We start from the raw sequence: 125,049 nt of genomic DNA, 5'->3' as shown, positions 1-125,049 counted from the left end.
TTCGGTAACTTTGGCCCTGCCTGGAAATGTCACCGAAAACTCTTCACTAAAGCCTTGCGCCAGTACCTCACGGACATTCCTTTGATAGAAAGGCGCGTCACAGCACAGGCTAAAAAACTGATACAGTTCATTGAGGAACGTGATGGAAAGCCTTTTGATCCAGCAGAATGCTTGAGGCGCGCGGTCGCTGATGTCATTTGTGGAATTGCTTTCGGAGAAGGCTTTGATACAACAAACCCAGATTTGAAAAGACTTTTGAAACTAAACTCGGATTTCATCGCAAACACAGATGATACACAATTGGTTGCATTTTTAGATTTCTTTCCGTTCGGAAACTGCTTGCCAATTAAGGCTTATGATCGTTGCATCAAGCCTTTCTATGAAACGTTCGAAATAATTCGCAAAATTTTAAAACAGCGAAGAGCGAACTTTGATCCAGCGAAACCCGTGAGGGATTTAATGTCTGGTCTTCTTCACGCCAAGCATGAAGCCGTATGCGAGGGCGACGAGGAAAAAATCTCTCTTCTTGACGATGATTATATAATTAACACCATCCAAGACATGTTTCTTGCCGGCCACGGAACAATAAGCACCACATTAAGGTGGACGATAGCTTTCTTGGTCAAACATCCAAAATTCCAAGAGGACATTCAGCGCCAGTTAGATGAAGTAATTGGCGATCGGAGTCCCTTGCTACACGACCGCCCCAGTCTTCCTCTTATTCACGCGACCATCTTAGAAACGCTACGCGTTGGGAACGTGGTACCACTTGCTGTTGCGCATGTCACACTTGCCGATACAACACTCTGTGGGTATAGGGTGCCGAAAGATACAATCGTCTTCGCTGACACGGAGTCTGTGCATATGGATCCTGAATACTGGAAAAACCCCACCGTGTTTGACCCGTACCGCCATCTTGACAAGCATGGTAAACTGGTCGCGAACCGTAAAGGCAACTTTTACCCTTTTGGAGCTGGACACCGCGGTTGTGCTGGTGAACCGCTGGCAAAAGTCGAGATGTTCTTGTTTATGTCGTGGCTGCTTCACAAGTTTACTTTTGTGGCTGTAGAGCGCCATCCACCAAACTTAAAGGGAGCTTTTATTCAGTTCCCTTCGCCTTACAAGATACGTGCTATCAAACGAAAATAAGTAACCTGAAATATTAAAGTTAGTGTCTAAGTGAAAATCTTTATCTTTTAAATACTGGAACAAATCGGTGACGAAACTAAACCCTGTCCTGCATAAAACACTAACTCGGTGCTAAGACGGAATTTATACTGTTACATGTCTGTCTGGATTTGACAAAACGTGGACTCCGGGATCCATTGCGGCCCCAGAAATTTGAGGGGGGGGGGGGGGAGGCAACGTCACCGACCCCGTGGGCAGCTAGCTGGGGCCCTGACCTAACAACCCTAGGGAGCCCTGGGTCAGCTGTTGCCTGCAATCCGGCTGGGGGGTGGCTTAAGTCAGGTTTTTGGCTTGTTTTCTGCAAAGACTTTGCTTTGAAATGTGGTCAGGACTGCTCCTGGCTTTTGGTTTTTGGGGGGCTGGCTCAGAAGCCTTGAGACCTCTGAGAGCTCAGCTGTGACCGGGTATTGGAAGGCTTCCTAGCAGTGCCCCTGGGCTCTCTGAAATCCACAGGGGGAAGGGAGGGGTGGGCTAAGAGAGTTGCTGGCCCCAGGCAGTTCCTGGGGCCTTGTTTTCTTAAATCAGGACAGATGTATAACCTTACTTATTTTTTTTTACTGTTGTATAAGGCCTCTACGTTCATAACTAAGGGTTTAATTAGTTCAAACGGTCTGTTTAAATCGTATACTGACTACGAATATTTGTGATCATGAATAAAATTGATTTACCCTGCTGCTGCGTTGTATTCGTTGTTGTTTGCCCTCTATTCAGGCCGGTTTGATTGTTTTCGTTTGGAAACTTTTCGGCAAGACTGTGGGCTTCCTTTTACTGAAATGGCTATAAAGAGCCATTACAAGCAGGCGAACCAGTCACAGTTTCGGATGAATGCTCTCTGCTCTGTGAAGCTATATAATCCACTGAAAATATCTCTGCAGCCACAATTCAAAGCAGAAGTGTTGAAAAGTGTCCCTGTAAGCACAACGCGCTGAATAACTATAACCGCTTGACTGTATTACCGTATTTATTCGATTAAGCGCCCTGGGCGCTTATTAAATTTTTTGAACCTTGAGAGTGGGCGCTTATTCGAGGTGGGCGCTTGTTCGAGGCTGGGAGCTTATTAAATTTTCGCCATTTCTCGCACTGTAGTAAGTTTATTTTACAATAAAACAATGAATAATAATAAAACGTTTCTGTAAAATACTAAGAAAAGTCGGTCTTCAGGGAAGTCTCTTAGTGGTACTTAGTCAACTTCAATCTCAATTTCAATAGTCACTATAATCTCTTGTGCACCTCAGTATTTTATGAAGGGGGTGGGGTGGGCGCTTATTCGAGGCTGGGCGCATACTAACTTTTCTTACCTCAGTACAGAGTGGGCGCTTATTCGAGGTGGGCGCTTATTCGAGGTTGGGCGCTTAATCGAACAAATACGGTATTTTCTTTTCACGGACAGTTTTGAAAACCTGACCCAAGTCCCCTTGACAGGGGAAGAGATGGCGCTTTCCTCCTTCTCCGCATTTTGCGGATAAGGAGACGCCAGGAGGCAACTGGAGACTGTAGAGAAGCTGCCCAAAAATGAAATGTTGTTTTTGGCCGTGTTCTCTGTCGGTCATTACTATTGGAAGTGGTGGCTCCTAAAGCAGCTAGCCATTCTTGCTTTGTGAAGGATCAGCGGCGTGCTTTACTTTTTACGCCTACTTGGCTGCGGGCTAGCCTGCGAATACAGCTGCCTCGTAGTAGCGGGAGCGAACGAAGCGGCTGTATTCACAGGCTATAGCTAGGCGGCTGGATTCTTTACGCGGGCTTTGTCGCCGCGGTTTTTTGTATTTGCGCATGCTTAAACTAGTGCCGAAACACGCATTCTCGTTCCCAGAGCTGGTCAGTAAGGGGACGCGGGCTCTGCCGAGCAAGAAAAAAGCTTCTGAAAACAGCTCAAAACGTTTTTCGTTTATCGAAAACAAAATGAGCTTGCGCAGCAAATGTTGCGCGCAAACGAGGAATGATTTGGAGAACAATGTTTCTGCAGACGAATCTCTGTTCGCGGGGTATTGCTCGCGCGGAGGCATGAAGCGCACGAATCATTTTCGCGCATTTTGAGTGAGAGTTGGCAGAGTCCTCTGAGCTAACCGCGAGGGAAACAATATATGGGTGATGGCTGCACCCAGGCTAGAAAAACGTAACGCGTACATTATGAAAAAGGTTTAAAAACCTTTTCACGGCTGAGAACTAAGAAAACATTAACAAAATTTTTGATTGAAATTGTTCACGACGGCTGAAAAAACAGATATTTGCAAGACAATAGCCCTTCTTTACAGTCCATTCATCCTGTCCAATTGGCCGATTGATTAGAGACGACATTTATTTATTGATCTTTTTGGCAAATGGGTCAAAATCATTAAACCCAGACAAAAATGAATTTCAATATTCTAAAGTAGTGTGAGTTGTGAGAATTTTAAGGGATATAAAAATGCTAAATACCGATGGTCTTTGGCATATACTGTATACTTTAACATAATCATAAAAGACATCTTTATATCACGTGTATTGCTTCTTATTTACTCGTTAATCCGATATCTGGGCAAGGTCGGTCCTTTTAAGTAAATATCGCGTTTCATTCCTTGGTTACGTCATATCAACCGTCATTAGCAGATTACAGTCGAGTCGACCGCGGGAGCGCATCACGATATAAAATGTCTCAAAAAATTTTATATCTCCTTCTCTCCGTTTTTGCCGCTCTCGAGACTGTCTCTGGGACCACGGGTAAGTGTAATTATTGTTTTATCGTACAATACTTAAAAGGCTTGTTATTTTTTGCTTGATTTAATCAGACGGCTAGTTCGCTCTTCACAGTGCGGCGACATTATATCTGATTCGATTTTAGATAAATGGCATTCGGTGAAAAATCGATGCCATTTCAGTCTAGATTGCTAGTTTCTTGACTAATTTCCAGCTGTATTGGGAGTTAAATTAGCTCTTCACTGTTCTTTTAAAGCTTAGGTCTGTTTTTACTACCTTCATTTTCGTGCATACCGTCACAAATTTGTTTATATGACCTTCAGTTTGAATGCGCGCCTTGTGGATTGTCCACGTCAGAAACTTTTAATTGATAGGAATGTGTTAATCGGTCCCGCGATTCACAAAATTTTCGTGTTTATTGCTTCATTTAAGTTAAAGCGTGAACCTCTTCTCTGAAATGCTGGAAATAAACTATCGATATGTACAGATTTCCATACACACAATGAAACATTTCCTCTGTAGTGCTAAATATGTTTTACTCGGTTTCGAGGGTATCAGTTACCCTTCGTTCCCTGCAGCCCTGACCTTAGAGTTGAATAATTAACAGTTGTGTTGTTTCCTCCCGGAAAGAAAAGAACAACGATTCCTGGCCTTTGTGACGCCGAAAGTTGTAATGGCGCTCAGTTTTCGCACCGCGCTAAGTTGTTCTGAACGGACGGATTTTGAGCAAGGCAATGTGAACGATTACGTGATTGAATTTAGAACGACGTGCATACGTAAACTTATGATGCCCGAGCATAGTAATTTCTAACAAAACTAGAACATGTTTCTGTTATAGTTTTTCACTGATCTCAACATGTCTTGTGACTTTTTAAAGTGACACGCATGACATAATCTCCTCCACAGCCGATCTTTGGGATGTCACGCAACGCTATTACGCTAACCCCCAAAAACGGCTGCGAAGGAGACAACTCATGACAATGCCACTTAAAGTCTATGCACAAAAGCGTAATTCTTTCCTGCATCGGCTACTTGTAGTCTCACGTACATAGTGATGTGAACTCTTTGAGGTAATTCAAAATGCTTGGCATTATGTCACGCAATCAGTTGATGAAAACGTCACGCCAACCATTTGGTCAGAAAGAGTTTTACGTCACCGAGCAAAGCGAGGCAGAAAGAACAAAGCATTTCTACTTGTAACCAGTCAGGACATGCTGTTTTCCTGCTATGCTGTAGAGTATTACTAATGGCGTAGAAGGTCGTCACCTCTTTATAAAAACTTAAGATTCTCTAAATATTTTTGCCACTTTTTTTTATAGTGCAGAATCCGTAAGTTGTTTCTGGAAATATTCATTAACAACGTCCTAAGGGGAAGTCCCAACAAGTCCATGATGTGACAACAGTTTTAAATCGAGTTCTTAATTTTGTCTTATTCCTGATTAGAAAAACCTGAAACACTCAGGCAGTCCAATTGCACTTGGACTGCAAAATAGTCCTATTTTAGCGCGAACCTGACTTAAAGGAGCTACGTCACGGGCAACGTATCTTGAAAAAATGGCAAGTGTTTTTAAGTTTGTCATTCGTAATCCGTCTTAATCTTCGTCCGTCGAAACCATCCTCGTTTATTTTTGGCCTTTTATTTCTCCGTTGGTGTTTTTCTATCTTAGAAAACTATTATTTTGAGGCTTCCTTCAATTTGAAAGTAAAAAGAAAAATGTCTTAAAATACCGTGACATAGCTTCTTTAAGTCCAGCCCAAAATGGCCTAAAGAAAGTGTGTGGTGCTGAAGATAATGCTCGATGGCTCTGGAGGATAGGATTAGTTCCGATTTATTTTTTTGGAAAAAAAGAGGAACTTCCTTTGCATTTTTGGTTTGTTTTTAATCTTTTTTTGAGCTTGTAGACAATCTATATAGAACTAATCTGTTCATAGCTGAGTGAAATGTTTCTGAGAAGAAGCTTTATTAGGAAGATACCTTGAAAAGACAAGTCATAATGTAAAAACGGTGTCTTTCAAATATTAGAGACATTTTATTTTTTTCAAATAGTAACTACAACAAGTCTAAGTCTGACGACGGTTTTGCCTTCTCCTGGTCCGACCAGCAGTCTGCCACCTACGGCGACACCAGTTCCTTCCTCGTCAACGCCCACTGTGGAGTCCAGTCAATCCACTACTTCATCTGGTCAGACCACCAGTCAATCTTTATCGGTATTTGATGCCATCACGTCAAAACCGTCTGTGAAATCCAGTGAAACAGCTTCTTCAGTTCAATTCACAAATGCTACATCTTCGTCAGCACCTCTCCCCGTTACGCCCTCTCCGTCAAACTCCACAACTGACATTTTGTCGTCTTCGACTTCGTTTTCTTCGTCAGTTGTAAAAGTTTCACCCGCATCATCTATACAAGGAACAGGTATGTGTACGTGGATTTCCTTTGCAAATTAACATATTCACTGAGACCCCGGGGTAGCACTAATCTGTGGTGGATTACCGTAGGGTCCCAGGTAGACCTCAGCTCCCTTTCTGTTGATTGAATGTAAGGCAGTACAGGGCCAAAAAGTTTGCGTTCCCTTTTGAGCACGAAAAGTAACATCTTTGTCACCATCTAAACTCAGTACCCTCCTCGCTTATGAGCAAACACATCTGGATCCTTCATTGCCCTCCTGAATAGCGATCGTCACCAATCAGTAGTTACACAAGCACTATTTCTCCCCCCCCCCCCCCCTTCCTTGTCCAGATCTCTTCCCTTCCCCTCGACTAAGTGGACGTGTACCAATTTAAGTTTTTAGCCGCGGAAAAACTCTATTCTTAGTGTGACGTCTACATGAGAAATCCACGCATTGTGTCTCTGATTAGCTAGTGTTTTGTTTTTGCAAAAATAAAAATTTGGTGAGATTGTGTTACAGTATTGTCAGGAGTTAAAATAATAGCGCGTTAGGATTTACCTCTGCGCAAGATAATATTTTGACTGAACTTCCACTTCGTAGTTTTAGTTTCAAGTAAGAAGATGGATCAAAAACTCGAGAGATTGTTTCATCACATTTCCAAACACCTCGAAGGTCTCTCAAAATACTCCGCTGTGCGTGGTATTTTCAACTCTCTTCTTCGACTCTTCTCGGTGTTTTGAAGTGAGATGAAACACTCTCGATCGAGTGTTTGATATATTTCTTACTTACAAATAAATGCTGGCTAGTCTCAGAAAAAAACAATAATAATAAATCCCACTCTTTTGGTGTGTTCAAAAATGTGTGGATGTAATGCATCCGAACTCCTTCCAAAATTAAAACGAAGACTTAACCGAAAGCTGATCAAACAGAAGAATGACCAACGAAGGATATCAAATAATTTAAACAGCTCCGAAACGTTCATTGGCAATACCCGATCCGCCTGTATTTTCTTTCTAGACCGTTGCTGCGCTAATCAGTCGTAAGAAATAAAATTTGCTGAGTTTAAATAATAACTGCCTTTTGTAATCGATGCATTTTGTTTTGTTAGCGTCTGTAGCTGTCCAACCCACAAAACAAACAACAACAACCACATCTGGTGCTGGCGATAAAGGAAAAAGTATTGGAGGACTGGAAATAGTGGGAATCGTTCTTGTTGCCATTCTTGGTCTCCTGGTAGCAGCCTTTGGCATTTACTTTTTCTTCTTCCGGAAGAAGATGTATCCAGAATACTGGAGTGAGCTGGTGGAATCGCCCGCACCATCTGAGCCAGCGGCAGCAGCGCAGACAGCATTCCCGGAAGTTGGAATAACTCACCAGGCTTTTGTTGGGGACGCTGAAAGTCCGACAAACGTCACAGCTCCCGAAACGGAAGTAAAGGCCCCTGAACCGGAAGTAAAGGCCGTGGAACCGGAAGTAAAGGCTGCTGATCTAGAAGTAAAGGCTGCTGAACCGGAAGTAAAGGTTGCTGAGCCGGAGGCAAATGTTTCTGAACCGGAAGTAAAGTCTGAGGTCAAAGAAAACGAAGCAGCTGAAGAGAATTTCTCTGAAGATAGTGCATTGTAAGCACAGGCCTAGTTATCGTACACGCCCTTTTGTCAGCACACGAATTCTCTGGTTTCAAGCGTTTGGAGAACTTAACTTTATGTAAGACTACCATGCAAGAGTTTTGAAGAGGAACTAAAAACTGAATTCTCGTTAAAGCAACCAACATAAGATGGTACTTTTGTTTATGTATAAAAATTTTGACCAGTGTACAAGCCATTGCGTAGCCTGCAAGAAGGCTCACGTTGGAGTGAGCCGAGTTTTGAGTGAGCCGAGTTCACACTGCCAAACCGGAAACAAGGTCGCTTTAACAAGCCCGCTGAAGAAGCTAGCTCTCTCGCAGATAAGGCCCCTGCTGTTAAGTCATAAGCGATTTCAGATTGCGAAGAAAAAAGAAGTCCGCGTTTAATCCGACCGATTTTCCCCTCAACGGTCCCTCCTCATGTCATTTGTTTTTACCCACAATTTCGGCCCACGAGCAGGCCAAATTTATACCGTTTAAGTTGCAGCTTTTTTTTATTTTCTTTACAATATCGTATTTCCTGTATAACAAGAAATAAAGAAATTGTCAAGGAGAAAGGTATGCTCGGCATATTTTTTACACGAGTCCGGCAGTTTTCACTATTTCGAGGAATTTCGAAGTATGAGAAAGGATCGATAAAATAGTATACTATTCTGCACTGCAACAATTATTGCATCGCATTAAGTTTGGATTAGGATTGGGGATAAAATTCGGCCCTCACCAAGAATCATCTATACTTCAGTGATCAAGGAACCATTATTGGGCTCTATATCCCCCAATACTCAAATCCACACAAAGAGACCATTGATGGTCTCCTCTTGAAGCCAAGTCACACAACACACAACAAAGCGCCTACATTGCCTCAAAAGCTCCTCAAACGTCATCACGGTTAGACTTCGTCAATCCCAAACGTCAATGGCTCTTCTACCCCAAAACTTATGTCCAAACAAGGAGACCATTGATAGACACCTGCTGACACCCAAGCCTTACTCCTTGCTGAAACCCGAAATCAAATGCTCAAAAAAGGAAAATGTGCAAACCGCAATAGACACCGAAACCGGAAAACCGCGGTTTTTTGATGCGAAAACCGAAAAACCGATCTAAAAATCAGCTAAATCCGCAAAACTGAAAATCCCAAAGCCACCCTCGTATCGATCTTTGAACAGTGAAAATTAGAACCTTATCTTTAAAGTACTTTTCTGAATTGTTTTTTTTTTTTTACATATTTTTATCGTTTGACCGCGGTCGAGACCAGGATAAGTACTGTCCGCTTTTTAAAAATAACATCTTCGATTTTATAACAAGTGTTCACTCGAATCTCGCTCATTCCGAACTGAAAAGTCCCTTCAATCCTTCCAAAAAAATATATGCAGTGGAGAAGGCGGAATAGTTCTCATTTGTTTTTGATATGTTTATATCCTTGTTTTAGTTTCCTTTTGAAAAAGATCAATGGTAATTTGAAAAGGCAAAATATGTTGCCCATTCGGCAAGAGTTTCACAGTTTTTTCGTCCTCCGGAAGTTTGCTTCATCTTAAAAATAAACAATGCTGTGATGCGTGAACTGATGACATCACAAAGGCTTCAAGGTATAAAATAACACATTTTATTTTCCGAGTGCACAAGTCATTTCAGCCAGTTCAGACTCCAGTATTGTCTGATGTTGTGAGCATTACAGAGTGCCCCAATTACAATACAAGATGTCTTCAAATTTTCTGTATCTCTTTCTGTGCCTGTTTGTCGCGGCCGAGATTAGTTCTTCGATTACAGGTAAGAGTAAGTTTTATTTCAGGAACAATACATTCAATAAAAGCTTGTATCAATTCTAGTAACACCATACATCAGCTTACACAAACTGTTATGATGTCATGCATTTTTCACTACGGAAACTGAAGTAGTATTTGCAGAATACCTGCCGCCTAAAAATCATTCTTGATCTGGGTTGGATAGGCCGTATCCATGTTAAATACAGAACGACGTACATATATAACTTACTTTTTATCCGGAGAGATTTTCTATGTGTATTGTAAAACGGTGTACTGAAATCTGGATACCCGGGAACGCTATTTTAATATTTTATATCTCCTTTTTTTGTTTGTTTCGGTGTCGAGATTGCCTCTCGACCACGAGTAAGTGCATAAACGTAATTCTTAATTCAGGGCCACCCAACGGATCATTTAGGTGAATGTCTGTTCGGAAAGCCCTGTTTTCTCCTGCGATTTTCTTTGTGAAATGTCACCTCGAACCTCGATGTGGGAAATATAAAACCTACTGTTTTGGGTACGGAAAAACGCCAGCTACGATTTTCGGAACGGTATAACAGCGCTCGCATATTCGGGTAATGAGATTTTGTACTCTAAAGGTTTCTGTCACTTTAGTCTTCAGCTAGAAAATCCGAGAAGATTTAACCTTGTTAATTTAATCAAATAACCCTTTTATGGCCCTTGCTAAACGATACGGGAAAACGAAACAATGACATTCCAAGACTTTTGACTGAATTTTCTCTTTGGGTGCTCCTGTAAGTTATCGAACGATACTTTTAGAGTTTGTTATTTTTTGTTAGTTTTGTTCAGAGCTTTTTCTCTCTTCTTCGACATTTCAGATAATGGAATGCGATAAGCCATCGAATGCCATTTTAGTCTAAGCAGTTTCTAAGTTGGCTAATTTTCAGCTCTGTCTGATAATAGGATCATCGATACATGTTTATATGACCTTCAATTGAATGCGTGCATTAGTCAGGAACTTTTCATAGAAACCGAATTGGTTCGTCGCGTTCCGACAAAATTTAGTATTTTTTGCTTTAATTCATTTAACATCTAAAAACCTCTTTCATAAACATTCATTAGCTTTGTGCGAAGTATGTTTTCTTCTGTTTCGAGGCTTCGTCCGGTTACCTTTTAATCTCTTGCAAGTTGCCATGGATTACAACGGATTACAGTTTTTTTTCTCCCGAAAAGAAAAGAACAGAATAAACTTTGTGACGCCGTAAGTTGCCATAGCGATCAGTTTTCCCGTGCGCTAAAAAGATTTGAACAATGCGGATGATTACTGGATGTACAGTTATAAAGCGAGTGAAGCGACAAGTAAGCTGTTTGCAATTCAAGGAGTGGCGGAGTTGGGAACGAGGGTTGCACTTCCTCGTGCCAAGAGTTATTTTCTCTTGCTCGTGCTCAAGACATACCTTCTCGCTTTACTTACTACCGCTAAAGCTTAGGAAGCTTACGGTCCCCACAAAATGAGGAAACATTGTAGCGGAAAGTGTTATTTCCTAGAATGATTTCTTGTCGCTCTGCGGATTGCGGAAGCACACTGTTCCTGAAAAAACTCGGAAACAGTTTTTGCTTCTCGCTCAAACGGGGAAATATTTAAGTAAACGATGTTTGCACATGCTTGTCTTAACGGTTTCCGAATGTTTTCTCGTTTGCGAGGGCCTTGAATGGGCACTATCAAGAAGATGTTTCTGCTTTTTGGCCAAAACGTGGCTAAGTTTATGACTCAGCTTCTTCGCTCATGCATACACGAGATGCGCCTAGAGCACCAAGAGAAAGTCATAAAGTGAATATTTGAGAAGAGAGCGAATCTTTTTCGATTCACTCTCCAGTTCATTTTCTTACTAATTTTAACTTCTAAAAATTCTTAGCCTACGAGGTGTCCTACGTTGGGAATACGACTGACGTGAGAACGAGACGTTCTTGCCACTTCACTTCGTGCTATAAAAACGCGTCCTACCCCACATTGCCTAAAGGAAGTGTTTGGATCTGACCATAAAGATCAAGGGCCCTGGGGAATAGGTTGGGTTTCCACCTGCTTCTCACTTTCTCACTTTCTTTTTTTTATGAGAACAAGAAATTTCCTTTACAGTATTTGTTTGTTTTTTCTTTCTGAGTTTGTAGACAGTTTATATGGAGTTATTTTGCTCCAGAAGTTTGTCTTAGAAGAGGCTTTTTTTCTAGTAGTAATAAAAAATCAACTTTATTTAAAGAGGGTAAACACGTGACAGTTAAAACTGAAAAACCAGTGGCCCTCTTCTAATAAAGATACCTGGAAAAGACAAGTCATATGAACCGTGTTTACTGCAAAAACGTTGTCTTTCAAATACCAAAGACATTTTCTTCTTTTCAAACAGTAACTACAACAAGTCTAAGTCTGTCGACGGATTTGCCTTTTCCTGGTCAGACCAGCAGTCTACCATCTACGGCGACACCAGTTCCTTCCTCGTCAACGCCCACTGTGGAGTCAAGTCAGACCACTGCTTTATCTGGTCAGACCAGCAGTCTGCCACCTACGGCGACACCAGATCCTTCCTCGTCAACGCCCACTGTGGAGTCAAGTCAGACCACTGCTTCATCTGGTCAGACCAGCAGTCTGCCACCTACGGCGACACCAGTTCCTTCCTCGTCAACGCCCACTGTGGAGTCAAGTCAGACCACTGCTTCATCTGGTCAGACCAGCAGTCTGCCACCTACGGCGACACCGGTTCCTTCCTCGTCAACGCCCACTGTGGAGTCAAGTCAGACCACTGCTTCATCTGGTCAGACCAGCAGTCTGCCACCTACGGCGACACCGGTTCCTTCCTCGTCAACGCCCACTGTGGAGTCAAGTCAGACCACTGCTTCATCTGGTCAGACCAGCAGTCTGCCACCTACGGCGACACCAGTTCCTTCCTCGTCAACGCGCGCTGTGGAGTCAAGTCAGTCCACTTCTTCTTCAGTTCAGACCAGTAGTCTACCATATACAGGGGCACTTGATCTCACCACGTCAACGCCGTCTGTAAAAACCAGCGAATCAGCTTCTTCAGTTCAATCCACAGATACTACATCTTCGTCAACACCTCTCCCCGTTTCGCCCTCGGCCAGTCGCAGTGCATCCCCGTCTTCTTCATCTTCGTTTTCTTCATCAGTTGTAAAAGTTTTACCCACACCATCTGTCCCAAGAAGAGGTATGTGTATGAGGATTAAACATAATCCCTGAGACCCAGTAGTAGTACTCTAAAGTGGCGGATCCAGAGTAGAGTCCCAGGTAGACCCCTTCTCTCTTTCTGTTGTTTGAATGTAAGGCAGAGAGGAAAGGGCCGAAAAATTTTGCGCTCCATTTCGTGCTTAAAAGCACGATATTTTTCCCTCCCTTTTGAACACGAAACGTCATATCTTTCCCCCTTCCCTTTCCAGCTATATTTCTTACCTTTTAAATGGTTAATGGTTTTTGCACCAACATAATTAAATGTCTACTAACGGTGCTAGCATTTACAAGTGTGTTTAGAAAAAAATAACTAGGGAGCATGGTTTCAATCCATGCTGTTAAATGATAACTGCCTTTTGTAATCGATGCGATTTTTGTCTGTAGTAATTCGACCCACATCACAAGCAAGTTCATCGAATGGGAAAACTATCGGAGCACTAGAAATAGTGGGATTTGTTCTCGTTTTCATCCTTGGCCTCCTGATAGGAGCCTTCGTCGTTTACTACTTCCTCGTCTGGCGGAGACGTGTCAATGCAGAAGCCCGTAGTGAGTTGAAGATGGAAGTATTACCGTCATCTGGACAAGTGGCAGGAGCACAAACGAAAGAACCGGAAGCTGGCGTTACTCACGAAGCATTTGTTGGCGACTCCGAGCCGGAAGTAAAGGCTGTTCAGCCGGATGTAAAGGTTGCTCAGCCGGAAGAACCAGAAGCTGGCATAACTCACCAGGCAATGGTTTGCGACTCTGTACCGGAAGTAAAGGTTATTCAGCCGGAAGTAAAGGTTGCTCAGCCGGAAGAACCAGAAGCTGGCATAACTCACCAGGCAATGGTTGGCGACTCTGTGCCGGAAGTAAAGGTTGTTCAGCCGGAAGTAAAGGTTGCTCAGCCGGAAGGACCAGAAACTGGCATAACTTACCAGGCATTGGTTGGCGACTCTGTGCCGGAAGTAAAGGTTGCTCAGCCGGAAGGACCAGAAGCTGGCATAACTCACCAGGCATTTGTTGGCGACGCTGAGCCGGAAGTAAAGGTTGTTCAGACTGAAGAAAAGTCTGATGTCAGGGAAAACGAAGAAGCTGCCGGGAACGCTGGTTCTCCTGAAGATATTGCTTTGTTAGCAGAGAACTAATAACCAAGGAAGCTCTTTTGTTAACACGCAAATTCTCTTAACTGTTGTCAGTACCTTTCATAGTGTTAGTAAGGAGAGTATTGACTGTTTAAGATTTCTCTGAAAGGGTTATATCTACTGAAAGGAACTGAAAACTTGATTTGTAGGAAAGGAGCAGGCATTGACAAGATACTCATTTTTTCTATATTTTAGATGTAAAAATTATAACTAGTGTAAAGCTAGGTGAAACAATATAACCTAACCTGTGAAGAGGTTCATTTTAAGGTGTCTCGATAGTTCAGACATACAGCAGCATATATTTTTATCCCTGTATGTTTTTATGCTATCAAACTCAGTTTGTGGTGGAAAGGAAAATCTTGATGTCAGCTTAGGTTATACCGGACGGCTTTTTCTCTTTCTCCGTTTTGCTTGTTTTCTCCACCATGTTGAGAGCTTGAAACAGGCTAATTTTACACCTATTCCGCTGCAATTGTTTTATATTCTATTTACTATGTTTACAGTGTTGTAGTTACTATGACAGGAAAGAATTAAAAAAAAAATCGCAAAGAGTAGGATCGGATACATGTTCATATTTTTGATCACCTAGAAGGTTTTGAGTCCCAGCGTGGCCATATACTCGCGATTCCGAGGAGGAGGGAGAAATTTTGGCTAAAAAAATAGGGAGGAGGGAGAAATTTTGGCTAAAAAAAATAGGGAGGAGGGAGAAATTTGCGAAAAAAGTAGGGAGGAGGGAGATTTACCCTCCTATCCCTCCATCTCTTTATAGGCGTCACATGAATACACATCTTGGTTCGCTATTATCATGTTATCGCAGCTGTTTCCCGGCTTCACGTTATCGACCTAGCATTTTATAAACACCGTGAACTGCTCAGGTGATAATGTATTTAAAAAGGCGCAACCGAGAAGGCGAGACAACTTTACGGATGGACCAGTATTTTCTTGGAGTAAGGGGGAGGGGGGTATGGATACATATAGTGTTTGCAAACAATTTATTTTGTCTTCCTAGGCCCTGCAAGCAACTTTTTAAAATCTTTTTCATACCCCCCCCCCCCCACCCCCTCCAAAAACATAATGGTCCGTCCAGTTTGGTGTCTCTCCCCAGTCTCACTCTAAGGTTTGACATTGGATGCAGACCTCTCGTTCGAAGACCGAGCGCATTCGCAAAAATGCGACTGTTTTGCAGCCTAGAATGTTTTCTATTCTCCTCTTAGTGATCTCTTTCTTTTCTCGGAAGAGGGCAATGCTCACGTGTAAAAATTTCTGCACATTTGGCAACGTACACGATAACTCGTGCAGAGTTAGCTTCACTTTTAAAACTCAGGTACCCTTGTACAGGTCTGTTCTATCAAATGTATTTTTAAAATGATGTTCTATACCGTAATCCCGTTTATCAGTCCCCCCTCCCCCCGCTTATAAGCCCCCTGGTTATAGGCCCATCTACCTGAAACAAAAAAAAAAAAAATACATCCGGTTATAAGCTCCCCCGGATATAGTACTGAACAGGGATATTATGACGTTTTAACTAAAAAACTTATTTCGATCAACACTGGCTCGTTTTGAAAGTTTTTTTTTTCGCCTATAAGCCCCCTGGATATATGCCCCTCCGTTTACAAGCCTGCCCAAAACCCTTACGAAGCTGTATAAGCCCAGGGTTTATAACTTAATTTGACGTCATAATGAATCGAAGTATTAAATATGCGTATTTTTTTTTCGGGTGCACGGGTCATTTCAACTAGGTACTACGGAGCGCTACAGAGCTAATCTGAAATGTCTCCAAATTTTCTATATCTTCTCTTCTGGTTTTGTGTCTCCGTGGAAATCACATCTTCAACCACAGGTAAGTGTAAATCTTATTTCCTGGAACGATGCATTTTTAAAATAAAAGCTTGTAGTCTCTTTGTATTGTCGATTGCAGCTGAGATTTCAAACGGGAGAGCCGTACTGCAAATTAAAAACAGTCCACTTGAAAATTGTTCCAGTAAGAGTCTTGATACGTAGATTTCCACGCTTTAAATATAAAACAAGGTATATTTCAGAGTTTTCTTTAATTTTTAATGAATATATATTACTGAAAGCGGTATACATATATTATTTATTGTCTGCGGATACCCGGAAACGAGGTTGGAAAAATACAATATGTCACTTTGAAATTCCCATTTTATATTTGGAATGAATTTGCTATTAGCTATTCAGTTCGATAATATTCGTATTCTCGACTGTTTATCCTCAATTTCTCGTATTCACAACCCCCAGAACACTTTGTTTGAATGGCGATGATTTTGTGCACGCGTACGGAAACATTTGGTTTCCGGGGCCATAATGTTTTCATCACTCAATGCTTTTTGGTTCATTTTAAGGGAATGTGATAGAAATGAGATAATGGTATATGCGAAGCTCGGTGAAATAATGATAAGGTGCATGTGAATCGGCTATGTTAGGAGCTTATGACAATCGAAAAAAATCCAGAATCCCTAAAAGGGTGGAATCTGATCAATAAGATGACCTCCTGCAGGGAAGACAAAGGCTTGAACCTTATCCGAGGAACTCTAGATTTAGGATCGAACCCTATTGCACCGGCGGCCCTCTAGGCCTTTCTCGATTATGCTAGTATAACTGGCATTTAATGCTACTAGAAATTCTCGCATAAAGCCAAAAAAATGCTAAAATAATGCCTGATTTCTTTAAAAAATGCCACATAAATTCCAAAGAATGCTTTGTTTTATTTCAAACAAAACGTACAAACTCTTACATTATATGCTCATATCAACAACAGGTGATACTTAATAATTGTTTGTTTATAAAAATAAGAAATAAAAAAACATATTAATTTTTTTGAAGTAACACAACACAAGTACACAAGTAACACAACGCACAAACAGTCGAAACAGACAGAAAACAATCAAATTAAGTAATCAAAACTGTGAAACTTTTGGATTATTTATCCTTCTGAGTTCTGAGTGCTGAAATCTGTGATCATGAAAAATGACAGAAAATGCTAGCAATTCTTTTTCAAGAAAAAACGAAAAAAAAATTGCTCGTTTTCCCAAAAAATTATTAATAATTATGCTAGCATAATCGAGAAAGGCCTACCCCCCTCTACGTTTCTGAATAGCCCAGTGTTTAACATGTTATCATTTCATATTTCACCGAGCTTCACGTTTACCATCATTCCATTTTACACTAGTGTGAGTAAACAGGAATGTTTCTGTTTGCGAAGTCATTTCTTGCCGGCCGTACTTGAGAGATTTTGGATCATGCTGATACACTCAGTTGCACTAGAGGTAAAAAAAAAAAAACGCCCAGTGCATGAAATGAATTACGTCCAGTGAATGTCATTTGTTGCGCTGGACGTAATTTTCAAATAGTTTCAGAACATACAGGCTGTTTCTTCGCAGAATGGAAATACAAAGAGATAAAGATATTGATTAATTTGCTTTAATTTAAAAAAAAAATCAGCTAGAGACATTCATTTTTGTTTTTAAGCAGTTGTTACAACAAGCCTTTCCTTGTCAACCCACAGTGTAGAGTCAAGTCAATCCACTGCTTCTTCAGCTCAGACAAGCATTCGTGCATCCGTGTCATCCTCACCCACGTCTTCCGTCCAAGGAACAGGTGCGATATCTTTTGAAAGTAAACCTTATATTTAGTTATTTTCTTATTTTTTGGTGGGGGGGGGGGGGGGTGGGTGGGTGAAGAGTCAATTTCCCTACAGGTGTCCGATTTTCAAATCCCAGGGATCGAAATCACCAAATAGCTCATCATTACCGGCGTTTAATTTGACTCCGATTTCTGTAGTATAAAGCTACCAGGAGTATTGCTATGCCCCCCGGATGGGATGCTAGTCTTATAAAGTTTACTCCTGACTGACTCAACCCTTTTATAGGTCTTTAGTTGAATAGAGGGCGTTTAGAAGACCATGCCAGCAGTCTTTTTTTAATAGAAGTTTTTGTTTCTTGCTTGCTTGAACTTAAATTTTGTTACTTATTTAGCCAGGATGCAGGAATGGCATTGAATGCAAGTAATCTTGAAGGCCGGCAATAAACACGACACATTATTTAATTACAGAAAATAAAGGAATTCTTGAGTCAAAAGTTACTTGAAATGGCGACTGTTAATTATTCATCTTAAATACCTGTTGCAGCAGAACGCTATCCTGACACTATCTTGACTAAATTACATAACTTTTCTACTTTCTTTAGAGAAAATAGTTGGATTGGTCGTTGCATACCTTGTCGCCTTGGTAACAGTCGTGGCCATTTTATTCCTCATTTCCCGGATGCAGATGAATCCGACGAAAGGTCCTGATGGAGACGTCAGCACCATCTGGGCAGCGGCAGCAGCACAAACGGCAGGACCGGAAGTTGGCATAACTCACCAGGCATTTGTTGGAGACTCTGCCAATCCAATAAACGTTAATCTTGAACCAGAAAATGCAGGTTTTACGGATACTGCATTTTAATCACAGGACAAATGACCTTCCTGGTGTACAGATTTCAACACACGAATTCTCTCTAATGGTGTCAGGAGAGTTCATAACGTTATTAGTATAGTAGTGCATGATAGAATACCTAAGACGGGCATGTCTAATTCTAACTAAACTATTTCGAGCCACCTTAAAGTACTATATCTTCATTGTTTTTTTTTTTCGTAGTGATTTACCCAAACCAAGAAAACCGTGGAAACCATACAAACAGTGAAAAGTCAATTTATTGCATTTAAGTTCAATAAAGATATCAAAGTTTACAACCACGAAATCACAAGTGCAATAAATCTGCGTTAACAGCAATGTTGACTCCTTGCCCAAGCGTCTTTTCCTGTAATACATCTTGAAATCCTGCAATCATGGAAACAGATCCGTTAAAAAGGAGGAAATAAACATATCTTACTTACAGTTAATAGGGATATCCTCGGACGCTTCTATTTATGATTTTTGCCAAAATAAACGTATTATTTTTTGTCTAAATTGAGGGTCTCAAGGGGGTGGTGGCTTTTATGGTTAACGGTTAAAATTTTGGCTTTTTTACGGCTAACGTTTAATTTTTTTTTCATTATGGTTTACCGAAGTTAAAAAATAGTTTCCATTGTTTTTAAAAGTTAAAAATTAATTTCTATTACTAAAAAGCATATTTTAGGCCTCAGGGCCATTTATTCTGGTACGATGAAGTAAACTATTCTCTATTATTTAAAATTTTCTGACCGATTTTAACGGTTGACATATTTTACGGCTAACGGTTAAAATTATCCAATTTTTACGCCTAACGGCTAAATTTTTGGCCGTTTTACGGCTATCGGTTAACTCCATTGAGACCCTCTTAATTTGAAAATGCGGTGGAATTTTAATTAATATAGCCGTTTTCGTCGAGGGAGAATATAAAATACTTCTTCCTCCTCTCTTGTTGATCTACTTACTATAGTCACGTGGCATTTATTGCTCCATCTCATGATACTCTTCGCCATCAAACTGTTCGTCGCGTGATGTTACGTCATGCCTCTTGCGAAATGGGAAAGGTGGGACGACTGCGGTTGTCGTCAACTGGATCGTAAAAACTGGTCTTGTGGTTGGCGGTTTGGATGCTGTGCAGAGTTCAAGTCAATAACAGAGTAATAATATTCTAATAAATTGAATAATCAATCATTAAACTGATTGGATAATTACAATTTGTGAAATAGCCGTAAGGACTTGCTAAACACGCGCAAAATATTTTATACTCGGTTTTACGCGCATCCGAGGAGGACAAATTGCAGTCTAAAACTATGAGCTGCACCTTTCACGAATCTTATCATTAGTTATTCTCTTTTAATTTTTTTAGGTCGAATTTGGTTGAAAATATATATGGCTACTTCAGCGAAATTTTTTGCAAACTTCTTCTGAAAACTGAAAGCCGCGCGTTCGCTTGCTTTGAGTAGCCTTAGCTTCTTTCTTTGTTTTTGGTTAATTAAACATTACAAGAAACTATTTCTGAGATTCACAATTCATAGGTCTCGCAGACCCAGTTGCATTATTTGTTGTATCATTAATACTCACTTGTAATACATTTGGGGCAACACTTTCCAGGGACTGGTTCAGTGATGCCGGGACATTTACAACACGATATGCGGTCTGAACACTGAACATGTTCACCATTACAAGAGCACTCATGGCAGCCAACGGAACTTAAATGTTTAACCCAAGGATCCGCATTTGTTATACAGGCTTCTAAAATATGGAAAAAAAATAAAAAACAGAAGGATTCTGCTTGTAATCTAGATAGTGAACGAAGGAATTTTTACATGGGCCAAGTGTTTATGCTGGTGCACAAACGCTTTACTCAGGTGCCGCCACTGTTCGAGCATGCTAAAATAAAACAAAAACATTTTGAGGTTTTATTTTTCGACCACACGACGATTTTTAACTGACTTGGTCGAATACAACATAAGCCGTATTGGGTAAACCTTCGTTAAAGCACTCGTAGAGTTTCCGATGTGTATTAACCAATCAAAAACTAGCGAGTGCCCGACTCACGAGTATCCCGGCCGACAACAATCACGTCAGCACGACGCAATGAAAATACGTTCGTGTTGCTAAGCAACTTCGCTGACGAAAATCGCGGGCTCGGTCAATTTTCAGAGACGGGATCCAGTCCTACCCCTGGGGACATTTTAATCCCTTCGCTATATGCCACCATTTTTAGAATAGACTCTAATCTCGTCTCCAGACCCGGTTGTCTCTCTTAGCCCGTGGGGCCTTTGCATGAGGAAAAGGTGGCTCTGGGGACACGTGATTTGATTGGCTAGATTTCAACAACCAATAAAATCAACCGTTTTAAAATCACTTCGTTGTAAAATAGATGTAAAATCTAGCCAGTCAAATGATGTGTCTCCAGAGCTTCCTTTTTCTGGTGCAAAGCCTCCGCCGGCTAAAAGAGACAGGCAGCTCTGACGGGAATGAGGTATCACTCGTAAGCGGACAAAGTATGGCTTCTTATCGACCAAAATCGTTTCTTGATCTTATATCGTTGTTTATTTGTTTTCTTACCGCAGCGAGGGCAACATACTCCTTCTTGTCCAGTTATCCAATTGTCGCAGACTTCTGGTGGAAAATCCCTTAAACCGATGTCACAATACGTAAACAAACAGTCGGTAATACTTCCAGAAGAACATCGACAGCTGGTACACGCAGCATCCTCGATGGGAGAAGTCACGTTATGGAAAACGATTTCGTCTCCATCGTGGTATACCTTGTTGTTGGCACTGCACGTGCCTATAAACGAAGAGGACAACATCTAATAATTAGATGCAGAAGATGTGTTTAAGCAAGACAGACGTAAGCCAAAGAAAGGAAGGGAAGGAAAAGGTGCAAAAACTGACAAAGTTTTAAAACACAACCTCGTTACCAGGGCATTTCCCTTGGTATCAATGGAAAAGCCCTGGGAACGCAGTCGGTTAAAACAGATTAAAATCCCTTTATCATTACGATTTATATCTTTTTATACCGGCTATGACTCTTTTTCTCTTACGAAATTTCAAACAATCCATCGCTGTTCATCTGTGATCAACGACGAACGGATCTGTGAAAGGTTGATTTCTACACATCAAGCTAGACACGTCATTTTCACGTGCTTGCATATGTGATTTTAACTGGCTTTAGGGGAGTAAAAATTGTGAAAAAGCGAGGAAATATCTGGAGGGCTTGCGTATACAAAACAAAGTACAGCAAGGTTCAAGTTTTTCCTTCACAAAAACTGTTTGCCTATCACTTGAAGCCAGACAAACTGACGTCAGACACGCATGATATAAATTAGCCATGTTCAAAACGAGCAGGGGACTGGGTACGAAAATTAGTAACTCAACCAAATTTGAGAGTTATTGTTTTAAACGCAAAGGCATGGAACTCTTTTAAAAATCGTTAAAATAAGAGAGCTTAGTATGGCTGGATGGACAGCTGTCCCTCCAATCCATACTAAGCTCTCTTATTTTAGCAATTTCTAAAAGTGAACCATACCTATGCGTTTAAACCAATAACTCTCAAATTTGGTTGAGTTACTATTTTTTGGATGCTCTTTCAGATGACAGGCCCAGTTTTTCAGTGCAATCGATATTGAATATTCGTACCCAGACCCCTGCTCGTTTTGAACATGGCTAATAGACTGTATATAGACTGTATACGTTCTGTATTCTGTGGTTCAATTTCACCCTAAATACAAATTGGTATTTTCCTTTGTTCTAGTATGGTAAACAACGGAAAGAAACAAGGAAAGTACTAAATTGAACCAAGGGTAAAACTAAACCACAACATATATAGCACGAGCTGAGGTGATAGTTGGTGAGGCCGCAGGCCGAAACAACTACGTATACTAGGTTGTACAGTAGATTTTCGTATTTGCATTAGTATACTACCAATACAGCTAATTCGAGAAAGGTTGTCGGAAAATAGCACAAAAGTGCATGCAAAAAGACCGAAAGGTGGTCTGGGTATTCACTTGAATTTTACATATTGGCCTAGAGGAAATGTGCAAGCAAAGTTTGTAGTTTTGCACGTGAAGATTTTTTTCCTCTTAGGAGGCCTTTTTCTGTAGCTTTGCTTTTACTGTTGCGTGTCTTGGAGTTTCATAAACATAACATAACATAACTTTATTATTTCTATAGCGCAAAATCCATGCATCTATGATCTAATGCGCTGTACATTTCCAACTGAGTTTCAAAAATGCTTCTAAAATTCAGCGTGGCTAAAATTACCTTGTTTCTACAAGAAAGCGTGCAAATTCGCGTTTGTCATGTCGCCATCTTATTAGTAACTATCCAGCATGTGCAGTAGCTCTCAACTTCACCCATACTACCTTTCGGTCTTGTCGTGTGCACCTTTGTGCTATTTCCCAACAACCTTTCTCGAATTAGCTGTATATATTATATGTTATGTATATTATACCGTTATAATTCAACTGATCAGTTGTCCCTTTTACCTGGATTTTGGCTTTGGCTTCTTCTATAAATGAAGATGGATCTTTTTGAACCGACATCGTTTTTGCATTTTTTCGGATTCAGTTTCTTAATAGCAGCGTCCGGCTTCCATTGCTTCTCGTTTCCTTTTCGGCAAATAATGCTTTTCTTAATCTTCTGGATTCCAATGATTTCATAGTTGTTTTCCTTGGCTTCTGGAATGCATTGATCGAATGGCGTTGCCGACGTGACTCTAGTCTTCTTGTAGGATTCTTTACCGAAGATTTTCAGCTTCCTCAGTTTCTTTAAACTGTAACATCCCACAGGCTTATAATTCTCAAAGACTAAACACAAGAGAAAGGCATTAGATGTTAAGGTGGTGGCAAACGAGGATACAATGTTGCATATACTGTTTGTTGCGAACACAAATGTTTCCCCATTTGCCCGCAAATTTTGTATCCGAGATACAAAAAGTGTTTTTGATTTTTGTTAGAAACATTTTGTGTCCGCAACCAATTTTTCCCAGCTTGCATTGCGCGGCACGGACACCGATGCAGGTTCAAGAAACGTCACATGCAACAATGTATCTTAGTTCGCCACCACCTTTAGAGAAGTAATATCTATCGGATTTATTAAATTTAATAGTAAAATCATGATGTGACGTGCGACCTCGCAGATTCATATGGCAAGTCAGACTTATTTTCGGGGTTTAGTATTAAGGAAACGTTCAAGGTGGAGCCAAGGGTTAGCCCTGGGGGTTAAAAGTCACTTTACTTTTCGATAAAAGTTGACTGAGATATCGTTTCGTGTGTAAGAACACCTTAATTTGACCATCTTTTCAGTTTTCCCATCTCCTACAAACTTTGAGCTGTCCAGCATCCCCACCCCACAACTCCCACCCCCACCCCACCCAGGCTGTCCCATCAGTGCTGACGCATGCATGACTCAAGTTGAAAATGTTTTTCAACATAGCCATAGGCGGCATGTTACTGCACCAAAGGGAACTCTGCCCCTGTATTTTGGCCACATTGTCCAACATGTTTGTGACAAAATGTTCAATTTGAATTTATCAGAAGATGCTTACCTGCTCTTTCTAACTTTTCGCCATCTAAGTTCCTCAACTCCTTGAGTAAATTAGGAACAAGGATGAAAGTTGTTAAACACGTGAAATACTGTTGCTATTCCCTATATAAAATTACGAGGGTGGGACTATATATGATGATGATGATGATGATGATGATGATGATGATGATGATGGTGGTGGTAATCAAGTTGTATTGTTTGATGGGAGGGTGTTAATTATTGCAAAATGTTTATTATAAATGTTGTGGAGGAAGGGGCTATTATCGGAAGGAAGCTCAATCGAAAAGAAGTTAAATTTAACGATGCGTATGATAGAAATTCGTAACGGCCGCCAAAAGAGGCTGCGTTGAGCGCCTGGATCCGGTCAGTTCGAAAGCAGGTTAACTTAATCCAGTTTTAAGAGTAACTCTGGGTTTGAATTTCTCTTGTATATGTTAAACGTTTCTTATGTTTTGTTGAATTTGAATAAGTCAAAGCCAATTTTAAGATACATAAAAATATGTACACTAAAGCTCGTTATAAAAAGTTAATCATGTAATCATGCTTTGAACAACACGCCGACCGGTTAGCTCAGTTGGTAGAGCACCGGTCTACCGGGCGGGAGGTCTCGGGTTCGAGTCCCAGACCGGACCAACACTCAGGGTCTTAAAATAACTGAGGAGAATATGCTACCTTTGCAATGACATCTGCAAATGGTTTGACATTCTAGTCTTCTCGGAAAAGGACGATAAACCGTAGGCCCCGTATCCTGCGTCTTCAGTGTTATGGTCAGCAGGGGACGTAAAAGAACCCACACTTTATCGTAAAGATTAGGGCATGGAGTTCCCAGTATTGTGTCTGGTCTTGAAATGCTCGGTTTCATAAGCATTACTTGCTAGAGGCCTAACACCCTTCATAATATCGAGGGTAAATAAGTTTCAGTTTCAGGGTTAGCTCGAGATGTAGAATCAATGTCGAGATACGTGACCCCATGTCAATTCGCTGTCAGTCTTTCTTATTGCTTTTGCTAGTGCCTGTTAGTTTCAGTTTTTGAAAAGGAACTTATTTATTTTTATACAAACCTAACCTGCGATCAGGCGTTATTTTAAAGTCTGATCGCAGGTTAATACAAACTTTGAATCATTCTCGTACCTCGAGTCTTCGTCCCTTCTGCGCAGAATTGCCCGATACTGCGCATGTCACCAAGAAAACAACGCTGGCCACTGAAACTACCTGAATTGAATGAAATGATTATCGGTCACATAACTATATTCTAAGAACCTTTATCATTTTGTCACCGGTTATAAGAAAATAAAACAATTTATCTAATTGTAAGGTATTTAGCACCACTGTGCTCATTGTGGACACTTAAAAAAATACAAAAATTTGGTGGGAGGCTGACCACTCTGTTATATAGAAAGCGTGGACGAGTTGAATTCGGGACTACCGAACACAAATCCATCTAGTGGAAGGGAGGAGGATTTGAACCCAGGACCTTCAGATTACAAGTCCACCTCCCTAATCACTAGCCAACGCGGCCTCCACTAGGCTTTGGTAGATTGTGCCCGACAAAAAAGCATATTATGCTTTTAGCAGTGCTCATATTTTTTAGAAATTATGCCAAAATTATGCTACTTTTTGAAAGTTATGCTCTCTGACACCGCAATTATGCTACTTAGATTTTAAGGAAAATAAAGATCACCAGTAGCATAATTCTATCAATTATAACTTCAATGAACATTATATAGTCCACCTTCCAGTCTTACAGTCTTTAGCATCGCAAATACGCATGTGCGCACCTCGAAAAGCCAAACGGGTAACAAATGATAATCAACCGTTTCTGGGTTTTGAATCCGGGTCAGAAAGTTACTTGTATATACTTGTTTTAGACGCCATCCAGGCAAAGCCCTCGGTTCAGTTTAAAGACAACTATGCATTAAAATTTTTTAAAAATTTTAAAAAATAAAAAAATAAAAAATAAACTCTCAGAAATGCACAGGATGACCTGGAGTCTACCGGACCATATTTTACCATGGGCCTTAGCACAGGCCTCAGTATTTCCCAAAATAATACAGAAATAAAATACAAACTGAATTATTCTAGAACTATAATGTTTTTTTTTTTTTCAACGCATTAAAGCTCGGATTATGCTAGCAGTGCTAAACTGAAATAAAATTGCAACAAATTCTTCCAGAACTAAACTACAGAATCTTACTTAGGCAGTGAGCCAACGAAATGTTTTTATGTATTTAATTTGTTACGTTTCTGTTACGTTAGACTTACTTTCATTCTCACTGCAACAAATCAATGTCCAACCTAATTTCTGATAATTTCGTCTTATTTGATCACCCTGAAATAGAAAAGATTTTTTTTCATAAAAGGCAACTTATCATATCTTTTGTTCAAGATCATTAACATGTAAGAAAAGATAAAATCATTAACATGCGAGTCACTCGGACTCACCTCTGTTAAATAACAACAAAGACTCAAAATTGGACGGATGACAGTTCAAAACATAGCATTTAGTCGAGGGATAGTTGGTTAAATTTTCATCCACTACTCAGTATCATGTGCCAGCCACGGACGATTAAATTTTGATTCATTGCACCCTTCACTATTAATCCTATTGAGACCCTTTTTAACGGTTGACGATAAAATTGAAATGACTTTGATTGAATTGTTGTTTAACGTTTTATTTCATGATTTTTTAACACATACGACCTCCGTTAACGCTTCAATATTTACCTTAACGGTTGAATTTATATCCATAGAAACCTTAAAATAATAGTTAAAGAAAGGTAGAAGATAGCTAGAAAATCAAAAATGTAACTTGAAGTACACAAAAAGGGACAAGAATGGCTGAGATTTTGACGGGGAAGATTGTTACGACAAACTCGAAAAAACTTGAGCTATAACTGAAATGTAGTGTTAGAATACCCTCATAATAAATTCTGCGGAATAGCTTGCCATATGCATGAGAATGACATTTTAACATTTACAACATAAGTTTTAGATTTAAATTAGACGGCGCCACAAACGACAATGCCTTACACTTTATCATATATAAATAAAATCACTGTAATACACTCTTATGTTTTTCAGCCATTCGCTTATCAGTAACCGAAAACATCACATGATTACAACACTCCGACCTGCTTAGTAAATACAGGATTTATTAACGAGAATTAACCTACATCTTACCGAGGATAACATTTCGAGAACTAATCTTGCAATTGTGAAACCTGAATTTTACATCTATTCGGAAGGGCACCACTTGGGCAAGCTTAGTCGATGTTTTGAAATTTTCATTGATTTGCTTACCGACATGACAATCCATTTATCACCTTTGAGTGGCTAATTTGTGTTGGTAAGCGAAGAGGACTTTTCACACTTATTTGTATTCTTTTGTCTCCTCTATCAGAAAATTGTTTGTTTAAGTTAACTTAGTGTAAAAAAGTAAAAACTATATATTTAACTACCATACCTGTTGTGAGCAGCTGTTTTGAAAGCAGACTGCAGAACGGTTCTGTCTGACAAATAAGATATTTAAATAACTTTTACGACACAAACAAATTCTTGTTAAAACCATAAAACAGCCATAGGAACTATATGAATATAAAAACATGAAAATTTAGGCAGATCTCTACGAAAAACGACACACGATTTGCATTTTGAGACAGTTAAGTCATCTAGAAAGTAATAGTCCAAAAATGAGCAACGGCAAAATTAATTAAGCTCTGTACAATCCTAATGCGAAAATGCATTGGGTGGGTGGGCGGGGAAGCAAAACCAGGAGGAGTTGTGTAACGAGCAAGCAACTATCTAAAGGTGAAACGCAAACCACGATGCCTACAGGTTCAGTTGGGCAATTAATCCCTAAAGGCTGGTTCTCATATGATCGCCCCGAATTTTTTTCTGATCATCATTGAAAAAAGTTTTACGTGGATGAGTTGATCGTGTATCGAGCCATCTTTTTTTGCAAGTGTTATTTATATCTTTATTTTATAAATTACGGGATAATTTGGAACCTGAATGACTAATTTCTTCTTTCCATTCAGCTAAGAACCTCTCTTTTATGTGAGATCAAATACTTACCTGTCAAATTGTGACTGGTTGCAACAGAATAAAGCAATTTAAACCTATGTTGTTTACACAGAAGTTCCCTTTACATAATGAAAGTGAATTTAAGGTGCTGCCGCCTTATTCTGTTTCGTTAATTGTTTGACCGGAGGTTTGAATTCAACATGATCGGTTCAGAGCGCTGGCATTTTGCTCTCGTATCATTAGTCATATTTGCATCGATCGTTTGCAAATACTGAGACGATCGCAGGCGATCGAAGCGATTGGAAGCGATCAGGGGGTTCTCATATGATTGCCCCGATCGTCTGGTATATGCAAAGTGCCCGGTCAAAGCCTAGGTCCAAAAGAATTATTTTGGCGTTAAAGTCAAGAAACGAGTTACAAAAACCTCGTGCGTGCGTCGGAATAAAATTCAATATTCATGAAAGTAAAAAAAAATATAGGGTTTATCAAACAAGATAATAATTCATGATCTTTTCTTTGTTCCCGCATATGAATATTCGGTTTAAGGTGGCTTAGTACAGTTTTGAGAGGGAAAATCAGTCCAATTTTTATCTCTCTTGTACAATCTCCAGAAATGTTTTATCCTTCTCGTATTACTGTTTGTTACATCCTATAGCCATCATATGCGACATTTGGAAAATAAAAATGCTAATAAACAGCTAAAACTAGTAGTAATCAGAGATTAGGGGAGTGCGTTCGACCTATAGGTAAAAGAGACCCGGCAAGGTAGGCAGGCATTGGCAAAAACGATATGGTCGGCCTATTAGTAGTATGCCTTATACCAAAGTTAGTTAAAATGCATATATCTCACTATTGTACATGTGTGACGAGCCAAAAGAACATAGAATGAATGAAATAATATATAGATTTAGGCAAGCCTAAAAGCGGAGCTTCCCTTTAATTTATTTAATCTTTGCTGGAGTTACAGTTTATTCTCTCCTTTCTAAAGAATAGTAAATAATTTTACGATCCTCTTATCGTTTTGCTTTAATACAACTCATGGCCTAAAAATTAATTAAGAGTTTATTGTCTGCTTTCTAAGAATAGAAAATAGCAGGCATATTCCCGTCTTGCTTTTCTTCCTGTATTTGTCTTAACATCGGCGTACGGAAAAGGGTTGCTCAGTCACGTACGCAAATTTAAAACTTATCTTTTATTTCTTAACGTGTGCAAAATTTAAACAAATTTAAACGTACACTAAATCATCTCTATTCAGTGTAATTATTCAGTGTAAAAGTGGACTACACTAAAGCAAAAAAAAATGTTTGAACTACTTTAAAAAATATGAGTCAGTTTATATTTTTCACCTCGCGCTCGAGCCTGAGATGGGGTAAACATGTTTTTCAGAGCAAGTTTAGTTTAAATAAATTTATTAATTTTGTTCGAGCTTTTTGCTTTGTCGTCGTTTAGCACTTCAAAAAACGTCACTTATACTGTATGAATTTCTTCCGCCGAGAAAATGTAGGCTGAAAGTCGGAATAAACTCATAGCAATAAGAAATAAACTCTCACGGCAAGGGATTAGAATTCGACTTTATTGACGGCCAAAGAAAATCAACTTACGGCAATAGATAATCGGTTAATCCATAGCAAATAAAACCAACTCAGGGGAACAAAAAAATGAACTGACATGTAAGCGTAAGCTTAAATGTACTAAACATCACAGTTAAAGCGACTTAAAGGGGCAAAGTATATTGCTTAAGTTAAGGAAAGATCTAAACTTTACCGACACAGAATCTATCGAAACTGCGCTTAGAAAGTAAGCTTAAGTTTATAAACATCATGAAATTTTCTGTCATAAAATCAGGCTCAGCAATTCAGTACAGGTTGTTACCTTGCATCAGGTTCCTGTATCTTTCTTCAGCGGACTGGATCCATGCAGTGTTTAGCTTCGTTTTTACACGATCATTGATAAAGTTGTTGTATTCTTGATGTTGACGGCCGAAGATTCATCCGCAAACAACAGAAACTAGCAAACTGGACGTGCACAAGGAATATCATTCGCAATTATTCCGGGTCTCATCGTACACCTCTTTCTTTATCTACAATTTCACGGAATATAGGTGACTTTTGAGGACATCGTGCGAGAAATATTACGGTAAGAAAGTTCTCGATTCTCTGTCGCTCTTTTTTATATCCTCGGTTTCATTCAGCCTACACAGTGAACACCGCGCAACACATTTTCCCGCGTTTTCATAACATTACTTCATTTAGATCAAACTGAAACGTCCACATCATCCAGTCGATAGAAGATAACGTCAATTGCTCGTTTTACGGTTACGAAAAATGCGACCAGAGACCAATAAATTGAATTTAACCGTGTAGCGATCGAACGAGAGCCATCGAGCCATATTGTTTTTTTTGGCGTAAAGGCTTCGATACATAACACTCACACACGAAAAAAGACTAAAAAAAAAGAGCAGTTGGTTAATAAACCTCTCAGATATTTTGCTGTGTAGTATCGCTGTGTAATTTTACCCCTTGTGTACATTTTGTCTTGCCTTGCGAGCTTTATTTGCTGTTTGTAATTTCCTTACTTTTCTTTAGCCACGCGCGGGCAACGTCGTCCCCAGGCCTAATCCGTGCGTACGGGCGTACGTACGTACGGACGTAGGCGACTCCCAAAATTTCTCGGTTCGATAGGATACCATTTGCCTGCCTATGGATGCTCCGCTCGCGCGCCTTCGGCGCGTGGGAGCTCCGCTATTATCAGTACACAAAAATAATTATTTATTTCACTTGACTTGTTTTCGCTTGGCACTAAACGAGATTTAACCTTCCACAAACTTGTGGAAATAGTTTCACTTCGATTTAAAATTCCACAAAGTACTTTAAAATACAGACATAATTCACACAGTAATCCACTACTATCCAAGACCATCGTAGGCGATGGCAGAGAGTGGAAGTGATCAGGGAGTTCTTATATGATCGTCCCGATCGCATGGTATGAGCGAAGACCTACGAAATACAATTATTTTAGCCCTAGTTCCAGCACAATGACAGCCTTCAATGAAAGAGCAAAACTTGTGGCCTCCCGTCTTCCTAGTTATTGTAGTTTTACGGCGAAGAAGGGAAAGAGAAGCTAGAAGGACGCTCCAAGCGATCGTGATCGCCCCAATCGCCATAGACGTTAGCGATCGTCTGTGTAATGTTCTCATATAGTCGCCCCGATCGCAAGAAAACTTTTTGGATTGACATAGGCGATAGAAACGATCGGGGCGATTATATGAGAACCAGGCTTTAGAGCACGTGCCTACCCAAAAGGGGTAAAATGAATATATGAAAGACACGAATTAGCATGTTGTTGTCGTAGGAAATACAAATAAATTATCGCAAAATAATTATGCAGTGCCGACACAATTTTAGCAATTGCCTTCTCCTGGCCTATAAAAAATTTCAAGGCTACATATGAATTTGATATTTCCCTTTTTTTTTTTGCCTAAAAAATTTGGTTGAGAATTCTTGCTAAGACTATAAACAAGGCTCTGTTAGGTTAGGTTTGCATGTCGCCTGTCTGAATTTCGAACGAGTTTGCGTGTCGTCGGAATTTTGTCATTTCGTGTAAAGAGCAGGAGTTTCTCAGATATTTTAAAAAGGCAGTTAATGTGTTTTTCGCCAATCGAAAGCCACGTGACTTGCTCTGGTACAGAGCAGGAGTTTCTTGGGCGCTTTTATTAATGTCGCAGTTAAAACAGTTTAAAATTTCTCGACCAATAAAAACGACGTGACTGTGAACAAAGTACATAGAGCAGAAGTTTCTCTTACGCTAAGGGCATTTCATTAAATTTAAACTAATTTTAATTTAATATTTTGACAGATTGAAAAAAGACGTGAATATAATTATAACTTTAAAGTACACAAGAGCAGGAGTTTCTCTAACTCTCTGAAGGGCATTTCATTAAATCCCACTGTTTTGATTCTTGACCAATGAAAATTCAAAAATATGTCAAGTTGTCGTAAGGCTACATACTTGCAGTATTAGTTCATTTTAACGTTTCATTATAGTTTCTGGATAATTTTGTATCCATGCATGCTATTCAGACTAGTTGGCCTGAAATAATTAAATTCAAGATGGCGCATCAGAGATAGAGGGTTTATGACGTCATCCGGATCAGCATAATCGACAAATAACTATGAATAATCTAGGGGCGCATTCTTTTGGGACTCCAGTCAACTCTTACCTTGCGGGCACCTCACTATTGCGGACACTCGCTATTACGGACAAAATCCAGATCCCCGGCGAAAGGTGGAAATGACTCCCGCTATTACAGACTCTCGCTATAACGGACACTAAACAACGCCCCGAGCGTGTCCGCTGTAGCGAGAGTTGACTGTATTCTGGCTTTTTTCATTTCGGTTTTGCAGGAATAACAGAATACAAGGAATATCAGTTTCCAAAAGAACGCATATTCTGAAAACGGAATACTGGTGGCGGAGGTAACCTGAGAACTATTGTTTTCACGCAAGCGTAAGTTGCGAATGACCTGGGGGCGGCTAATAACAGGGCGGCCGGCCGAGTATGATTTCCGCCAAACTATCCCTAAAGAATGCATATTCTGCCTATTCCGAGTAAACCGTATTCCGTTCATTCTGCAATCGGGAGCAGAATGAACGGCATAGTATTCCGTTCATTCTGAAAACGGAAAAGGTCCCAAATGAACGCGATCACCGTCTATTCCGAGTATTCATATTCCGGAATAGTCCCAAAAGAATGCGCCCTAAGTCCGACGATTTTCATAAAGATATCGACGTTCAAAGTACTGAGCATACCTGTAACTTTACTGTAACTTTGCAGTTATTCATCGAAACAAAGTAAACCATGCAAAACCATAAATCCGTGAAAAGTCATTTATTGCATTTAAATTAAATAAAGAGGTTAACAGCTATACGAAATCACTGTTTGCGTAGTAATCTGTTAATTTGCGTTAACAGAAATACTGACAACTTTGTCCGTGCATCGTTTCCTGTAGAATATCAATCTTGAAATCCTGCAATCATGAAAACATATATATATAATATGTTTGAATAGCGTGAAAAAAGGAAATACATATATATATATTTCTGACAGTTTATAGCGATAACAATCAGTGATCGCTTTCGGCAATTCTACTTTTTAATAAAACCTAGATCTACAGAAACTGCAAACTCCAGGAAAGCAACTTTTTGATTTGTGATTTACACACAAAACGAAAAAAACGACCCCCTAATTGTCGATTTCAATTCGTGTTTAAAAAACTAGAAATAAGTGCCATTTAAAAAAAAATAAAGTTATGACTTTTTCGCAATAAGTGAATTAAAACAAGAGCTTGAGAATATCGACTTAAACAATACCCGAGAGAAATCCTAAAAATAGTCCACTTTATCTGATAAAAAAAGGCACTTACTCAGTCAGGTTTTATAAACACGAATGAAATCGACAAAAATGTGTCGATTTTTTTTGTTTTGCGTATAAATCACAAATCAAATAGTTGATTTTCATGAAGTTTTGCAGTTTCTAGATCAAGGTTTTATTGAAAAGTAGAATTGCCGAAAGCGATCACTGATTGACAATCTCGATCTTTTCCTATTTCCAATTCAGTGAATTTTTCTCATAACAAACAAATTGTCTTTTTTCTTTATTCAAAAATGAGGAAGAAGTTTTAATCGATAGGGGACCAAAGGGGAGTTAAAAATATTTCTTTCCTTTCTGTTATTAATCTACTCACTCTAGTCACGTGGCTTTTATTGTTCCATCTCGTCGTACTCTTCACCATAAAACTGCTCATCACGTGATATCACGTCACGCCTATTGCCAAATGGGAAAGGCGGGAAGACTGGCGGCGACCTGGTTGTCGTCAGCTGGATCGTAAATACGGGTCCTGTGGTTGGCGGTTTGGATGCTTTGCAGAGTTCAAGGCAATAACAAAGTAATAATATTTTAATAAATTGAACGATCTTTAAAGTTGGAAAAATTATAATTTGTGAAATAGTTGAGAAGTTGAGCGCCTTCCAAGGACAAGCCAAACAAGCGCAAAATATTTTTATCTACTTGGTTTTACACACAACCGAGGACGACGTATGTCAACTATGACCGTATGAACTGCACTATCTACAAATCTTTATTTGAATTGCTCTGTTTTTTATTACGTGTAATTATGTAGTAATACATATTTACATAGAGCGGTTTTCACTTGAGTTTCGAAAGTAATTTGCGTTTGTTTTGGTTTTGCATTATTACGCTAAGTGATTGGTTTAAAAATCTCGCGCCACTTTCTTAGCCAAACAAAACTAAAACTAAAACCAATCGTGACTCGCTCACGCACGTTTTCCTGCGCTTTGTGCCAGCTTCATGTATTTGCTTCGAGATTTTATTGGTTTACTGGATTGTCTGTGTAATTTGTGATTGGCTATGGTGATTACTTTGCTTTTGGTTTTACGATACTCCATTGAAAATTTCTTCTATGGGAATACTTTAATAAACTGTATTAAAATCGAATTTTTTGAAAGATATATCGCTATTCTGGCGAAGTGTTTCTTTTCCAAACTTTTTCTGAAAACTTTTGGCATGCTTGTTATTTACGTGCCTATTTTACAATTACTTATAAGTCTCGCAGACCTTGCAGTTGCAATGTTGTCTTATCATAAAAACTTACTTGGAGTGCATTTGGGACAGCACTTTCCAGGAACTTGTTCAGTGATGCCAGGGCAGTCTAGACACATTATGCGGCCTGAACACTGAACAGAGGAATCTTTACACGAACACTCATGGCAGTGACCGGAGCTTAAACGCTTAACCCAGGTGTCGCCATTGTTCGAACACACTAAAAATAATAAAGAAACATTGACTGATAAATTGTTCGACCTTCATAGTCGTCGGTGCGGTTTTTATAACGAATTCAATTGGTTTTTAGTGTCACGCAACTGTCATGCCGCAAAAATAGATCCAAAACTAGATTATTACAGGTTGTAGAAAACTACTATATAACTGACTACTTGTTCAAGTTTCAGGTCTGTATGTTATTCTGTACTCGAGTTATCCGTCAAATTGTTCACGCAAATTCAGGGGGCACAGTATCGAAACGCCATGTTGGTGCCCGTGTGGTGGGACACCAACATGGCGACCCGAAATTAATGAAAACATCCGGAATTCACTACTGCTACAAAAAGCGGTCAGTTCACCCTCATGAACAAGTAAACATTCACATAAACACTTCTCACTTAAAAGTCACAGGATGATGCATTTTTTAAGCATACGTGACAACGTTGTGGCGGCCAGCTTTGATGTCGTGTGGCGTGAAACTACAAAATTCAAAATGCTCTATCTTAAAGACGGCGGATGCTATCGAGCTTAAAACCTTCATCAAGATATATATTAAGGACGTCTAATAGCCAGTGAAGGAAAAAAAAACCTCAGGGGTCTCGCGATTCTGGATTTTGGAATTTTGATGCCATCAAGTGAAAACCAAGAATAGGCAACTCTCGTAAGCGGATCAAGTATGCCCGCTCACTGACTGGAAAGAAGATTCTACTATAGAAATCTTCCCTGGATCTTATACCGTTGTTTATTTGTTTTCTTACCGCAGCGAGGACAACACACTCCTTCTTGTCCTGTTACCCAATTGTCGCAGACTTCTGATGGCACACCCCCTAGACCGATGTCACAATACATAAATCCGCATTCGGTAATATTTCCAGCAGAACACCGGCAGCTGGTACACGCGGCATCTTCGATTGGAGAAGTCACGTTATGATAAACGATATCATCCCCATCGTAGTATACCTTGTTGTTGGCACTGCACGTGGCTGTAAACGAAAAGGATATTAACATTTTAGTTGCAGGAGATGAGGCGCTCGATCGGCTTGGCAAAGCGAATTGTAAATACGACGTTTTATGCAAGCAATGCAGAGATAACCCGAAGACAGGAAGTAAAAGAAAACGCGTGTAAAAACAAGCAGATTGTTAAAATATATTTTAATTCTATCCATAATATTCTCTATATTTTTAAATACCTTTTGACTCTTTTTGTGTTCAAAGTTTTCTCCAAAGAAAATTTAAACAGTCTTTCTTTATTCAACGGAAGGCTGATTTTCGCATACAAAACATTTTTATGCGTTTACAGATTATTTAAATTGACTTTAGAAGAGAGAAAAACGAAAGGAGCGAGAAGACATCTGGAGGACTTTTAGCTTGCGTCTGCTCAACAAAAAAGGTCGAGCAAGGTTCAACTAAGCGAGACAAATTAAATCACGACCTCAGATACGCACGGTTAAAATTACGTATGAATATTGTATATTACAATGTTGTGATTCAATTTGTTTTTTACCTGGGTTTTGGCTTTTCTGGTAAATAAAGATTGTTTTTCTTGATCCGACATCATTTTTGCATTTTTTCGGATCCAGTTTCTTAATAGCAGCGTTCGAGCTCCATTGGTCCTCGTTTCCTTTTCGGCAAATAATGTTTTTCTTTATCTTCTGGATTCCAATTATTTCATAGTTGTTTTTCATGGCTGCTGGAATGCACTGATCGTAAGGCGTTCCTGATGTGGCTTTAGTCTTCTTGTAAGCTTCTTTACTGAAGATTTTCTTGTTCTTCAGTTTCTTAAAACTGTAACAGCCTACAATTCCGTAAGTGTCATGAACTGAAGATGAAAAAGGCACGAGAGAGCACTTTAATATCTGACTTGAGCATTTATTATAAAATAAAAATCATGATGTATACTGAATTGACGTTCGACCTTGCAGTTTCCATTTGTCGCATATTCTTGGGATTTTAAGAAATGAAATATGGAGCTTCAATCCGGAATCCTGCTCACCTGCCATTTGCTTTCGAACTAAATCGCCATCTAAGCTCCTCGATTGCTGGGGAATAAAAAAGTAACAAACAAATTTCACGCGTTAATTTCTCTGCCGGTCCCGCATTCCTGGTAACTTTTTTTTTCGGGGGGGGGGGGAGTGTTGTTATTGAGGGCATTTACTCGTAGTTTGCCTGTCGTATTTTAGGGAGCGAACGCATTTTGATCGGGCAAGCGCCATCTTGGATTCGTACTCAGGAGTGGATTGGGGAGAGGAGAAAACGCGTCCCAGGGAGTAGTAGTGAGGCTGAATGTGAGGGGGGAGGGGGAGGGGGAAGGAAGTAAAATTTCTCCCTTCGCACCCTCACCCCCTCCCCGTCTCTCTCACGTTTTCTCCGCTTCCAACATCCAAAATGGGGGCGAATCTACTAGATCGCGTGGTAGTACTCTCGCATGCCTACGAAAAACGTCTGCACTGTAGGCCAACTAGTACGGTAAGTTAACTGTTTTTTCGAACTCGTAACGGATGGCAAGGGCTAAGTTAAACGCCTTCGTGCCAAATAAAATCAGTCATGCGACTTCAGTTTATTCGCTCAACCTTGTCAATCTTTCCAATATTTTCGGCAATGCTGACTAATTTACTCAACAAAAATATAACTTCCAAATTTTATTCAAACCTTTAGCTTCCCAAGTGGATTAGCAGATACTGCGCATGCTACCACAAACACAACGCTGACCACTAAAAACACCTGTATTAGAAGAACGAAACAAATATCGGTCACTTATAGCACACATACTTTGAACACAGTTAGGAATATTCAGCAGTCGACCGACAAAATTTTGTACTTGGTCGCATGACATTGTAACGTTAGACTTACTTTCATTTTGCAGCAAGTCACGTCCAGCCCTATTTTCGCACTATTATATGAAGATTTATCCTGAAATAGAAGTTTAAGATGACCTTTTATTATTTTTATCTTGTTAATTAATCACAACCGTATATAAAGTGAGTGCGTGTTGCTCGGCAACTTTTGGTCACTCAAAACAAATGTGGCCCGCTTAATTTTCTAACAAAATTAGACAGCACACAATATAAAAATGAACAAAGTACTTTCTCGGTACGTAAAGGTTAAGGAGACCTCGCCAACCTCACATAACAATACTATAAAACAGAGTGTGGAGGAAGGGAAAATTGTCTTCGGTTATTGAAAACGTCAACAAAAGAGGATTTGAATTACGCTCGACTCACGTGACCCATCAAGTAATATCCCGGATGACAGGAACTTTCCTAACTGTACGGCTGGGAGATGATGATGTCACAAGCTACATTATTTTTTTGTGAGACGTGGGTTCGTGGGTGGGTAGCTGAGTAGGTGGTTTAGTAGTGGGTGGGTGGGTTGGTGGGCGCGCGCGTGGGTGGGTGAGTGCGTGGATGTTGTAGGGGTTGTGGGTGTAGCAAATTTCGTGGGTCGGTTGGTAGCGAAAAATAAACACCTTCTGACAAGGATAATAAATTGCTGTAAATTTATAACCAACTTTAAAAAATTCCCAATACCACTTGATCTACGTGGTCTGTTCATGTAGTGTAGGTTTTTGTTTTTGAGAAGTCGCTTTCTTTGGAATTGGACAGTCATTGAGCAAAAAAAAAAGATGGCTTCTTTCATTACGTCCAATTCCAGGAGTAATCATTTGAGGTTAACACGTTTTATTTGATGGCAAATGCCAACTGCAAATTTATCGCGCAATTAGAGAAAGTCATTTTCTAATTAAAGTCATTTTATAACGTCTTCTTGTTTGATTAATTTGTTTGCGTCAGGAAGCATTCAGCTTTGTAGTCATAAGTCATCTCGAGTGATCATTTGCTGATTAAACGCAGTCGTTTAGTTTAATTCGTGTTTTTTTTGTTCACTATACATTTTAACATGTGCCCTGTAAAAGAATAGCCAAGCAAAGCCTTAACTCTACCTTTGAGCATAAAATGCAAACAGTTCGCCAAAAAGTGTTAACTATCAAGGAAAATTAGAAAGCCTAATATTTTGGTAGACATTTATTATACAATGGACCTGCGCTCCGCGCGCAATCAGCTACACATTAGAAAACACACACTTTCTAGTGAAAAGAATGCACCTTTTACGCAAAGCATACATCGCTCTTCTATACTAGTAGAGTTCCTGTATAATGATAGTTCACCAAATAATCAAAGTACAAAAATCTAGTCACGAACCATGATTCCCACAGTATTTGTTGATAATACTGACATTGGAGACTCCGTTCTACTAACCTTGATTTTTTGTCTAATAAATGAATATTTCCAACAGATGGCGTCTTTGCCTCAAATGAACACAACCTGGAGAATAAGAAAATACACATGCACGTTTAGTTTTTTTGAAACATTTTAGTTAAAGGAAACAATCTTAGATCTCAAACTAATCATACGTACCTTACTTTCCTTTTCAATCACGGCTCAAACTAAAACTGAGAAATAACGACCACGGCCGGTTATTAAGTAGGGATGTGAAAATGGTATTGATGACATTACGACTTAGGTGATTGGTTGCTTTTGAGTGGTCATGAATTATAGCAAGAGAATCATCCTCTCTTGATTATAGCTTATGACAAAACAATCACTTTGAAGTCTCTATTTTGTCACTTCTGAAGGGGTTCGTTATTAGTCGCCTATTTTTTCGTTTGTCGTGCAATTTAAGCTACCCCGCTGTTGTTTAAGAAAACGCATTTCCTAGCAATTAAATTTAAATGTGAATCAGAATTTTTTTTTATTTTTCCGTTTAGGTGGTCATGTATTATGATAACATTGTAATTTAAATCATGTAAAAGCTCTTCATGAAAATTTAATTTTTTACTAGTTCTGTCATTGTGATTTGAAATTAGAAAGCTGAATACGTAAACTACGTAGTATAGATAAATTTTTTATTTAATTTTGTGAGTCAGAGAAGAACTTGAGTTGTCAAATGTCCGCAACCTTCCCCGTAAATAAAGCTTTGCACAGAAACTCGTGGCTGTGTTAAAGTAAGTTGGGGTAAAAGTAAAGTTAGTGGCGTTAATTTTGTCTATTGACCTAATTGCATGTCATCAAGGCTGTCCCTTTTATCTAATATTTGGTTTTTGGTTTTGATAAAATGTGCTTATTCATTTATCAGTTTTATAAATGATTCATGATTGAAGCAAGCAAGCAAGCACGTTTGTTCTATCATTTTCTAATTCTCCATTACACTTTAATGTGAACGTTAAAAAGCTTGCGCACGTTTCGTTAAATTTTGTTTGTACCGATTGCACAATTTCAAACAACTATTGCCAAGCCAAACCTGGCTGGGCAATAAGAAATTTCAAGGTTACAAAGGGAATAGAACCTAAGTACAAGCTTGGCTTTTGAGAGCGGGACACAAAACAATTGTAGGTTTAGTATCACGCTATTGTTGTTGTGACAAATTAAAACCCACACGCGCACTCGTAAGCGAAATGCATTTCCTGACAATTAAATTTCAATGTGAAGCATCATTTCTTTTTTCCCCGTTTAGGAAGCATGTATTATGATAACATTGTATTTTAATATCAAATCAATTGAATTTATGAAAATTAATTTTTTTAACAATTCGGTCACTGTGTTTGAAACAAAATTTTGTTTCATACTGGGGCTGTGAATCAGATCAAAATTTGAGTTTCTAAAAGTATATTTTCGCAACTTTCCCCATAAGAAAAATAAGACGCCTGGAACAGATACTCGTAGCAGTGTTGAAGAATTAAGGATAAAAAAGTAAATTTATAGTGGCATCATCTTTGTCTATTGGTCTAAACTGCTGGTTATTATATGTCATTTTAATATAATATTTCCTTTTTGGTTTTATGGATGCCCTTAAATTCATTTATCAGTTATTAAGGTCTAATGAAAATCACATTCACGTTAGCAAGCACGTTATATAACGTGCTTGCTTACGAGCATACGTTTCCGCGTTCCGTATAAATAAAACATGTAAAACGTCATTATTTTTTCTTGTTGAGTATCTTTAATTAATTTTCTCACGTGGGAGACGTGAAAACGTTTTTATGAGTTCCCATATAAAAATATCACCCACAGCCTTCCCCGTAAAAAAAAACTCTAACGCGACGCGTAAAATAAATTGGGATTTAAAAAGTAGCGTTGATTTGTAGATATGTATAATTCGTTTATACGCCAAATGTTCATCAATACGCTTGTTTTACCTAACATTCGCTTTTGGATGACATTGCGCGCTCATTATACTGTTGTTACAATTGATTTATAAGTGGATAATTTATATTCGGTTTTCACGAACGTATTCAGCCAGAATCACGAATCACGGTCCTCAAAATAAGCAGATCACGCGTCTTAACTCACTACCTGGCACTGGCAATTCACAGATAACGGCCAGATGAGAACTTTTTCACGTGTCACGGGCAAGTTTTTGCTCCAATTGCGCGTCACGCATAACACGCCGTTTACCACCCTATTGCTAGGACACATCCGTTTACTACTTACTTACTTTATAGTTTGTGACCAAGAAAACCATTTATAAAATTATGAAAATTGCAAATGAATCACTAAGAGATTCTTGTACGTCATAGGTCACGTGACCTAAAAAGGATGATGCATTGAAGTGGGCGGGAAACTGAAAGGTCAGTTGTTGAAGAGTATTTTGAATTTTTCGTGTACACGTGTTTTAATTTGGCTCTTCTCCCTTATAAAGCCTTAGCGAACACAAAAGAGATCAAGCAACAAGATTGACTTCAGAGAAACATCACGAAACCTTGTTTAGCGTAATGTATCTAGCTGAGCGGGAACGAGCGGAGCCCCATACTGACCTAATGTGAGAACCATCGAGGTGAAACATTTTGGTTGTCAGGTGATTGTCCGTAAGTCCGTCCGTCCGTACAGTTCTTGCACTGTGCGTAAACGAGCTGAGCCTCATAACTTCAAAACAATTTAAGAATGAGGGTAGAAAAGAATAAACCATGGCCAAAGTAAGAAAATATACAAATAAAATAAAGTAGGAATAACCATTCACTTCAAGTATTTTCTTGTCGTTATTTACAAGTCAGCACCGCGCTCAAGAAATAAATGTCCGTGGAGCTCTGCTTTTAGACTTTGCTTAATCTATATATTATCTTAAGTTTGAAGGTTTGCCAACGATATCGCTCTAGAAGAAACTATGATCAAATATAACGTGAGCTATATGGTTTCCATGGTAACCATAGACCAATCATTTAGGATACAACACGCTACGCACCAACACGATCACAGAAATCCTAGTGCTGGAAGCTAGTGCCCAGTCTCCACAAGGTTTTCTAAGTTTCGAAACCGTTTCAGTAAGCCTCAATGCAAATGTCAGTCATTTCTTCTTTCCAGGCGTTTGATTGGTTGGGAAACAGCGCGAAAAATATATCACAATTTGATATGAATACTTTATTGACCCTCGGATTTGTAGAGTAGCTTTATCATAGCTTATATCTTCGAGCATTTCCCCACGCACCTTTTAGAAAAGGCAAAGATCAGACCACAACACCGGGAAGTTTGTGCCCTGAGAGGGCACCAATAGCGAGTGATAGTGAAAATATTTAAAACCTCCTCCATTTTTCCACTAGCCGTTCTTTGATACCTATCCTCTGGAAGAAGATATTCAACAATCAGTAAATATTTTGTTTGCTCTTTTAAATTTTAATCCGCATGCTCATCTTTCGGTAGATCTTTTTAAGTGTAATAATGTAAGTGTAATAATGATAATTCTCGATCGGAACAGCACGCAATGAATTAATCAAAATGCTTTCAATTTCCTAAATAGGAAAAATAACTGAAACAAGTTTTATTGGATATTTCCGTATGTACGACGAATAGTTTTTTTTTCATTGACAAACAACACTGTTAGATTTGGAAGCAGAATATTCTAAAACTTGTCAAATAAGTATTCAAAATGTAACCTAGTCTCTTAGATTTATATGCTGTTTAAAATACCACCTAGCTTTTCACTAACGTTTGTATTCTTTGCATGACATTTTTTCGCAAAAAGTCCCATCGTTTTTACACAACTGAGAAAAAAATCCATGTCAATTGCCTAATAATTATCCGTAAGGCCGGGAATTTCCTGCACTGAATAAGATTTGATTGCATTTGCCAATGCCTAACAAACACTGATATCGATGTAACTGCTTGCTATCAAATTCTCAGCATGATTTTAATAAAAAAAATCTTATTTCGCAAATATTTAAATGGCAAAAGGATTTATATAAGCGAGTAAAAAATTGTTTATTTAAACAAGCTCAAAAACCTCGCTTGATAATAGAAAGTGTTTCTTCTTTGATGTTCATGACTTTACGGACGGGATAAATGCTATTAATTGCTCATTTGCCAGGTTAATAAAAATATTAAAAACTTTCATTAGTGACAAGAGAACCAAAAAGATATTTTGTCAAGCTTATTTGGATTAGCAAATCTTTTTACTGACAATGCTAAATAAAAATTCGAAAGGTCTCTCCTTTAGCAGAACATAATGGCTAAGTGTCAAGCCAAAAATATCTGATTGGATTTAATGTATAGAAAAAAATTTCCATCAAGCAGCTATGTCATAAAATATTGTCCTGTTTTTTTTTACCTCCACAGCGGGACGAATTCAATGTCAATCTTCCGCCTCCTATAGATTGATAAATATTGATGCTATGTAATAAAAAAAGGATTGCTGTCGAGTTTGTAAATAATCTTCTATTATTTCTCTTAAGATGTAAACATCGATTAGAATTACTCATAAAAGTCTTTTGAAATCTGAGGTTCAAATCTCCGGTCAGGAAGAAAACTCATATTGTTTTCATTTGGGACGGTCAGGAACAGAGCTCATGTTAGGGTAAGATATATCAAACAAGCCCTTGGCTTGCTTTCCTTCAGTTGATTTTTGTGAGATTTTATTTTTCTAAGGCGGAAAGCTCTAAAAGCACTTATCAAAAAAGAGTACTTTTAAGTTTTTTAGATTTTATTCTTTGCTCTGAAGTTGCTTCCTAGTTGTAAACAAAAAGGCAACATACGGCAGATTGCGATTTTCTCTAATCGAGACATTTAACTCGTAACCACGGTAAACCATGGTTTAACCTTATCCTCAGTAGTGCACATTTGTTGCATCATGAATTTTGAAATTTGGTCGATGTGAAGAAAACATGAACAAACGCCACAAAAATCTCGAGCACCGAATTAATGGCTGCTTTGAGGCGTAGTATACGGCATAAGTTAGAGAGCGTTTATATTGGGGCTGAAAACTGTACTACGGAGAAGAACTCTAATGATCTGAATACAGAAAAAGGGAAGGAAAAATCAAGAAAAGAAATGGAAGGTAGGAAGGAATTGCAAAAGGAAGGAAGGAAGGAATTGAAAGAACGAACGAAAGAAAATGGAATGAAGCTAAGAAAGCAGAGCAAAGCAAAAAACAGTTTCATATCCGGCTAACTGTTTTAAGTAAAGCCGCGAGATAGAGCTTTTTTATCTAGTATTTGTTCTTCTTGTCGGCTCTCGTCCTAAATAAGCGCGTCATCGGATTGGTGAATTGCAGACACCTCAAGTTGCAATCTAACCGCTGAGCGTGGAAAATTAAAAATACACAAGCTCGCCAGTTCCTTGGAGGAAGCCAAAGCAGCTTGGTATTTCCATTTTTTCATTTATGGACAATTAAAAATGCTCTTTCTTGGGCTCTCTCTTCATTTTTTCATTTAACACGACAAGTCCGACGAGATAAATTAGATTCTGATATTGTTTACAGGGGAAAACAACTGGCTTCCCTTTCAGGCTTAACTAACGCGTAACCTAGAAACTTTAATTGATCGACACCTTTTTCGGTTTTGCCGACTTTCATTTTCCTGCATATATTATCGGCATGAATTAGTCGCCATTCACGGAGGCAAATAATGTCAAATTTTAACATCGAGCGGCCTTTGGCCCAAAATTCTTGCACTAACTTTTGTGGATTCGTTGAGCTATGTCTGTTTTACTGATATCTAACACTCATGGTCACCATAAAAGCCTCGAGTTCAAATTATCAGTTAGGGAGAAGTGATGAATTAGTACGCGTTAAAAGTGTACAAGCAAGGGGCAATAATACATTATAAAATAAACGAGAAATTTGAAAATACAAATTAACGCATTTATGTATTTGCCTAATTGTTTATACATTTTGACCTTGCCCGATTTACAATATGAACGAAAAGCTATAGCGAAAAACCAGCAGCAGAGATGAATTTCACGCGAAAATCCGAGTTCGGTTTCTGATCCAACGTGTTATCACTGTTTTTCGAAAGCTAGGTAACGGAACATCTTTAATCAGTTGTAGTTTCAGTACTCGTGAAGGGTTAAAAAATGTAAAATTGAAACTTACCCAATTGTAATAGACCATTTTATGTAGAACCTTCTCTTAGCTAGAGCATCTTATCTTTTCAAGAACGATGATATTGTTGCTGGTTTCACTGTTTGACTTTCTTTGCAACCAATATTCACGACTTGTCCACGTTTCAACATACAAAGTCTTTCTTTTTTTCTCAATCCCCACGCATTTTGTACAAAATTAGTTACTAGGAGAATTTGAATGAAGGAGTTTGACGATATTGTTCGCTTTGCCGCAGATTTCAGTCTTTGTCATCAGGGAAACGTCCTTGTTAAAGAAAATACCTCTTGAATAAATATAAAGATCGAAAGCTGACGTCAACATGCGATTCTTTGGCTTGCATGCACATGCGTTGACTTTGGTCGGGATTAAATTTGCACGTAATTCGGCGCAAGTTTTTCACCAGCCAACACAAAGCTGGCTAAACGCAACGCAAAATTTCGCACTCAATCATTTGTATTTTGGTTACATTTTGACCGAAATTGACGGAATTGCTTTGGATTTTTTTGCAAATTGCGTGTGATTGCGGTAAACTTTCGAGTGCGTTTGGCCACCCAACGGCGCCACAGTTTAGCCAGACCTTTAAATAAAAATAATATCAAAGTGATTTTTTTAAAAAAAGTATCAAAGTATTATTTTTAAAAATCTTAATTTCCGATATCTTTATTAAAGAAAAAAAATGGTTAATGGATTCAAAGTCCGAGTTAAAAAACGCGCAGCGGTCGTTCAGTTAGGTTTTGGCTTCAAGAAAAGCATACGTTCTAAAAATGAAGCTTTTCAGAACGTGGCATTTCTACTGACAAGAACAATGTGTTTTTCATTTGTAAAGTTCAGAATTATGACAGCCGATAAATTGCTTTTGTGAGAGTTCAATAAACGCATCGTATTTCGTCGTATTTATTGTGTAAATAAATTTTCATGACCATTTATCAAACGAAGAATGGTTCATTTCAGTCTCGCTGTTGAAAAATACAAAATAAACTTTTTATAGGTTTAAGAATTGTGATGAAGTCTTCACTCACTGAGAGAGTCAATACCCGATTTTACTACCGTGAAAGGCCGAAAAATCGATAATTGTAATCTGCGCATTAATGTTCATCTTTGTAATAATGTGTTTTTTAATCTCCACGGAGTCTCTATGGCTGTTTATGATCTTAGCAAGAATTTGTGTTCTGCAAGTTATTAAATTCAAATGAATAATATATTAGTCAGGTTTATTCAACGTTCAGTTCCTTTTCTTGGCACACTTCAAAGCGAAAAAGAATGATAGCTAAACTGTTTTTTAATTTTCTTCAGTCTGTACGTATTTAAAGTAAGAGATCTAGAAAGTGTTTTTTAGATAGATATCAAATTCAAATATGCCTCATTTTTTAATTTATTTCAGTTCGAAGAAATTCGCTAAAGCCCTGAAATTATATTCTAGCAAAAGAAAAATAGTTTTTCTGTTGATAGAAAGTGTCCAAAGTTAAGCGAGGGCAAGGAGTGTTCATAATAGCTAATTTCGGTTTTAAAATTTGGCAAATTTGTGACTCCGACCACGAAAATTAATTTTCTTTTTTTTCTCGAAAATAAAAGACTTCTGGGGGGGGGGGGGGGGGGGAACAAACTACATCAGGTTTCCTATCTCCCCAAAAGCTTTTAATCAGCAAAAAATGAAGAAAATCGATTTTTCAACTTCTGCCACGAAATCAAGATTTTGCTCGGTTTTTCATGAAAGTCGCTTTTACGAAGTGACTTTCCGAGCAAGCACCAAGCTGTTAGTTGATTTTCTTCAGTAAATCCTTCCGCGTACAGTGGCATATGAATGAAATCCTTTATATATTTCTTAGCAGGCAGGGTTATGATCATGTGACTGGCATTGACATTCGAATAGCCAAAAACTCCACCACAGCCATTTCTACTTGAGTATCGAAAGTCTTCGCTTTGGATTTGTGTTACTACGCTTCGAGATTGGTTTAAAACACTCGCATCACTTAGTCGTGATTTAGAAGTGTATAACCAAAAGGAATCATGACACGCTCACACATGTTTTCCTGCGCTCCGTTCTTGCAGCATGTATTTGCTTTGTTTTGATTGGCTTAATGGTTTTTCTGTGTCTTTTGTGATTGGCCATGGTGAGTATCATCCGTCCAATTATGGTTATTTGTCGGTATCGCTGTAGTTTTTGTTGTTGAGTGGTGAATCTGTCACACTGCCTTTTTGCATTTTTTTTTTCAACAGAAAAAGACAGCTAGATATGGTGCAACTTCTAGTTATTTACATGAAATTAAATTGAGATTAACACACGCTTCTATTTCAGGGCAATTCTTCGGATAAAATCAAATTATCAGAGTTAAAGTTGGACATAGACTTGTTGCAGTAAAAATGAAAGTAAGTCTGACGTCACGATTTTAAATCAGGTTTATGGTTTTGAAACCCTTCTTAGGTATTACAGATACACAAAAACTTTTTTATTCGTCGACTCCTTTAGTAAGATCCGGTTGTGTAATCTGAAAGGAATTGTCTGTAAGTTTTTTAATTTAGACCATTCAAATGGAAACTCAAGTTCATCCACAGGAATGACAGATGTTCCTAACCTCCACGCTTTAGCACAGTAGTGCTAAATACCTTGGCACTTCTTCCTAGAATAATGTTATGTGACAGATGATTGTTTTTCCACAATTCAGGCGATTTCAGTGGTCAGCCTTGTTTTCTTGACAGCATGCGCAGTAACTGGTAATCCACTCGGCCCTCTCAAGGTTTGTAATGTTGAAAGTCATTGTCTTTTTAAAAAAAATAATTAATCGGCAAAGCAAAAACACTGGGAAGACTGAGAATTGATCAGAATTAGCTGGCGCTGGGTATCTCTTTACGGAATATCATTAATGAAATTAAAATCGACCTTTTTTGTTCTTTATTTCATAAGGAATCAAGGGACTTAGATGGCAATTTAGCTCAACAAAAAAGGGAAGGTAAGCATTACTTGAGTAAGGTGTCGCTGGATTAATTTGTATTGTTCCTTTTGTCACAAATGTACTGTGTTCTTGGGCGAGACTAGCCTGTTCCAGGCGTTCGGTTAGTTACGGAGCAGCTTAAAAAATGGGATTTGCGCGAAGAACGGCGGCGAAAAAAAAGGGAGTAGGGGTTTGAGGTGGGAAAGGGGCTAACCTTCATCATCATCGTCATCTTCCTCTTCTTCTTCTTCTTCTTCTTCTTTGCTAAGGTGAGACACCTGCTTTTGCTTACGTCGTCCGTATAAGCCGCTTTTTTAATGTTTTTCTCTTATGTTTAGTCCCTGAGAATTTTGAACCTGTGGGCTGTTACAGTTTTGCGGCACTGAAGAAGGTGAAAATCTTCGGTAAAGATGCTTACAAGAAGACTAAAGCCACATCCGCAACGCCATTCGATCAGTGTACTCCAGAAGCCAAGGAAAACGACTATGAAATCATTGGAATCCAGAAGATAAAGAAAAACATTGTTTGCCGAAAAGGAAACGAGGAGCAATGGAAGCCGGACGCTGATATTAAGAAACTGGATCCAGATGATTGCAAAAATGATGTCGGGTCAAAAAAATCCATCTTCATTTACAGGAAAAGCCAAATTCCAGGTAAAAATAAATCGAATAACAGAAACCTGATCTCTGATATCAGCAGCCTTCTTTTTCGACTGATAGCATTTACTTAGCCATTGGCCCTGTCGTTCAAAGGGTGGATAGTGCTATCCACCGGATAAATCATTACCATCAAGTGGATTCGAAGCGGAAAGGTTTTTACAAAAAAAACTATGCTACCCATTTGATGTAATTCGTCGGAGCATTGGATAGCGTTATCCATCCTTTGCGTATATGACATGAAAAATATTTTCTGCTTATTTGAAAGGCCTTTCAAAATACAGAAGAATGGCGTTTTTCTTTTCGAAATACCTTTTTTCGTTTCAGAGATATTGACGTTTTTGTATTATGCAAATTAGATCAGTGATGACGTCACAAGATTTGACTCTAAAAAATGGTAAATACTGAATAAACAATATCTCTAAAACTATTGAAGCAGTGTTCTTGAAACTTGGCACCACAAATGTGCATCACAAAAGGAACAAAATGACACCCTTAGTATTGTTGCCATAGCAACTCTTTCAGCTCCAGTCTCTCTCTGTTAAAAAGACAAATGTCCCCATATCTGACCTCTAAAGTGAGACAAAGGATCCTGCTTAGAACAGACATAGTTCCCATATTGCCTTAATTCCCACCATTGGTTTGGCTGAACTAGATGGCTCTTGGTTTAAGACAAAAACTGGGAATTTCAGTTTTTATTGAGACAACACCAGCGGCAAAACTGTTGTCATGGCAACAGCCCTAAGAGTAACATTTTGTTCAAATAAATGTCATGTCATATACACTTAAACAACCGGGGCTTGGACTATGATTATTTTAACTATCGCAAATCCCATGCAGTAGTAAACAACCTAAAGTATAAAAACGTTAATTACTTTAATTCTACAGAGAACAACAAGCAGTGTACATTTAAAGACAAGTTATACAAAGATGGAGATGAAGCTAAGATGTATCATAAAACCGATAACGAGCTGAACGCCTTTTGCCGAGTGTGTCACTGTTCACGTGGAGAGTTTCGCGATTGCTTTAACCACACTTGCGAAGTTGGGTTTCTCAGGCAACACTGCCCAGAAATTATCCATCCACCCAATAAATGCTGTCCGATTTGCAAACCGTCTAGTAAGTGTCATCAACTCGCATGCTTTTAACTTCTTAAATAAATTTCCTTGTCTTTAGTTATTAATACTTTGCTAATTAAGCAGAAAGGAATCGAATACCTTCTTAATGTGCAGACAATGAAAGTCTTGGAGTTAAAAAGTACAAAAGTTATAGTTGCCTGATTTAATTTGGCCTTTTAGCTAACTATGGTTTGTGCACTAATGTCTAAAAGCCATTTTGTTAAGCTATGAAAAACGTAAATAAGCCTACCACGCACACTAGTTTGAAGCCACCTTATATAAGTATCAATCAACTACAACAAAAAATAATTATGATAACGTTATAACAGATAAATACCTACCTACGTTGTATTATTGAGTTCTAGTGCTGTCAGCCTTCGTAATATCCAATTTAAGCAAAGCTCGCGTCTGTTCGGGGGTCTTTTTTTCTAGGAACTAGATATAATATAAATATAGTGCATTGATTTGGTGATTTCAGAGTGCAATGGACGAAAGACGGGCCAAACATGGCTGGAGCACAAAGGCAAGAACTGCCTACATTGTGAATGTCACAGTGGAGATCAAGATGAAGCAAGTTGCAAAATGGTTAAAACGTTCTGTCCTCCAGTGAGCTGTAAAGATCCTGTCATCCCCAAAGGACAGTGTTGTCCATACTGCGGTACTGTTCATCTATTCTTTTGAATGAAAATACTCGTGTTGTTGTTGTTTTTGTTGTTGTTGTTGTTGTTGTTGCTGCTGCTGCTGCTGTAGCAGTATTAGTAGTATTAGTAGTAGTTCAGATCTGCAAAATATAACAAAAATTCACTTCGAACGTGGAAATTCGTTACAACAACAACAAAACCTTATTTACCCTAACTATTTACGAAAACAGAATATATATATAGTATAAATAAATAATTAGGAGCCTGGCTGCCTGAAATAACTGTAGAGTTAAAAAGGGCAGGCAGCCAGTGTTACAATTATGTCAATACAAATTAAGGTCGGTAAAACACACAACACCACAGAACATTACAGTAAGCAAAATGAAAAAAAGACAATAATATATTAGAATATTGAGGATAAATAAAATGGAGAAATAGAAATAAGAAAACTTATCAATTACCATTACTAAAAGGAAAAAAATGGCAGTGTAACAATTTGGGTAAAACAGGACAGTTTCGCGCTACCGTCCGTGGTATGTTTTCACCCAGTTCACGGTTTTGATAACAACTCGTCCGCACTGAAAGGGAATTGTTAGATCACCAACACAAAGGGATATTAGTGCATTCTTACCCCTATCTGGAAAATAATTAAGATTGACCACAAAGAGAGTAGAATAAAATTCGACAACAACCTCTCTTGAATCGGTGAAACAGCAAGGAGAGATACTTGTTTTTAATCGGAAATTTTACAGCTGGGGGGTAGGGTATCTCCTATTTAACATCAACCGACATGACCCTGAAGGTCAATGACTTTTTACAGCTCAACATCATTCAAATAAAAAAAAACGGAAACTGTTATCATGCATATTATGAATAAAATGTCCAAAATGTGCCTCAAATGTGTATCCCGCACCACAACTCTTTTGCTGGGCCAAAGCTTGTATGTACGCCATTGCGTGCCTATGTTGCTCACCTTCATCTTTTTCTGGCCTCATCAGAATCTGAACCTACCACTCAACCCGAGGACGCAGTCTTCACGATCAAGCTGACAGAGGAAACGCCGACTCCAGACTTTCAATTCCCATTCTAAGTCCCCTGACGAGAAGTGGATACGTTAAAGTAAATAGAGGAACACTTTGTATCACTTACATGACGTATATAACTTTTTGTTAAAAAAGTGAGTGGTAAGTCTTGAGATCAAAAGGAGCCCAGGTTTACGATATGATCACTCGGCTATGTCGGTGGTAAAATATTTTTGACATTTATGTTTCAGCTGAATACTGAGATAAAAAATTAAATGATAATAAACTGGGAATTTTTGGAGCAAGGGAGTTAAGATGTATCGTTTTACTCCAGCACCAGAACAATAACTGAGAAATTACGTCAGCTATTATTCTGGTGCTGAGGTAACTTGAGACGAAACCTCTTAAATTAAGATATTAGTTTTTACAGAGTTGTGTTCACCCTTGCAATATTTTCGGTAACAGTTGACTAATCAAAACTGATTAAAATAAGGCTTGAAGGGCGCAGCCAAGAAACACCATACAGTCAGTACTGTATGTGATGTAAAATTTAAACTTCAATTGCTGTTCTTATGATATTTTGTTGAGATAAAAATGAGTGAATGGTTGATAAATGAATGAATGAAAGAATTAATGAATGTCTTTGTTTCAATGTCAATACTAAAATAGCAGTCACCTGCATCTCACCTGTCCCCTGGCGCCAAGTTGGCGCAAAGGGCCTCCAGCAGTAAAAAAAAAATAGCAATAAAAAAACACAAAAAAGGTTCACTAAAAACAAAAAAAATAACGGATTCTAAATATTTTAATAAAATGCTAAAATTAGTAAAATGCAACTTCTAGCTCGGAATCGAAGACGGATACTTTAGCCACTTAACTTATTAGACGCACTGACAAAACCAACGATTTGAACTTTAAGACATTCAAAAATGTCTTCAAGAAAGCACAATTTCTCGAATATTAGCAATACTGGTCTAATGAGTTTTTTTTTTCAATCACAGATGCATTGCAAAGAGAATTATTGCTCTAGAAGTCATTGAATGATGTCCTATAATCGAAGTCATACAATGATGTCCTATAATCAGTGATTTATTGTTTATTGAAAAGCTTGATCATTCTATGTAACCAGTAAAACAATGGCTATAAATAAAGGAATCGAAATCACACAGTCTTTATAGTTTTGTTTTCAGATAAGCATTCATCATTTCCTCTCGTCAGTAATTAATGTATTACGGATGTGATAAGAAAAACTGCGCGAAAAGTGCCGATGTATATGTGGAAGTCACCAGATAAGTTCGCTAATTGTAAAATTTCCTTTGATATAGGGCTCAAAACAGGCGGAAACGGCGTGTTTAATTTATTAGAAAAGACTATAAACTGCAGATGTAGACAAACGCGAAATGTTAAAACGCTTAAAAACGCCAAAATCAAGCAAAAATAGCGGGGGTAAAGATCGACGCGTTCTGACTCAAATTGTCTAGGTCACGCTAACACTCTTAAAATGCAAAATCCAAACTTAAAAATAAAAATAAATTGATCGTAGCGGTGTAAGAGAATTTCAGACCACCATTTCGTATAAACCTTAGTTCTGTTCTGACTTCTGCCTCAGTCAATCCTTAAAGGGACTGTGTCATGGGAAACGAGCATCAAATTCGGCGAAATATAAAAATAACCTTCTTAAAACAGTGAAGGAACATTTCAAAAACACAGCAAATACAAAAGAAGGTACAGATGGTTAAAAGTGACGAAGATTGAAACGGATTGCAATATGGGTTTTTGAAATGTTGTTGGGCTGAACAGTTTTCAAAGATAACCTCGATTGCTTGTAACTTTTTGAATTGTAATGCCCAGGAGACAAATCTCGTTTCAATGAAGCTATGGTTTTGTCATTTAGATCAAGAAAAGTAATTTCTTTTCAAAAAGTAAGTTTCATAGCGAGATTTGGCAAAACGTAATAAAATAAACTTTACTCAGCCGTGACACAGTCCCTTTAATTTTCTAAAGGTCGTTACTAATCGTTTTCGATTATCGCCCCGTTTAATCAATTTTTAAACGGATTGTATATTGTAGCTCGTTTTTACCGAATGGTAATGAGGTGTAGTGATGATTCGCGAACTTGAAGTGACGTGTTTCCGTCACTCCATTCTAATTACCGCATTATTCATGCATTAACGTGCTGACAGGGTTGTAAAACGCATCATAAACCTAAACCTCATCCCAGGTCTCTCTTGGGACGTGAACGAAGGGCTCCGTGGATCCACGGGAATTAGGCCTTACGGTCTATTAATCTCACTCTTTCCGTCTCTTTCTCTTTTTGGCGCGGCGCCCCCTGCTCGGCCTGGCGACACGCAATACGCTATTTAAAACAGGGGTGATGGCTGTGGACGAGGGAAACGCCTGACGTGTGGACTCACAGCTTGATCCACAGCATCTCTCGCCTCGGTCACGTCATCTTTTTTCATCTTTTTGATCGGCGAAACAGTGCTCGGGCGATCTTCTCTTTCCGCTCTCAAAACTGCTGACGAAAAGTATGATTCACAAAAAATAGCTAAGGATCAAAGGTAATACACACGGTAAATTTTGTGGTGAAAACTGATGCGCTACGAAACCTGAGAGCACGAAATATACGAACTATTGGAAAAATAAACATTAACGCAATAAAATGAGATTGAATTACTTTATTGGACACTTATTTAGAAAGAAATGCGAAGGTCGGCACTTCATCGAATTACCAAATTACCATGAGGTTGCTCGAAGAGCCTTTGATTACTGATGCGCATCACTCATAAACAGTTCTGATGCCGATCCAAAAAGGAAAATAGCGAGGTTGACTGAAATCTACAGTCAACTCTCTCTAAAGCGTACATGCACCCTCGGGGCGTACGCTTTTAAGTTTAAAGGGATGTCCGTCTTATAGTGGTGTCCGCAAATAGAGAGATGGCTGTATACCGAAAAACAGTCAAAATATAAGAAAGGATTGATTCGCTTGCACTGAAGCGAAAACGGACATCATTAGTGCAGTCTGATTTGGCTTAGCGTCCCTTAAAACCAAACTACAAATCGTTTTTAATCCTTGTCGAACTAATAGCATTAGCATTGTGGCCGCATTCTGACAGCTGAAAAATGAAAACCAAATATCATAAATTTGTAAAACAAAGAAATTGCTAATCCGTACCACTTTGAGCAACCAATTTGCTCTTGAATATATTAAGGAAAAGCTTTTAATAGCTCATAAACGTGCCACAGGACCTGATCTGCACAGCTACAGGTTGTTTGCGAAGATTTCGGAACTAAAGTCCCTTTCTAAACAGCTTAACCTAAGTCAAAGGTGAGTTGCGTGCACGGTCAAACGTTGGCTCTTTGCACTAGGAATTAATGTTCGATTGATACCCTTTTTGGTAAGCGCTAAAATCTTAAAATGCGTAATTCAAACTTAAATACAAAATTAAGGATATATTTAATACGGAAATCTTAGCTGAATAATCTCACTCCAAGCTATCTTCGATTTCAGCGACGTTCAATCATACACATACGTAACACCAGGCAGAAAAACGATCTTGAGCTGCCGAAGTGTAGACTAAAAACAGGGTAGAGATCTTTTGCCTACCGTGGGGCGAAGCTCTTTAATGACTTGCCAAAGAACGTTAGAGAGACACATGACCTGAACCTTTTTAAAAAGAGAATTTTTAAACATATTTTAAATTTGTAAATACCCCTTTAATTGTAATGTACATAACATTAATTGCGAATTTTTTAATTCAACTATACCCCTTTTTTGATTTTTTTTCTTTTTCCTTCTTTATTGTAAATATTTTTATCTTTTTAACTTCTGTATTGCGGAAGAGCCCCCAAGGGGGAGATATACAATAAAGTATGTATGTATATGTATGCATGTATCTAAGAGAGGATTTATAGAAAGAAATACCGGAAAGATTTCGAATTTCGAACTCTACTTTTTCATACAAACCTACTTCAAGATGATATCTGCTGTACATCGCACAGAGCTAGTAGTTTGTTTTTCAAGTAAGGACGTTCTTTGCATACAAAAATCTTTAATCGTCATATGAAAGCTGCAAACTAAGTAACGAACACGCATAGAAATATTTTTGCATAGTCGAGGGAAAAATTGTGATAATGATAGTCAATGATAATGCCATAGCGCTTTTTCTTCATGATTCAGGCGCCAATTACGAGAAAGCGCAAAAAAAAAACATTAGTCCAAAAAGTCCGTTTAAAACGCTAAGCCTCAAATATGAATAGAGATTGCTGCGGCGTTCTTAATATCGTCGGGCAAATCGTGCCAAGATTGAGGAACCACAACAGAAATTAAAAAGTCAGCCGAAGAGTACAACGGCCAAACATTGTTAGGTGTCCAATTTGGCTTCACTGATAAGAAAATTCTGCTGAGACGATCTAAGGTTTGCATAAGGCAACTTAAAAGATTGACAGCTGTCAGTCATAAGAAAAGTAGCCCTTTCACCGCGCTACTATTCTGTATACTTTGCGACAACGAGAATGGTTTGGCCCTGATCGAGTCGTGGAGTTGTAAAGAACCAAGGTAAGAGTTTTCGTTTAAAAAGCGAAAAGTACCGATAATTAGGCCTTTGTCGATTGTGCTAACATATTTTTTGGCATAATTTAGCAATCCGAGCAGAATTTTAAGTTTTTACGGCTAAATTTAGCACTGCTGGCATAATTCGGCTTTCTTGACTTTCACGAAAAGAAGAAATAAAGTAATTTCGTTTTGAATATACTTTTAATTCCTTTTTTCTGTTTCTAAAATTGCTAAACTATAAGTAACTGTTGGCTCCGGGCTGCCTGTGGTCTGTGTAATGTTTCTTGGCCTCATGATCAGGCCCCGCGCGGCCGCGCCTACGGCTCCGTAGTGAGCAAATTGAGCTCTAAGATCTAAGATGGCATGCTCGTCGTCGAGCACTTCCGGTTCCTCTTCAGATAGATAATTCAGCAGCTGACAATGTCGTACAGAAAGCTAGAATCTCTCGGGAGCGTTCATATACTGTTTACTGTTTATTGGATTTCCTTTGATATAGGGCTAAAAATAGGCTGAAATGATGCGACACATTTTAATTGATTTAAAGGCACTATGATAAATTTAGACGAACACTTAATGTTTGACGATAATAACTAATTCGAATGGATTAGGTCACGCGAAACTTTTACTAAAAGCAAAGAATACATTCCTTATAAAATTCGAAGTTGTGTAACACAAAACAGAGATTTCAGACCAACTCTTATTTGCCGTTTCTGTTAGGTTTTTACTGATAAAATACCGACAAATCCAGCTTATAAGACCCCGGCCAGGTTATAGGCCCATTTACTTATAGACAAAAACATACATCCGATTTGCTCTATCTCATTCCATGTCATTTCGAAATATTATTTTTATTCCGCCTATAAGCCTCCCCCCGGTTTCTAAGCCCATCAAAATCCCATATCAATGTAGGAGGTTTAATTTTACAACTTAAACGTAAAGCGAGGCTCCACCGTATTTCAACTGGCGTATGCAAATTGGAGTCTAATTTGTCATCAAACTGAAGGTAAACGGGCTTGAAAGAATTTCCATAGAAAAACGAATAAAATAAACGCTTTGAGTTGCTTGGCCAGCAAAAAAAGTATCTTGGACTTTGCTTGTAATCACAGCATGGATTGGCTGCTTCTGAGAAAAGCGCGGAAAAATATCAAAAAATGTTTCCGTAAAGAGAAGAGGTGAGCGTTGTCTTGCATTCAAGTCTTTAGGGTTGTTTTTTTAATTTTGATGTAAAGGAAGTCCAAAATATGAAAGAAACCTAATCAGCAATAACCCAAGAGATCCCATCTCCTCCTCGGACATTAAAATGCATGTTTTTGAAAATTCTGGTCAAATTCTGCATTACACGGTCAAATGCCCCAGTGAATAATGCTTCACAGAGCAACAAATTCCAAAAACAAACAAAACTGAAAAACATTCACTGAAAGCAGCAAATCCATACTAAGCATTTTTTGTGTGTGCAGCAAATGATAATCCATATGAGCAGTCGTAGACAGGCTGTCTGTCTTAAAAAGTCGACTGGTTAAAAGCCTAAACTGCGAGCGATTTACTGCCAATTCATATCATTTAATTTTAATAATCCACGAGTTTGCTCAAGGAGCCCTTGATTAAGGTTAATTTGTATTTTGATTGCAAGCTACTTATCACTCGTAGTCATGTCTGATGGCGATCTAAAAGGGATGTTAAGAGCCCGAGACTGAAATATATAGCAAAAGGTCATAGTCAGAGTCATATTTTAACAATTAGACTACAAGCCAGAGTTTTCAATGGACAAATAGTTAACGAGGCGCAGCCGAGTTGACTATCGCTTACAGATAATGAGGGCGAGTAGTTTTAGTAGAAACTCCTGCAGGGGATTGCATTAACAAGCGAAGCGGAATAATTGCTTTATTAAAAAAAAAAGAATTGCAATATTTGAGCTCCCCGGCTGTTCTCGTCGGCGAGTATCGGCTACAATATTTGTGGTCAATGGTATATGAGCTCATATACCATTGCCTGTTAAAGAATTAAAACTCAAGAATTGGAATACATCTTTCTTTTTTAAAATCACTGATAGAGCACGATCGCGTGCCCATTGCTTTTTAATGGATAATTATTTTGTCAAATTGTAGGTTTTCAACTGCAATCCCCTAGAGTTTCTACGTACTAAAACAATTAGACTACTTGCCCTCATTGTCTATGAGTGATAGCCAACTCGGCTGCGCCTCGTTAACTATTCGCCCACATAAAACTCGGGCTCGTAGTCTAATTGTTAAATAGCTGAAATAGCGTTGAATCGCATGTGCCTGCACGTTTTTGTTCAACTAAAGTAAAAACGGCCATCTTTAGTGCAGTCTGGTTTGCCTTAACGTGCCGTAAAACCATGCGGCACACTGTTCAACACTTATCGAATTCATGGAAATTGTATTGTCGGTGCTTAATGACAGCTGAGAAATGAAAAAAAAAAACATAAATTGGTAAAACAAAACAAAAAAATTACTACTGTTAAGCGCTCTGGTCAGTCTGTCTAAAAATTATGCTCCTGAATATTTATTGATAATTAGGCTAAGCTTTTAATGGCTTATAAACGCGTCACAGGGCCTGATCTGCACAGATAAAGGTTGTTTGTGAAGATCTCGGAACTTAAATCACCTGCTCAACTTAACTTAATTATAAGTTGCGCTGTTAACGTTGGCTCTAAGCACTAAACATTAATGTCCGATAAGTAGTTTTGGTGAGCACTAAATACACCCTTACCAGTTTTCATATACTAACGTACTTTCATTAAGTTGATATCCGTTTTGCATTGCACTTAGAGAGCTATTGGTTTTGTTTTTTTAAGTGAGGACTAGGACGTTGTTTTCATACAAAAATCTTTAATTGTAATACATATGATAATTTTTTGCATAAGGTGGGGTAAAATTGTGTGATAAAGATATAATCGATAATAATGATAGCTCCCTTTTTCCATGGTCGGAACAAGCGCCAATTATAGTCGATAACAGAAGCGTCCTTTGATACAAGCTAAAAAGTTATTAAAATACAGACAAAAAATCCAATTTGAGGAAGTTAAGTTAAAAAAAAAAACAAGCCTCGAAGGGACTGTATCACGAATTGTAGGTAAATTTAAGCATGGGAAATGACCATCAAATTCGTTGACGTATAAAAATTAAATAACACACCAAATACAAAAGAAGTTACGGATGACCAAAAGCGTTGAAGACTGAAACGGATTGCGATACGGGTTTTGAAATATTGTTGGGCTGAAAAGTTTTCAAAGTTAATCTAACTTGAAACTAGCTTTAAATCAACGCCCAGAAGACACCAGTTTGGTTGCGATGAAGCTATGATTTTGTCATTTAGATTCATAAAAGTAATTTCTTCACTCAGCCGTGACACAGTCCCTTTAAATGTCAATTGTGATTGTGCTCTTAAGATCTTCAGGTAAATCGTTCGGCGTCCGATAAAAAAAATTCTGTTGAGATGATCTCGGGTTACCAGGTGGTTGGTATCGCTGAGAAGTTAACGCTGCATAAAGCAGCTCAAATGACTGACAGATGTCAGTCAAAAGAAAAAATAACCAATAAAAAGCCATCGTTTTCTTTGTCCCCGCCCCACCACTCCTGCAATTTCACCACGCTACTATTCTGTATACTTTATTTTGTGACATCGAAAACTGTTCTTATCCTGGCCGAGCCGTCGAGTTGCATCGAACCAAGGTAAGAGCTTTGTTTATAATTATTATTAACATTTTCAAACAAGCGGTTTGCCTTGCCATGATCGATATTTCCAGTGATTTCACAGGTGATTTATTATATTTCTTAAGTTAAAAGAAACGAAGGGCAGACGTGACTTTTTTGCTCTCCAAACTTCACTTAGTGTAGAAAGGGCCCTAGTAAACATGGAATTATATAGCTCTCTTGTGTTGAGATGAACTTATAGAGGAGGGGTGAATAAGTTCGCGGATCGACGGATTTGACCTTAGAACGCGCCCGGGTTGTGGATTTTGTTGCAATATATTGAGCGCATCTCTGGACTACAAAAATACAGCGAATCGCATATAAGCCGAGAATTTCGGCGTGGATTCTGGACTCTTCATGTCAGGAAGCTCTGATCGTGGACACTAAAACGAAATTCGGATCATTAAGGTCGGTCTTCGTCGCTCTGCAGGCGAAAATGTCACATAAACATAAAACCAAACTTCTTAAAAAAATTGTCACCAAAAACAAAATCTGTTAAAGTGAAACTATACCACACAAAGTTTTCAAGTTCTGCGGATTCGGATTTGAACGAAAATTAAGAGGCGGATTTACGGATTTGGCCAAAAAAAAAATAGCACGGATCGGCGGATTTGCGTACCTCTTCCCACCCCCTTCGAATAGCAGCGCAAACGTTAAGTCTGAGAAGTTAAGTAGTGCTCACGATGTCCTTTCCACTATTAATAAAAGATTTTATTTAACCCAATAATTAAAACCGATCAGCGAAACAAGAAATAACGCTAATACCAACGGGTGATAAGCAGTAAAGATTTAAGATTATTTACAAGAGTAAAGAATATTAAAATTGAAATAGCTAAGAAAAAATACATATCATTGAAAAATGCATACGCTAAATTATGTGTCTTTCTTTCTAAGTCTAGTGAAAAATATATATATGTGTTCATGATCAGAATAGCAAGTCGCTCACGCCGAGTTCTTTCCTGCCACATACTGACCGGCCTTTTGCAGATTTTTTTAAACAAATGGATTTCTTTGCTGTCTGCTAAGGGCCTTACCACGGCGTTCGGATTTCATATTGCGTGTGTGTGCTATTTCTTTCAATATACTGAAAAAACATTAAAGCAATTAAAAAATGAATTTAAAACATTATTGTTTCAAAACGATGCGGTGGCTACTATGGACATTTAATTATAACATGCATGAACGGAATTTCCAACTTCAAAAGCTAGCGATCCTCGTTTTTCTTCTTCAGGTGTTTTCCTATTTTAACAATACTGAACTGATTTTCTTTTTACCAGTTTTTTGCCTCCTGAGCTGCGTAAACTGACTTGTGCTTGAGATCACGACGGGGTTGAAATAAATTTCAACCTTAGCTTCTCCGATCCAGAAGGTAATAAATCGGATTTAGGGTTGTAAAACGAGAAACAGCGCGAAATATGAAAATAAAACATTAAGCAATTTAACTAAGTACAAGATTCGTAGCCATCCGTTGCACTAACGTAGAAATTTTAAAAGCGTTGCAACGAAAGCTTACAAAAGATGTTTTACAGTTTTCTGTTCGATTCTTTCACCTGTAGTCCACTGTGATGTATGATCACCTGGCAATTTTTTATGCATAATCATTTCTTGAAATTGGACTTCCGCCGGCGGCGATTTTTTTTATATTATTAGACGTCTAGCGTTTTTTTTAATTTACAAAACTCGACTAACATTTATCGTGCAGTACATGTTTTCGCGTTATTTCGCTTAAAGATGATTTCCAGTCCGTACTGCGCAGACTCAGGGTTTGTTTACGTTTTTGTTTTGAATTCGTTGAAACGTTACACTTCGGTGACAGCATACATGACGTTTTAGTCCGCCATTACAGTTCGTTTCGTTCAAGAAGTTCCGATGAGCTAAAACGTCGGTTTGAAATAGCATCAAGGTTCTTCTACTCGTTATTATTTGTTCTGCAAGGATATCTGGCGTTAATAATGAATAAAAAGGTAAGTTTGTCGCGGAATTTTTAGTTTTGCTTGTAAACATTCCCTTCGTGTGGGCTCACATAAACATTGCAGCCGAGATTGCGCAGTACGGACTGGAATTCACCTTTAAATGTTTTCGTGTATGCTTTTAAATCGCGAGCCAATTTTTTTTTTCGTGAAATTGTCAGTTCTCGTAGAAATGAGACAAAGTCAAACCAGAACGCAATCCAAGGAATCGATCGACATCAAAAAAACTAGAGACCCCGTTGAAAACAAATTTCCTTTGTGTTGAATTCTGTTGTTAAGACAAAATTATATCTCGCGCCTCATTTTCACTATCTGCACTTCTAGGTGTAAACTACTTTAATTGGTAGCTATCGTTTTCAATCGCTTTTAAACCCTTTATTCGGGAGTTTTTATTAATCTTTTCTTAGTATGCGACAGAAATCACCTGTGATAGTCGCCTCTAACATTGCGTGATCAATTAGCCCCCGTGATCAATTAGGGGTTCAAGATAAAAGCCTTCTTGGCATTAACATCCGATTTACAGTGCTAGATACATGTATAACATCCATTACGAAAATAATAAATAATAATAGTTTTATCATTCAATCACTGAATTTGTTTCGCACAAATACCTTCGGGAACTGCGTGGAAACCGCACTATTTCTTGCTGAATTAACTCAGACAAAAGCGTAACTTTGCCTTCGATAATACGAGGTCATCTTCATCTAATTCTCTTTCTTTCAGATATTTCCGAAATACAATAAGAGGAATTTTCATTGCCTTCTTCGAAGTCTCGCTGTTTTTTTTTTTTTTTGCCTAGTAGACAAATTCAACCACTCTTCTTCATCTTTGGAAAACGAGCTGCCATTCTTCTTTGAAGTAGACACAACTACGCATGAGCAGAATATTATTTGCAGCAAAATCACTGACAGACGTTTATGCGCATGAGCAGACCATTATTTGTAGGCAGTTATTTGCAGATCACGTGGTGGGCTCCAATGATAAGGAAGGAAAAAATGCTTCGAATGATGATGATAATAATTTTAATAATAATAATAATAATAATAATAATAATAATAATAACAGTAATTATTAACTAATTGATAATAATTATTAGTTAATTAGTTATTTTTATTATTATTATTATCGTTATTATTATTATTATTATTATTATTATTATTATTATTATTATTATTATTATTACTGTACAGCCTCTGTACGTTTCTGCACTGGTGCGTTTTTCTTCTTCTTGAAGGATCACACACTTTGTAATTAGTCTTTTATTTTCTACAGATGTTTCTAGCCGTTTGTTTTCTACTTACTGGAGCGGGAATGGTACTGAGCAATCCCTTGACGAACATCGAAACTACACCAAATAGATCAAAGGTAATAAAGTGGAGGTGGCAAGTGGTGGATGTTTACCGAGCGGCAAAGCGTCGAGGTAAATATCCATCACTGGCCACAGACACTGAGGTGAACACTTGTTTTAGTATACCGTAGAATTCCGGTTATAAGCCCTGGGCTTATACAACTTCGTAAGGGGTTTTGGGTGGGCTTATAAGTGGAGGGGCTTATATACGGGAGGGCTTATAAGCGGAATGAAAAAAACGTTTCGAAACGAGCCACGGGAGTGTTGATGGAAATACGTTTTTGAGTTAAAAACGCATAATAAAGCAACATTTAGCCCTATTCAGTACTGCCATCCGGTACAGGGGGGCTTATATCCGGGGGGGCTTATAATCGGATGTATTTTTTTTGTTTACAGGATGATGGGCCTATAACCAGGGGGGCTTATAAGCGGGGGGGGGGGGGCTTATAACCGGAATTTTACGGTATACTAAAAGAGTAAGATGATATACTGAACCCGATAAAGAAGATTTTTGACTTATTTATTACTGCCACAGATTACAATTTTCTCGCGCGCGTTGCTCAGAGGTGAAAAGCAAAGGATTGAGTAGCCAATCAGCGCGCGCCAAAAACGCTATCCACTGTTTTAGTATATACTAAATCGTATTAAAGGGCCCTTTCAAGTAGGCTCTTACCGAAAGTGCTCGTAAAAAAGCATTAAATGCTAAAAGAAGTGCTCGTTTTTTGCCGAAAAAGTGCTAAAATAATGCTATTTTTTTTAAAAAAGTGCTCGTGGGTTACATAATAATGCTCACTTTTTCCCGATGTTTTTAAACATAGCATATTACATTTTTCAGATATTCAGTTACATTTTTCAACAATAAAACGTAACTGTCAGCTGAGATTTCAGTTTTAACTGATAGCTTAGAAATAGGCAGCAATTTTATTGATGGCTGTGAAATCGCCAAAATCTATTTGATAACTGAGATTCCAGCAACCCCATCGCGACCGATTTTAATTTTGTAACCTACTGTGACTATCTTACTACTGAATAATTTGTTAGGACAGAGCGCCGCTAGTTTATAGCAGTGATTCTGTTATGTGTTACCCTCTTTAATTAAATAAAGCTGTTACTTTATAGAGATACAATAAGTGTTATTCGTCTTTTAACTTATAGATATGAATTATAATTTTTATTGTTAGGAACCAACACCCGATCCTGGGTCCTACTTCTGGATTATGGAGGAACCGCGTAAGTTTTTGTCCCGGGGGGGGGGGTACTCCATATAATGGCCTATACGGGGAGGCTCCGCCCGAAAGGGGTACCTTTTTCAGGCTTCAGGTATATAAAAGGGTAGGAATTTCACAAGTTTAGGTATATGAAAGGGTATGTTAATCCGTCATTTAGGTTTTAAAAAGGGCCTTGAATTAAAATATTTCGAACAGACGCACTTTATGGCTGTATTATTTTAATTTATAAAGCACAACATAAAAATGACAAGAAACGTCCTGTTCTAAGTCTATGCCATGTCTTTTAGGTATATGAAAGGGGTACCTTTTTTCAGTAAAAGGTATACGAAAGGGGTACAATTTCTGTGAAAATGGTATATAAAAGGGTAAGGGGTAAGAGCTTGGGGCGGAGCCTCCCCGTATAAAACTTTTTTGAGTGCCCCCCCCGGGGTTTTTGTATTCACAGTCGGAGGCGTAGTGGCCTAATATTACTGTGCTGGACTGCGGGTCGAGAGATCTGGGTTAATTCTAGGCCTGACCGGCTAGTGATGTTGAACTTTAGGGCCTTGGCACGAGGATCGAAGGGTTCTGGAGTAAAAAAGATTTCCAGTCCCATGCAGATTATGGGACTTTTGGTCTTCATGTATGCAGTCGTGATGTTTCTATTATACTGTGTTGGAGAGTCATTTCTTTGTTTTCAAAACGCCAATCGGTAGAATTCGAATGAGTTCAAACATGAGGACCCGCATGGGACATTTTTCGGTTCGTTGTTGGAAGCTAACGTTGCTACAGACGCCATGCGTAATTATATAGCATAATCGCAAAAATGTGTGAATCCTCGCAGCGGAGGTGAATTTCATCTTGATTGATAATTTCGACGTTCGCAGCTTGCATTTTATTTGGTTTTTATTTTATTTTTTAACTGAGAATGATAACGGTTGTACCAGTAAGCCGGATAGCTGAATAATAACGGATTATATTAGTGTACAAATCTAAAAAGCATTTAAAACAATGTTTAAATCTGTTTATTCTTCACTTTGGTTCATTTCACGCAGCGAAATCATTGCGGCACGGCGTGAAGCCGCGATTGTAGGTTTTTCTGGCAACCAACGCGTGAAAACTTTAACTTGAGGCTTGAAACATTTTTTCTATAGTTGTTATATCAATTGTTCGCTATGCCAGTTTTCATTCTGCGTTTACTTCAGATGCAACTTGTTTCGTTTTCTTCAATGCGGGATGCTCGCGTATTAAATTCAGGCTTTGTCTTTAACGTTGATTGATTGCAGACGTGTCGCGTTAACAACCGCAAGCAGAGCGCGCGCTAACGTCAAAATTATCTGAAAACCCAAACTGCACAGTGCAGGGAGCGAAAGAAAAAAAGATATCGCAATGTTTTTGTTTGCTATTTATAAGCGCGTATTAAGAGTGTGCCCGTGAGAGAACAGGGCAGAACCATGCAACAGGTGATACAGCTCATATCGCTGATTTCGCCCAAACTTAGCATAAATGTTGGGTATGGTGAGCTATTTACTATGGCAAAACATCAACTCAAAATATTTTATTCCCTTCAAGTTATGGCACCTTTTGCAAAAATGGCCATTTTTCACTAATTTATGCATATTTAATTAGCTGACTTTGATTGACCAGTTCCACAAGAAAAAAAGACTTCTGAAAATAAAATTCACTGCACTATATTCTGTGGTTATTAGGCTTTAAGTAAAATAATTCACTTTAACCGTCAAATTTGATTTCGTCTCCTCAAACGGTCTTTTGGAAGGTACACATTTCGTACTGTTGGAAATAGCCTTTAACTAGTGCCCAATATCTCCCATGAGCAACAACTTATATACATTATTCTTACATGGGTAATGAAGTCCATCATTAAACTTCACAAAAATGCAACAAAATGTCTGGGGACTTCAATATTTTATTAGTATTGAGGAACTAAACACACGTGACTTAACGATTTCTTGCTATTTCATCAAAATTCACCGAAACACAGAAGCCATTTATTTGCCTCAATTTGGCATAAAATCGGTACGAAATAGCTAATCAAGCATGAATCTATAGATAACAATCAAAATATTGGCGAAGAAAAGGCAGTTAGGACATTTTTCGGAGCGTTTTCAGAGCCATATAATTCGGCAATGTTGTGATATAGCAAATGTAAAAACAGCAGCGAAAGATTTTCTTCACAAGCTCGCTCAATTCAACATTTAGGCACATCAAAGTAAAGAAACAAGAAAGTAATACTACATACATGCCACTTATCGACACACAGATGCTTTCTTTTGAAGAATTTGTTCTTCCTCGCTGCACTTCGATTCTTTGATCGATCTCAATTGACATGTACTGTTGCTTTGAGGCGCGCTGAACTTAGTCAATCCATCGTGGTTCATCCTTCGTGAAAGGTGTAAACAGGTTGTCAATAAAGTCATTCAAAGAGCTGTTCAAAGTTCACGGAAGGACACTTGTCTCAGCCAGTTTGCATGAAATAAATTTAACTGGAAAATAAACAGCCGCCATGTTGAATTTCTACCTTTGAGCCTGTCGTTTCAGTCAGCGGTACGGCTGTTCACTGGGCATCACGCGTCCATCATGCGTGACCACACGCGCGATCATTTGCTTTTCCTCCGCGAGTGTTCGTTGGATGCGTTTTTGATGAAAATGAGAATATTTTCAAATTGTCGTATGGAAAACAATTTCCTCCGCTACAGCTTGACGTGTTTACCGCAATGTGATGCTGAACGAACTCTAGGGTGCTTACCATTTGTTGGAGAGAACCGGTTGGAATGACCACTGAAAAATGGAACGGCTTCTTTCCAAAATTAGCAAACTAACCGAAATAGGTGTCGCTTACCATTTGTAGCTCAGTTTCCTGTTATTTCTTTCCATTGGTGGGAGACCTGAAGGATGGGAGACTAGAACTGGGAAACCTTACAAATGGTAAGAAAATTTTTGACGTTCCGTCAATCTCCGAAGAGATTTTCCAGAAAAAATACTGTTCCATTTGACTTTCACCGAAACAGAGTTCTTGATTTTTCTGTTCAACGGTCGGCATGCACGGCAACCAAATAAAAATAATTGTTTATGTTCCAAAATGACGCTAAATGGCGGTATAAAACTGCTCCGACGTCTTGGCAATACTGCCTTTTTGGGGGTGGCACCCTGAAGAAGGCAGTATTGCCGAAACGTCGGAGCAGTTTTATACCGCCATTTAGCGTCATTTTGGAACATAAACAATTATTTTTAGCATAAAAGACGCTACACAGTTAAATAAATCAAAATGTCAACGTCTCCCAGTTACTTTCCAGACGTTTGTATTTTTTTATTGCTTGTTCAAATTCCCCTCCCCTGGCGGAAATAGTGATTAATACCGCGCATAACGATTACATTTTTTGACCAAATTCCCCTACCCCCGGGGCATAAATGGGAAAAAATGAATAACTCAGCAAAATTGGAGAATAACGTTTACCACGGGATAAATCACTATACGGTGGATAGCGAGGTAGGTTTTGTAATCGTTTCTTGTGCAAGTGCTTTAGTTGGGGGAGCGTCTGTGCTGAACTGAACAAAGTATTCACGTACGAAATGCCTTTAGGGACGCAGTCTATATGGCGCTAGCCTGTTCCAAACTAACCGAACGCCTGGAACAGGCTAATATGGCGCAGCAAATATATACATATATCTATAAAGGTGTGAATGTAGAGAGAGAAAACAACAAAGAATAAAACGGGTTTTCCTCGCGTTGACCTCGAAGAAGACAGAAGACTACCTGTGCTGGTTGAAACATTATATTTTAGCTAATAAGTTTTGCCGTCTTGCGTAGTCCTAGTCTTGCAATAAATTTGTTTAGTTTTAATGCGGGGTTTAAGCTCTCTACAAAAGTCTGCATTCGCGTCTTTGTAACTCACATAGCCACTTAAATTGAGTCGGTGATGAAGAAAATTATCATTTGAAGCCGCAATTCGTCACTTGCAATGTGGGCATTCAGGAGGAAAAATTTGTCCCCATAAAAGCCCTTTTCTAAAACAAATTAATAAAACTGCAGTAATGACGTTTATCGGTAAATGGACAGATGGAGAACTTTGTGAGATCCCGAAAAAGAGAGTGGGTACAAATTCAGTCTCCTAGCTGCCAAAGTGTAATATAATATAGACGATTTGAACAGAAGGAATATATGTACACAGGCCAGGCTGACAACCTGACCGCCATTTCTTCGAATGTCCATATTCACCCCCTCCCCCACCTCCCAAAAAAGACAGAAACAACAACAAAAAAAACAATAAACATACTAGTTTTAACCTGATATAAGATGGAAAAACTTGCTCTGATTAGTTAATGGTTTCCGACATTTCAGAGCTCAATTTCAGAGCATCAAAACCGATTGCATCGCATACATTACACTGCATCCAGTGTATTTCTCTTCAACTATTTATCAAAAAAATTCAATGGAGAAGTTGAAAAAAAATTCTCACTTTTACAAGAAACGCACACTACTTATAAGGCTAAGATCAAGCCCCGGTTGTTCAGAGGGTAGATAACACCATCCGCTACTTATTCCGACGAAAACAAACATTTGCGAAGGAAAAGCAAATGAACACGCGTGTGTATAGCTGTGTATAGCTGTGTATAGCTGTGTTGGGCTATGTATAGGCGTGTATAGCTGTGTAGGGCTAGGCTATGTATCCCCTCTATGAACATCCCTATATAGGATTTAGTAAAACAACTATATGATGACTACACTACGTACTTGCTCAAGTGTACGGCTTTACCGCTGACTGAAACGGCAGGCTCAAAAGTACAAATACAACATGGCGGCTGTTTATTTTCCAGTTAAATTATTTCATTCAAACTGGCTGAGACAAGTGTCCTTCCGTGAACTTTGAACAGCTCTTTGAATGACTTTATTGACAACCTGTTTACACCTTTCACGAAGAATGACCCACGATGTATTGGCTAAGTTCATCGCGCCTCAAAGCAACAGTACATGTCAATTGAGATCGATCGAAGGATCGAAGTGCAGCGAGGAAGAACAAATTCTTCAAAAGAAAGCATCTGTGTGTCGATAAGTGGCATGTATGTAGTATTACTTTCTTGTTTCTTTACTTTGATGTGCCTAAATGTTGAATTGAGCGAGCTTTTGAAGAAAATCTTTCGCTGCTATTTTTACATTTACTATCACAACATTGCCGAATTATATGGCTCTGAAAACGCTCCGAAAAATGCCCTAACTGCCAATCTTCGCCAATATTTTGATTGTTATCTATAGATTTATGCTTGATTAGCTATTTCGTACCGATTTTGTGCCGAATTGAGGCAAATAAATGGCTTCTGTGTTTCGGTGAATTTTGATGAAATAGCAAGAAATCGTTAAGTCACGTGTGTTTAGTTCTTCAATACTAATAAAATATTGAAGTCCCCAGACATTTTGTTGCATTTTTGTAAAGTTCAATGATGGACTTCATTACCCATGTAAGAATAATGTATATAAGTTGTTGCTCATGGGAGATATTGGGCACTAGTTAAAGGCTATTTCCAACAGTACGAAATGTGTACCTTCCAAAAGACCGTTTGAGGAGAAGAAATCAAATCAGACGGTTGAAGTGAATTATTGTACTTAAAGCCTAATAACCACAGAATATAATGCAGTGAAATTTATTTTCAGAAGTCTTTTTTTCTTGTGGAACTGGTCAATCAAAGTCAGCTAATTAAATATGCATAAATTAGTGAAAAATGGCCATTTTTGCAAAAGGTGCCATAACTTGAAGGGAATAAAATATTTTGAGCTGATGTTTTGTCACAGTAAATAGCTCACCATACCCAACATGTATGCTAAGTTTGGGCGAAATCGGTGATATGAGCTGTATCACCTGTTGCCTGGTCCTCTTATGGATACACTCTTAAAAGCTGTCCATTTCGCTAAGGTGTCCATCCATTATTCAATGCAGACACTCTTTGAGCTTGTCGTGAGTGTGAGTGTGTACAAGAATAGCGAGTATATTGTTGTGAATTTTCACGCCTCGAATAAAGCTCTAACGAGGAATATTATGCATCTTGAGTGAAAAGTCTACATTTTTCTCCAAGTTAGCTGTGCGCCAGAGAATTCCCCAACAAGCAATGGAATAATGAATAAAAAAACGCGAAAAACGTGACACGAGACACTGAGCCCAAAGGGGCTTTTGATCGTTTATTTGTATGAATGTAACAACATGTTACTGTCGTTACTGTGAGAAGGGTGTGAGAAGTTATTCAGACATTCTACGTGAACGCCTTTAGACGACTCATTCAGACGAAATCTGCTTTTCACAAACACAAAAAAAAAAACGGCAAGGCGTATTTAAGTGCCCAAACTAGTCAACTATTAAATTAAAATACAGCTCGCCGCGGCTATTCGCATCGTAACAAGAGAAAACAATACTATTCTTTTGTTGGTGAGCCATCCAAGGATCGATTTTCTAAATGTCTTCGCACGAAAAACACGGGAAGCAAGCAAAAGGTGCATTCTTAACAAGCACAATATAAAATCGTGGCACTATCAAATCTCTTCAAACTCGAACTCCCGCTAAAGAAACCTTTTTCAGTTGGATACATCCCACTAAAATATGCAGGAAGTTTTATAATGCTATGATGTTCTAACTCACAGAATCACGGGCGTGCCACCTAGTGTTTCTGTTGCAGTTCTTGCACTTAGGAGTTTAGTAGAAAATCATGGCATTATCAAATCCCCACATTAGGACAACCCCAATTCCCCCCTGCCCAGTAAAAAACCTCTTAGCGTGTGATACAATCGGGAAAAATATGCAGGAAGTTTCATGCCATAACGTTCTAACTCACAGAATCACGGGCGTGCCACCTAGTGTTTCTGTTGCAGTTCTTGCACTTAGGAGTTTAGTAGAAAATCATGGCATTATCAAATCCCCACATTAGGACAACCCCAATTCCCCCCCTGCTCCTTAAAAAACCTCTCTTAGAGTTGACTAGAATCGGGAAAAATATGCAGGAAGTTTCATAATGCCATAACGTTCTAACTCACAGAATCACGGGCGTGCCACCTAGTGTTTCTGTTGCAGTTCTTGCACTTAGGAGTTTAGTAGAAAATCATGGCATTATCAGATCCCCACATTAGGACAACCCCAATTCCCCCCTGCCCCGTAAAAAACCTCTTAGCGTGTCATACAATCGGGAAAAAATATGCAGGAAGTTTCATAATGCCATAACGTTCTAATTCACAGAATCACGGGCGTGCCACCTAGTGTTTCTGTTGCAGTTCTTGCACTTAGGAGTTTAGTAGAAAATCATGGCATTATCAAATCCCCACATTGGGACAACGTACAACCCCAATTCCCCCTGCCCTTAGAGTTGGATAGAATCGGGAAAAATATGCAGGAAGTTTCATAATGCCATAACGTTCTAACTCACAGAATCACGGGCGTGCCACCTAGTGTTTCTGTTGCTGTTGGAAAAATACTTGCACTTAGGAGTTGTAGAACAGTATGGCATTATCAAATATCCCCACATTCTGACAAAAATAAAATAATAGTCCCTTATGTGTCTTAATCTAATACATGCCCTTTGAAAGGCTTTCCATTTTCCACTGTTGCTGGGTACGCTACATTAGGAGCAAATAATTTAAAAAAAAATAACAAGTAAAAATTATATATGTTTATGCGTATCCGGTCCGGTGATAAATTAAGCAATTCATTGGACGGTAATATATCTGAGCGGGCAGTGCTTGACAATCGATATTTTCGTGAATGAAATTTAAGTCTTTCATTGCCAACGAAACTGCTTTCCATTACTGATCATATAATTAAATTGCAGCACAAAAACGTGTATTAGAAAGGACCGAATAATAATTAGTCAGAGCAGAACAATTTAATTTCTCGCAACAATCGATATGTTCGATTTTGACCCGCATCACTTCTTTGACTACGTTGAAAACAAAGCACGGAACAGACTTACCTGGACACAGTGTATTTAATCCGGTCCATCGATAAGAAAAGTCAATCTGATCGAAACACAACATTCCGAAGAGCCGCATGCAAGCTTATGCAGTTGCTTTTTTATAACAGGCACAACAAACCTTTTCTACTGCCGACAGAACAATACTCTTTCCGTACGCAAGTACCATATGAAAGATTTGGCAGTATCTTAAAGCGTCTTAATGATGGCGCCCGTGCACGCCGCTGTAAATCACCATTTCAACTTCGCTAGAATTCGAATGATCACTGATTTGATCAATGTCCATATTGTATACCTGACTTTTTTCCGCCAAGCGAGTCCGCGCGCCGCAAAACATAATGTATTCTACCGCCAGAAACGGAAATTGATCCACATAACGTAGGTGTTGACAACATCAGCTTGCCAGACCGCAGCTTCAGTAGAAAGAATTATGTATTTTTTTACATTAAAGACGAAGACGAAGTTTTGGCCAAACTTTTAAAATAGCGGACTACATTCTTGAAAGCAAACGAATTCATTATAAATTTCTTTTCACCTTCTTTTAATGAGACTTATAAATACATGTAGAGCTGCTACGCCTGCTTGCTAAAAATATATGACTCCAGGACTTCTATTTAGAGAGTTGTCAAGTGATGACTTGTGAATGATGCGTAACATTCCTTCACCAAAGCTTTCGAAGCATCATATAGCGTCATCTGTCAACAGGCCTATTGTGTGATATTGCGAAATCGGGTCACTTATGTGTGCTCATGGCCGCTCAATCCGTCCGTAACTAAGGCCTGCGGGTCCTCATGATCCTGTGTATCCAGGGCCTTTCGTTTCTCGTCCAAAGGCCACGCCGGCTAAGAAAAACGAAACGTGCTATGTGGACGAGAATGGAATTCTTTTGTGAGAGACTCTAATCTCACAGTGCCACTCGGAGGATCGTGGCGGAACAAGCGACGCTCATTCCGAGCTATTCTTTGATTTAGTGTGTCATTCATTGCTTCGTGTATTTTACGCACGAACAAAAAAATTCCGCGCGATTTCAAAGCGAACTTACTCAAGTAACTTTATCGGCACGAAACGAGCGACTTGGAGCAAGTCTACAAAATGCTAAGCTGGCGACCTTAGAAATTCCATCCAGGGGGAGTAGCAACACTCTTAGTCGTTTCGACCTACAGAAACCGGGATGAACTTCGGTGTTAGAGGTGTATTAACATTCATCCCATCCGATATTTACACTCCGATTGGCTTCGTGTTGCTTTAGCCTGGATAAGCCCCCTCGGTATGGGCTACTTGGCCCAAGCGAAGACTTACATGTATTTTTGTACCAGAACAGAAAAACGCTTGTAGAACTTTGAAGATACGCAATTTTTAAAAGCATCATTGGACGCAACAGTAATAATTATTAATTAATTAATTGAATAATCATTAATTAATGCGCACTTCTTGTTCGAACTTTTCCTTTCTTTGGTGATTTCAGGATGCATTGGACCCGATGCAGTGGGCCCAAATGACAAATGGCTGAAGCACAGAAACAACAATTGTTACAACTGTGGATGTATTGGACGAGATGCACTCTGTAACAGGGTTACAGTAGACTGTCCATTAACACTGAGTTGTAAAGTTCCTGTCATCCCCGCCATCGAAAAATGCAGATGTCCATATTGCGGTACTGTTACAAGTAGATAAGGGACCGTTCATTTTTTATGGGGTAGCGGTGGCTGGTGGGATTTGATAGATAGTCACTGTTATATATAATGGCCCCCCTTTTTCAACGAAAATTTTTACCTGGTCCCCCCTCGAAATCCAAATTTTTTTCGATGACCCACCCCCCCCCCCCCCAAAAAAAAAATAAAAAAACAATACTCAAGTGAAATTAAAATATATCGAGCCTTGTGACTAAAGAATGTATCAGTGTACAAAAATCACAACCCCGAGTAGCTGGCATTACCTCAACTGTTTATTGTGGATGCCATCTGTTAGTATGGGTTGTCTGCATTTGTAACCAATAAGCTGTTGGGTTAAGTTAATGATATTTGGTACATAACAAAGTAGGGGGGTCCGGGGGTATGCTCCCCCGGGAAAATTTGAATTTTCATAACCTCAGGAATGTTATTTTGGGCATTCTGGCAAGCTTTTTTTACTCTTACAGAAGCCTCTTTACAACACTTAAAAGTATAATTATTTCTAGTGAACCCCCCTTACAGTCCATATTTTTTTGGCTGACCCCCCCTTTGAAACCAATATTTTTGGGATGGCCCCCCCTCAAATCCCACCAGCCCCCCCCCCCCTATCTCATAAAAAATGAACCGCCCTTAAAGACCTGAAGTGATTAAAAAAGCTCATAAATTCATTGCTTCAATATATAGTGCGCTTAGATTGATAATTTGTCAGAAATCTCCCAGGTTTTATTTTTCAATTTGCACAAAATTTTGTCAGGTGGCCTTGGTTGGAGTACAATAATTTTTCTTAGTATTGACTTTTCCTCTTCAAAAAAAAAAAAACAGCAACAAACACGGAAAAAAAGAAATGATTGAGGCAAGTGCCTTGGTTTGCGTCAAAGTTACTACGGCCCAGGTTCGTAGGACTCAGACGTTCTATTTTTGAGTATTTATACTTTATTTTACAAATGGTTTTGTTTTTGTTCTTAATTTAAAACGCAAGTTTTACTTTAAACCCGTTAAAGCACGTACACAAAGCCATCTTTAGGTAAAGAACTTCCGCTCGCGCGCGCCGCACTGTGATCTTTCCCTGGAGTCATATATTATATATACTTAATTGCGGGCCTATGCTTCACACATTTATCCTTTTTCTCGTCATTATCAGAATCAAAAGCAACAACGCAACCATTAACACGAGAAACCATAAAGATCACGATTACAGAGGAAACGCCGACTCCAGACTTTGGTTCTTTTTTTCCCTGATGGCAGGCGAGTATCCCTACAACTGGTTAGCACGACTAAAATAAGTCAATATCTTGTTCGGCAGTAGAGTCTCAAGCCGTTAAAGAATACCAAACTTTTAGTTAACCCTCCTTTGCGCCACTGGTTACGAACAATATTCAATTACCGTATTTACTCGAATAAACACCGCCCCCGAATAAGCGCCGCCCTCGAATAAGCACCGCATTTTGGACAAAAAAGTTAATAAGCGCCGCCCCCGAATAAGCGCCGCAGTCCCGATGCGGCGCTTATTCAAGGAATTCCGTTTAACTAAAAACTGCACTTCAAAGCAGCTCTAAAACAAACTTGGACATTTCTTTTCATCAAGAGCGATGCTTTGCAGTTCACAGTGATGGTTTTACTGCTCGCCCATTAGTTTTCTATCTAACATTCTTACAATACGTAGTTCTGTACTGATGTTGTGAAGGCCGCAAACTTTGCCAGGACAGCTAGCGCTACTTCTCTTGTCAGCAATAGACCATAACTGACAATCAGAAGACGCTATTTTCGAAAACTGCAAAATATAAGATTCTTTGTGGCGTCCAAATTTTAAATAAGCGCCGCCCTCAAATAAGCGCCGCCCTCGAATAAGCGCCGCACTTGAGGCACGAAAAATTAAATAAGCGCCGCGGCGCTTGTTCGAGTAAATACGGTAACCAACAGGGAAACTAGATTGAGCTTAGGGACTCTTCATGCCTTAACGCCCTAGTTAGAAAATTTGACTCTAGAAGTAGGATGTAGTTTCCAATTTGTGAAAGCAGGGGAAGTGCCACAGTTTAACTTCCTTAAAGATTTCCGCTTATTTTTCCCGCGTTAATCTTAAAATTTAGGTAAAGCCCTTACAGCCTCTGTGATGTGGTGTCTGGATGTTGTTCTTGCTAAAAATGCCTGGTAAAAAGTGTGTGATGTTTGGCAGTTACAGGACAGAATTTTAGTTTTACGGTCTTTCCTTTTTTAGTAAACTAACACCCTTTACTGACTCCATCTAAATTCAATTTTCCGCCTAAAATTGGTTCTGACTCCTGGTCAGAAAAAGAATGGCAAATCACTGGTAGGAAACCATGGCCAGTAGCCACTTAACCCATCATACACCTTGACAAGTTACAGTTGAATATCTTGCAGAGAACTTGTGTTTTGGAAATTATATTAGTGTACGATAGTCTAAAGGCCCAATAATAAGGGCAGCAATTTTTGTTCAACTTGTCTCACAACATTGTTGCATTACAAATTGTTAAGTGTTACAGTCAAACCGGATGTTCTTTTGATGGGAACTTTGCAATGTTGCGGCGCAATCTTCCAATATTGATTGACAGTTTGCTCGTCGCAACTTGCAACTTTCAATTCAAATTTGCCTGAGCAAGTTGCCAAGTTCCGGTTTTTATTTTTCCCGTATGAAACATAATAATTCCACCTCTGTCTCAAAGAAAGATGAAATAATTGTCCTATGGTCGACTGCTTATCAACAGACTGCGATAAATTAGCGACAGGCTTAGTTGAAATCGCCAAACTTGGAATTGTGCTTAAAAATTCAAATTTGCTCCGCAAATTACGGCTTACGTTTGTAAATTTGAAACGTAATTCCTAACTTAGCAATGTAAACTAAGCCTGTCGCTTATTTCTCGCATTCTGTTGACGAACAGTCGAATAAGGGGCAATTATTTTCTGTTTCTTTGAAACAAAGGTGGTACATTCTCGTTTTATATGGCAAAATAAAAACCGGAACTTGGCAACTTGCTCAGGCAAATTTGAATTGAAAGTTGCAAGTTGCGACGAGCAAACTGTCAATCAATATTGGAACATTGCGCCGCAACATTGCAAAGTTCCCATCAAAAGAACATCCGGTTTGACTGTATGTGTCTTATGTGGCTCCCGTGTTGCAAGTCGTGGCAACATTCATGTTACGCAAAGACGACCATGAGTTCAACTTTGTATGGAAAGTAATACCAGGATAATACGAGCAACGACACTTGACAACTAACAATGCAACAATGTAGAGAGACAAGTTGAGCAAAAATGTTGGCCGTATTACTGGGCCTAAACGAAATTTTATTTTTTTATTTGATTACAGGTGCTTTACCCGGACCATTTCTTTGATGGACTTATTTAAGCCCTGATGTCCTGTTACCATTGCACTACTAAGTAGCTTATTCAATTTATGTAACCAGTAAATCAACGGCTATAAATAAAATCAGTTGAAATACATAGTGCAGTATTATTTGATTCTTACACCTTATCTTACCTTTTTGGCGGCAACTTAGGCGACTTATCCGAGCCATGAGATCAAATGAGCCTAATATGCTACCAAGGCGTAACAAGAAGGCACGATTTGATCTTTACACGGTTTTAATCTGTTCCAGGCGTTCAAATAGTTGGAGTTAGCGCAAAAAAACGCGATAAGTGGGAAGAACGTCGAGTAAGAGGCCTGATTAATTAGCCCCTATATACTAGGCTTTTATAGATTGTGCTCCTAAAGGTGGCATATTATGCTACTAACAGTGCTCAAAATTTTGCCAAATTATGCAAAAATTATGCCAGAATTCCCAAATTATGCTTCGGATTTCCGAAATTATGCTCACAAAATGACGTAGATTCTATACATAGAGGTGCGCAATAACGACACCAAATTATGATGTTTTTTAAATAAACTGTTGTTGTAAATTTATTTGTGTATATGGCAGTTTATCACGGCCGTCAGCTGTCCAAATTAGCTGCTCGCATCTCTAAACCGTTTGTAAAATGCCTCCAACGACTTAACAATCACAATTGTATAGCTAAAACACGCATTGCAAGAACAAACTACCTAAATTTCATTTATTTCTGTAGAAAGTACACCATATTTACTACATTTTATGAATTTATGCTCCAAAAAGTGCTAAAAATTGCTAATTATGCCGTGGCAGTGCTCATTTCACAAATTATGCTTTTTAGCTCCAATTATGCCAAAAATTATGCTAGCACAATCTATAAAAGCCTACTATAGACCCCTCATAGTTTTACCCCTATAGTTCTAAAGAATAATAAATAATACGATCACAATTTTGTATTTGCTGTGTTATTGAAATGGCTTCACTGTTTTAGGCGTTTATTTTTATATTTCACTGAATTTGTTGGCCATTTTCCATGCCTTAATTTGCGAAATCCGTGACACAGTTACATTAATACTTATTGAATTAATAGCATTGTCGCCGCTTCCTGACAAAATATCATAAATTTGTAAAACAACCACTTTGAGCAACCAATTTGCTCAATTTGCTCTTGAATATTAAGGCAAAGCTTTTAATAGCCTATAAACGTGTCACAGGACCTGATCTACACAGCAACAGCTTGTTTTCGAAGATTTCGGAACGGAAAGTCTCCTTCTAAACAGTTTTTAACTTGTCTAAGGTGAGTTGCGTGCGCCGTCAAACGTTGGCTCGAAGCACTTGAAATTAATGTCGGGTCGATACCCGTATTTTTGGCGATTGCTTTATTCTTAAAACGCGTAATTTAAACTTAGAAATATATATATTAAGGATATATCTAATACGGGAACCTCAGCTGAATAATTATGGCAAAAGAGGATTCATGGAAAGAAGAGACACTAGATTTCGGACTATACTTTTTCTTACAAACTTACTTCAAGTTGATATCTGTTGTACATCGCACGGAGCTAGTACATATGTTGTTTTTTAAGTAAGGACATTGTATGCATACAACAATCTTTTATCGTCATACGAAAGCTGCAAACTAACGAACACACATGGAAATATTTTTGCATAGTGGAGGGAAAATTTGTGTGATAATGATAGTCAATGATAATGCCATAGCGCCTATTCTTCATGAACAGGCACCCATCACGATTAAGCGAAAAATCGAGAAAATTCAGTCCAAAAAGTCCAGTTAAAACGCCAGGCCGCGGCCTTAGGTAAATCGTGCCAAGGTTGTGGAACTGCAACAGAACGATTCAGCTGAAGAGTACGACGGCCATACGATGTTAGGTGTCAACGCTGGCTTCAATGATAGGAAATTCTGCTGAGACGATCTCAGGTTACCAGGTGGTTGGTAACGCTGAAGTAGACGCTGCATAAAGTAACGTAAAAGATTGACAGTTGTCAGTCATAAGAAAAGTAGACCAATAAGAATTCATCGTTTCTTTTGTCCCCACGCTACTATTCTGTATACTTTGCGACAACGAGAATGGTTTGGTCCTGACGGAGTCATGGAGTTGCAAAGAACCAAAGTAAGATCCTTTGTACATGTTTAGTAAAACGCGAAAAGTGTCGATAGGTAGGCCTTTTTCAATTGTGCTATGTAGCTTAATTTTTGGCATAATTTATAGCAATCCGAGCAGAATTTTTAGCTTTTACGGCTTATTTTAACACTGCTAGCACAATCCGGCTTTCTTGACCTTCAGAAAAAGAAAAATTAAAGTAATTTCGTTTCGAATATACTTTTTATTACTTGTTCTGTTTCTAAAACTACTAAACTATTTATCTGTTGGCTCCGCGTTGCCTCGGGTCGGTGTGATGATCAGCGGCCCCGCTCTAAGATCAAAGCTGGCGTCCTCGTCGTCGAGCACTTCCAGTTCCGGCTCAGATACACTCTTTTTTTTATAAGAATAAAGTTTTTCCGACCCAGGCTGAATATTCTTATTTTTCTGCCGATTTTAGGCTGAAAATATTCTTATGAACATTCTTAGAAAATACCGTTTGACATTTCCGTTTTAGCAAGTATTGGGTAATCAATTACAAGTGTTTGGTGTCCAGATCTGTATCGTGTTACATTGTGCACATGTACCATTGCTTTTCGTTGCAGCCTGGCCGTTTTGGCTTTAAACAAAGCATTCCTCACAGAGATAAAGTGACGGAAATGAAAATACCTGATTCTGTTTCAAGTAAAAACTATATTGTTTTCAAAATCTCAGCCTCGGGTTTATTCTTAAAATATTCTTAAAAATTCGCAAATTTCAGCCTCGATATTCTTATAAACTAGATTCTTACAAAAAAAGAGTGTAGTTCAGCAACTGACAATGTCGTACAGAAAGCTTCAATCTCTCGGGAGCGTTTATTAAGTGTAATACGTAAAACATGTGACGACACATTGTTGGATATATATTAAAAACTAACCTGCAGTGTTAACCGGCTTTAGCGGTAAAAGATAATTAAAGTGGCAGGTCGTGGCAGAAAATGCCACGAAATGATATGATATTGCTGAAATGATACGACACATTTTAATTGATTTAAAGGCACTATAAATAAATGTAGACGAACACTTAATGACTGACGACAATAACTAACTCGAATGGATTAGGTCACGCGATACTTTTACTTAAAGCAAAGAGATTTCCGAGACAAACCAAATACCCCAGTGGATGATGCCTCACTGAGCATCAAATTCCAATTTTTTGTGTGTGCAAATTATTATGTGATAATGTGTTCAAATGATAATCCATGAACAGTCATAGACAGCCTGTTTGTCTGAAAAAATCGACTGGTTAAAAGCCTGAACTGCTATTTTCTGCCACTTAATTCATATCATTTCAATTTATATTAATAATTCACGAGTTTGCTCAAGTAGCCCTTGATTAAGGTTAATTTGTATTTTGATTGCACGCTACCCATGATCACTCGTAGTCATGCCTGATGGCGATCTAAAAGGGATGATAGCCAAGATTGAAATATATACCAAACAAACGGTCGTAGTCAGAGTCATTTTTTAGCCATTAGACTACGAGCCCGAGTTTTCTGTGGGAGAATAGTTAACGAGGCGCAGCCATGAATGCTATTGCCATGAATTCGTTGAGTGTTAAACAGTGTATCGCATGCTTTTACGGCACGTTAAGGCAAACTAGACTGCACTAAAGATGTCCGTTTTCACTCTAAATGAACGAAAACGTGCACTGAGGCAAAAGCGAGTCAGCGCTATTTAACAATTAGACTACGAGCACGAGTGTTCTGTGGGCGAATAGGTAACGAGGCGCAGCTGAGTTAGCCTGCGTAGCAGGCGCCTGTGGAGGTTTTTTTAGCGCGTTTTTTTTTATCGCTCATAGATAATGAGGGCGACGGTAGTCTAATTGTTTTAGTAGAAACTCCAGGGGATTATATTTTCTATAAGTAGAAACTCAGCCGTATTCTTACTGATTGGTTCTCCCATTGGGCGCGTTGGGTATAGATGATAGCCAACGAGGCGCGTAGCGCCCAATTGGTTATAACTATCTCATATCCAACAAGCGTAGTAGAATAATTGTTTTATTAAAAAAACTAAAGAATTGCAATATTTGAGCTTCCCGGCTGTTCTCGCACGTTAACGCGTACCAACTACCATATTTGTGGTCATGGTATATGAGCTCATATAGTATTGCCTGTTAAACAATCAAAACTCAAGAATTGGAATATATCTTGCTTTTTTAAAAAAAATCACTGATAGAGCACGATCGCGTGCCCATTGCTTTTTAATGGATAATTATTTTGTCAAATTGTAGGTTTTGGACTGCAATACCCTGGAGTTTCTACTAAAACAATTAGACTTCTTGCCCTCATTGTCTATGAGCGATAGTCAACTCGGCTGCGCCTCGTTAACTACTCGCCCACAGAAAACTCGGGCTTGTAGTCTAATTGTTAGATAGCGTTGACTCGCTTGTGCCTGCAAGGCACGTTTTCGTTCATTTTAAGTGAAAACGGACAATTTTAGTGCAGTCTGGTTTGCCTTAACGAGCCGTAAAACCATGCGATACACTGTTCAACACTTAACGAATTTATGGCAGTTGTATTGTCGGCGCTTCGTGACAGCTGATAAATGAAAAAAAAAACATAAATTGGTAAAACAATAAAGAACTACTGTTAAGTGCTCTGATCAGTCTAATCTAAAAATTAATTTTTGCTCCTGAATATTTATCGATAATTAAGCTAAGATTTTAATGGCTTATAAATAAACGCGTCACAGGGCCTGATCTGCACAGATAAAGGTTGTTTGCGAAGATATTGGAGCTTAAGTCACCTGCTAAACTTAATTTAAGGTAAGTTACGCGGTTAACGTTGGCTCTAAGCACTGGAAATTTATATGTCCGTTAACTATTTCTAGTGAGCGCTAAATACGCCCTTACCAGTTTTCACATACTAACGTACTTTCTTAAAGTTGATTTCCGTTTCGCATCGTACTTAGAAGAGCTAGTGGTTTCGTTTTTTTTTAAGTGAGGACGTTATTTTCATTCAAAAATCTTTAGTCTTAATATTGAAGCTGCCAACTTACGAATACATATGGTAATTTTTTGCATAGGGTAGGGTAAAATTGTGTAATAAAGATAATCGATGATAATGATAACGCCTTTTTATATAGTCAGAACAGGCGCCAATTATAGCCGATAACAGAAGCGTCGTTTAATACAAGCTAAAAAGTTGGTTAAAAAACGAAAAACAGTTCGAGTTATCGGGGTCGAGTGAGTTGCAAAAACCGGAATTCGAGTTATCGTAGCAAATATGACCCAAATTTGGATGGAAACTAAATTTAGTTCGAGTTAGCGGGGTTTTCGAGTTTTCCGAGTTCGAGTTAACCGAGTAAAAATGACTGAAAAGTGGGCTCAAATCCAAGGGAAATGGAAGTTAGTTCGAGTTAGTGGGGTGTACGAGTTAGTCTACTGAAATATAAATACAGACAAAAAATCGAGGAAGTTAAGTTCAAAAAACAAAGCCTAAATGTCAATTGAGATTGTGTTCTTGAGATCTTCGGGTAAATCGTTTGGCGTCATAAGAAAATTCTGTTGATATGATCTCGGGTAACCAGGTGGTTGGTATCGCTGAAGTTAACGCTGCAAAAGCAGCTCAAAAGACTGACAACTGTCAGTCAAAAGAAAAGTAAACCAATAAGAAACCGTCGCTTTTTTGTCCCCGCCCCACCACCCTTGCAATTTCACAATTGTGAGCGCTACGCAGTTTGTGAGAACGAAAACTGGTTTTATTTTGATCAAGCCGGCGAGTTGAAACGAACCAAGGCAAGGGCTTTCGTTTATATTATTGACAATGTTAAACAAGCGGTTTACCTTGCCATGATCGTTATTTCACGGGTGATTTAATATTTTTCACAAATTAAAGGCATTTAAGGGCAAACGTGAGATTTTAGCTCTCTTAACTTCACTTAGTGTAGTAAACTTGAGGCCTGAGTAGAGATAAAATTATGGCTTTTTTGTGTTGGAATAAACTCATAGGAGCACAATCGTATGTGAAAGTCTGAGGAGTTTAGTAGTGCTCATGTCCTTGTCCTTTATACTACTTCTTATAATAATAGCTTTATTTAGCCCGATAATTATTTCTATCAGCAAAACAAGAACTAACGCTAATACCCACCGGTGATTAGCAGTAACTGAAAGATTAAAGATTATTTACAAGATAAAAATATATTAAAAATTGAAATAGCTAAGAAAGAAATACATATTTGAAAAAATCTATACGCTACATTTATGTTCCGGCTTTTTTTCTAAGTCTAGTGAAAGATCTAAATGTTTTCAGAATAGCAAGTCGCTCACGCCGAGTTCTTTTCTGCAGCATATAATATACTGATCAGCCCGTTGCAGATTTTTTTAAACAAATGGATTTCTTTGCTGTCTCTCTAAGGGCCTTACCACGGCGTTCGGATTTCGTATTGCGTGTGTGCGTGCTATTTCTTTTAATAGACAGAAAAAACATTAAAGCAATTAAAAAATGAATGAAAAACATCATATTGTTTCAAAACGATGCGGTAGCTACTATGGCCATTCAATTATAACATGGACGGAATTTCCGACTGCAAGAGCTAGCGATTCTCCTTTTTTCTCCTTCAGGGGTTTTTTATTTAAACAATACTGAATCGATTTTCTTGTTAACCAGTCTTTCGGCTCCTGAGCTGCGTAAACTGACTTGTGTTGGAGATCACGACAGAGTTGAATAAATTTCATCCTTCTCCGATCCAGAAGGAAAACAAAAAACTTATTTCAATCATTTACACTAACGTAGAAATTTTAAAAGCGTTGCAAAGAAAGCTTACAAAAGATGTTTCACCTGAGTTTTTCATTGTGGCGTATAAATTGGGATCTATTTCAATTCTCTTCAATTCTTTTACCTGTAGTCCGCTGAGATGTATGATCACCTGGCAATTATTTATGCATAATCATTTCTTGAAATTGGACTTTGTATTTTTTTTTATTAAATCCGCCGCCGGCGTTTTTATTAGAATATGATTAGTCGCCTAGCGTTTTTTTTTTAATTTTACAAAACTCGACTAACATTTATCGGTACATGTTGTCGTGATATTTCGCTTAAATGTTTTTGTGTATCCTTTTTAATCGAAGTGTTTAGTCTGTTTCCGAGCCTAGTGGCCCATCAGGAAGGAGCTTATCAGGGTTTCCATACCATGAAGCCACTAGGAGTATTCTACTCCCCCTAGGATGGATGGGATTCTAGTCCATCGCAGGGTTACCCCTAAGCAGTAAATTCGCCGGTACCCATTTACACACCCGGGCGGAGACAGGCACTATGAGCGTAACGTGTCTTGTCCAAGAACACAACGCAGTGCCCAGGCCAGTGCTCGAATCCGGACCGCTCGATCCGGTTCCAGTGCGCTAACCATTGTAGGTCAAAACACAACACCTCCTGTTTATTAAACTCGGCAAAAAATACTGCGATGAGTCACTTGAAAGCGCAGAAAATCAGGACAGCAGTCAATTCGTCTGAATGGTAGATTGTAAATTTTGTTACGGTTAAGTGTGGAATTACACCTGTAACTATTTGTTTGTTTTCAAATAAGCAGAGCACCATTTACTTGCTTGTTAAGAAATGGAATTGGAAATGGCGCGAAAATCGTGAATGGATAACACACGCGGTTTTAATCTGGTCCAGGCGTTCAAATAGTTGGAGTTTAGCGCAAAAAACGCGATAAGTGCGAAGAAAGTCGAGTAAGAAGCCTGATTAATTAGCCCTTATATACCCCTTATAGTTTAACACCTAAGATCCAAAGAATAATAAATAATAAGACAACAAATATTGAGACCGACTGAGTCATAAACCGGAGTCAAATTGTAAGATAGAATTCGAATAATCTTTCCTTCAAGCTTTGTGGGTATGGTTCGCTTGCATACACAAAGTGCAGTGTACGTGACGGAATGATTGAAGTGCTCAGAAGTCGACAGAAGTTCCCTGTTGATATTGCACGGATTTATGGCTGATCGATGACCATAAGAGATCGAACTAACGTTTGTAAAGCACCACTTGTTATCTTGTTTATTAGTGAACCGATGCCAGTCTTCAAATATAGAGTTTTCACAGCTCGCGTGGTAGAGCACGAAATTTCTCGTGGGCCAAAAATGTCATGAAAAATGTGGTCATTCATCTGTTCATGTTGCAGTTTGTCAATTGAAAAAGAACGCCTAAGAATTTTACCCTGAGGTATAATGCACATGACACAATTCAAAATTTTGTTGAGAATCAGGTAACGTGAATATCTGCATGAAATCCACTCACTGTAAACGCTTGACTTGTTTTCGCCGACATTTCCACACAAATGAAGCGAACACGGACAAAATTAGCGGAGTATGACGTGGTTTGTTTACGTCATTTAAAGACCAAACCTACGCGCTGTATGATGCTTCTTGAATTCAATAGCATCAGCATTGTGGCCGGTCCCTTGCCGCTCCGAGACAACTGGGAAATTAACAATCAACATTATAATTTGTATAGAAATTACTGACCCATATCCAATTCTCCAAATTAATTTGCTATTGCATATTTATTTATACTTGGGTTATAAAAGCATTGCTTGGACTGCTCTGTTTTATCAGTACAGCTGATTGTTCGCGAAGAGTTCAGAACTGTGAAGTCACCTTCCCAACAGCGATTGAAGGTATGTTGCAGGGATTTCTCTTAGGTACAGTAGAAGGTTATGTCCCATGCCTCAGATTATCCTCCAAACTGGAGCTGATTATATTCGTTTCAGGGGCGGATCCAGGGGGGTGGATTGGGTGGCTAGCCACCCCCCTTGATCCACAACAAAAAAGAAAATGAACACAAAAAATAGAAAATAACGACAATAACACTGGGTAAGGCGAAAAAAAGTGTTGATATTTTTAGCATTTGCACCTTTTTAGCCAGTTTTCTTACTGTTTTCTTTGCATGAATCAAAATTGAACAAAGCGATTTCACAAGCAAAGCATTGACTCACCAAGTCGTCCCCAGGAAACTTTGCCAGGGGCTAAAAATTTCCACGCTCGTAAGTGAACAAAACAACGTATATCTGGTCTTTCGTGTAAGTTCGTAAGTTCAACTTCAAATTTCAATCACTGTTCTTAAGAACTAGAGTTTCTGTCCCAAATATAATTCAATGTTAAACAAGGTAAGTTGAGGAAAGGATAGTTTTGTCAAATTATCAAGAAAAAACAGCGGTTTAATAGCTTAATTGAAAAACATTTGAAAGATGTTTAAAGCTGCTCAGAAATCACGTCTAAGAGGCTTCAACTTTTCAAAATTTTCTGGGGGAGCATACCCCCCGACCCCCCTAGGGACATGGAGTTTGCGACCCATAATAATATTTGGCACAAAATAATTTGGACTCCCACTTTAAAAATTTTGCCTTAAACCCTGATAACCCCTCCCCCCCCCCACCCATAAAAAAGGGGCTTAAACAAGATAGTAAACAAAAAAAATTGTCAGCAGCCACCCCCCTTTGAAAAATCCTGGATCCGCCCCTGCGTTTAAGCAATTTTCATACTTTATTCACTGTACAAATTGGTTAAGAAATGCATCTCGCTGAGTTATTGTCGATTGCTCAAAGATGTCTGTTGCGAACACAAAGCTTAGAAAACGATGGTAAACCTTTTTGATAGTGGCTACTAGGAGACGATGATCATGACATTACAAAACTTTTAAACTCTTGGAGCATAATAGTTTTATAATCCCCGATGCGTGTTTTAAAATGGGTCTTTAAACTTTAAAAGGATTGGAACAATGTAATGAGCCAACCGAATTAAGTGACGCTAGGTTAACTTTAAACAATATACTTAACACTATGAGTCTACTATGCAAAATGGAAAAATGAAATTAGCATAAGTATACATTGCAAACAAAGAGAAAGCCAGACATTCTAGAAGGATTTGCTTAGCTATGACTTTAATTTTCAGATTGTCTCACAATAGTATTTGCGCTAACGATATAAGATGCCAAGCGGAGGTCAACGCAAATACCACAACGCAGTACATACTTTCGATGAGTGTATTCGATGATCCAAAATTCTCTGTTATCATATTCAAATTTAATGGCAATTTACTCGTTCTTATATTTTAGTTATGCGATGTTGATAATTTTCTTGCCTTGCCTATCAGATGTGTTCACATTGGAGTGAAAAAAATAAACTTAAGGCTTGGTACTTGGTTCCATTTAAAAGTTTAATTACCATACATAGCAGACAGAACAGATGGTCAGTCGGTTCCAGAAATTCTGAAACAAGGAATCAAAAACTGCTTATACGAAAATAAGTTTCAAACGGATTTACGTAAAGTAGCTCTTCGACTGATCGATTAATTGATTTTTCATCCAGCTTCTGTTTTAATGACTTTTTTCTTTTGTCATACAACATATTAACCAAAACATTACGTCAGCTCATACATCCTACGTCAACACGTTAACACTTCCTCTGCTATTTCAGACATCCTCTATTGTTGTTAATTATAAGGGCTAGAAGCATAGGTTTGACCAACCTCGTTCCCATGATGGGAGGCGGGGAGAGAGAGACCCTGGGAACGAGGTTGAGGTTTGACCAGCCTTCTATTGTTTTTAGGAACACAGGCGTATCCTGTTCCGAGCTGTAGTGGGCGTCCCTCATTTATAGGAAGTAGTTACTCAAATTACGTCTTCCTGAATTTTCTTGATAAATAACAAGACAGGAACTCGTCCAAACCACTTGGTTGAAAGTGTGAATCGAACAAAATCACATAAGAACCATTAAATGCGGTTCATTTACAGCTTGGAAAATACATTTATGCCTTTCTTTTGTTGTTTAAATGCCATTCTGTTTAATAGTTAGCGCACCTTATAATTCTTGCCCATGTCACACAAAAAGATTAAGATTTAAGATTTCTCGCGATACTGTCCCTTTAAGAAAAAATTGCCATCTGCATTTTAATTATTCTTTTTCGTAGAAGCCGTTAAATCATGCATGCGAGCAGCGCAGTAATCTAGCAACTTATGCAGTTGCAACTACCCTGAAAAATGAATAAGGATTCCACAATACATCACCTTATACGAACTTCGGTAGCCGATTTTCCTTTTTTCCAGTGATCACGATCTTGGTTATAAACTTATGACTTCAATTCTTTTCTACAGATGCTTTTCGCGGTCAGTTTCTTATTGTTTGGAGCATGCGTCGTGTCGAGTAATCCCGTGAAGAATAGCTACCCCATTCAGGTAAATTAAATTTTAAAAGCAAAACATGATTTACTTATTACAGGGCGTTTCCTATGGATAAAAAAACTTCTGCTAAAAGCTTCCCATCAAAGTCTTTGTTTGTAAGAAAAATGATCAGCTATATTTAGATGAATGAAATAAAAAGAAAATTCTAGATTGTGAGCGTAAGGATCAGAACGTCCATTAAGAGTATCTGTCAGTCTATATCTTTTTTATTGACCTGGTGCATATTATTGGACAATGTACTTGAACTATGTCTGTCAGATTGAACTGATATTTAACAATTATAACCACGAGCGCGCGTTGGATATGAGATGGTAGATAGCCAACGAAGCGCATAGCGCCGAGTTGGTTATAACTATCTCATATCCAGCGAGCGAGAGTGGAATAATTGTTTCATTAAAACGCTCAAAGGAGTGAAATATTTGAGCTCCCCGTCTGTTCTCGTTAACGGGTATCGGCTACCGTATTTGTGGACAATTGTATATGAGCTCATACGTAAACCGTTGCCTGTTAACCAATCAAACTCACGAGTTGCAATATAACATTGCTTTTTTTTAATGTTTCTTATTGTCAGGGGACGACAGATCTTGAGTCCCAAGATAACATGGAGTTTCAAGAAGATTCTCTCATTTGGAACGAACGACGTAAGAAATAACTTGAAATAGATAACATATATTTTTTGTATATACGGAGGCTTCTTTATTTTTCATTTCACCTCAAGATAACTTTAAGATGCGATAATACTTCGTTGTTGTAACTGGTCCACGCATCGCAGCCAGAAGTAAAATTACATAAAATCAATATCGTTATTGGAATATAGTTCTTCTGAATCCCCTCCACCTTGTTATGTGCTCAAGGCTTCACTGCCTAGACTTACTGATTATGAGTGAGTGTGCATCATCTTCCTTAAAGACTATGTCGCTTTATCTGTATGCTTGTTTTGGACAGGTTGTTAGACGGACTTTTGAAATACCGTAGAATTCCGGTTATAAGCCCTGGGCTTATACAACTTCGTAAGGGGTTTTGGGTGGGCTTATAAGCGGAGGGGCTTATATCCGGGAGGGCTTATAAGCGGAATAAAAAAAAAATCGTTTCGAAACGAGCCACGGGAGTGTTGATCGAAATACGTTTTTAGGTTAAAAACACATAATAAAACAACATTTAGCCCTGTTCAGTACCGTCATTCAGCAGAGGGGGGCTTATATCCGGGGGGGCTTATAACCGGATGCATTTTTTTGTTTCAAGGTAGATGGGCCTATAACCGGGGGGGCTTATAAGCGGGGGGGCTTATAACCGGAAGTTTACGCTATAGTCCCTAACCTATAGGACGGGAGTTCCACCCTCACACCAGTCAGACATGGGTGCCCCAATAGGGCGCCCACCCATCAGCTGCATGTCTACCTATCGCTATCTATTCTTTATCTAGCGTGTAAAGAAAATCCAAATGAAACTATAAATCCAACGTACGTTTAAATACTAAAAAGACAAATCGCACACCTTTATTTCAGTACTAGGCAAACATTTCAGGATAATCTTTCTTTTCAAAGGTTCTTAATAAACGATCATCTCAAGTTAACTTCGTTACAGTAATTTCAATTTCTTCTTTAAATTTAGGATTTGAAATTTTCGATTTTCCTTCTTTATTTTCACGTTCCTTAATTATTTATTAGTCGCGCGACCTTCTTATTCAAAAGAATATATATGTGTGCTAGCACTTGGAAAAAGTACAGCAATTCCAGTTGAACGTTCAATTATTTTGTTTGATAATTTATTAGGGGCCAGACAGTGCACACACGGTGGTGAGGAGTATGTGAGAGGCACAATACTTAACATAACTGTAGAAGTGTCTGAGGATCAATACCGGTGTGACCGTTGCAAATGTATTAGAGGAAAGTTCCGGAAATGCACGCCGGTTTTGTACTGTGATCAACAGTGCGACGAGTATGAATTTCTTCCTGGTAAATGCTGTCCTGAGTGCAAGCGAGAAGGTAAGTTGTCAATTCACAATTAATTATCTATCAGTCATTTCTCAGACTCATACCCAGTGAAAAAAATACATACATACATACATACATACATACATACATACATACATACATACATACATACATACATACATACATACATACATACATACATACATACATACATACATACATACATACATACATACATACATACATACATACATACATACATACATACATACATACATACATACATACATACATACATACATACAGACAGACAGACAGACAGACAGACAGACAGACAGACAGACATACATACATACAAAAACTTTATTTGAATTCGGATTGTAAATAGCACTATGGTGCTAGTATCTCCGATTGCATACGAACATAGATTGAGGCACGTGGGGAGTCATGCGATGAGACAAAGGGAATAATCTTCATTAATTGTATAATGGATGGGCAGCGCGGTGGACTAAGGGTTAGCGCGCTGGACTCCGGATCGAGCGGTCCAGATTCGAGCCCTGGCCGGGATCACTGTGTCGTGTTCTGACACTTTACACTTATAGCGCTTATCTTCACCCAGGTAAAAAGATTGGTACCGCCGAATTAATGTTGGGGGTATCCCTGCGACGGACTAGCATCCCATCCAGAAGGGAGTGAAAATATTTTTAGTTGCTTAATGCTACAGAAACCGGGATAAGCTCCGGCTCTATGGGCCACTTGTCTCGACGCAGACTTAATTTTTTTTACCATTGTACAATGGAAAGAACATTAATTTTCATGTTCACTGGCCATTGACATTCTTTATTCTCTTTTCTCCATTTTCTCCATATTGACCAACAGGTTGTGGAGACGACAGAGAAGTCGGTGACCAATGGCAGCAGATCAAAAGCTTATCGGGACCAAATAAAGGCATTTGCTCTTTATGTGAATGTGGAGCAGACCGCAAAGAGTATTGTAACGACGATCAATTTGAATGCGTCGATATACCAGGGTGTCAAGAGACAGAAAGGAAGCCGGATTTCTGTTGTCCACAATGCAGTATGTATTAACCAAATATTGAATGCTATATCATTGTTTTAAATCTCCGTAGTACGGAGAGAAATTGACTCCGGATGGAGGGCTCTATCTTCAAGCCCTGGCCGGGATAATAAGGATCATAAGGAGGATCATGAGGTTATGTTCTTGAGCAAAATAGTTTATTCCCTCATGATCATTGCCTCAAGCTCTCCCCACCCAGGAGTATATTTGAGTTCCGACGAAATTTGTGGCTACATCTTACGTACGGCTCCTAAGATTGGAACAATTGATACTAGTAATACGTGACTCACAGGGCCTCGCGAAGCTCCGGTTTTAACCGGTGATTTGTTATTGTTGCCTAGTAACGGGCATGGCCGCGTCACCCTCGTTCCCAGGGTCTACTCCGCTTTGAAGATGGCGGCTCTTTCTGGTTCGTAAAGAGGTATAAAGCGTTGGGAAGCGCAGGCTATTTTCAAAATCATCGACAAATTATTGGATAGTCGCATTTTGGACATTTATTTTAGAGCATTAGAAAAAAAAAGAAGAACGAACGGCAGAAGGATTCGAACCCTTCTGCTTCCCGACATTACCCGAAAAACACACTATCATTCTGGGCCCAGGATAAATCGCTATCCAGTGGATAAATGTTAAAAAAACAAACTGCGATATCCACTGGATAGTCATTTATCCGGTCGATAGCGTTATCCACCCTTTGAAAAACTGGGGCCTGAAGCTCATAGTTAATTTAATTAACGACGTAATAACCTTGGTTTGAAATGGATAAACTCGTTAGACTGATTCTTAGAGGAGCAAGAGGTCGTCATAGTGTGATTTTTGCAGCTCTGAGAGTATAGTAATTATAGAGGTCGAAACGTTCATGTACCAGTAGATTTTATGCTTCAGCGTTTGTTTCCATTTTATAACAAACTGCACCGCTACGAAAGATCACATTTCTCAAACTTCCTTTTCAGAAACATGGGCTAGTTCAACAACAACAACTCAGCCATGGTTTACCATTCAAATAACAACAGAAGAAGCTACTCAATCAACAACGGAAGAAACAACAGAAGGTACACAGGCAACCATTTCCTACAGTGAAGACGAAGAAATTTAACAAAAGGTAAGAAAATTGTTGATTTTAACCGTTTCAGCAAATATATTCACAGCTGCGGTACTTACACGGCTTTAAAAATCTGTCCCACCAAAAGCTGTACAGGACAGCGCCGGCAGTGTCATTGGTTAACCCCTTGTCTTTTTAACCTTGAATATAACTCTTTCGAGAAAGCTTGTGCTACAGAAGCGTTATTGTTTGTTCGAGGTATGTTCACAGGCTGTGTTTCAGCAAAAAGGCAGAAGAAACCATAACCCTTTTTCAGTTATGTACCGCTTGCCTATTGCATATCCCTTTACAAATTCTTTGTTTAGACAGGGAAAATCTAAAACGGCTCGATTACCGAACCTTTCAAGGTAACAGATGCCTATAAAGCTTAGTACTGAAGCCAATGCACTTTCCCCTCCTTGGTCCCTAATACAATGGCACAATGTTACATTCATTAATTAGCGTCATTCCTTTGCAGAACATTTTCTCTGGACGAGATGACGCCAGGTGTGCTATTGTCAAGAATAAAAGCGGGATTTTCATGCGTGCAATAAAAAGTGTGCCTCTTGTATTAGTGTAGTCGCATTTTGCTAGGGGCCTATTAATTAACAGCCCCATTAACCTGACGATGAATAAATAGGTAAAATCATGGGAATAAACGTTGAAACTTGAACGAGAAGCCTTTGTTGTTATCTATCTAATTTATGAATGAATTACAATAGGCCTTATGTATGATAACGTCATATGCTCAAAATTCACCACCAAGCCTTGTTTACGTGAATTATTCTCAACCCCCTGCTGCCTTCAGGCAGTTTTCACCTGGGTATTCTTTTCATCTCTGCTGCTTTGGGAATTCGTTCAAGAAAAAATTTACAAGTTTGCACTTCGAAAGCGAGGCGTGGTGGTGAAACTAGCCAGTCTGATGTAAACATGCATAAGGGCTATTCACCACTATATTGAGGAAACTTCACCAATTTAAATATCTCTGGGCCCTCAAGAGTTCTACTTGGAATTATTGGTGGGGTGTGACGTAACTGGACCTTTCAGACCAAAATGAATGATTTAACATGCCTTACAGTATTACAAACCTGGGACAAGATTCACGAGTCTCACCTCAGTTAAAGTGCATCCTAAGTATTGGTTGTTACGATTTCCCCCCCACCCCCTCCCCCCCCCCAAAAAAAAAAAAAATAAATAAATAAATAAATAAAAAAGTCCGGACATTTCGGTCGGGATGAAAATGGTAAGACTATTTTGGTTTGCCCGAACAGAAAATTTCCAAAATAAACGGAACGTCTTGAAAGGTAGTCAAAAACTTGCAACAGGAATATCCAAACGGAAAATGTGCTTACCATTTGCTTTTATCTACCAGCTCCAGGCCTTTTTAACCGTATACGAGGCACTATAGGAGTGCCCAGAGCCGCATGCCTTTTTAGCCGGCGGGGCCTGGGGCACGAGATACGGGGACTAATTCGATTGGCTAGATTAAAATTTAAAATCTAGTCAATCAGTTTAACCGTTTTAAAATCCCTTACAGCAGACGGTTTTTTAAAACGGTTGATTTGTTGAAAGTGAATGTATTTATTAAAAGCAAAACAACAAAGATAGGCCAGGACTGATGGTTGCTCTTCAATTTGCTGTTATATCGATGGGCACATTAATTGAAGTTCCCTGTTGATACTTAGTGACTTATAGCGCTTTAAAATATTTGCGCATTTGCACAAGTTTATGGCTGATTGATGACCATTAGCCTTCGAACAGGCTCCCGAGAGGAGTTTTCGCAAGAGGAGTTTCGCTTCGCTCGCGTAACCCCTCCCGGAAGCCTGTTCGCAGACTAGATGACCATAAGAGATCAAACTATTGTTTGTAAAGTATCATTTGTTAACCTTAATTAATGAAAGGATGCCAATTATCGAATATGGAGTTCAAGCAGTCATGTTGAAGATCACGTCAGTCTGCTTCCTGGCTTTTAACTCCTCCGCTTACCGACAGCGGAGTAGCCAGCGTAGCTTGGCGTTCTAGTCAGTCAGGGAGAGCGAGAAATCGCGCGCTGTCGCTTTGCTCGCGCGCGCGATTTCTCGCTCTCCCTGACTGACTAGAACGCCAAGCTACGCTGGCTAACAGCGGAGAGGCTAAAATACAAATATTATATATTTATACAACAGAGAAATGACTGACGCGCACCAGAACAAAGCAACTTAGGAGATTCTTAAAATTAATTTGCCGTTTGCATAGTAATTTATATTAATTTGCATTACCGGGCTTATGCTCTGCTTAAATCAGCTGATTGTTCGCGAAGAGTCATTAGCTTTTTTAAAGTCATCCTCCCAATTTAAGCAGTTTAAGGTAAGTTACAGAGTTGTCAAACTACCCGGCCATACCTCGACGTAGGGTGTTAAAGCAATTTCACACTTATTCATGATCAATGCACAAACAGGTTGAGAAATGCATCTCGCTGAGTTATTGTCGATTGCTCGAAGATGTCTGCTGCGAACACAAAGCTTTGAAAATATGATAAACCTCCTACGCTTACAGAATTATCGGCGGTTTTTGCTTATTTTACTTCTACTTGTTAAAATCACTGCTACAATTTAAAGGGACTATGTCACGGGGATTTCGTAGATTTTTGGTCTAAACTGTTCTGAAATAAGTGGTAGGAAACAACTTTGTACATTTAACTGAACATATTACCTTTATTAATCGGGCGTGGCCGATTTAAGGTTTACCCTTTGGTCGTCCTAGAGCGTAGTCTCCTGGCGCGGCCAAAAAGACGGGGATAGCTCGGGGTTGCTACAAAACCGCTACGGGTGACGCATACCGCAATGGTTTTCATTTTAGTTTTGACAGGAAATCGTTGCAGGCACACTTGGTCGACTTTTGGGTTAATGTGTAATCAGGTTGTGTTTTTTTGCTTCGGCGGAAGGACAGAGAAAAAAGCTTACGGGGCAAAGTACAGTATGGGGCCCAGTTCTCGGCCACTTTTGACGTAAACTTGTATTTCTTACCTCAGAAGAATCGCAGGAACTTAAAATTTCTCCCAGAGCTAGCTACATTATTCAGCTTTTTGGTGTAAAGCTATCGACCGGTCAAAAAGTAATTTGCCCGAGCAATAATAAAAATAAAAGCTCCATTTGTGGGCCCAGTTCTCGGCCACCTTGGCCCAGTTCTCGGCCACTTTTGACGTAAACTTGTATTTCTTACCTCAGAAGAACCGCAGGAACTTGAAATTTCTCCCAGAGCTAGCTACATTATTCAGCTTTTTGTTGTAAAGCTATCGACCGGTCAAAAATTAATTTGCCCGAGCAATAATAAAAATAAAAGCTCCATTTGTGGGCCCAGTTCTCGGCCACCTTGGCCCAGTTCTCGGCCACTTTTGACGTAAACTTGTATTTCTTACCTCAGAAGAACCGCAGGAACTTGAAATTTCTCCCAGAGCTAGCTACATTATTCAGCTTTTTGGTGTAAAGCTATCGATCGGTCAAAAATTAATTTGCCCGAGCAATAATAAAAATAAAAGCTCCATTTGTGGGCCCAGTTCTCGGCAACCTTGGCCCAGTTCTCGGCCACTAAAAAGCTTGTCCGTAATTATCTGTAAAAAATGCTCAATTAATTTTCACAGTCATAAAATCACTCTGTAAACCTATTTATACTATATCGATCCCAAATTATTTTTATGATGCTTTGTTTTACTTTAGAAAAGAAGGATTTTAACGCGCCTAGTTGCCTATGTGCAGGTTCTGGCAAAACCGCATTGTGTGACCCGTGCATTTAGATGGTTTATTTTGCAGTGAAAAGGTCTTGAAAGATTTAGGTGTTGTAGAAATAATAGACAAGACAAGAGTCAGCTCAAAACTTAGAGATAAGATTGAACTTTATTTTTAAAACATTTATTTCTTTCATTCTGGCAGCAGCAGATGAAATTATATTAAAAACCAAGCGCTAAGCTGTGATAGCGAGCAGGGTGGCCGAGAACTGGCAAATACGCAAACGTCGCAAGAAAAAATTTCGAAGTAAATTAAGACCAAAAAATACAACGGTTCAACGAAAAATTAACTAAAGCAGAAAGCTGAATTATTCTACGTTTCACATGCCAAAAATTAGCTCGTATGGTGGGGGCTTTTGGATAAAATACGAATTTAACTACATCCATGAATTTGGAGCCGTAAACAAACAACTTTTTTGGGAATGCAAATTCACCTACCTCCGCGTAAACTCGACGTGTGAGCTTTCTATATCGAATTGAACGATCAAACTCAAGATACTTAAAGCACATGAATCAGTCTATCGTTTGAAGGAAGTACCTTTTTCTTTTGATTCAACTGGAGTGTGAAAAAACGCGTTAAACACAAAGTGGCCGAGAACTGGGCCCCATACTGTACTGATATTCACCATTGTGAAATTGCACTTACTTTGACAAGTTAAAGTTATTTTTGTAAATGAAAAAGGTAACGTCATTGATGTCACGCAGTGTTTTTTTTTTAGCAAACTAGATGGTTTGCTGGTTTCTGACTATGAATGGGGGTGTGATCTTGCGGTATATTTTTTGAGCCTGACTCCGCCGTAAAACTTTTTTTTTATTTAGCAAGAACTGTGTCGATTTTCATTTCTGAACAATTGGTCGTCAAGTCGTTTGTCACAAAGAGTAGAATGTTTGTACAGCATGTTTTGGAATTATTTTAGATTTGGTTAGTAAGACGCTTCTGAAGACCTGAGCAAAACATTGGGAATGTACAGTATTAATAGGAACTTGAATGGAATTTTTCACAAGTTGGATAAAGGTATCAACTGAAAAAAATGGAATTCAAAATGAGAACTTGGATTTTGTTGTAATTAAATTTTATCGCGGATTGGATGCATAATATCACGGCTTTGAAAGTCTTCAAATAATTAGAAAGGTTCCTTTCTTCCTTTTGATCTTATTGTTATTTTCATGTATTGATTATTCGAAAGTGGTTTTCGTTGATACGAAAAAAAAAACGGGTTTTCACTGAATTGCTTGAAGTATTTTTAGACGTGATAATATTGGCTTAATCAAATTACATTGTGCACGAAATATTTGTTATTCTTTTGTCTTGAAACTTTGAGGAAATTGAAATTTTTGTTTGACAGTAGTGTATGAAAGGCATTTTATAGAACTGAATAAAAAATTAGAAACTTTGATAAAGGTTATTTCAAAGATTTATTTTGCCTGATTTTGAAGGGTTTCAGGAGTTTTAAAGAGTGCTGGTAAACGGCTGTATGTTGTTTGTGATTACGGATCTTATTTAGTTTCGAACGCTCTAATTTTTGAAAGGTTAAAACAGGTTAAAACCGGGCGGTTTCATGAGTTTTTTGGGTAGAAAGGTACGGTGGTGGTCAAAAAAAAAAATGTTTAGAAAGGAATGACTGTAGTAGCACGTAAGTCGGAGGTTTGCGTGAGTCACGGGGTATAGTATGCGTGAGCTGGATTTCCGGCGTCACAACGGCATGTTTTGTTTACTGAAAGATACACTCGACGTTTAGTTAGCTTAGTCGGCTTGGGAAACTATTTTAAAAATGAATGTTGTAATAGTTAATTAATAGTAATCTAGAATTAACCCACTCTCGATTGGAGTCTGTTCTGGATTCGCGCTACCTTTTCGCCGCGAAGGAATTTTGTAAAATTTCGCTATAGTGGAAAGAGGTACTGTAAGAACAGTATCAATAACTCAAAAGGAGGAACTTCTTTGTAGCTCTGAATTAAGACGTATGATAAAATTTTAGAATAAGAAACTTTCGATATATGGTTTTCATATTGTTTTTGTCAATTTCCTTTTGTGGCAGATTTTTTGAGAATCAGCTTTTCTTTCGTGTGATGACAGACACAGGACAGAACGAGAGGTGGATGAGAAAGATGCCGAAGATGAATATATAGGCACCGAAAAACGACAAGAACCGTCAAGGGCTTATCTTAAGAGGGCGGGGAGTTTTGGCATACTGTATTTTGAGGACTGGACTGGACTAGTAAAACGCGGACTAGTAAAACGCGGAATTGTAAGACGCGGACTAGTATAACGCGGACTAGTAAAACGCGGACTTGTAAAACGCGGACTAGTAAAACGCGGACTCAGGTAAAACGCGGACTTGTAAAAGGCGGACTAGTAAAACGCACGCAGACTAGTAAAACGCGGACTTGTAAAACGCGGACTTGTAAAACGAGGGCTTGTTAAGCACGGACTTGTAGAGCGCGGACTTGTAAAACAAGCGCTTGTAAATCGGATAAAACTAAACGGTTTAGCGAGCGAAACAATTTGAGTTTGAAGCTCTTGTGTGTTTCTTCGACGGCATATTTCTAGCTTTTTTGAGCACTCTATGGTCTGTTTTAGCGTGGAGATGTTTTTGCAGTATAGCACATGTTCGTTCTGCAAACCCCTACTAAAACAACGGGATTGATGCTATGAGTTGTGTGCATATGCTTCTTTCTTTCCACTACTTGACGTCTGTTGAGTGCAGTCGTTTTTATTGCTCGCACGAGGTAGAACGGGGCCCGTCCAGAAATCAACAGTCAATCGTAAATAAAGGTGACGGGCCTACACGACTCCTACGTTCGTGACATTAGAATATTTGCCGTTAAATGTTTAAATTCGGTCTTTCGACCTTATTTGCTTCTGACTTCTTTCTGAGGGTACTGTTTTAATTTGGGGGCAGTATGTGGTAAATAAAGGTGACGGGCCTACACGACTCCTACGTTCGTGACATTAGAACATTTGCCGTTATATGTTCAAATTCGGTCTTTCGACCTTATTTGCTTCTGACTTCTTTCTGAGGTTACTGTTTTTTTGAGACATTATGTATTGAAGAGAGCCGTAAGATGATTGTGGCCAAGGAATTCGAAGTGTCTAGAGGCGTTTTACAAGTCCGCGTTTTACTAGTCCGCGTTTTACTAGTCCAGTCCAGTCTACAAGTTAAAGACACATCAAGACCACCCCACTGTGAATTGCCATAGCACAGACAAAATTATAGTCAATATCTTATGTGTTTTTAAGAGAATTACATAAGAACCAAGGCATGTCTTGTCTTGCCTTACATTGACATGCAATAATTTGGAAATACTAAGCTCGTAACAGTTTAAGACAGAATCCATCAGGAATTTGAGTAACATTAATTTTAGTTACGCAAAAATTGAGCACCAGAATAATTTAAATCCTTGTGTTCTTTCATACCTTGTTAAAGGCTTGACATGTGATAACACCAACATAACACCAACAACAGTTCTTTATCAGTGGGGATTGAAGAAAAAAATGGAAACATCATCACACAGTTGACCCCCATGCAAAAACACTCCAGGATGTCACGGGGCTGTTTGGTGTCCGTCTGCCAATTTCTAACTTCAAATTCCAATGTTAAATTCACATTAAATTTTCAATATTTCTTAGTTGTCTAAATTTTACTAATTCTTTTAAAAAAACTATCACCTGCCAAACATCCCCAAAAATCACTCAAAAAATTACAAAATACCGCAATACATAGATACATGGGATGAGTGAAGTTTCCTTGGATTCCTTGAAACACCAACAAGATATTTCCGTTTAAGGTGGCTGATAATGGGTTTCAGTATTTCCCAGTCCTTATACTTTGGTTCAGGACTAAAAGCCTTCATCAATTGCTATTACAGTAATGGTATGAAACAAATGTTCAATCATTCATCAACAAGTTGTGATCATTTTCTTGACAATAGTAGTTCCCCGGTAAACAGTTGTAGTACTGTCCCATCGAAGTGCAATGCCTGGAAAATACCGAAAAGCACACGACCTTCAGGTGAAACCGCACCTTACAGTATTACCAATACACTGCACTTTGCTAAGTCTTAAAACTTTACATTGTCTATTCGTCTACTTCAATCGTTTATTTGTATTGTGTGAGATACATTTATAAATTGAAACCATCATGTCTTTAAGTAATAATGCAATCTCGACAACGTTCTAGATATTATATTATGCACACTAATACAGCTCATGCAAGCCCTGTGACTTACACAAACACAGTCGGACTGAGTGCTTAACTTAAGTAACTGCTTCGTGGTTTCTGCTGTACTGAACCCTGCCTTTCAAGGCAAAGCGCCCGATTTTAAGCTTCTCAAGCTTCTCAATGTTCTTGTTTAGGGATAGAAATCAAACTTCGGCTATAAATATCGATATTTTTAAGGCGCCCAGAAGCAACTTGAAAACGTTAGCTAACGTTTTCAAATTTCAATCCATTTCCATCCGAGCCATCCGCAGCCAAACGTGCTTTTAAACAGTTTTATTTAGTGCTCTAAAAAACAATTCAAAATCGGACCTTTATTTTTTTAAAGTTCCTACCAGATAAACATAAATTTTGGCTGTTCAAAAATCTGTTAAAATTCGTGACATAGTCCCCTTAAATTATGATAGAAGTTTTAAATTTACAAACTTGTTCAATTAAAGCTGACTTTTATGTACTGATCTAAAATCTATTGTCTTGATATCAATTTTTATTTGGTCAAAGGAGAAAAGAGATCAAATCAACAAAACTAGTGACTCAATATAAGTTCAATTTCTTGGAGACGATGGCATTACAAAACTTTGAAGTTCTTGAAACATGATAGATTTAAAATGGGTAAATATCTTTAAAAGGATCAGAACAATGCATTTTTTACAATATACTTTTCACTTTGCACAATGGAAAAATGAAATTAGCATAAGTACAAATTAGCCACTCAGAGATGGTCAGACATACTAAAAAGATTCACTATTTAAAGAACGGTTTTGGTATTTCCAGACTGTTCCACGATTAATAAAACTTGACCTTCGGTTCGCAGTTTTATTATTGTTTGTGCAACACAAAAATCGATTGACCCAGAACTGAAAATATCAAAACCTTATTATTGGTTATCATATTTAAATTTGATGATAATTGTCTCGTTTCTATATTATAAATATGCGATATTTTCAATTATCTTGTCTTGTCTCTCAGCTGTGTTTACATACGAGCTAAAAAATACCAAAACAAAATCTTTGGTACTTCAAGAATTGAGGAACCTAATGTTATAAACAAGTGAAAATTTATGCGCCTTATAGATCCGTAAACTGTAAAATTATTATGCATACCAGATGGTCTCCGAAAAATTCTGGAACAAAGAATCGAAAAACTATTTACGTAAATCGATTTTTCTATAAATGAAATCTTTTTACTTTGTCGTATACGTAAGACGGCATATTATTTAAAACATTACGTCTGCTCAATACTTAACACTTCCTCAATCTGCTATTTAGACTTTCTCTATTGTTGTTAAGTGCTAGAGGCATTGTTTGACCAGCTTTCTACTGTTCTTCACCGCAGTGGGCCTCCCACATTTACAGGAAGTAGTAACTCTAAATAACGTTTTCCTGAATTTTCTTGATCATAAACGACAAGACAGGAACTCGTAAAAGCAATAAACATATACGACCATATATACGGCAAACAAAGAAAGAAACAAAATAAATGGACTGGATTTGACATTGTCGAAATACAAATTTTCAAAACCTCAAACAGTCTTTTAAGAAAAAAAAATTGGAATCACCAATTAAATTTTTTTCAATAATGAAAAAAAAAATAAAAGCTGTGAGATCATACATGCGAGCAGCGCAGTAATGCAGCAACTTTTAAGTTGCAACAACCCTGAAAAAATAAATAAGGATTCCATTATCTCCTTATACATACTTCGTCTTTTTCGAAGATGTTTTTCATGTTTTTTTTTTTTCAGTGATCATGACCTCGGTTATAAACTAATGACTTTAATTATTACTTTTTTCTACAGATGCTCTTCTTGGCGGTTAATTTCTTATTTTTTGGAGCATGCGTCGTGTCGAGTAATCCCCTGAAGAAGAGCTACCTCATTCAGGTAAAAGGGCGTCTCCTAGTCATATAATTTCTGCCAAAAGCTTCCCCGAGAAGTCTTCGTTTGTAAGACAAGGATCAACTATTCCACCCTGTTATTCATATAAATGCAATATTTCTTTTTGTCAGGAGGCGACAAATCTTGAGTCCCAAGATCATGTTGAGAAGTTTCAAGATGATTCTCTTATTAGGAACGAACGGGGTAAGATATTTCAAGGAAGAACTAACATAAGATCATGTGCGAGAAAAATTCGTTATTGTAACTGGTTCATGCATGGGAGTAATAAGTAAAATTACATAAAATCAATAGCGTTATTGGCACATAGGTCTTTCAAATATTCTCTTCATCTCGTTATGTGCTCCCTGATCATGACTCCGTGTGAGGCCAGCTTCCGCCATCATCTCGATTCTTCAAACATTGCGTCGCCCTACTTTGTATACCTAACGGGATACTTCATCTCCCTGCGAAATTTTGGACATGCAGGCGGGTGTTAAGACGATATACTCTCATATAATTCCTTATGTCGAGGACGGGAAACCACCCTGAACTTTCCTGCCGGAGTTTTGCTGACTCCCATCACCTGCACCCCCGATCATTAAAGCTTGCGAACTCTACCAATCAGTATCTATTCCTGCAGCAACTCCAGTTAAAAGAATTGTTACCAATTACACTCACGTTTATTTACTTGTCAAACAATTATAATCGTTCTCTTTAAAAGGTACTTAATGAACGTTCATCTTTAAATTGTTTTAATAATAATTTCAATCTTTCCTTCTTTATTGGCTTGTTCTTTGAAGAACAAAGTAAGCAAACAATTTTATGAGTTTGATTGATTATTTTCTAGGTTCCAGAAGGTGTACATATGGTGGTGAGAAGTACGTAAAGGGAACAATACTTAACATAACTGTAGAACTGTCTGAGGATCAATATCGGTGTGACCGTTGCACATGTATCAAAGGAAAGTTCCAAAAATGCACGCCGATTTTCTACTGTCACCTACAGTGCGACGAGTATGAATTTCTTCCCGGTGAATGCTGCCCTGTGTGCAAGCAAAATAGTAAGTTTTCAATCCTATCCCAATCTCGTACCAAGTAACTCTTAATATTTTTACCGGGGGAGAGAAGATTGGATGAGAACGTGGGTTGAGGCGCGCAGGGAGGCAGCGCCGGTTCCTTTTTCCCTCCCGCCACGAGGAAAAGAACGCCTGATCGCAGGTTACACTATAAGGGGCGTGGTACGGCGGGAAGAAGTCTTCATTCTTCATTTTACAGTGGAATAGACTGTTTACATCTCTTTATTTTGTCAAATTTTTGCGGGGAACAAGGGGAAAAAAATCGCGAAAATAGCTAGAAAAATAGAGAGGCTGGATTGGAGTCGAATATTTGCTACAAAGGAAACATCGATCGATTACCAGAAATTTGCTCCTAGGCCTCTCGGAATGGGAATTAATTCTGTTGATCGTCGAGACGCATGCTCATCGGAAACATCAATGTTTCCTTTGTAGCAAATATTCGACCGTTTCTTCACTGTGGTTGCCTTGGTAGCTCAGTGGTTAGCGCACCTTCCATGAGATTGGGGTGTCGTGGGATCGAATCCCACTCGGGGCATTTGTTCATTATCATTGGAGTTTACCTCTCTGATGATGAACACAACTGTTATAAATTTTTTGACATTGATGATATTGACCGACAGGTTGTGGAGACAACAGAGAAGTCGGTGACCAATGGCAACAGATCAAAAGCTTAACGGGACCAAATGAAGGCGTTTGCTCTTTTTGTGAATGTACAGCAGACCGCAAAGAGTATTGTACCGACAATCAATTTAAATGCTTTGATATACCAGGATGTCAAGAGACAGAAATGAAGCCGGATTTCTGTTGTCCTCAGTGCAGTATGTATTAATTAACCAATGCTATATCATTGTTTTTAAATCGTGTTCAACATTCTGAGAAATTCTACATATTCTTCTTGTTAAAGCAACAAGTATCTGGAAAAAAATTCGAGCAGAGGGTTTTTCACCCCCAAAAAATCTTTCACACACTATATCTAGGGGCGAAAAAAAAAAATCGTGCAAGCTGAAAATTCCCCACCCCTCCCATCACTTTTCTAATGGTCCGCCCCTTAGTAAATAGCTTTCGGGTACCAGTGAATTCTATTTTAAGTTACATCTATGGTTAAGCGTCTCTTTGCATTTTTTAATAAACTGCACAGCTACAAATTAAAGATCACATTTCTTAAACTTTCTTTTTAGAAACATGGGCTAGTTCGACAACAACAACTCAGCCATGGTTTACCATTCAAATAACAACAGAAGAAGCTACTCAATCAACAACGGAAGAATATATTCAAACAACAACAGAAGAAGGTACACAGCCAACCATTTCCTACAGTGAAGACGAAGAAATGTAACAAAAGGTAAGACTATTGTTGACGTAAACCGTTTCAGCAAATCACAGCTGAGGCACTTAATTGCGTGGCGCCGGTTTTAAAAATTTGTCACATCTAAAGCTGTACAGCGCAACGCATGCCATTAGCCTTTATATTAAATGATCGGTCCGTTAGCCCCTAGTCTTTTTCACCTTAAATATAGCTTTTTCGAGTAAGGTCGAGGTACGTTAAAAGGCTGTGTTTCAGCGAGATGACAGAAGAAACCATGATCCTATTTTAGTTATGGACCCCTTTCCCATTGCATATCCCTTTACAAATTCTTTGCCTATAGTAAGGGAAAATCTAAAACGGCACGATTTCCGTACCCTTCGAGGCGACAGATGCCTATAAAGTTTAGTATAAGCTTTAGTATAGTATTATAAGCCAATGCATTTCCCCTCCTTGGATTCTAATAAAAGGCCACGATGTTACATTCATTAACAAGTGTAATAAGTGTCACTTCCTTTGCAGACATTTTCCCTGGACGAGATGACGCCAGGTGTGCTATTGTCAAGGATAAAAGCGGGATTTTCATGCGTGACTGTAATAAAAAGTGTGCTTCTTCTGTTAGTTTAGGCGCATTTTGCTAGGGGCCTATTAACAGCCCCATTAATCCGTTGATAAATAAATAGTATTTTTTGGATTAAATCATGGGAATAAACGCTGATCTTGAACGATGAGAAGCCTTTGTTGTTATCTATCTAAGTTATGAATGAATTACAATAGGCCCTATGCATGACAACGATATATGCTTAAAATTCACCACTAAGCCTCGTTTACGCGAATTATTCTCAACCCTCTGCCGCCTTCAGGCAGTTTTCACGTGAGTATTCTTTTCATCTCTAGACTGCTGCTTTGCGAATTCGTTCATGATAATATTTACAAGTTTACACTTCGAAAGCGAGGCGTGGTGGTGAAACTAGCCAGTCTGATGTAAACATGCATAAGGGATATTCACCATTATATTGAGGAAACTTCACCAATTTAAATATGACTGTGCCCCAAGAGTTCCACTTGGATTTATTGGTGGGGTGAATGATTTAACATGTCTTACAGTATTACAAACCTGGGACAAGATTCAAAGTTAAAGTGCACCCTAAGTATTGGTTGTTTACCACCACCCCACCCCCCGCCACCTTAAAAAAAAAATGTCCGGAAATTTCAGTTGGGATGAAAATGGCAAGACTATTTTGGTTTACCCGAACAGAAAATTTCCAAAATAAACGGAACGTCTTGAAAGGTAGTCAAAAACTCGCAACAGGGATATCCACACTGAACATGTGCTTACCGTTTGGTTTTATCCACCAGCTCCAGGCCTTTCGCCAGTTTTTTTACCGTATACGAGGCACTATTCTGCCCAGAGCCCTTGCCCAGAGCCACATGTCCCTTTTAGCCGGCGAGGCCTGGGGTACGAGATACGGGACATGATTTGATTGGCTAAATTAAAATTTAAAATCTAGCCAATCAATTTAACCGTTTAAAATCCCTTACAACAGACGGATTTTAAAACGGTTGATTTAATTGGCAAGATTTTAAATTGAATATATTTATTAAAAGCAAAACAACAAAGATAGGCCAGGACTGATGGTTGCTCTTCAATTTGCTGTGATATCGATGGGCATATTGATTGAAGTTCCCTGTTGATACTTAGTGACTTATAGCGCTTTAATTATTTGCGCATTTGCACGAATTTATGGCTGATTGATGACCATAAGAGATCAAACTACTGTTTGTACAGTATCACTTGTTAACTTAAATTAATGAAAGGATGCCAATCATCGAAAATGGAGTTCAAGCAGCCACGTTGAAGATCACGAAATTTCTCGCAAACCGAATATGTGGCTTCTCAGTCCGCTGCCTGGCTTTTAACTTCTCCGCTTCGGGAGTTAAAATACAAATATTATATATTTATACAACAGAGAAATTACTGACGCGCACCTGAACAAAGCAACTTATGCGATTCTAAAAAATTATTTTGCTTTTGTATGGTAATTTATTCCGGCCCTATCCCCCACCCGGGGGCAAGGAACTAAGAGAGAGAGATGATAACTTATATTTATTTGCATTACCGGACTTAAGCTCTGTTGAAATCAGCTGATTTTTCGCGAAAAGGTCGAAGCTTTTAAAAGCCAACAACAATTTAAGCAGTTAAAGGTAAGTTACAGAGTTGTGTAAGTACCTGATCATGCCTCGATGTATCCTACAAACTAGGGTGTGAAAGTAATTTCACACTTATTTATGATCAATGTACAAATAGGTTGAGAAATGCATCTCGCTGAGTTATTGTCGATTGCTCAAAGATGCCTGTTGCGAACACAAAGCTTAGAAAATATGGCAAATTTTATCCATAGTGGCTACTCGAAACGCAGAGCCCAATTTGAAGAAGATCAATAACTGCTAGACTCTAAAGGGACTATGTCGCGGGGATTTCGCAGACGTTTTGTCTATACTGTTCTGAAATAAGTGGTTGGCAACTTTACCCAGGAAAACATTATCTTTGTACATTTACTGAATATATAACCTTTATTTAGGGATAGAAAATCAAACTTTTTTAAGGCGCCCAGAAACAACTTGAAAACGTTAGCTAACGTTTTCAAATTTCAATCCATTTCCATCCAAGCCATCCACTGCCAAACGTGCTTTTAAGTAATGTTTAATAAGGGGGGGGGGGGGGGGACAGGAGGTTCTGAACCTCCCGCCTCCCGTACCTTTTACTCCCGCTTCCCATACCTTTTACTCCCGCCTCCCGCCCCTTTCTATAGCTGTTCTCCTCTGTTTGTTCCATTCCATTGCGAAATAGAATAAAATGTTACGAAATTTCACTTGTTTTCTCCCGGTTCCCGCCACCTTAAGAATCCCGCTTCCCGCCCTCTCTCCTCCCGCTTCTCGCCCCTTTTCTCCCGGGCTCCCGCCCCCCTGTCCCCCTCCACTTAATAGATGAGCAGCAGTGTTTTATCAAGTTTAAAACACGAGGCGCAGCCGAGTGTTTTAGACTTGATAAAACACGAACTGCGATAAAAATCTTCTGATGTAGATCAACTCATTCTTGCACTAATATTTAGATTTGGGGTTATTTTGGCCTAGAAAATTGGACGTAAAGTTTAGCCGTGTCTTTATCATGCAGATATAAAGACACTTTTTTAGTGCTCTAAAAAAGCAATTTTTAATAAAAGTGGACCATTATTTTAAAGTTTCCTACGACACAAATATAAATTTTGGCTGTTAAAAAATCTGTTAAAATCCGTGACAAAGTCCCTTTAAAACATGATACAAGATTTAAATTTACAAATTTGCTCAATTAAAGCTATAAACTTTTTTGTGCTGATCTAAAATCTATTGTTTTGAGATCAATTTGTATTACGCTAAAAGAGAAAATAGATCACAAAATCCCTAAAACTAACAACAATATAAGTTTAATTTCTTGGAGACGATGGCGTTACAAAACTTTGAAACTCTTGAAACATGATAGATTTAAAATGGGGTATTTAAACTTTAAAATGATTGGAACAATGCAATGCCGAGCCAAACGTATATTCATTTTATAATATACTTTTCACTTTGCACAATAGAAAAATGAAATTAGCATAAGTACAAATTAACAATTAACAAACTTAGAAACGGTCAGACACACTAGAAAGATTTACTAAAAATGGTTTTAGTATTTCTAGACTGTTCCACGATTATTACTATTTGACCTTCGGTTCGCAGTTTTATTATTGTTTGTGCAACACAAAAACCGATTGACCCAGACTGAAAATATCAAAACCTTATTATTTGTTATCATACTTAAATTTGATGATAATTGTCTCGTTTCTATACTATAAATATGCGATATTTTCAATTATCTTGCCTTGCCTCTCAGTTGTGTATACATACGAGCTAAAAAATACCAAAACAAAATCTTCGGCATATCAACAGCTGCGGAGCCTAATGTCATAAACAAGTGACAATTTTTGCGCCTTAGATCCGTTAACTGTAAAATTACTATGCATACCAGATGGTCAGTCGTTCCGGTAATTCTGGAAGAACGAATCGATAAGCTACTTACGTAAATCCATTTTTGTATAAATGATTTTTGTTTTACTCATTGTCGTATGCGTAAGACGACATCCAAAACATTACGTTAGCTCAGATAACCTACGTCAACACTTTAACACTTCCTCTGCTATGACTTCCTCTGACTTCCTCTGTTGTTGGTAAGGGCTACAGGCATTGTTTGACCAGCTTTCTACTGGTCCTCGCTGTAGTGGGCGTCCCACATTTACAGGAAGTAATGACTCGAAATTACGTCTTCCAGAATTTTCTTGATCATAAACGAAAAGACAGGAACTCGTCCGATCACCGAACTGCTTAAAAATGCATTGCAAGCTTCAATATCCATCTCTAAATGGGCAAACCCTTGAATTTTGAATACCTTCCAGCAATAATCCTTTATTTTTACTTTTTACTTCATCACGGTGCTTGTGGGGTCGTAAAAGCAACAAACGACCATACGGCAAACAATTTTAATTTTAATTTGTTTGTTTCTTTGAACTAAATGGACTGAATTTGACCTTGTGGAAATACAAATGTTCAAAACCTCAAATAGTCTTTTAAGAAAAAATTGTAATCAGCAATATAATTTTCTCAAAGCTGTGAAATTCGATACATACGAGCAGCGCAGTAATGTGGCAACTTATGCAGTTGAAACAATTCCACCATGTCTCTTTATAACTTCGTCTGTTTCGGAGCCGTTTTTTCATGTTTTTACAGTGATCATGACTTTAATTTTTTTATATATATATATATAAAAAAAAATTTTTTTTTTTTTTTTTTTAAAACAAAAAAAAACAATTTGTTTTCTACAGATGCTTTTGGCGGTCAGTTTCTTATTTTTTGGAGCATGCGTCGTGTCGAGTAATCCCCTGAAGAAGAGCTACCTCATTCAGGTAAAAAGTAAATTGACTTATTAAAGGGCGTCTCCTTGTCTCAAAATTTCTGCCAAAAGCTTCCCATTTAAGTCTTCGTTTGTAAGACAAGGATCAACTATTCCACCCTGTTATTCATATAACTGCAATATTTCTTTTTGTCAGGAGCCGACAAATCTTGAGTCCCAAGATCATGTCGAGTCTCAAGATGATCCTCTCATTAGGAACGAACGGGGTAAGATATTTCAAGGAAGAACTCAGAAGCATGAGATGCGAGAAAATTTCGTTATTGTAACTGGTCCATGATGGGAGGCGCGGTGGTCTAATGGTTAGTGCTTCGGAGTCCGGATCGAGCGGCCCGGGTTCGAGGCCTTGCAGGGTCATTGTGTTGTGTTCTTGTTCTGTGTTTTGGTCTTTCCACCCAGTTGTATAAATGGCTACCGGCGACATGATGCTGGGGGAGGGGTACACTGCGATGGACTAGCATCCCATTCAGGGAGGAGTAGAAATATTCCTAGCCGCTTAAAACCAGGATAACCTCCGGCAAGTATAAGCCACTTGGCTCGAGGCTTCCCTTTTTAACTGGTCCACGCACTGGAGAAATAAGTAAAATTTCCTTAAATTCAATGGTGTTATTGGAGCATATATAGGTCTTTAAAATCCTCTTCATCTCGTTATGTGCACATTGATCACGCCTCTATGTGAGGGCGCCTTTCCCATCATCTCATTCTTCGAATACTGTGTAGTCCCACTCTGTATGCCTGGCGGGATACTTCTCCTCCCTGCAAAATTCTGGACAGGCGGGTGTTTCCTCAAAATAATCCCTAACCTAGAGGACGGGAGCTCCACCCTTACACTAGTCTGACATGGGGTGTCCCATTCTTCATCGCGGTCAAACGTCTCAGGTAGTTTTTCTTTCTTTTTCGGTGAATTTCGTTTATATTAAAGAGCAATTATGAGCAAGGATAAATAAAATAGTTGCTGAGTGTAAAACAAACATTAAGATGAAGAAATGAAATCGTAATGTCATTTTATTGCAAGGCATTTCCCGTTACCTGACAGTCCGCGGTTTGTGGTTCTCTGACCAACCAGGAGACAGTACGTATTCACGGCGTGTATAAAAGTTTAGTGATCTGTTACATGCGGCCCTTCCTACTATCGCCATCATCCTGTGTTCAACTATCTTGTCGCTTAATTGTAAATATTTAGACGAGATATTTTGGCGAGTATTTTTGCTAGAAGAGAAGATCTCTACTTTAAAGAGAAATTGAAATTAATATTAAAACAAATTAAAGAGAACCTTTTAAAGAGAACGATTATAATTTTTTGACTATTAACCCTATTCAGACCGGGCTTTCTGGACCTTCTCTGACCGAGGGGGAGGGGGGGCTTCGGAAGCCCCCCTATGTAACTTCCAGAATATTTAAGCAATCACAATGAAACTTATAGGATGTGTTGTATGTCCGAACATCTTTCTTTTGGTATACGTCACGTGGGATGGTGACGTCACATCACGTGACAATTACATCATGATGTCAAAACAGCCGCCATCTTGGAACCGCCATCTTGGATTTCAAATTTTTTCCAAAATGCCAGAAAATCACCCAAAATTACTTCAAAGTACTCAAAATCAATGAAAATGTGCTCTAAACCCATAAAAATGTAAAAAAATTCCATTTAAGTTGATTTTTATTAACAGAAACACGCAAAATTACAAATTTGGGAAAACATGCCTGTCAAAATGATGTTACCATAGTGATGTCAAGTTCCTGACACATCATCGAACCCTACCAAATTATTGCCAGATAAATTTTAGGAAAACCCAGAAAGTTTGGCAACGTCTGGTTAAATCTTAAAAAAGTTATAAGAGTTCAAAGTCAGCGCGGGCCTCAAAAGCACCCCCCCCCCCCCCCGGTCTGAATAGGGTTAAATAAACGTGTATAAATTGGACTATCTCTTTTACACACCGGGTGAAGAACAGATATCGATAGCTGGAGAAACTTCGGGTGGGACTCGACCGCGGTCAAATGATAGAAATACATTTACTAGTCAATCAATTAAATCGCTCTCTTTAAAAGGTTCTCTTTGAATTTTTTAATAGTAATTTCAATTTCTCTTTGAAGTTAGGATCTTCTCCTCTTTCTTTGAAAAAGAAAGTAAGTGCTAGCACTTGAAAATAAAACAGCAACCCATTTAATGAGTTTGGTTGATTATGTTCTAGGTTTCAGAAGGTGCACATATGGTGACAGGAAGTACGTGAAAGGCACAATACTTGACATAGCTGTGGAACTTGAAAACGGTCAATACCGGTGTGATCGGTGCACATGTATCAGAGGAAAGTTCAGAAAATGCACGCCGATTTTGCGGTACTGTCATCCACAGTGCGACGAATATGAATTTCTTCCCCGTAAATGCTGCCCTGTGTGCAAGCAAAATAGTAAGTTTTCAACCTATCCCAGACTGTACCCAGTAACTCTTTGTTTTTACCGGGGGAAGATTAGATAAGAACGTGGGTTGAGGCGCGCGGGGAAACAGCGTTCATTTTTCCCTCCCGCCGCGAGAAAAAGAACACCCGATCGCAGGTTACACTTGAAGGGGCGTGGTACGGCTGGAAGAAGTCTTCATTCTTCATTCTTCATTTTACAGTGAAATAGACTGTTTACACCTCTTTATTTTGTCAATTTTTCGCGGAGAACAAGGGGAAAGACTCAGGAAAATTGCTGGAAAATAGAGGGGCTGCGAACAGGCTACAATGGAAATTAAAGCTCGTTACATTTTCAAATCTACAGTCCATTGCCTTTCCTCATTTTCTGTTCTCCATTAATTTAAAATCTGCATTCTTGGATTATATTCTCTATTAGTCCTCGCTAGCGCTTTGCAGAAATACAATTATTATAAATGTACATAATACGGCATATTTCGAACAAATGTTCATCATCAGCCCATCTATATATTAAACAAAACTAATGTCGGAATGAAATCAAATGCCCCGAGTGGGATTCGAACCCACGACAACCCGATCTCATGGAAGGTGCTCTAACCATTGAGACCGAGGCAACCACAGTGGAGTGAGTCGAATATTTGCTCCCAGGCCTCTCGGACTGGGAATTACTTCTGTTGATCGTCGAGGCGCATGCTTATCGGACAAAGGAAACATCACTGTTTCCGAAAGGTAGGCCAAGGAGCAAATGTCTGGTAATCGATGTTTTCTTTGTAGTATACATTCGACTCACTCCACTGTGGTTGCTTCGGTAGCTCAGTGGTTAGAGCACCTTTCGTGAGATCGGGGTGTCGTGGATTCGAATCCCGCTCGGGGCGTTTGGTTTCTTTCCGACATTGTTCTGTTTAAGCTGATTCCCTAGTATTGCATTGCGCATCCTTACTGCGCAGAATTTAACGCCCAATTAGCGCGCGCCTACAAACAAAATGGGGGCTTTTTCTATGCGGCTTGGCTCGCGCGAGAGAGAAATCATCGTTTTCTCGTAAACGAGTTCGGTGACCTATCGTTTTTTCTCTTAGTTCGAAAGTAGCGATCAAATTCTTTCTATAAAATGAATACAGATCAATTTCTATGGCAGAATAATACATTATCACCGAAAACGTGTACTCTGCCAGTACTCGCAAAGGAAATATAAGGAATTATATGGTAAATACAAGGTGTTCCTGCTCCTAAACGAATACGGTGACCCCCCCCCCCCCCTTTTTATTTCAAAATTTAACTTCCCTTAAGGTAAACAACCAACTGCCAAAGTTTTGTTGGAAATCTATGAGCAGTTTTATTTCAAGGGAATTACCTTAATATATAGATAGGCACATCAGAGATTACCTCTCTGATGATGAACACAATTATTATAATTGCTTGACATTGACGATATTGACCAACAGGTTGTGGAGACGACAGAGAAGTCGGTGACCAATGGCAGCAGATCATAAGCTTAACAGGACCAAATGAAGGCAATTGTTCTTTTTGTGAATGTAAAGCAGACCGCAAAGAGTATTGTACCGACAATCAATTTAAATGCTTCGATAGGCCAGGATGCCAAGAGACAGAAATGAAGCCGGATTTATGTTGTCCACAGTGCAGTATGTATAAACCAAATATTGAATGCTTTATTATGGTTTTAAAATTGTAGGAGGCGCGCTTTCTAACGGTTAGCACGATCGACTTCGAGTCGAGACCTCTGAGTTCAAGCTCTGGCCCGGATCATTGGGTTGTTATCTTGAGCAAGAAAGTCCACTCCTTCAATCATTACCTCTCTCCACCCATTAATGAATATGAGTAGATACTGACTAAATGTTTGGAGTACATCTTGCGTCCGCTCTCTGAGACTGGAACCAGCTTTACACCCCTTTAATTACCGGCCTCCCCCCCCCATCTCTTTGTACAATTTTGAACTTTCAGGTAATCATCTGACGTTTTTAGGACATCTGGCTTTTCCTGCCTCCATACATTTTATGCACAAGACATTTTTCATCATTCCCAGGGAATGATGGACCCATCATTGTCATCATCATCATCATCATCATCATCATCATCATCATCATCACCATTATAGCTAAATTAACGTAACTACCTAGGGTTAAATGGATAAGCTCCATAGAATCTGATTTTGCGAGTAGCAAGAGGTTATCATACTTTCGTTTTTGCAGTTCTAAGAGTGTGTTTTTGCTTTTTTTAATACATTACACAGCTACTTCTCAAACTTTCTTTTCAGAAACATGGGCAACAACAACAACACAGCCATGGTTTACCATTCAAATAACAACAGAAGAGAGCACACAGCCAACCTTCCCCTTTACATTCCCATTCGACGCCAGTGAAGACAAAGAGAGTTAAAAAAGGTAAGACTATTGTTGACGTAAACCGTTTCAGCGAATACACACTGCTGCGATAGTAAATGCCTGACTTTGCCAATGGTGTTCTATCGCAGCTTAACTAAAAAATTATAGGAAGATCTTTTAGTGCAAGTTTTACCAATGAACAAAGTGACATCATTGTATCGTCAACATTTGTTTCCATGGCTTCGACAAAAGAGGTCAAAGATACTTTTTTGGAGCTTTTGAGGCAAATAAATCAAAAACTACTACCTTAGGTGAAAGTTCTTGTTTTTAAAACATTTTGGTCTAACGAAAAAAGTTCTTGTTTTTAAAACATTTTTGTCTAAAGACAAAAAGAAATCTTTTGCAAATTTAAAAAAAAATCTGTAGGCGGGATTCCGAGCTACGTTGTTTTTTTCATAATTTTAAGGTGGCTCTGAACCCTATCTACAGAATTTTAACATGGTTTGTTTTGTCCGTTAGTCAAAAATATGTCAAAAACAAAGACTTTTACCAGGAAGTTTTTAAGTTATTAGCCTCAAAGGGTCAGAAATAAGATATGTTTGCCCACTTTGTCGTTTTCATGGCACGAATTTTGACATCACAGTGATTTCAATTTAATCATTGGTCAAACCTTTACAAAGTTGTACTTAAAGTTAAACCTCGACATTATTGGTGTAGCTGCAAAAGAATCCAAAGTCGGAAGTATCTAAGCCATTACACGCGGCCTTACACCTTGTCTTTCTCACTATTTTAAGCGTTTTTGCCAGTTTTCAAGCAAACCTGAGCACGTACGTTCTGTAGATTTCTGACCAAAGTTTACAATTTTCCAGTGTAATCTTATCTCACTTCTGTACTCCTTAGCCATTACTAATCCCTTTAAAAATTCCCATTTTAGAGCAGGCAAAATCTAAAACAGCTCGAAAAAGCTATAAAGCTTTGAAGCTGTAAACCCCCCCCCCCCCCCCCCCCACCCTCCACAGTTCCTAATGAAATTACAAAACGCAAACGAACGTGTATTAATAAGCGTCATTCTTTTACAGAACATTTCTCCTGGACTTCGCGGAATTTACATAGGTCAGAGAAAAAAGTGTATTTGAAAGCACATTTTCCTCGATAGAATCATGGAAATAAAAGTCAAAACTTGAACGAGAAGCCTTTGTTGTTATCTGTTTAAGTTATGCAGTTACATATTAATTTATCATTATATTTAGAAAATGTCACCAAGTTAATCATGACCGTGCTCTAAAGAGTTCTCCTTGTAATTATTCGTGGGATGTGACTTAACTAGATCTTTCAAATGAAAATCATTGATTTCAAATGCCTTACAGATATTACAGACCTAAGACAAGCTTCACGAGTCTCATCCATTCTAAGTATTGGTTATTTACCATTTACCAAAAAATTCCAGAAATTTCGGTTGGGATGGAAATGGTAAGCCGGACTACTCCGGTTTGCCCGCACGAAAAATACCCAAAATAAACGCCGAACGTCTTGAACGCTAGTCCAAAATTTCCCAACCGGAATATCCGAACGGAATCTGAAATGTTCATACTATTTGCTTTTATGTACCAGTTGCAGGCATTCTTGTCCCCGGCGAGAGCCGCCTGTCCCTTTTAGCCGGCGAGGTCTGGGGCACATACATACATACACATACATAGGCTTTATTTCCTCTTGAATTTCAGAGTAGCTTTTAATATAATATTTATATTGTAGCTAATATCTTCGAGAAAAAAAAATAATAATAATAATATAAAAAAGTGTAAATGTAAAATGCAAAATGTGAAAAAAAAAAATAGTGCCGGCTCTCGCCGGGGACAAGAATGCCTGCAACTGGTAAAAAGCAACGTGGCTCTTGGCACACATGATTTGATTGGCTAGATTTGTAATAAGGGGAATTCAAAACCTACCCAAAAGGGATTTATTTTGGCTAATAAAGATTTCCTCGTGTGAGGCTCACATGACATTGCAGGCGGAGATTGTACAGTATGGACTGGGCATTATCTTTATTTAATTCTAGAAAAAAAATTAAATGCAATCTGTGTTGTGTTGTGGGCAGGGACAAGGTAGCTTTTTTGCTGAAATTTATTCGCCCAACTCCCCTCCCCCCCCCCAATTGATGAATTTTCTGATCCACCCTGCAAACAAATGAATCTTATTTATGATTAATAAAAGAATGCTAATCGTCGAATATGGGTGAATTCAAGCAGCCACGTTGAAGATCACGAAATTTCTCGCAAATCGAAAATGTGGATATTCATGTTGTTAATATTAAGAGAACAACTAAGAATTGTTCCATGATGTAACATGTACATGACAAGTTTTAAAATATTTTGCGAATCTGCTTGCGTGTATACGTATGACCGCATGGAATCCACTCACTGTAAACGCTTGACTCGTTTTTGCCAAAATTTCTGCTCAACTGAAGCGAAACAGACAAAACTAGAATCTGACGTGGTTTGCTTGCTTCACACCGTACCTTGTCAAAAACTGGACTACATGCTGTTTGATGTTTATTGAATTCAATTACTTTGACTTTCCCGCTTCCTGGCATTTGGCTACTCTACTTTTTAAAATTTCTGACAGTGGAGAAATTAAAATACAAATATTACGTACTCCGCCATACCACAATTAATTAGTGACGCGTACCAACAAAGCGACTTAAGCGTTTCTAAAAAGTTAATTTGCTTTTGCATAGTAATTTATATTTATTTGTATTACCGGGCTTGCTCTGTTTATATCAGTTAGTTGATTGTCCGCGAAGAGTTCGAAACTTTTAAAAGTCACCCTCCCAACAGCAAATTAAGAAGTTTAAGGTAAGTTGCAGAGTTTCCTAAGTACAATTATTCTAGAAATTAACGTTACGAGGTATCCTGCGCATGCAAACCAGGGTGTTAAGACCATTTGAAGCAATTTCACACTTAATTCACAATATAAATAGGTTGAAAAATTTATGCATCTCGCTGAGTTAATGTCGATTGTTCAATGATGTCTGCTTAGAAAGCATAGTTAAGAAAATATGGTTAACTTCTCCATAGTGGCTAATCGAACGCAGAGCCCATTTTCAAGAAGATCAATCATAGCTGCACTATAAAACATGATGGGAATTTTAAATTCACACACTTGTTCAAAACTGACTATTATAAACTGATCTAATATCTATTGTTTTAAAATCAATTAGTATATATTAGGTCAAACGAGAAAAGATCTAGAGACGATAACATTACAAAACTTTTAAACTCTTGAAGCATGATAGTTTTATAATGGGGTATTTAAACTTTAAAAGGGCTTGACCAATGCAATGCGCCAAGCGTATAAAGTGACGCTAATTTCACTTTAAGCAATACTTTTCACTTTTAACGTATTAGGAAAAAAGGATCGTAAAATTCCCCTCAGTAGGAGCGCAATTAACTAAAGGCTAGTTCAATTTCTGGGAGACGATGGATGACATTACAAAACTGAAACTTATAAACTTTTGAAGCATGCTGGTTTTATAATTCCGGTTGCATGACCTGTTTTGTGGTCTTTAAAAGGCTTGAAACAATGGACCGTGTAAAATAACGTTGATATCACTCTGACACAATACCATTTAACACTTTATTCAATACCTTTTCTGTTATATCACATCTAAATTGTTTGATAATTTTCTCGTTTTATACTTTAAATATGCGATATTTGTAATTATCTTGCCTTGCCTCTCAGCTGTGTTTACATACGAGCAAAAAAATACCAAACAAAATCTTTGGTACTTCAGGAATTGCAGAACTTAAAGTCCTAATGTTACTAAGCAAGAGACAGTTTCTGCGCCTTAAACTGAAGAACCGTCAACAGTTAATAAATTACTATGCATAACAAATGTTCAGTCGTTAGGGTAATAGAGATAAAACCTCGAATAACTCCTTACGTCATTCCGTTCATTTTTGTATAATTGTAAATGATTTGTTTTAACTTCGTCATATCCAAAACATTATGTCAGCTCATCAAACTTACGTCAACACTCTACGTCAACATTCATTATGTTGCTTGCGCAGCTAATTGTAACTGGTCTTCTACAGTAAGATTAAAATGAGTTAAATTTACAACGTACAATGAAAAATTTACCGTCTGTCCTTACCATCTTATCACTTTGACCACAAGCGGTGATCCCATGTTCATTAATTCTTTACAATCTTTGCTCATCGTTGTGTAACATTGCGAAGACAGATAAATTGAACAAGTTTTACAACAAGTGAAATCACCGGCTTCTTGAACTTTTCCTTTTTGAAAGACAGCATTCGAGGCAGAACAGTTCGAGGTCAAGAAGTAAAAAACATAAATTCGGCTGTCATACTTCTCCATCCTAACAAGGGCAGTGAAAATGTTGTCTTGCATGTTCCCGGGATTTTCATTTAGGGACTACATTTAGCGGTTTTTCGTGACTTCCTGTTCTTTTCGTTTTCGCCGAAAAGAATCAAGTTAGTAACTTGATTCTTCTTTTGCTTTTTCATTTTGAATCATTTCAATTGTGTCAAACGTTGGACATCGATGCCTTCATGCGATTAGCGATATTCACTGCATTTGAATGAAAAAGTCAGATTGTTTTGTATATTGCAAGAAGAAGACATCACGTCTTTTTGACACGTTCGATGCACTTAGTAAAACTTAAGATCGCTGTTGTATTAAAAGATCGCTGTCTTAATAAAATTGTGAAATTGTGGGAGCCGAACTCCCACAGTTTCACGATTTTTTTAAGATATTTTTAATACAACAGCGATCTTAAGTTTTACTAAGTGCATCGAACGTGTCAAAAAGACGCGATGTCCAGTTTTCTCTCTATTCAAACACGCCGCTTCGCTTCGCTATATGGAATTTCTTTTGTATATTGAATTGTTGTCTATTGATCACAAGACTAAACAATCAATTCATCGCTGAGACGATACCAGATAGACTGATTATTCCTTCGCAAATATATTTCTTTTTATTTCTGAAGATTACCAAGAGTGTAAAAAGACGTCTTAAGGTGGGGCCTTAACCTGAAGGCCGTTTTTCCAATGCTAAATACGAATCTAACGGAAATAACTTGCTCGCTTTTAAAGCCATCCGAAAATGCTTCATTCAATTCATATGTCTATGCTTTGCGGTGTTTTGTGAATTTTTGGGATTATTTGGGAGGAGATAATTTTTCTTAAAGGATTAGTAAAATTTAGAGAAATAGGAAAATATTGGAGATTTAATGTGATTTTAAAATTAGAATTTGAAGTTTAAAATTGGTAGACGGAAACCAGTTGGTCCCCCTGACAACCTGGAGTGCTCTGGCGTTGGGGTTAACTGTCTGGTGGTGTTTCAAAAACTTTTTTCGTTCTTAAATCCCTTCTTTAAACCTCACAAAATTTCATTCAAATTGAGGTAAAACCCCACCTTAAGCAAGTTACTAAACAACCGTCACTGAGATGCTGCATGCTATATCAAAACGATTTTCCTTCAGTTTGTATATATATCTTTTATTTTTTTTAGGCATCGTTTACACGGATGCCATTATTAATCAACACGGTTTTATGACCTCGAAACCGCATCGAAAACGACAGGGTTTCCTATCCTACCGTTTTCCAAGTGTTTTCGAACGTGATTGTATAAGCAAGCGCTGCACTCTGTGCGAGGTTCGTCCAGTCAATTTGTGGCAAAACACTTGACCGTTTTCAAATCGATGCGGTTTTGCCGTTTACACTACCAATGAAACCGTATCGTTTTGAAAATGCTCCACTTTTGAGGGTGTTTTCAAAACGATGCGGTTTCAGTTGTGTCACGATCGGCGCCGTACCGCGTCCGTGTAAACAGTGCCTAAGATTACCAAACGTAATAAAAGCTTTTTAAGCTTAACATACATAATTTTATTTCTTTCAATCCATTTCAAAAAGCAACGTTATGTCCACTGCATTTGAAAGGAAAATGGTCATCTTTTGTATTTCGATAGTAAATTCTTCCGATTGTCCGCAAAGTAGCTAAGCGACCATCATGGAGTGCGATCAATTAGCGAACAGTTACTGTCGACTAAACTGTTTATTTGCACGGGAAGATCAGTCTATGTTTACTCATGCTCTGGAGATTAAACATCGACTTGTACTACTGACATTCACACTTGACAAAACCGGTGAGAGATATTTGAGTTTAATTTTAATTCCGATATTAGTGGTATTCAAAAGATGATTTCATGGCTTATAATTTACAGGCCACGGGTCGACAAATATATTTTAAAATCTAAAGTTCGTTAACTACCAGATTTATGGCGTATCAGATTGTTAGCTTAAATAAGCACACCTACTTAAGGTCATTACCCTGAAATAGAACTGAACATAGATTTTTAACCACGCTTCGCCTACTGGTTTATTACTTTAAGGGAACTTAAATTTTGAAATAAAAAAGGGGGGTCTGACCATATTCGTTTAGGAGCAGGAAGACCTTGTATATTCCATATAATCCTTTATAATTCCTCTGCGAGCACTGGGAAAGTACACGTTTTTAGCTAATTTTTAGATAATTTATTTTTCAAACATAAGAATTGATCTGTTTTCATTTTACAGAAAGAATTTGATCGCTATGCCCAAAATATGAGAAAAAATTGATAGGTCACCATAGTCGTTTACGAGAAAGCGACAATTTACTTCTCTCGCGGACTAAGCCGCATAGAAGAAAAGCCGCCATTTTGTTTATGTGCGCGCGCTAATTACGCGTAAAATTCTGCGCAGTAAGGTTGCGCAATGCAATACAGGGCAATGACCTTAAGAAGTGTTTGAACTGAAAAAACATTTGCTGGCCACACTGATCTGAATATTTCAAAACTTCTCGTTGTTTGCAGACTACTATTTGATCCAATCCAATCGCATATTGAATTCTTTAATTAAGGAGGCTGAGGGATTAATAGTCCATTTTACAGTTGCCTGCCAAGTGACCAGGCCTTTGAATGGTAGAGAGGCTGGAGGTGACCTTGCATTAATACAAACCTTTCTGCTTTATTATGTAAATGCGAACTAGTTTACATCAGAACAACATGATTAACACAACAAAAGCAGTGAGGTCTGTATCAAACAAGGTCACCTTCAGCCTCACTTCCATTCAAAGGCCAGGTCACTGAGCAGACAACTGTAAAATGGCCTATTGTAGACAATTTTGTCGTCCCGATGGTTGATTCTAAGCAAACATCGACCGCTTCTGTACCAGACAAAATGAACAGGAATTCGATTGTCATTTCTATAAAAAAAAAAAGAAAAAAAAAAAAAAAAAAAAAAAAAAAACAAAATTTATACTCACTAAAACCAAAACCATGCATTCAGCGCTCAGCATTAAGCTCACGGAGTTGAACAATTAACTTTCCAAATGGTAATTTACATGCAGGGGCGCTTATTTTTGTTTAAATGGCATATTTTTCTGAGCTTATTTTCAAAGAGATGGTTTTAGATAAGAAATTTTCGTTTTATAGTTATGGCTTGGCTTTTGAAAATGTTGTGTCTGAAGTATGTTCGACGACATAAGTATACTGCAAGATGTGGTGATATGATCTGTAAGGAACAACAGTGCCGTAATTGAAATCTAGAAGCTCCAAATCTCCTTCAGAGACATTTTCATGACGTATTTCTTGAGAACAATCAATCTTGTTCGACTCGGGATTATTTTCCCAACATAACATGTTTTGTTTTTTATTTTGGGTCAAAATCTAGACTAGGCAAGTGCCTCGTCCTGCCTCTTGCTAGTTACGGCCATGAACAAACTGATCGATGTTTCCAGCACTTGTAAATTTTATCCACAAAACAATAAGTGTTATCTTACAGCTTCCTCTTATACTGGGGACAGTATTGCCCAGCCAAGGGGCTGTTTTTAATAAACTTTCAAAACTTATACTGGGATTGTTGTGTCAGCGTTTTGAGAGCCGCATGGCAGCATTAAAGGGACTATGTTACGGATTTAACTGATTTTTGAACCGCCAAAATTTTAATTTCTGTCACAGGAACCTAAAAATAATAATCCATTTTTATTGAATATTGCTTTATTGGAGCACTGAAACTGTCAACGAGCATCTTTGGCTGCGAATGGCTCGGATGGAAACGGATTGCAATTTGAAAACGTTAGGCAAACGTTTTCAAATTGTTTCCGCGCGTCTTCGAAATATCGATATTTATAGCCGTAGCTTGATGTCTATCCGCAAATTAAGGTTGTATATTCCTTTAGATGTTCAAAGATAAGGTTTATTTAGAGTAAAGTTGCCTACCACTAATTTCAGAACAGTTTAGACAAAAAATCTGCGAAATCCTAGCCTGCGTGGCCGGCGTTCAAAGGGGAAGGAGAAGGAGAGTTCGAGCGCGAAGCGCGACTGAGGTGCGAGGAGACTTTGAATATATTTAATCGAAGCACCACAAGGAAAAAACGAATTGACGGTTGGTTGCATTCTCCTGGTTCTTTCAATAACTTTTACTGATAATTAGAGGTCATCCATGTCACCCTTGCCTTGATGCAGCCGCCAACACAGTCCTACAAACCCACGCTCTTTGACACGACTTCGTGGGATGTTCGCTAGCATTCAGTGTAAAGCGAACTGATTGACAGTTCTCAGCTGATAAATCAGGAACTAAAACTAAGCAGATTCAAAAGCGATTTCGTGAATTACTTCTTCCGTGCGGCAAACGGAAATTAATATTTGGCAGTTAAACTGAGGTAAGCCTTTCAAATAAATTAGTTTGTTGACGATTTAAAAGCTATCTTTGACCGATCTGTTTGCACATTGAACATTAACCTATTTCAATGGAAAGCAGTTGCGTGCAGAATTTTGACACAAATAGCTGGGTTTTTGTTGTTGGTACATCCAACATACATTTTTTTGCCACGTCGGAGGAAAATTACACGAACTGAAAATCTAAACTCGGAGTCGTCTTTTACACATTACCTAAATCATAGGCAACGAATTTCAAGTATAAGGTATATTTTAATGCTCGTTTCGTTACCGGTTATACTAAAAATTATAAATGACTGTATTTACTGTTTGTCATATTTTTGCATGCCAAATATGTTTTTGTATGAAGCTGTTGTATTTATACAAACGTGGGAAAATGTAATCTAAATTTTGCAGTGGTTATTAAAAGCGTGCGTCACTAAAGCGTACACCCACTAAGGATTTAATAAATGAATATATTTACACCGAAAAACAAATTAATTTAAGTTATATTACCTAGATTTGACGGTACTTCCAGCGTGTCTTGCCCTTGGCCGAATTCAAATAATTTAGCGAGAGTAATAACAATAAAACATCAAGTCCACGTTTGTTAAGCCCATTGATTTTAATTTTCAAGCCGAAAATTCATAGAAGTGTTTGCCAATCCGTAAGAAAATTTAAAATACTTGGCTTAAGTATTAGTCCCATTTAACTTAGGGATGACAATCTGCAATGTAGCCCAGAGTCCGTTCCAAGACACCAATCAATTTTTGCCTACGTACGCGAATAGGAAATTACAGCGATCAGGAAGCTGTGTTTAACACAACCTTTGATATATTGTCTGCAAAAGCGACTTCAAACTTTATTTAAACACTTTAAGTGTTTAAATTTAAGTTTATTGCTTCATAAATTAGATATAAGATCAAATGTATTTAGTATTCTTTTTTTTCATTTATTTCATACTGTGCAGTTTATATGCAATTGGTATGAAATAAGATAGTGCGCAGGGAAATAAAATGTACAAGAGAAAAATCGTTGCTTAAGCTGTGTTAAACACAACCTTTGATATATTGTCTGTAAAAGCGACTTCAAACTTTATTTACACGCCATAATGTGTAGATAAAAGTTTATTGCTCCATAAATTAGATATGTGATCAAATGTATACAGTATGTTTTTTCATTCATTTCATACTGTAAAGTTCATATGCAGTTAGTATAAAATAACATAGTGCACGGGACAAAATGTAAAAGAGCAAAAAGCGTTGTTTAACATGAATTAGGGATTAAAAATGTGAAGTAGTTAAAGTGGCCAGAGCCTCTCCGGCTTACTATTTATAGCAGTGCGATATCAAGGGTAAATATTCCACCTGACAATAATTAATCACGCTTATTGCCGGTTCGGGTTTAAATATGAATGGAAACAATTCTATTATCTCCTTGAATCTTGCTGCAGTTTGCAATAGATCTGATGGCGGTCGCATATAAATGCTGTCTTTAGGAAGTCGTTAGAAACTTCTGTTTCAACAAGTGATCATTCAACATTGTCACCGATTAGATTGTTATTGAATATGAATGCTTTTATTTCATTTTGTGGTATTAGTATGAATAAGTGGTGTTTAATTAGCCCGCCATAAAAAAAGC

General features: G+C 38.4%; 10 protein-coding genes across 14 annotated transcripts in view; 8 read left to right on the top strand and 2 right to left on the bottom strand.

Annotated features, from left to right (window-relative positions):
• LOC144660920 (steroid 17-alpha-hydroxylase/17,20 lyase-like) overlaps positions 1-1,149 on the top strand; it is a 3,670-nt gene extending 2,521 nt beyond the window's left edge. Inside the window, exon 3 of the mRNA XM_078521643.1 lies at positions 1-1,149. This exon is cut by the window's left edge and continues 17 nt beyond it. Coding sequence (XP_078377769.1) covers positions 1-1,149 — 1,149 coding nt within the window.
• A 2,626-nt stretch (positions 1,150-3,775) lies between these two features.
• On the top strand, positions 3,776-8,413 carry LOC144659905 (uncharacterized). The gene is made up of 3 exons (XM_078520427.1): positions 3,776-3,885; positions 5,909-6,274; positions 7,357-8,413. The coding sequence occupies exons 1-3, from the start codon at positions 3,816-3,818 to the stop codon at positions 7,869-7,871; spliced, it is 951 nt and encodes a 316-aa protein (XP_078376553.1). The 5' UTR covers positions 3,776-3,815; the 3' UTR covers positions 7,872-8,413.
• Positions 8,414-9,499: 1,086 nt separating this feature from the next.
• LOC144659378 (uncharacterized) lies at positions 9,500-14,502 on the top strand. Its single transcript, XM_078519787.1, has 3 exons — positions 9,500-9,639; positions 11,996-12,808; positions 13,213-14,502. The coding sequence occupies exons 1-3, from the start codon at positions 9,570-9,572 to the stop codon at positions 13,953-13,955; spliced, it is 1,626 nt and encodes a 541-aa protein (XP_078375913.1). The 5' UTR covers positions 9,500-9,569; the 3' UTR covers positions 13,956-14,502.
• Positions 14,503-15,676: 1,174 nt separating this feature from the next.
• Positions 15,677-18,599, top strand: LOC144660002 (uncharacterized). The gene is made up of 3 exons (XM_078520543.1): positions 15,677-15,792; positions 17,442-17,567; positions 18,155-18,599. Exons 1-3 carry the CDS (start codon positions 15,723-15,725, stop codon positions 18,412-18,414), a joined length of 456 nt encoding a protein of 151 aa, XP_078376669.1. The 5' UTR covers positions 15,677-15,722; the 3' UTR covers positions 18,415-18,599.
• A 45-nt stretch (positions 18,600-18,644) lies between these two features.
• On the bottom strand, positions 18,645-27,435 carry LOC144660001 (uncharacterized). Its single transcript, XM_078520542.1, has 9 exons — positions 27,418-27,435; positions 26,217-26,283; positions 25,086-25,166; positions 23,956-23,995; positions 22,895-23,215; positions 20,971-21,195; positions 19,981-20,151; positions 19,365-19,529; positions 18,645-18,789 (listed from the first exon to the last, which is right to left on the bottom strand). The coding sequence occupies exons 2-8, from the start codon at positions 26,220-26,222 to the stop codon at positions 19,381-19,383; spliced, it is 993 nt and encodes a 330-aa protein (XP_078376668.1). The 5' UTR covers positions 26,223-26,283; positions 27,418-27,435; the 3' UTR covers positions 18,645-18,789; positions 19,365-19,380.
• Positions 27,436-32,855: 5,420 nt separating this feature from the next.
• Positions 32,856-45,760, bottom strand: LOC144660372 (uncharacterized). 2 transcript variants are annotated; one of them, XM_078520975.1, is made up of 11 exons: positions 45,168-45,760; positions 39,227-39,261; positions 39,068-39,133; positions 37,665-37,724; positions 37,464-37,535; positions 36,808-36,853; positions 36,319-36,633; positions 35,573-35,797; positions 34,648-34,815; positions 33,721-33,894; positions 32,856-33,003 (listed from the first exon to the last, which is right to left on the bottom strand). In XM_078520975.1, the coding sequence occupies exons 4-10, from the start codon at positions 37,668-37,670 to the stop codon at positions 33,737-33,739; spliced, it is 990 nt and encodes a 329-aa protein (XP_078377101.1). In that variant the 5' UTR covers positions 37,671-37,724; positions 39,068-39,133; positions 39,227-39,261; positions 45,168-45,760; the 3' UTR covers positions 32,856-33,003; positions 33,721-33,736. The 2 variants fall into 2 exon arrangements, with proteins under 2 accessions (XP_078377101.1, XP_078377102.1); XM_078520976.1 differs by lacking the exon at positions 39,227-39,261.
• Positions 43,562-52,704, top strand: LOC144660373 (uncharacterized). Its single transcript, XM_078520977.1, has 9 exons — positions 43,562-43,652; positions 47,473-47,543; positions 47,840-47,911; positions 48,079-48,124; positions 48,445-48,759; positions 49,651-49,881; positions 50,359-50,538; positions 51,520-51,640; positions 52,542-52,704. Exons 2-8 carry the CDS (start codon positions 47,538-47,540, stop codon positions 51,609-51,611), a joined length of 942 nt encoding a protein of 313 aa, XP_078377103.1. The 5' UTR covers positions 43,562-43,652; positions 47,473-47,537; the 3' UTR covers positions 51,612-51,640; positions 52,542-52,704.
• A 7,016-nt stretch (positions 52,705-59,720) lies between these two features.
• On the top strand, positions 59,721-77,426 carry LOC144660376 (uncharacterized). The gene is made up of 6 exons (XM_078520986.1): positions 59,721-59,787; positions 63,051-63,143; positions 64,308-64,356; positions 73,765-73,953; positions 75,111-75,214; positions 77,295-77,426. Exons 2-5 carry the CDS (start codon positions 63,051-63,053, stop codon positions 75,206-75,208), a joined length of 429 nt encoding a protein of 142 aa, XP_078377112.1. The 5' UTR covers positions 59,721-59,787; the 3' UTR covers positions 75,209-75,214; positions 77,295-77,426.
• A 1,975-nt stretch (positions 77,427-79,401) lies between these two features.
• On the top strand, positions 79,402-93,394 carry LOC144660374 (extracellular matrix organizing protein FRAS1-like). Of its 4 annotated transcripts, none has more exons than XM_078520979.1 (8): positions 79,402-79,445; positions 86,015-86,071; positions 88,546-88,626; positions 89,204-89,273; positions 90,405-90,617; positions 91,446-91,643; positions 92,594-92,742; positions 93,200-93,394. In XM_078520979.1, the coding sequence occupies exons 1-7, from the start codon at positions 79,425-79,427 to the stop codon at positions 92,734-92,736; spliced, it is 783 nt and encodes a 260-aa protein (XP_078377105.1). In that variant the 5' UTR covers positions 79,402-79,424; the 3' UTR covers positions 92,737-92,742; positions 93,200-93,394. The 4 variants fall into 4 exon arrangements, with proteins under 4 accessions (XP_078377105.1, XP_078377108.1, XP_078377106.1 ...); XM_078520982.1 differs by having other exon boundaries at positions 79,427-79,445; positions 86,010-86,071; XM_078520980.1 differs by lacking the exon at positions 79,402-79,445 and adding an exon at positions 82,169-82,220 and having other exon boundaries at positions 86,010-86,071.
• Positions 93,395-101,298: 7,904 nt separating this feature from the next.
• LOC144659377 (kielin/chordin-like protein) lies at positions 101,299-105,655 on the top strand. Its single transcript, XM_078519786.1, has 7 exons — positions 101,299-101,316; positions 102,500-102,583; positions 102,709-102,781; positions 103,425-103,637; positions 104,273-104,470; positions 104,831-104,994; positions 105,478-105,655. Exons 1-6 carry the CDS (start codon positions 101,299-101,301, stop codon positions 104,986-104,988), a joined length of 744 nt encoding a protein of 247 aa, XP_078375912.1. The 3' UTR covers positions 104,989-104,994; positions 105,478-105,655.
• Positions 105,656-125,049: the final 19,394 nt, after the last annotated feature.

This window comes from Oculina patagonica, chromosome 7 (genome assembly GCF_052425735.1).
Source record: "Oculina patagonica isolate OP01 chromosome 7, crgOcupat, whole genome shotgun sequence".
NCBI lineage: Eukaryota > Metazoa > Cnidaria > Anthozoa > Scleractinia > Oculinidae > Oculina > Oculina patagonica.
Note: the sequence above shows the minus strand (reverse complement) of the source record. Positions and strands in the feature narration are given on the sequence as shown.

Bases quoted from the DNA above. Each gene is read 5' to 3' on its own strand.
- LOC144659905 (XM_078520427.1), top strand. From the start codon at position 3,816: ATGTCTCAAAAAATTTTATATCTCCTTCTCTCCGTTTTTGCCGCTCTC. The intron at 3,886-5,908 runs GTAAGTGTAATT...TTTTTCAAATAG, and splicing joins GACTGTCTCTGGGACCACGG to TAACTACAACAAGTCTAAGT. The intron at 6,275-7,356 runs GTATGTGTACGT...TTGTTTTGTTAG, and splicing joins ATCATCTATACAAGGAACAG to CGTCTGTAGCTGTCCAACCC.
- LOC144659378 (XM_078519787.1), top strand. From the start codon at position 9,570: ATGTCTTCAAATTTTCTGTATCTCTTTCTGTGCCTGTTTGTCGCGGCC. The intron at 9,640-11,995 runs GTAAGAGTAAGT...CTTTTCAAACAG, and splicing joins GATTAGTTCTTCGATTACAG to TAACTACAACAAGTCTAAGT. The intron at 12,809-13,212 runs GTATGTGTATGA...TTTTGTCTGTAG, and splicing joins ACCATCTGTCCCAAGAAGAG to TAATTCGACCCACATCACAA.
- LOC144660002 (XM_078520543.1), top strand. From the start codon at position 15,723: ATGTCTCCAAATTTTCTATATCTTCTCTTCTGGTTTTGTGTCTCCGTG. The intron at 15,793-17,441 runs GTAAGTGTAAAT...GTTTTTAAGCAG, and splicing joins AATCACATCTTCAACCACAG to TTGTTACAACAAGCCTTTCC. The intron at 17,568-18,154 runs GTGCGATATCTT...TACTTTCTTTAG, and splicing joins GTCTTCCGTCCAAGGAACAG to AGAAAATAGTTGGATTGGTC.
- LOC144660001 (XM_078520542.1), bottom strand. The intron at 23,216-23,955 runs GTAAGCATCTTC...TCTTGTGTTTAG, and splicing joins CGAAAAGTTAGAAAGAGCAG to TCTTTGAGAATTATAAGCCT. The intron at 19,530-19,980 runs GTGAGTATTAAT...AACTCTGCACAG, and splicing joins TTGCCCCAAATGTATTACAA to CATCCAAACCGCCAACCACA.
- LOC144660372 (XM_078520975.1), bottom strand. The intron at 36,634-36,807 runs GTGAGCAGGATT...TTTCATCTTCAG, and splicing joins AGTTCGAAAGCAAATGGCAG to TTCATGACACTTACGGAATT. The intron at 35,798-36,318 runs GTAAAAAACAAA...TTTCGTTTACAG, and splicing joins CCAGAAAAGCCAAAACCCAG to CCACGTGCAGTGCCAACAAC.
- LOC144660373 (XM_078520977.1), top strand. The intron at 48,760-49,650 runs GTAAAAATAAAT...TTAATTCTACAG, and splicing joins CAGGAAAAGCCAAATTCCAG to AGAACAACAAGCAGTGTACA. The intron at 49,882-50,358 runs GTAAGTGTCATC...TGGTGATTTCAG, and splicing joins TCCGATTTGCAAACCGTCTA to AGTGCAATGGACGAAAGACG.
- LOC144660376 (XM_078520986.1), top strand. From the start codon at position 63,051: ATGTTTCTAGCCGTTTGTTTTCTACTTACTGGAGCGGGAATGGTACTG. The intron at 63,144-64,307 runs GTAATAAAGTGG...TTTTATTGTTAG, and splicing joins CTACACCAAATAGATCAAAG to GAACCAACACCCGATCCTGG. The intron at 64,357-73,764 runs GTAAGTTTTTGT...TGGTGATTTCAG, and splicing joins CTGGATTATGGAGGAACCGC to GATGCATTGGACCCGATGCA.
- LOC144660374 (XM_078520979.1), top strand. From the start codon at position 79,425: ATGGAGTTGCAAAGAACCAAA. The intron at 79,446-86,014 runs GTAAGATCCTTT...TTATCAGTACAG, and splicing joins TGGAGTTGCAAAGAACCAAA to CTGATTGTTCGCGAAGAGTT. The intron at 89,274-90,404 runs GTAAGAAATAAC...ATAATTTATTAG, and splicing joins TCTCATTTGGAACGAACGAC to GGGCCAGACAGTGCACACAC.
- LOC144659377 (XM_078519786.1), top strand. The intron at 103,638-104,272 runs GTAAGTTTTCAA...ATTGACCGACAG, and splicing joins CCCTGTGTGCAAGCAAAATA to GTTGTGGAGACAACAGAGAA. The intron at 104,471-104,830 runs GTATGTATTAAT...CTTTCTTTTTAG, and splicing joins TTTCTGTTGTCCTCAGTGCA to AAACATGGGCTAGTTCGACA.